General features: G+C 36.5%; 2 protein-coding genes across 4 annotated transcripts in view; both read left to right on the plus strand.

Annotated features, from left to right (window-relative positions):
- The first annotated feature begins 35,853 nt into the window (after positions 1-35,853).
- ADAM28 (ADAM metallopeptidase domain 28) lies at positions 35,854-100,821 on the plus strand. 3 transcript variants are annotated; one of them, XM_037983672.2, is made up of 23 exons: positions 35,860-36,087; positions 42,220-42,323; positions 52,816-52,892; positions 53,081-53,159; positions 54,274-54,350; positions 56,450-56,639; positions 63,622-63,693; positions 64,589-64,660; positions 67,592-67,761; positions 70,362-70,446; positions 73,774-73,904; positions 75,162-75,339; positions 76,665-76,754; positions 79,444-79,639; positions 83,115-83,217; positions 85,245-85,404; positions 86,781-86,861; positions 87,170-87,248; positions 93,449-93,557; positions 94,803-94,881; positions 95,524-95,589; positions 96,395-96,457; positions 97,977-100,821. In XM_037983672.2, the coding sequence occupies exons 1-23, from the start codon at positions 36,039-36,041 to the stop codon at positions 97,995-97,997; spliced, it is 2,331 nt and encodes a 776-aa protein (XP_037839600.2). In that variant the 5' UTR covers positions 35,860-36,038; the 3' UTR covers positions 97,998-100,821. The 3 variants fall into 3 exon arrangements, 2 of the variants coding, with proteins under 2 accessions (XP_037839600.2, XP_072874102.1); XR_012093667.1 differs by lacking the exon at positions 97,977-100,821 and having other exon boundaries at positions 35,854-36,087; positions 87,170-87,252; positions 96,395-96,435; XM_073018001.1 differs by lacking the exon at positions 42,220-42,323 and having other exon boundaries at positions 36,068-36,087.
- A 29,245-nt stretch (positions 100,822-130,066) lies between these two features.
- ADAMDEC1 (ADAM like decysin 1) overlaps positions 130,067-144,179 on the plus strand; it is a 21,197-nt gene continuing 7,084 nt past the window's right edge. Inside the window, exons 1-7 of the mRNA XM_007961948.3 lie at positions 130,067-130,375; positions 138,018-138,136; positions 139,041-139,117; positions 139,851-139,929; positions 141,500-141,576; positions 143,056-143,242; positions 143,464-143,526. Coding sequence (XP_007960139.3) covers positions 130,288-130,375; positions 138,018-138,136; positions 139,041-139,117; positions 139,851-139,929; positions 141,500-141,576; positions 143,056-143,242; positions 143,464-143,526 — 690 coding nt within the window. The 5' untranslated portion in view covers positions 130,067-130,287. The remainder of the gene's footprint in view (positions 130,376-138,017; positions 138,137-139,040; positions 139,118-139,850; positions 139,930-141,499; positions 141,577-143,055; positions 143,243-143,463; positions 143,527-144,179) is intronic.

Consider the following 144,179-nt stretch of genomic DNA (forward strand, 5'->3'; position numbering starts at 1 on the left):
CTGTAACAAACAGACATCTGCTATGTAATATTCTCTTACCTACTTGGAAAGTAAAAACACCTTTCTAGGATTGTTGTAGTGTATTAGAAGCAATCACCCCAGTACATTCTGCCTTCACAGTCAATTACTACCATAAAGACATTACATATATCTCTAACCTAACATTCCATCAATTACCAAGGTGATGTTTTTCAACTGTTTTTGATTTACCTAAATAACCTGAGAGAACCAGAGAGAAGTACGGGGATCTCCATTCAGAGTCATCAGGAAATAATTCAGCATTTATTTGTGTCACTCTAAGAATTCTACTCTCAAAAACAGAACAAAAGCATGGTTTAAATTAAAAATGTAATACAAACTTATCACAGATAATTTGAAAGCAAAAAACGTAATTAAAAAAAAAGGAAAGAAACCTCTTATTCCCATCCATATTTAAGGACCACTATTCATGTTTTGTTGTAATTTCAGTTTTCCTTAGAATATATAACTTTTTTATTCAAAATTGAGATCATACAATGCTAATGTGTAATTTGCTTTTAAATTTAGTAACACATTATGAATAGCATATCATGTTATACATTACATGATATTCTATAATGTCATTTAAATATTTACATTGAATTCCATTATCTCACTATTCCTTATTTTAAATAAAATTTTAATAACTATTCTTCCATTTATAACTATTACAAACACTTCTGTCATGAATATCTTTATTCCCATTTTTCTACATTCATATTAACTTCCTATTACATTTATATTGTATCAGATAAATAAGTTCTTCGTTCTCCTTTTCTTTTAATGCATATACTTTTCCTCTGAGTTCTAAAAAAAGTGTTTCTCAAGCTTGCTTTCTAATTCCCTGTAGTATCCAATCTAATGTATCCTTCCTTCAGTGCACTTTGGTAGATATTATATTTTTCATCTCTAGAAATTTCCTTGAGATTTTCTCCTCTCCCAGAAAATTATGGTCTAATTTTAGAATGTAATGGTTTCTCAGATAACCCAATGAACAAAAATTAAATATTTGCTAGCATTTTCTTCTCTTACAGTGTAAGAGAAGGCTTACACTGTACGCTATTTGTTGATGCCTCAATTCAACCTCATCCTTTAAGTACCTTCTTCCTTAAGTATTTTCATGAGTACTTCATAAATAGGTGAGTTCACTGAGATTAATAAGATGAAGAATTATTATTATTAAATGTTAATTATTCAGTAAATTTTGTAAAGTCATTAATACAGCTTATAAATATAATATTAGAAATAGTGTTTAAGAGGCAAAACTTCTTAAGAAAGCAAGAAGTTGATTTTATTTTGTTGGAAACTTTTTACACTTTCAAATATGTCCTGTTTTAATCTCAAGACATTCAGTTGCTTTTAAAAAATAATTTGGTTACAGATTTTTAAAAACCTCTATTAATGGCTAATTTTTCATTAGCTACAAATTTCTTGAGGTTCTTTTTTTTGTTTTGTTTTGTGGGGAGAGGGGTCAGGGATGTGTGTATGTGAGGGTGTGTGTGTGTGTGTGTGTGTGTGTGTTTCCTCCCAGAAGTGTAAGAGGGAGTGGGAAGGAAAAAGGGGCAGGAGCAAAGAGTGAGTTGTTAAGAGAAACTCTTGATAAACAGTCTCAACAAGAGACATAACGTTTATATTGACATCACCAGGAATGGTAGCTTTTAAAATAAAGTGAATGAGGAGAACAATAAGTGACTTGGCAAGCAATTGTAAGAAACAATGAACCAAGTTATTCAATGTAACACAAAATTATCACAGATAATTTGAAAGTAAAACATTAGAAAAAAGAAAAAACATCTTTCTTATTCCCATCCATTCATACTTTGTTATAATTCCAGTTTTCTTAGTATATATAATATAAACTTTTTATGCAGAATTGAGAGAGATCACACAATGCTAATATATAATTTGCTTTTAAATTAAGTAACACCTTATGAACAGTATAACCCACCAAATTATAACCCTTTGGGGGAAGGCAGATTTGATGCATGTAACTTAAGAGGCCTGTTACACCGGGGCATTGGTTGCTAGTGATAGTTTATGGCCTACCAACAACAAAATGTCTCATCCAGTTTTATTAAAACTCATTTAAAAAACTTCTATTACTGCTATATCTTATATATTACTACCCAAATAAGATGTACAGAAAGTTTTTTTCAATTATTGGAAAAACAGGATACATGTTGTTTTGTCAGCAGCTGAAAGAACCACCAAATAAAGGTTATTATATTGACCTGTTCTGAGTCATGTATTCATTCATTCATTCATTCATTCATTCATTCATTCATTCAGTGATGAGTTACTCATTTCACTAAAAGAGTAGGCACTATGTTAAATAAAACTTCAAAGGATTAGAATAATCCACTAAGACATTTTGTTCAATTACAGTAGTGGCAATTTATATTATAAATCGAAGTCTAGAAAGTATTCACCAAAGTGCCTGAAAATGGCTTTTTCTTCCCATCCAAGAGTCAATAATTAGTGCTTAGAACGAAAACACTAGTTCCAAGTTACAACAGATTAGAGGTAGATATGAGAAAATGGTTTATAGAAATCAGTTGAGTTTTGTTTCTCTTCACTTTCTGTAAAGGTTCTACATAAATCTGAAATGGTTTCACTTGTGTCTTTTATGATGATCAGGTTTCTCTTTAACGTGACTAAGTCCACTTTGTATTGTTCATTATATATGCCAAGTACTTATTAATGTGACTGAATTGTAATGTTTGCTCTTGATGTTGGAGACTTGGACAGTGTCAGAGAAGCCTATACTTGAACCTTCCTAAATCCTCCTCAAAATACTTGTAAACTTTTCCTGTAAGACAACTTATTCTTTATCCACTTCAAACCAGATTTTCTTACATTTTGCTTTTCAATTTTCCAGGGGGTGGCTTTCCCAGACAAGCTTAATGAATAAGCTTTTGCTCTATTTCAACATTTATAAAACATGAGTCACTTCCTACTATAAAAGTATTTGGCAATACTCAGGGAAAGAGTTATAATGGTGAAACACAAAAACGGGAACAATTTACTCAAGGAGAAGGGAGGATTCATAAAAAGAAGTAAGGAAGCAGAGAAGACAATCATCCAAAAGGAAAATTCTTCCTCAGTGAGGTATTTTAACCAAGTGGACTTAAGAACTGAAAAGCTGAGATCTGTGATCTTCAAAAGCCTGGCCAAGTCTTAGAATCACTTGGGGGAGTTTTTAACAAACACCAAAGTCTGGGTTTCTCCCCTGGGGCATATGATTTAATTTGCTTGGGGTGACATCTGAGCATTGGTGTTTATTAATAGTTCTCCAGGTAACACCAATGGACAGAGTTGAGACCACTAGCCTTGATCATTGTCTCAACTGCCCATAAGAAATATACAGATAATGTAATCAGAAGTGCATTTTATTTGTATTTCTACAGAAAGTGTGGATTAATTGATCTTTAATTTCTTTCGAGTTCCAGAAACATTGCAGTTAGAGGTTAAACACACACAGGCACGATAAAACATCAAGCTGTCAGATCTTTAAAGCAAAAGATAGGGTTTGGTTGTTAACACAGTCTTTAAATGCCATTGTTCAAAATCTCTAAGTGGTAACATTGTTGCAGTAATAATCACTGATCTTTAATAAAAATAAAATTGTGTAGTTTGTTCTAAGATTAAACATTAGCCCAAACTCTTAACTTTAGGAATATAAATAGGAATTGGCAAATTCTTTGGAAATAGCTGCCCAGTATTTTATTTCGTTCCTCTTAAAGGTGAAAGTGATAACATACGAAGAGCGATGTAGGAACGTGGGGTGATGTGCAGCCCTTATCAATATTTTCCTCCATGCTGAGAAAGCTGCTACAGTTTGAGGTAGCTGGGCCAGGTGTGGTTGATGACTCCTGGGGAATATGTCTATAAGCTCCACAATTGAGGAATACAACAATTGATGTGTGGAGTAGGGCTGCATGATTCAATACAATGAGGAAGGAGGCAGGGTCTCACTCCTCAAAAATAGCAAATCTTTCTTTTACTAAGCCTTGATTACTTACTTTTATTATAGTATTAATACACTTACAGGGATTAGTTGGAAGTCATCTCTGAACAAGGATGAAACATTAGGTAACAGAGTCCAAGCAGAAGCACCACTTCCACCAACATATCTGAAACCACGGTGCAGACATAGCCCCAATTCTTTCTATGTTGCCTTCTCCTTCCCAAGTGTTAACAGGACTGAACTTCACAATATGCTACTCCCAAATCTTACTGACACTTGAGGTTGCAGTCCCTTCTTCCTTCTCTATTTCCGTTAAATCGGAATCTCTTTCAACCATTGTCAAGGTGCCTAACAAATATCCCATTAAAATTTTTGCTCTCTGATTCATACTTAATTTTTGTTAACTTCAGTTCCTTTGTTGGTGAAAGAAGAATATTACTTGTCCTATAGTTTTTTATTATTATTATGCTTTATTATACTTTTAGTATACTATATTATACTTTGAGTTCTGGGATACATGTACAGAATGTGCAGGTTTGTTACACAGGTATACGCATGCCATGGTGGTTTGCTGCACCCATCAACCCATCATCTATGTTAGCTATTTCTCCTAATGCTATCCCTTCCCTAGCCCCTGACCCCCCAACGGGCCCCGGTGTGTGATGTTCCCCTCCCTGTGTCCCTATGTTCTCACTGATCAGCTCCCACTTATGAGTGAGAACCTGTGATGTTTGGTTTTCTGTTCCTGTGTTAGATTGCTGAGAATGATAGTTTCCAACTTATCCATGTCCCTACAAAGGACATGAACTCATCCTTTTTTATGACTGCATAGCATTCCATGGTGTATATGTGCCACATTTTCCTTATCCAGTCTATTATTAATGGGCATTTTGGTTGGTTCCAAGTCTTTGCTATTGTGAACAGTGCTGTAATAAACATACATGTTCATGTGTCCTTATAGTAGAATGATTTATAATTCTTTGGGTATATACCCAGTAATGGGATTGCTGGGTCAAATGGTATTTCTAGTTCTAGATCTTTGAGGAATCGCCACACTGTCTTCCACAATGTTTAAACTAATTTACACACCCACCAACAGTGTAAAAACATTCCTATTTCTCCACATCCTGTCCAGCATCTGTTGTTTCCTGACTTTTTAATGATCGCCATTCTAACTGGCATGAGATGGTATCTCATTGTAGTATCTCAGTGATGATGAGCTTTTCTTCATATATATATATATATATATATATATATATTTTTTTTTTTGCTGCATGTCTTCTTTTGAGAAGTGTGTTCATATCCTTTGCCCACTTTTTGATGGGTTGGGTTGGTTGTTTGGGGCAAAGGATATGTCTTATAGTTTTTACTAGAACAAAAATTTGACTATTTTATGGGAAAGTATACCATAAACTTTTGCTACTCAACCTACAAAAATTCACAGGGTTTACTTTCTTTTTTTCTACCACCAAGTATGAATGCGGTATGCATTTGATAGATGCTTCTCCTATTGGAATATTCAATGCCAGGTTGTACTCATTGCTGTCCCATAATTACTTCAACTTTTGTGGCCTCCCTGTTGCTTTGTCAAAATTACTGTTTATAACTTTTCTACTTTCTTCAAATCTCTACTTTTCCCCCATTTCAGCTCCTGTAAGTAGATGATCTTCTCTCTATTTATGGGTCCATCTGATGGGATGTACCTTTAATGTTTCTATATTTTATCCACCTATTTCCCTGGTTTTTCATCCTTCTTATCTCTCCTTGCTCCTGCCAAAAATTTCTCCTAAAGATAAACTTGACTGAATTCTATCTCCTCCTTCTGTGAAACCTACTATTTCATTACACGCTCTCTGTCCAGCCTCCTCACTATGTATTAATTTGCCACCTTCAGATATATTCTGGTTTCACCATCCTAACATAAACTCTCCTTCACCCTGTTTCTACTTACATTACCATCTTTCTCTCTCTCTCTTTTTTTTTTTTTTTTGAGACAGAGTTTTGCTTTTGTTGCCCAGGCTGGAGTGCAATGGCACAATCTTGGCTCACTACAACCTCTACCTCCCGGGCTTAAGCAATTCTCCTGCCTCAACCTCTCCAGTAGCTGGGATTACAGGTTCCTGCCATCATGCCAAGCTAATTTTTGTATTTTTTAGTATAGACAGGGTTTCCCCATGTTGGTCAGGCTGGTCTCAAACTCCTGACCTCAAGTGATCTGCCCGCCTTGGCCTCCCAAAGTGTTGGGATTACAGGCGTGAGCCACCGCGCCCAGCCTACCATGTCTCTCTTTTACCAGTATCCCACATCTTCTTAGTAAGTAGCATCTTCTCATCCTCTTTTGCTTTTACCTCTTATCTCCCCTTTATCCCTTTTCAAGTCTCATTTTCTGTGACCTCTTAGCTGCATTTTCCACAGTTAACAATTCCTACCTTTATGATGCCAGCATTCCCTTTGTCCTCTGTGATAAAGGCTTTTGTCTTGCATTTCACTCTTTCACTGACTCTCTTATTCTTCCTTGGCCTCCAAGTGCGATTTTACATGCATCCATTCCATGGCTATCTTCTCTCCCTACAATTTCTCCCATAAGTCCATAATCCATTCCTACAACTTGTAATATGTACCTAACTACCAACTTTGTGTGTTCAACACCACTCTCTTGAACCCCATTCTTGCATGAAAATTGTTTGGTGATCACTCCCACCAAACTAATATTTAAAACTGAACTCATTATGTTTCCCTCAAGCACATTCATTTTCCAGTACTTTTTATTTATATTAATGGCATTATCAATTACCTAATATTAATGCTTCATTCTCAATCACCCACTCAGCCATATTTAGTCTAAATGCAATTAGATTCATATTTAAAAATTATTTAATCAGTCTGGCCTATGCAATAACTATTAGATATACACACATGATTCTTTATTGTCATTGTTTAATGATATGGATATTTTGTAAAAATTAGTATGAAATAAATTACTAGAAATTGTTCCAGTTAATGGCACTATATTTATAAGAAGAAAGGAGTTCATTTATTGTAATCTGATATGCAATTGTTGCCCTGGAACTAAACAAACCAAATATCAAGTGTGGTGTGAATCTCTTTATGTTGCTGTTAAATCCTATTTGAAATGTATTTTAAAATTTGTCTTAATGTTAAGCTATAGCAAGCACTATGTCCCATTTATTTCGATTTTATTTAAAGTTCCTAGCACAGTGCCTATATCTAGTGAGTAATCAATAAATAATCACTAAATTCACAGAGACATTCAGGACTTGAGGTAAAATGACAAAAGTCACCCCAAAAATGGAATGACTGTAGGGAAAATTGCTGCTAACAGAGTAGAGAGACTATAAAAACTTTCTTGGCTAACTTTTACATTATTGCTAAGCCCAGATAAAGTGATGGCATCTTCAGCAAGAAAAAAAGGAACTAAATACAAGAAGTACATAAATTTCTACCTTACATTGTCATCATATGTTTCTTATATCTTTTTTCTTTGTGATTGGCAAGCCTACATATTTAGCTTAACTGTTCATTTTGGTAGTTCTTCCAGAAATATCATAAGATTAGCTCACTTATGAAACATGAGCAATTTTTCTCCACGATTTTTACTAGTAACAGCAATTAGTTAACAGAAGGACTCAATGCAAGCAGAGCTAAGGACTCATTTGCTGGTTAAAACTTTACTGAAGGTGGTGATGGGAGAGCCATTTAATAGAGTTTACACATTTTAAAGCAGTTTGAGCCAGGAATTATGAAAACATAGACCTTAAGAGAACTAATTTCCAACTTTGTAAATTTTCTCATAAAGTTACAGAATTGCTTTGAGATTCTTCATAAAATTCCAGCACTTTTGATTTTATCTTGAAACTGGAGTGGCTTAGAGACAAGCCACAGTTCTTGTGTATTTTTTACAGTTGGTTTTATGCTGCCTCCTTGTTAGTTTGGCACTGACTCTATGACATGCCTGAAAATGTGTCAAGAAAATCCAGTCTCTTGCTTTCATTAGCAAGATAATATACCTTCATAGAATGCTTATTGTGCAAATGACAGTCTCCCTTCACTGTAAGAATGGGAATTATATTGGAGTTTTCAACACAGCCATTTGCTGAAAATGAACTTGCTGGTGTGGGCTACTTTTCCACCGGCAGGATGTAGAATGAAAAATGCATTGATGGCTTGGTATTTGATATCTTAGACTCACACATGGTATGTGGAACACAGGGAAGAAATAAGGTGAAAAAAGGAAAAGAAGTGAGAAGAACTTTGCTTTGATTATGTCTCTTTTAACCTATACAGGCAAAGTTCACATTTCACTATGAAATATTTATCCCATTAACTTAAGTCAAATTAAATGAAGAAATGGTAGTAACAACATTTTGTAAAATGGCAAATAGCTATATAAAAGGAAAATATTTTCATTATATTACAATATCATATGTAGTAATATTATAAATGCATCTATATTGTAAATATAGTAATACTATAAATACTATAAATTAGTATATATAGTATGGATAGTATAAATTTATAAATACCATACATACATAAATACAAATAACATATATATTCTTTGTGAAGTCCTTAATGCCAAGAGAGATGTTTGTCTTCATTTTTGTGTCTATTCAGGGGGTGGCATATTTTATGGGTGTGTGTATGTGCTTAGTTTATAAGGAAGTAGCATCACCTTAAGATTATTTCATCATCACCTTAATAATCACAGCTGGATGTGTCTATTAGGGTGAAAAAAACCCTAATATTTTTCTTTGGAAACACAAAGAGTTAAATTTTAAAAAGTAAGAGAAAGAAGGATCCCAGAATTCTCCAGTGTGACATTCTGGAAATACTTCTATAAAACAGAAATATCTATGGATTGATGTGTCTTACCTGAGAGTATCGCTCTACAAAAACAATAGGATGACAAAAATATCTTGGGGACTCGTCTATTCCCAATAGATGCTCTATATTCGACAATGTATTCTAAATAGAAGGCATGCTTATTCCAAAACGCCATGCCCAAACTCTAAACACAGTGAAATTTATATGTCCATTTCTTTATGGAAAAATTTAAAGCCAGCTTCTAACATTCTGGAGAATTAATAAAGGCTCATCAACAATGTAGAATTGATTATTTTTCCTGTTTGTGAATCCTAGCAGACTCTCCAGTCCCAGGTCGAATCTAACCTTCTTGTGGAGATGTCCACAAGTGCAGAAAGGAAAATTAAAAATAATCTTATGGCTGGGCATGGTGGCTCACGCCTGTAATCCCGGCACTTTGGGAGGACGAGGCAGGTGGATCACCCAAGGTCAGGAGTTTGAGACTAGCCAGGCCAACATGGTGAAACCCCATCTCTACTAAAAATACAAAAATTAGCCGGGCATGGTTGAACGTGCTTATAATCCTAGCTATTCGTGAGGCTGAGGTGGGAGAATCGCTTGAACCTGGGAGGTGGAGGTTGCAGTGAGCCGAAATCACACCATTTCTCTCCAGCCTGAGCAACAGAGGGAGACTCCATCTCAGGAAAAATAAAAAATCATCTTACTTGGCTGTGTTATTTTTACAGAGGAGAAAATTGAAATGTACAGAGGTTAATTGAATTGCCTAAGCTCACACAGTCTAGTTCTGAGGCTAAAACCCAAATCTTCAAGTCCAAGTCCGCTCACTTTCCCAACTTCCTGACTGTCTGTAGTGAACCTCTCAGCTTTGAAATTACTAAATGAATGCAGTTTAGGAAGATAGTGTTCTAGGAAATGGGTGAAATGTTCCAGGACCAGCTCCCTGACCGAGCATGTCTTTCTGACAAAGGTAATAGATGTAGGAGGCTTGCTGGACTCAACGCTTCCCTCTGTCCTGCCTGGTTAGTTTGAGGGCGTTATGATGGCAATTACAACACAGGGTTGGAACAACCTCCTTGCCAAGCTTATCATAGATTCCTTTTGGTACCAGGAATCAGTGTATGTTTCAGAATACTGATCTTGAAACTGGGTCTGTAAGTGGACTTCAGGGGGTCAGGAAAGCAGCTCAGCTCTAGCACTGACTCTGGAGGTGCAGACGGGATAGTGAGACAGTGGACAATTGGTAAAAGATTCAGATGGCCAAGGAATCAGGTATTTAGAACCAAGTAGGAAAGAATGTAGGCAAAGGAGAGTTTTCAGATTTAGGCCAGAGGACAGGGAGGCAGTTGTTATTTCTGAGAACTGTACATGGCTGGTAAAACCTTCTACACTGAGTTGGATCTAGAAAAGTCTTAAGGTGGGCCTGAAGGCATCAGGACACCTCTATTAAAAAAAAATCCCTCAAATCAGAAAACATTAGAAAAAGGACTAGGGATAGAGAAGGTGTTCTATCAGCCATATAACTTGTATCCAGAAATCTCCTCTGGCAACAATAGCTAGTTCTGCAGCAAAAGAAACTCAGAGAATACCATACCAATCCAGCAGGCAAGATAGGACCACTTATTCCTGAGTCTAGAAAGGGTCATGATTCCTTCTCACATCTGCTAAATATGGAGAGGAGCAGAGGCTGTGGTTTGCATCCTGTATTGTTTAAGATGGACTCAAGTGCTGAATGGGACAGAGTGAGCCTTCGGGTGGCACACCAGTAAGACTGCTGTGAGGACCTGAGGTCGTCAGAGGCAGGGATGTTGCTGAAGACTTTAGGAACAATCAAAGTGATGTTTTGGAAAGATCTGTCTGAATGGGGAGCACAGAATGGAGGAGAGAATTTGCCGACTAGAAAATTGCAGAAGTCCAGGCACGGCAATGTAAATGGAAGTCAGGATGAGCATGGTATAGAAACTACAGGTGAATAGAAAGGCTTGCAACTATTAGGTGGGTGCAAAAGTAACATGTGGTTTTGCCTTTAAAAGTACTAGATTGAGAGCTTAGGAGAGCCACTGCATAATTTACTGTGACACACAATTCTATCGACAGGCCAGAACAACAAGAGAAAACCAGGACACTCCCAGGGAAACTCAGATGTATGGTCACTGTGGATATGGGGTTCAAAGCACAGGAAGAGTCCAGGTGGATTTCGGGTTTGGTCAGCTCCTGGAAAACTTAAGTCCAGCCTACTTGGAAATAGAGCAGTGCTCTCATACGCTCTGTACGATATGACACGGGATCACAGGGTGTGATCAATCACCTAACTAGGTATTACCGTCTTTTTGTTTAGCCCCCCCCCCTTTTTTTTTGCTTTAGTTAATAAGTTACTAAGACTCAAATGTGAAGTATTAACACTGTAATACCCCAGACTCCAGACTCTTACTAAAAGTAGTTTCAGAGTTTCCCAAACTATATTCTGAGAAATACTGCTGAAATGATGTGATGATTCAAAAATACATTCTCAAATTTTTTGGCATTCTTCCCATTAAGAGAAGTAGTCTAATTCGGGGGTCCCCAGCCCCGGGCTATGGACCATTACTGGCCTGTAGCTTGTTAGAAATAGGCTGCAGAGCAGGAGGTGAGCTGTGGGTGAGTGAGCATTACCACCTGAGCTGCACCGGCTGTTTGAGACTCTAATGTAGCTGCCGATCTTAGCGTGGCAGGTCAATTCTCCCTGACAATCACACAGACAGGCCTGCATAGCACCCCTTTACACAAATTTCCCCAGTACTGCCTTAACATCGAGCAAATCGTTAAACCTAGGGAAACCGGTGCCCAGACATCAAAGCTAGAAATGAAACATACGGCCAGTAGGAACCTTGCATGGGCTTCTCCCCTTGCTGGAGCAAGTCAAAATAATAGAAGCAGTTTTACATTCCTAATACCAGGACCCGTCTTAGGTCGACAAAATCTGACACAAGTCAAGGTAACAGAGACTGCTGTTTGAATAGATTCATTGGAGAGTCTAAGGCAGCCCTAAGGACCAAGCTGTAAAGGAGATACGATAGAAATAACCACTCCAGTACCACAGCAGACAGACCTTGAAGGCACTAATCGAACTTAGCGGTTTTTTTTTTTTTTTTTTTTTTTTTTTGCTTCTGACCTTCTAGTTGAAACAAAATTAGTTACCAATAGACTTAGGCAAATGCTATACTGCAGGTAGGCACATATTCCCAACCTACATAAGCCCTAACACAATTATGACACTTTGAGTTGGTCTGGTGGAATTATCTCCAGCCTTCTCCCTGTGTCTGGTTACAGTGATTAATTTCCTTCTTTCCTAGTTTGTCTGCTTCTCATTATTGGGCCTTGAGAAAATGCAGCTGAATCTGGCTTGGTTCAGGGAAGAACAGGAGTGTGAACCCTACTGTGAACTGTGCATGCGAAGGATCTAGGTTGTAGGCTCCTTATGAGAATCTAATGCCTGAGGTGGAACTGTTTTATCCCGGAACTGTGCCCCCCACATCCATGCCCCTGTTACCCAGTGGAAAAATCGTCTTCCATGAAACTGGTCTCTGGTACCAAAAGGGTTGGGGACTGTTGGTCTAATTCCTCCTCCCTTCAATGTGAACTTGACTTAGTGTCTTGTTTCTAATGAATAGTACGTGGTGAGAATGAAACTGCAGGGCTTTTGTTTTGTTTTGTTTTGTTTGAGACAGAGTCTCGCTTCTGTTGCCCATGCTGGAGTTCAGTGGTGCTATCTCAGCTCACTGCAACCTCCACCTCCTGAGTTCAAGCAATTCGCGATTCTCCCGCCTCAGCCTCCCAAGCAGCTGGGACTACAGGCGCATGCCACCATGCCCAGCTAAGTTTTGTATTTTTAGTAGAAGCTGGAATTCACCATGTTGGCCAGGATGGTCTTGATTTCTTGACCTCGTGATCTGCCCGCCTTGGCCTCCTCCCAAAGTGCTGGGATTACAGGCCACTGTGCCTGGCTGACCCTGCATGGCTTTTGAGGGTAGAATATAAAAGACAACACAATTTCCACCTGGTCTGTCTTGGGACACTTGCCCTTAGAACTCAGATGCCAGGGTCTAAGGAGAGCTCAGGCCACATGGAGTGCCTTCGTGAGGGTGGCCCAGATGGTGCCTGGTTTGGCTTGGATCCCAGGTAGCAGCCGCAGTAACCACCAGACATATGAGATGTTTCCAGACCCATCTACTGACTAATGACAATTGCATGAGAGGATCTAGGCAAGAAAGTCCTGGCTATACCCAGGCACATTTGGAACTATGAGAGATACAATACTCTTAAATGTTTGTTTGATGAGTATTAAAGTGTGTGTGGTGGTTTAACCGGCTGCCATAAAGAATTAGAACAGATAGTAAACATTTTTCCACCAGAAATAGTTCTATGATCAAATATCTTCTGAAAATTGTATGTATTATTTTGGCATGTCACCAGGCAAGGTAACTGGTCAACTGAAAAAATCATGATCTATAAATTTGGAAAGACGACTTTATTTCTTGTAAAGAGTTACAGCCTTCAAGGTGACCCTTCTGAAAGGCCAGGAAGCATAGCATCCAGCAGAGACCCAAAGGCAGGCACTCTGAAGAAGGGGCTGGAACAGGGATTTGTGCTGAATAAGTTGGCCAAATATTCAGATTCAACAGCCTATAGGAGGAGTCATTAATATCCACGAAGGGGATCCTGCTGCGTGTGTATTGAATAAACGTGCATGTTACCTACCTCCTGTGTTCACTCTACAGTAGAGACTTAACATTTAAATGCATAATGTTACAGTTAGGACCTACACATCACAAGGTGCAGCAAGGACATTGTAAGTGCTCAGCCTCTGTAAACTGGCTAGAGCCAGTCCACGGTTGGTAGTCATCAGAGGAAAGTGACTGAAATCACTCTCTTGTCTCATCAAAGCCCTTGGTGGAACAGCCGCTTATGAGTCAGGGTCTGATGGTTGGTGAGTTGCAAATGTTTTGATAATGCTTATCTCAAGGCTAGTGCTCCCTTAGCTGCTAGAGAAAAAGGAAAATCTTGTAGCAGTTACAACACAGTTTATTCTTTAAGCGTAGGGGTGCAGGACGTAACCCTTGTCTACATGAGCTTAGGTCTTGTTTATAATTTAGTATCTTATTGCCACAAAGAGTCCATTCCGTCAGTCTTATAATCTCTATTTTAGCATTAATGCTGGTCAGTTGTTATGTCTAAGGCAAAAGGCTTAGACAACAAAGTGTGTCTGACCTTCCATCCCATTGTGACTTAGGTTTTAAGGTTTCTCTGAGGTTCTCTTGGCCAACAGGGGATCTCTTCAGTCAGCTGTGGGGTTTAGCATTTTAGTTTTCAAAACACATTAAAGTTTCTGAGAATTTGTCATTGCTTAAATGGTGCTTTCAGTGACACCATCCTCCCCCACCCCTTGCCTTTTTTGGTAGCAATAACTCTTAATGTCTCAAAAATTACAATGTTTCACTCAGCACAGTGAAAATACTTAGAAACACTCTCTGTTTCAATGTGGTATTGTACATTGTTTCTAGAATATCTCATTAGGGGCTAAGTTTATGATTTTGTGTGCATTGCTATCTTTCTAATTTTGCCAAAATAGATCCTCTGCAACTTAAATAAGAGGTTTTGATCCAAGCCACCAAACATCCTATCTGGACAGTAAAAACCTTTAAGAATGGGCTTGAGCTGAGCTAGACAGAACCCAGGAGTGATAGCACGGATTATTAGGCTTTGATGCAATAAAACTCGGGCCTCTAGTTAGCCTGAGCTCAAATGTTCTACCTGGAAGTCTCCTGAATATCTAATTCTCATGTAGAAGACAACGTTTGCTGAGGTGTCATCTGAAGTTCACCAAAAGTAAACCCTACAATTCTGCAACACAATAGATCAACAGTAAGGAGTACAGAACTGTGATTAATATGCATGTAGGGCTTTTGAAGAAAACATGAGTGTGATACACGATTGGCTCTGAAATCAGGCTTTGACAAGAAGTGAAAAAGGGAAGAGTAAGTTGATCATGACTCACTTGGTAATCTGGTTCCAACCACTCACTCCTGTGTACAAACATGGCAAGCTCTATCCTTCTTTCCTATCCAGAAATGGTGGGAACAGATGGCTTTGGAGAAATTTGTTTTGTAAGAGGAACTTCTGAATTGTCCAGCATGATATTTTTTTTCTTTTAACATGAGCCTTAGCTCCAAACAGGCTTACTAGAGGCCAATCTTCTATCACGTTGTTGGGAGATGCCACCTTCTCTCTGACTACACTAACAAATCTTTGGCCTTGGCCCTGGTACATTTCTGCCTAAATTTCACAAATGAGAAAAGCTATAACTGGAGCAGAGGTTTGTAGCAAAACAAAACAAAATAAAACCAAAATAATACAATTAAGAGACAGAACTGAGTTGATTTCCTGTTTTGGCATTAACTGGTAGTGGAAGTTTTTTCAAAAGTAACTTGGCCTCACTGATTTCGGGTTTCTTATTAGGAAAATGTGTGGGTTTGGCTCAGAGGTTAAGAATTCTTCTCACCTAACTGGTTATTCTGCAGCTCAAATCTCTGGCACATTCAGCAGCATCTCTGCTGGAGTCAATGGTGGTGTGCTGTAGAAAGCAGGTCTTTTTTTCATAACATATATCTATACCTTCTCTGGTTCTGTCATCTTCCTTTTCTCCACCTATTTCAAAAAATCTTACACATGAAATGACCACACATTATTAGTGAACTTTGACTCAAACAGCATCTCTAGCCTTCTCACCCCATGTATTTTTCATTTGTTCTAAATGCTAACTACCCTTAAACTGTACATTCCCTCTCCTTATTTCGTGGTTGACTCTTCCCTCTCAGCCCTCAATCTTGTCTCCAAGTCACCGGCAATCAGTAAACTGTTCTCTTGTGTCTTCAACCAGCTTCTTCCCCTCTAAGCACAGTTTATTCTTATGAGAAGTCCTTCTTTCCGGGACAGAAAGACCAATTCAAGCCTCAAATGAAAATGTTGCCTGTCACCTGCCATCTTCTCCCATATGTGTGCTACTGAATGTTTTATTTTCCAGTATTTTGGTTGCCAGTTCTCGACTGCAAACTTCACAGAGGAGAATGTTCTGCACTTGAGCAGGGTTTATGAGATAACCGAATTCTCATGCTTACTTTGTTTTTTGCTATGTGTTCTTCTGCAAGGGATTGCTGTGTGGCTTATGCAAATTCATTCATTAGTAGAACCTGCCCGTCAGTCTTACAGTGTCCTCATATTGTAAATTAGCTGTGTTCCTACCTTGCTCTACTTTTTTCTAAACTGTACACATTAGGAGCTTATGTGAACTTCTTTAACATCTGGGGTGTGTGTGTGTGTGTGTGTGTGTGTGTCAGAAAGAGAAGAAGAGAGAGAATATATGTGTGTTTTGTGTTTGGTTTTGTCATCTCCCTGCAGAGAGGAAGGTAATGAATAATCATTTATAGTATAAGTGGATAAAATTGGTTAAAAGATGTGAAGGTTAGTGAGGTTATAGCAAGTATCATTTTCTATTAATAAATAGAACAGGGAAACACACCTACTAATTCACTTTACTTACCTAAAAAAGCCAAAGTTTTGAAAAATTCAACAGTATTTTTCTGTAGCTTCTACTGTTCCAGGTTTAAGATTTGGAAAATTCCAAAAGAAATATGGAATGTTTACTTATGGGTTTAAAACATAAGCAAAATAAATCCTGGCTTCTGGCAAATATTACTATGCTAAGAATTAGTTGCTTTCAAATTCTCAGACAATTCTGTTAATTCTCAGTGGATGGTGACTGTGTGAACACACTGTACTCAGCGGGGTTAGAGTTACCAACAAGAAAGACGTTATTATTTGCAGCACATTGTGCTGTCCACTTTGGCAAGAGTGGAATGAATTTATTACTAACTTACAGCAGTGCTGTTTTGCATGTAGATCCCAGTAAAGAACCCAGCTAACCAAGACTGCAATCCAATTTGCCAGTATCAATAAAAATTGGCTGAAAAAAAATTCTCTTCTGAATTAAAAAAAATATTTTCAAGGGGACTATTTGCTTCTATTAATATGTTAAGGGTCAAGGAAAATCATGCCCTCTGCATAAGAAAATGTGTGTAGATAACCTGAAAAAATGATTCACGATGTAAGTGACATATATAAAAAATTGAGCTAATTTACCCTTTCTTCAGCAGTGGCATCCTTAGGAATACCTGTGACAATATCATTTCATTACCATTTTTTAAATCTTTGCCAATTTGATGGATGAAAAATATGATTTATATTTTACATTTCAATCTTTAAGCAATCTGGAATGAGTGGATAGAATATTCCAAGTTTATGTTTTTCTTTTCCATACATACCTATTAATTACTAAGCCTGCTAATTAATATCATGTTTTGAGCCATCTCAGCTCACTGCAAGCTCCGCCTCCCAGGTTCACTCTATTCTCCTGCTTCAGCCTCCCAAGTAGCTGGGACTATAGGCACCTGCCACTGCGCCCAGCTAATTTTTTGCATTTTTAGTAGAGATGGGGTTTCACCATGTTAGCCAGGATGGTCTCGATCTCCTGACCTCGTGATCTGCCTGCCTCGGCCTCCCAAAGTGCTAGGATTACAGGCTTGAGCCACTGTGCCCGGCCAGAAATTAAAAACTTTTTAAACTTTGTTTCAAAGCTGGAGAATTTCAAGTGACAAACAGGCCAAGAATGAAACCATTTCCGAGTGTCTTGGGAAGTGATAAGAAAAATGCAACTCATTATCAAGGCACTGAGAGAGAAGCATTTTCTATAGGATTGTATAGACATTGTTATCACTCAGGATGGTGACAGGAACTGGGGATTAGAATAGGAAACCTGTGAAATGAGCAGTAAATCCCGGGTGAATAGGGAGAAGTAGCTTGGAGGTTAAGCAAATGTAGAAGGGTGCCTAATAGAAAAACAGGTGCTGGCACACATTTAAAAAGTATAACAATAGAAGTGGGAAACTGAGAGAAACCAAACACTGGGTCCTAGGCTTGTCGTTCTTATAAAGTGGTAGAATTAGGGTCGTCTACTAAAAGCCTGCAGGTGCATGTTATCCTTGGTGTACCCAAACAAGGTGAATCATGCTAAAAGTGAGGCATGTATGGTAAACAAAGGAACAGTCCTTTCAGAAAGCACAGTGGAATGTCTAGAAGAGAGAGCCATGGTGTGGTGACGAATTCCCACAGGAAGCACAGGGAAATACTGAGGTAAAAGTATAGGAAAAGATTGACCAAAGTAGTTTCTATTTGGAAAGCTGATGAAGGCTGGCAGACTCTTGAGAGAAAAAGGTACAGTCCTAGGAGGAAATACTTGGAAGAATAAGAGCACAGAAGTTGGAAGGTGGGAGTTTTATCTCCTCTATGCAGATCACAGAACCTTGCAGAAGCTCTCAAATGTTGACAACAAGCATTTCCTAATTAGCCATTGCCCAGAGTTGCTTGGCATACCATACCTAGTGGGTACACTCTAGAAGGTATTATTATGGGAAAGTATTTACCAGAAACAGCGACATCTTGTGAACAGGCCCAGAGCAACAGAGTGAATGGAACAAAACATGAACCACACGCTCCAAGAAGCTCCAGGGGTGTTCTCCATTGTTACTGCTTGTCCTTAGGAAATAAGGAAATAAGTCAGGGCAGGGAGTAAGGACATCTACAGCAGGGAAGCTAATCAGGAGAAATACTGGTCTGCAGAAGAAACACAGTCTAGAGATGTAAACAATTCATCATGAAATTACTGATGCAGAGACCTAGAGAAATACATCATCAGTTTACCTGCCAAACCTTGTAAAGGGCCCAAGAGCGCTGTTATTCATGTTCTCAACTGTATTGATTAGTAGTTCTCAATTCATTTTAGCAAACAATAAAAAGTGAGTCTAAGTGAGTGTACTTTTTTTTTACACCAGATGTTAAAATCAATCACGAAGCTACAAAATTTAAAGGTCTTCTACAGGCATAGTAATAGACAGATCAGTAGAGCAGAAGAGAAAGTCCAGAAATGCACCAAAATATACCTAAATATTTAATGTATGATAAGGTTATAGTTTCATATTAGAGGAGAAAGTTTAGAGGGCTTAAAACATGATATTAATTAGCAGGCTTAGTAAACTAGGTATGTACGGAAAAGAAAAATATAAACTTAGAATATTCTATCCACTCATTCCAGATTTAAAGATTGAAACGTAGGCCGGGCACGGTGGCTCAAGCCTGTAATCCCAGCACTTTGGGAGGCCAAGACGGGCAGATCATGAGGTCAGGAGATCGAGACCATCCTGGCTAACATGGTGAAACCCCGTCTCTACTAAAAAAATACAAAAAAACTAGCCGGGCGTGGTGGCGGTGCCTGTAGTCCGAGCTACTCCGGAGGCTGAAGCAGGAGAATGGCGTGAACCCGGGAGGTGGAGCTTGCAGTGAGCTGAGATCCGGCCACTGCACTCCAGCCTGGGCAACAGAGCAAGACTCCATCTCAAAAACCAAAAAAAAAAAAACAACAACAAAAAAAGATTGAAATGTAAGATATAAATATAAATCATATTTTTCATCCATCAAATTGGCAAAGATTTAAAAAATGGTAATGAAATGGTATTTTCAAAGGTATTCCTAAGGATGCCACTGCTGAAGAAAGGGTAAATTAGCTCAATTTTTTATATATGTCACTTACATCGTGAATCATTTTCTCGGGTTATCTATACACATTTTCTTACGCAGAGGGCATGATGTTCCTTGACCTTTAACGTATATTAACAGAAACAAATAGTTCCCTTGAAAATATTTTTTTAATTCAGAAGAGAATTTTTTTTATTACTTTTTTCTTTATTTAAGTTCTGGGATACAGAGTGGGAGAAGAGTGGTGATTTTCCCATTCTTGGAAAAAATATTTGCACAGCGTTTTCATCATTTCTTCCTCTATCACATCTTAAGTGGTAGAAAGGGGAGTATGTTCAACTATAAGTGGAATGTTGTATCCAAAAAAACCTAGTTCTCATAGGAAGCGCAGGGAAATGAATACTTTGTATACATCAGGGCTCTCCAGAGAAACAGAATCAACAGGGTGTGTGTGTGTTTATGTGCATATGTGTGTGGGTGTATGTATATGTATGTGTGTGTGTGTGTGTGTGTGTGTGTGTATATATACATATCTCACATATATATCTCTTTCCTATGCATATGAAAGAGATTTACTTTAAGCACTTGGCTCACATAATTGTGGAAGCTTGGTAAATCAGTATTTTATTTTCCCTGGAGAACCAGAGAAGAGTTGCAGCTCAAGTCCAAAGGTGGTCTGCTGGCTGACTTCCTTCTTGTTCAGGTGAGGTCAGTGTTTGTTGTACTAAGGCCTTCAACTGATTGGTGAGGCCCACCTGTATTATGAAGTGTAATCTGATTTACTCATAGTCCTCTCATTTAAATGTTAATCTCATAAAAATATCTTCTCAGAAATGACCAAGAATAAGATCTGACCAAACATATGGACCGTCTGGCTCAGTCAAGTTGACGTATAAAATTAACCATCTACCTAATGCATATGGGGCTTAATGCCTGGATGCGGGTTGATGGGTGCAGCAAACCACTATGGCACATTTATATCTATGCAACAAACCTGCATATTATGTACATGTATCCCAGAACTTAAAGTAAAATAAAAATAATTCAATGCCAAAAAGGAAAAAAAAAGTAACCATCACACATTTATAGGTTAAAATTCCAAATCTTAATTTCTTCAAACTCTTATCTCTCAGTTAAATGACACTCCACTGAATTTATTTTCTCTCTTTTTAAGCTGTTCTCACAAATAACTTCCTTCTCGACCTATCCCCATCTGCTTAATACCAAATTAACAAAATACGAATATTTGGATGGTTGTCATTCATACACATTGTGCATAAATAATCACCCATTTTTAAGAGGATGGGTTAACAACCTTCTTTGCTTGCAAATTGAGAGAGAAATCACAATTTCCCGGTCTTGTGTTTTGATTCTCTTAACTGAGCACCTCTTATCAATTCAGAAGCATGTGACATAGAGCAGATAAGATTGTAGAATGACTCATTCCTAAAGAGATCAATATGTTGAATGTATTCTTGTCAGTGTTCTCCTACATTGCTTATTTAAAAGTGAGGATAGTGCTGTCAGTCTCAGAATCCGTTGGTCCTCACTTGTAAGATTTTATCTGATCAAAAGATGAAGAATCATTTCTGAGGACTCTGTTCTGTTCCATTGGTCTATATCTTTGTTTTGGTACCAGTACCACACATCTACAGCCATCTGATCTTTGATAAACCTGACAAAAACAAGAAATGGGGAAAGGATTCCCTATTTAATAAATGGTGCTGGGAAAATTGGCTAGCCATAAGTAGAAAGCTGAAACTGGATCCTTTCCTTACTCCTTATACGAAAATTAATTCAAGATGGATTAGAGACTTAAACGTTAGACCTAATACCATAAAAACTCTAGAAGAAAACCTAGGTAATACCATTCAGGACATAGGCATGGGCAAGGACTTCATGTCTAAAACACCAAAAGCAATGGCAACAAAAGCCAAAATCGACAAATGGGATCTAATTAAACTAAAGAGCTTCTGCACAGCAAAAGAAACTACCATCAGAGTGAACAGGCAACCTACAGAATGGGAGAAAATTTTTGCAATCTACTCATCTGACAAAGGGCTAATATCCAGAACCTACAAAGAACTCAAACAAATTTACAAGAAAAAAACAACCCCATCAAAAAGTGGGCAAAGGATATGAACAGACATTTCTCAAAAGAGGACATTCATACAGCCAACAGACACATGAAAAAATGCTCATCATCACTGGCCATCAGAGAAATGCAAATCAAAACCACAATGAGATACCATCTCACACCAGTTAGAATGGCAATCATTAAAAAGTCAGGAAACAACAGGTGCTGGAGAGGATGTGGAGAAATAGGAACACTTTTACACTGTTGGTGGGATTGTAAACTAGTTCAACCATTATGGAAAACAGTATGGCGATTCCTCAAGGATCTAGAACTAGATGTACCATATGACCCAGCCATCCCATTACTGGGTATATACCCAAAGGATTATAAATCATGCTGCTATAAAGACACATACACACGTATGTTTATTGTGGCACTATTCACAATAGCAAAGACTTGGAATCAACCCAAATGTCCATCAGTGACAGACTGGATTAAGAAAATGTGGCACATATACACCATGGAATACTATGCAGCCATAAAAAAGGATGAGTTTGTGTCCTTTTAGGGACATGGATGCAGCTGGAAACCATCATTCTCAGCAAACTATCACAAGAACAGAAAACCAAACACTGCATGTTCTCACTCATAGGTGGGAACTGAATAATGAGATCACTTGGACTTGGGAAGGGGAACATCACACACCGGGGCCTATCACGGGGAGGGGGTGGGGGGACGGATTGCATTGGGAGTTATACCTGATGTGAATGATGAGTTGATGGGTGCTGACGAGTTGATGGGTGCAGCACACCAACATGGCACAAGTATACATATGTAACAAACCTGCACGTTATGCACATGTACCCTAGAACTTAAAGTATAACAAAAAAAAAAGATGAAGAATCAGTATATGTATGCGTGTGTGTGTATATGCACACACATATATACACACACATATATACACATATATATACACACACATATATATAATTTTCTATACATAGTAGGTTCATATATATATACACACATATATATATTTTTATGTTTTATATATAGTACATTTGAGAGTATATATGTGTATATGTACAAATATATGTAAAATATATGTAAATATATATAGTACATCTGGGAGTTTGTATATATACACACATACATATACACACATATATATGTGTGTGCGTGCATATGTGTGTGTGTGTGTATAGATATATGAATTTACATACTCCCATATGTTTAAAGTACATTTTAATCCACTTGTGATATCTTTGGGCATTATTGTTCATGTGGGTGTCCATTACTTTGTAAAGTGGATCCAGGATTTTCTACCCAAAAAAGCTGATCCTCTTTGTCCTACAAAGGATCCACTGGAGGGCCTTCTTAGTTATGCAGAGGGAGTATGGTGAGCAGTCTTATCGGCTTTTATTTGCCCTGTTGGCTGGGGAGGGATTCCCATCCTAGGGTTATGGAGATGCTGAACACATGTTGCCACATGGGGAACATAAGTACAGGGAACTAGGGCTGTGGGAAGCAGGCTTTCTAATTAGTATCAAAGGGGTGAGGTGCTCTCTGGTTCCTGTGGGAGTATGTGATTGCCTTATATGAGTAATTCTGTAGCTGGCAGGGAACTGAAGCTCACTACTCAGGGATAAGCAGGAACTTTGCCTAGTCCCTGCGATAAGGAGAGTTGTTTGACTAGTGGACATTATCCATGGGAGAAAGGTGAGGAGCAAGATTGGTGGTTAAGCCATTCCAGGTCCTACCAGTTTTCCCCAGATGTCATGTCATACATAACACTGAACCTTAATTTTAGTCCTTATATCTCATCATGCCAGTGGGGAGTGTAGGGAGAAGAAAGAAAACGTAGAAGAATCATAGATATAAAGATGGGTGGTGTCTATCCTCATTCTACTTGGAAGGCAGATCGTTCTGCCAAGCCCTGTCTGCTTATTAAGTACATCAAATTCTGCAAATGGTGCATCCACTGACTGTCCACAATATATTAACATCTCTGCTGATTACCTATTGCTTTAAAACTTAGATATTGTATGATGAGAGGATGGGCTGTTTCATGTTACAAAGGCTCTAATAGCATGTAGCATGTCTTAAATACACAGCTAGTAATTCAGGGCCTGAGAGGTTATTAACTAATTATAAAATAGCAACCTAAGCAAAAGGGTAGAAACTTATGTAAATATAGTACCTGAAAGGTGATAACAAAATCTCTTGGCTTTCATTTGTGGAAATGTATTTACTAATCTCAAAAGCAAATAGCTTTCTTTTCTTTGTGCAACACTATCTACTTACCACAGTTGGGAACATGGCAAGTTAGAATACGAAACCCTAATAGCTTTTTTCTCCCCCTCCTCTTCTAAGACTCAGCAGTTCATGACTTGTGGTTCTGAGGCTCTGCTTGTTTTTGAAGGGTGATCCTCTTTCAATTATGAATTTAGTATGCAAATATTTAGTAGCTACTGTTTTCTAATCACTGTATTGGGGTCTTGGGGATTTAATGATGAATAACACATATATCTTTAAAAGAATCTTGGTTTAGGGGAGAAAAAGCTTGTTTTATTAAATTTGGAAAATATTGACTTTTCATGCTTATTTTTACATAATTGTTAAGTTGTAAAAGTGATACCAACCACTGCTTAAAAATTAAGAAATACAGAAAGAGAGGAGATAAAAATACTTATCTTCTTACCACACACACACGCACACGTCTCTAAATATTTTGGATTTCTTTTTCTGTTTTTGGTTTTTATTCTTAATGAATTCTTGATGTTTTTATTTAGTTTTGATCATTTTTTATATAACCGTATTGCTTCATTTTTACCCTAACAGTATAAGGTAAACATTTTCTATAATATAAAAATTCATTATAATGCTAATTTTACATTATGGTTCAGTATTTTATTGAGCAAACAAGCATGAAACATTTACGTACCCATGTTCTTATTTTGGGACATTTAATTTTGCTTTTATCCTGTTTCAACAATATAATTAATATCTTGATACATTCTACATTTCAGACAATTTCTTTAGAATAATTCTCAATGGTTGGAAGTATTTGTTTAATATATAAGAAAATATTTTAAAATCTTATATTTGACACTGACCAGCCTATTTTTCTCTTAGAGGTTACTGTGCAACTCTAAGTTTGCACTTTTATCTGTTTTGCTAAATTCAACAGACGTATGGAAGAAATCAGACACATTTTCAGCACATATACAATATATGTAGTGAGCAGATAGAAGGAATGTGGTCAGTCATGTTAAAGTCCAATTTCCTGAAACCCCACCAAACATGTCTTAAAAGCATCACCAAAGCATTCACTCAGTGCCAATTCTGTGCAGGTCATTTCTAGGTACTGGGAAACAAATACAGTGCCTTGGCACTACATGACTGTGGTCTGCCTTTGGGTTAAGGAGTGGTACTTTTCTGTCCATTCCAGGAGCAATCGTAAGAACACAGCTGCTAGTCACTAATGTTTTAACTGAATAAAAACATATGTTGAAGATCCCACACCCAGTCGCCCCAAAATTTGTCACACGTGATCAGAAAATATCTATTGTCTTTGATATTTCCATGATATTTCCTTCTCAGCGTTATGGTGAAGATTGATATGTGCTAATATAAACCATCTGGCACATTCCAGCTGCCCAGTGAACATATGATCCTGTCTTCTTTTCCCCTTACCAAGACTGTGCACCCCCTGACCTGAGGCTGGGGCTCAGTAGGTGCCATCCTTTTTCTCTCATTCTCAGCCTTCAATTAAAAAAACCATTTACTCTTCTTGCTACATGGCCTTCTTTGAAATAATCCAACTGGCAAGCAGAAAGAAGGGAAAACTCTGGGCTGAAAAGAGGTGTTTGTGAAGTTCTTTGGAAAAGACACAATCTTTCACATGTACAGCCCTTCTTCTCCCCTAAGTGAATAGAGCACCTGGGAGCATAGCTATTTTGTTTCTGGGAGTGAAAGAGAGTTACAGTGAAGTCCTTCTAGAGCCTCAGTAGTAAATCCCCTTGTGTGGAGTTCAAGAGACTGTTTCTCCCACTCAAAACCACAGGACTACATGGATATTGAACAACCTGCTCCTGAATAACTCCTGGGTAAATAATGAAAATAAGGCAGAAATCAAGAAGTTCTTTGAAACCAATGAGAATAAAGAGACAGTATACCAAAATTTCTGTGATGCAGCTAAAACAGTGTTAAGAGGAAATTTAAAGCATGAAATGCCAACATCAGAAAGCTAGAAAGAGCTCAAATTGACATCCTGACATAACAACTAAAAGAACTAGAGAAGGAAGCAAACAAATCCGAAAGCTACCAGAAGGTAAGAAATAACTAAGATCAGAGCAGAACTGAAGGAGATAGAGACACAAAAAACACTTCAAAAATTCAATGAATCTAGGAGTTGGTTTTTTGAAAAAAAAAAAAATAAATAAAATCTGTAGAACGCGAGCTAGAATAATGAGGAAGAAAAGAGAGAAGAATCAAATAGACACAATAAAAGATGATAAAAAGGATATCACCACTGTCCCCACAGAAATACAAACAACCATCAGAGAATACTATAAACAACTGTATGCGATAAACTAGAAAATCAAGAAAAAATGGATAAATTCCTGGACACATACATCCTATGAAGACTAAACCAGGAAGAAGTCAAATCCCTGAATAGACCGATAACAAGGTCTGAAATTGAGGTAGTAATAAATAGCTTACCAACCAAAAAAGCCCAGGACCAGATAGATTTATAGCTGAATTCTACCAGGGGCACAAAGAGGAGCTGGTACCATTCCTTCTGAAACTATTCCAAATTATTGAAAAGGAGGGACTTCTCCCTAACTCATTTTATGAGGCCAGCATCATCCTGATACCAAAACCTGGCAGAGATATAACAAGAAAAGAAAACTTCAGGCCAATATCCCTGATGAACATCGACACAAAAATCCTCAATAAAACACCGGCAAACCGAATCCAGCAGCATATCAAAAAGCTTATCCACCACGATTAAGTTGGCTTCATCCCTGGGATGCAAGTCTGGTTCAACATATGCAAATCAGTAAACATAATTCATCACATAAACAGAACTAATGACAAAACCCACGATTATCTCAATAAATTCAGAAAAAGCCTTTGATAAAATTCAACATCCCTTCATGTTAAAAACTTTCAATAAACTATGTATTAATGGAATATATCTCAAAATAATAAGAGCCATTTATGAAAAACCCACAGGCGGTATCACTGAATGGGCAAAAACTGGAAGCATTCCCTTTGAAAACTGGTACAAGGCAAGGATGCCCTCTCTCACCACTCCTATTCAATATAGTATTGGATGTTCTAGCCAGGGCAATCAGGCAAGAGAAAGAAATAAAGGGTATTCGAATAGGAAAAGAGGAAGTCAAACTGTCTCTGTTTGCAGATGACATGATCCTGTATCTAGAAAACCCCATCATCTCAGCCAAAAAGTTTCTTAAGCTGATAAGCAACTTCAGCAAAGTCTCAGGATACAGAGTACATGTGCAAAATTTACAAGCATTCCTATACACCAATGATAGGCAAGCAGAGTGCCAAATCACGTATGAACTTCCATTCACAATTGCTACAAAGAGAATAAAATACCTAGAAATACCATTAACAAGGGATGTAAAGGACTTCTTCAAGGACAAACTAGTACTTGTAGTTCAGAGGAAATGATAGAGGACACAAACAAATGGAAAAACATTCCATGCTTGTAGATAGGAAGAATCAATATAATGAAAATGGCCATATTGCCCAAAGTAATTTATAAATTCATTGCTATTCCCATTAAACTACCATTGACATTCTTCACAGAATTAGAAAAAACTACTTTAAAATTCATATAGAACCAAAAGAGAGCCCACACAGCCAAGACAATCCTATGTAAAAAGAATAAAGCTGGAGACATCATACTAAATGACTTCAAACTATACTACAAGGCTGCAGTAACCAAAACAGCATGGTACTGGTACCAAAACAGACACATAGACCAACAGAACAGAATAGAGATCTCAGAAATAAGATCACACATCTACAACCATCCAATCTTCAACAAATCTGACAAAAATGAACAATGGGAAAGGTGTCCCTATTTAATAAATGGTGCTGGGAAAACTGTCTAGCCATATGCAGAACATTTAAACTGGACCCCTTCTTTACATCTTATACAAAAATTAACTCAGGATGGATTAAATACTTAAATGTAAAACCCAAAACTATAAAAGCCCTAGAAGAAAATCTAGGCAATACCATTCAGGACATAGGCATGGAAAAAGATTTCATGAGAAAAACATCAAAAGCAACGTCAACAAAAGCAAAAATTGACAAATGGGACCTAATCAAAGTGCTTCTGCACAGCAAAAGAAACTATCATCAGAGTGAACAGACAACCTATACAATGGGATAAAAATTTTGCAGCTTATCTGACAAAGTTCTAATATCCAGAATCTACAAGGAACTTAAATTCACAAGAAAAAAATAAGCAAGCCAATTAAAATTGGGCAAAAGACATGAACCAACACCTCTCAAAAGGAGAAACTTATGTTGCCAACAAATATGTAAAAAGTCTCAACATCACTGTTCATTAGAGAAATGCAAATCAAAACCACAATGAGATACTATCTCATGCTAGTTAGACTGGAAATTATTAAGATGTCAAAAAGCAGCAGATGCTGGTGAGGCTGTGGAGAAATAGGAACGCTTTTATACTGTCGGTGGGAATGTAAATTAGTTCAACAATTGTGGAAGACAGTGAGGCAATTTCTCAAAGATCTTGAACCAGAAATACCATTTGATCCAGCAATCCCATTACTGGGCATATACCGAAAGGAATGTAACTCATTCTATTATAAAGATACAGATATGTGTATGTTTATTACAGCACTATTCACAACAGCAAAAACATGGAATCAACCCAAATGGCCATTAATAGTAGACTGGATAAAGAAAATGTGGGACATATACACCAATGAATACTATGCAGCCATAAAAAGGAATGAGATCATGTCCTTTGCAGGGAAATGGATGGAGCTGGAAGCCATTATCCTCAGCAAACTAACACAGGAACAGAGAACCAAGCACTGCATGTTCTCACTCATAAGTGGGAGCTAAACAATGAGAACACATAGGCACAGGGAGGTGAACAACACACACTGGAGCCTGTCAGGGGGGACAGGGAGGGAGAGCATCAGGATAAATAGCTAATGCATGTGGGGCTGTGGGACTTAATACCTAGGTGATGGGTTGATAGGTGCAGCAGACCACCATGGCACACATTTACCTATGTAACAAACATGCACATCCTGCACACGTACCCTGGAACTTAAATTTAAAAAAGACAGTTTCTCATTCATATAAATTGATGGTTAGTAATTACTATTCAAAGTATTTTAAGCTCTTGAATATAATATACAGAGAACACAGCATTACAATTATGTTCATGATATCTATTTTTAAAAATAGATCTCCATCCTGAATTCCAAACATGTTTTTTTCTAATTAATTAATGAATATTCTGCCTGAATGTAACATGTCCCAAACTAAACTTACGCATTTTTTCCCCTTACCTGCTCTCTTGTGTGAATCTCCACTCTAAAGGAAAAAGGCAATTATCTAACTCAGATTCCTACACAAAGATCAGGGAATCAAGCCATAAGCAAACGTTGGCATCTCTACTGCCTAAATATGTCCCTAACCTGAGCACTGACCTCCATTTTCACTGCTACCTCACTGACCCATTGTTTTTTGGATGTGTTTTAGCAGCTTCTGAATTGGTCTCTCTTCTTCCACTCTGTATTTCTGTCTCTGTGGATAAATTTTAGAAATGTGCTGAAGTTCCACCAATGGCGTTCCATTGCACTTGAAATAAGCCACTTTCAGGCTCAACATTCTTACTCCCTTTCCCCACATCTCCCACTGACTCTTCTTCAGTCGCTCCAGTCACCTGGATTTGCTTTTTGTTCTTGGACATGTTGAGTGTGCTTCAGCCACAACCTTTTGCATTTTCTGTTCCCTCTACCTGAAATGCTCTTCCCTCATGTTTTTTCATGTTTCGGTTCTCATCATTTAGAGCCCACAACATCTGTTACCTCCCAAAAGAGGAATAAGTAGCCCCAACTCTCCTTCCTTCCTACCCCTTCTTGTTGGTCTTTAAGATAAAGCAATTAAAAATATTCATCTTCTTCACTATATCTCTGAGGCATCTGAGAAAGCAGGCAAGGAAAATAAAGATTAAAACATCCCCCTTGTAATTGTTAATGCTGGATACGACCAAAATGTGGTTTATAACTTTGGACTAGCATGTTTGCTAGCACTGGTCCCCAGAATTCAGTGGGCTTATCTACCTTTCCCAGGAAGTTCACGGGGCTGGCTCTGTTCCACACGAGGACAGCTCTTCACTGTGCCCCTGGACACTTAAGGATGGAGAAGCAGAACACACATGTGCTCCCAAGAGAAGGAGAAGAGGAAGAAGCCAGGTAGATGGGTCCCTCTACTTGCCTTGGCAATATAAGGCAAGGGTCAGAAAGGGGCTAGGAGGTTATGCTACTGGGTAGTCTTCCCATGGCAGGAAACAGTGGGAATGAGCAATGGATGTTTGTTCAGAACTTGTCACCTAGTTTTATTTTTTTCCTAGCATTGATTTTGCTCACGTTCCCATTCCAATTAGATTCTCATCTTCAAGCAGGTATACATTTTGATCTCTGTGTTCAAAGCCTAATCCCTAAAACCTATTCCAGTAGTTGGCACATAGTAGACACTACATATTTAATGAATAAACCCTTTTTTATTTTAGCACCCCCATATCTAATTAATAACTGTATCTCTCCAATATACTTAATAAATATTTCTCAAACCTCTCCCCTTCTTTCCATCTCTATTGTTTCTACTTAAATTCAGACTCCTGCTTTCTTTCATTTTCACTTACAACTGGTTTCTGTTCTCTGATCTAATCAGGCTTTAGAGTCATTCTCTACACCGCTGCCAATGTAATTGTTCTAAAATTTAAATCTGATTTTACACCATTCCATACTTCTTTTTGCAGCACTCATACCTTGTAGTATTATTTCTTTCTGAAACACTATCCTAAATATATTTATATTTTTATACACACATATATATACACATACAATTATATGTGGTGATGGACCACCATCATACGGGCAATCCATTGATGACTGAAATGTCATTTATGTGGCACATACCTGTATATAATAGAAAGAGGGTTTAATCCAGGAGGCAGAGGTTACAGTGAGCTGAGATCACGCCAATGCACTCCAGCCTGGGCAACAGAGCGACACCATCTCAAAAAAAAAAGAGGGTTTATATATATTTATGTGTGCATATGTGTGTATATTTATGTGTGTGTATATATACACACATAAATATATATAGTTATGTACCACGTAAATGACATTTCAGTCATTGATGGATTGCACATATGATGTGGTCCTATAAGATTACAATATTGTATATCATTTCTACACTTAGATATTATTTAGTTTTGTGATACTTACCATTGTATTACAACTGCCTACAGTATACAGTACTGTAACATGCTATACAAGTTTGTAGCCTAGGAGGAATAGGCTACACCATACAGCCTAGGTATGTGGTAGTCTATAACATCTAGGTTTGTATAAGTATACTGTAACACAAACCAACGAAATCATCTAATGACACATTTCTCAGACTGTATCCCCATTAAGTGATCCATGACTGTGCGCGTGTGTGTAATCAGTCAATAGTAATGATACGTATATATACATGCATTATTTCTGTGTATAATTTATTATACACATATAGAACATTGTTAAATGGTTTAGCACAGGTTTTGAGTGCTATCTTATGCTTTTTTCTCATTCTACTGTACTCCTCTTCATGTATTATATGTTTTTTCACTCATGTGGTTCTTCTTTCTGCCATTTATATTTTATATTCTGGCAGAGAGTTTGACAAGCCATGACACTTAAAGATGTCAACGATAATGCTGTATTTATCCCAAAGAAACAAAGGGGAAAATTAAACTGACTGTCCAAATTTGACTTTTATGCTTAATACATCTTTGATGAAATAACCAGGGAAGCAGAAAATAAAATTCATTTAGAGATTGGTATAAATTCTTTGACAGTAAAGGGAATTATAAATTTAATTCTGGGCTATGAAGAATGATAAAAAATTATGAGAATGATAACTGGAACAAACTGTGATCAAAGGCATGTAACGACTACAAGAGAATTGAAAAGACGTGAAGAACAAGTGCCAATTTAAAATTCCACGTGGATCAGCGTGCAGACTGTCATCATTCACCATTTCCAGTGCACTCCCCTCCTCAAGAGGCAAGCAGGAAAGTTATACTCTTTCTCATTCGATCCCATCAGTGGTGCCCATTCACCAAAGGGTCAAAGTCAAGCATGAACTCTTAACACTTAGCAGGGTATCTTCCCATTCTCCCAGGCATTCTTTGCTCCAACAGTTCCAAACACTACCAGCCATAAACTAATGTGCTATAATATATCGTCCTTACTTATTCTCATAATTAATTCTTTTTTTCCAACTTTTATTTTAGATTCAAGGAGGTACATATCCATTTGTTACATGGATATATTGTGTGATGCTGAGGTTTGGGATACAAATAATCCCACCACCTGGGTACTCAGCATGGTATCCAATAGCTAGGTTTTCAGCCCTTTCCCCTCTTCCCTCCCTTCTCCAGCAGTCCCCAGTGCCTATTATTATCATCTTTATGTCTGTGAGTACCCAACGTTTAGCTCCCATGTATAATTGAGAACGTGCAGTATTTGATTTTCTCCTTCTGCATTAATTCGTTTAGGATAATGGCCTCTAGGTAATCCATGTTGCTGCCAAGAACACAATTTAATTCTTTCTGGTAGCTGCATAGTATTCCATGGTATGTATGTAACACATTTATCCATTCCACCATTGATGGGCACCTAGCTTTATTCCATGTCATTGCTCTTGTGGATAGTACTATGATGAACATACGAGTGCATGTGTCTTCTTGGTAGAATAATTATTCTTTTGGCCATATAACCAGTAAAGGGATTGTTGGGTCAAATGATAGTTCTATTCTAATTTCTTTGAGAAATCTCCAAACTGCTTTCCAGACTGGCTGAACTAATTTACATTCCTACCAACATTGTCTGAGTGTTTCCTTTTCTCTGCAGCCTCACCAGCGTTCGTTATTTTTTGACTTTTTAATAATAGCAATTTTGGCTGGTGTGAGATGGTATCTCATTTTTTAAAATTTGTAGTCTGATAATTATGTTGGGCACTTTTTCACATGTTTGTTAACTGCTTGTATATCTTCTTTGGAGAAGTGTCTGCTCATTTGACTTTTTTGTTTGTTTTGAGACAGAGTCTTGCTCTGTGACCCAGGCAGGAGTGCAGTGGTGCAATCTTGGTTCACTGCAACCTCCTCCTCTGGGTTCAAGTGATTCTCCTGCCTCAGCCTCCCAAGTAGCTGGGACTACAGGTGCCTACCACACGTGGCTAATTTTTGTATTTTTAATAGATATGAGGTTTCACCATGTTGGCCAGGCTGGTCTCAAACCTCTGACTTCAGGTGATCCACCCACCTCGGCCTCCCAGAGTGCTAGGATTACAGGCATGAACCACTGCACCTGGCCTTTTGCTCATTTTTTCAATGAGGCTATTTGTTTCTTGCTTGTTCAATTGTTTAAGTTCCTTATAGATTCTGGATATTAGACTTTTGTCAGCAGTGTAGTTTGCTCATATTTTCACCCGTTATGCAGGTTGTTGGTTTGCTCTGCTGATAGTATTTTTTTTTTGCTGTACAGAAGCTCTTTAATTTAATTAGGTCCCACTTGTCCATTTTTGTTTTCATTACAATTGCTTTTGAGGACTTAAGTCATAACTTGTTTCCTAGGGCCAATGTCCAGAATGTCATTTCCTAGGTTTTCTTCTAGGATTGTCATAGTTTGAGGTCTTACGTTTAAATCTTTAATCCATCTTGAGTTAATTTTTGTATATGGTGTAAGGTAGCAGTCCAGATTTATTCTTCTGCATATGGCTAGCAAGCTGTCCCAGCACCATTTATGAAATAGGGAGTCCTTTTCCCAGGACTCCTGCCTCCAGAATGCACTCCCTGCCCTGTTTGGTGTAGACCTCTGATTTCTATTGATAAATCTATTGTAACACTAAACACCTTGTGATATTGTGATCATTTATAGGTGGTACTCACTTTGTGCAATTTTATAGTAATTGAACTTTTCTCAGATTGTGAACATCTCAATGAAAGTGATTGTGTTTTTTGTTTGTTTGAGACAGTGTCTTGCTCTGTTGCCCAGGCTGGAGTGTGGTGGTGCAATCTCAGCTCACTGCAGCCTGTGCCTCCTAGGTTCAAGCAATCAGTCAATTCTCCTACCTCAGCCTCCTGAGTAACTGGATTACAGGTGCCTGCCACCACACCCAGCTGATTTTTTAATTTTTAGTAGAGGTGGGGTTTCACCATGTCGGGCAGGCTGGTCTCAAATTCTGATCTCAGGTAATCCGTCAGCCTCAGCCTCCCAAAGTGCTGGGATTACAGGCATGAGCCACCACACCTGGCCATGATTGTGTCTTTTTAACTGCAATCTCAGTGTCTGACACATAATAGCTTTAAGTAAAATTACATTGAATTGATGGAGGAAAAACATGTAATGATTAAAAAGTTGAAGTGTCCTTTATGTTCCCTGGGAAAGATAAAGCAATGGAACTTGGGTTGAAAAGGCAAGAAATCCATGAATCACAATCCTGATGGTTAAAATGCTCAATAACTAGACTAAAAAATTCCCTTGTGGTTTTTAGTTGATGACTTTATGATCATTTGGAGATATCAACCATCACTGCAATCCCTGTAGTATGAGAAAGTGTTTCAGAATCTGTAAAATGATGCGTGATTTTAGTGGAGTAGGACAACATTTTGTGGTAATAACTGGTCCTCGGTGTTATTTCTATTCCTTAAGAATTTCATAGTTATTTTTATTCTCCCAGAATCGTATCAATAGAAATAAGACTGGGAGTATAAGTCAGCTAAGCTAAGGGAAAGCATTAGAGTATATGACTAAGAGCCCAGATAACACATAGCTCAGATTCCACTTCTACCACTTACTGGATAGGTGACTTTATCTGCTTCATCTTCTTAATCTATACAATGAGGACAACCGAGTCTTAATCATTTGAATTTTGCCTTTAAAACCTCAATTTTTCACCTGCAAAATGAATGTAAATGCATAATACATATTATAAGGACTAATAAAATAACAAGTACAGTAGATTTAGGAGAGTACCTGTATTAGTCCATTTTCACACTATTATGAAGAAATATCTGAGACAGGGTAACTTATAAAGAAAAAGAGATTTCATGCACTCACAGTTTAACATGGCTGGGGAAGACTCACACTCATGGTAGAAGGTGAAGGAGGAACAAAGATACATCTTACATGGAGGCAGGCAGAGAGAGCCTGAGCAGGGGAACTGCCCTTTATAAAATCATTGGATCTTATGAGACTTATTCATTATCACAAGTGCAGTGTGGGAAAAGCCCGCCCTTTGATTCAATTATCTCCCACTGGGTCCCTCCCACAACACACGGGGATTATGGGAGCTACAATTCAGGATGAGATTTGGGTGGGGACACAACCAAACCCTATCAATACCTAAAACTTAATAAGCAGTTCAACTGATATTATTTTATTGGTTATAAGTATGATTTTTGGACATGCCCAATTTAGCCTTACTACCACCAGTGACAGATCCTAAAATTGTATCATTTGGGTCTTGAATCCTTTTTCCACACTCCTGTTGTCAGTTATGATACAAATGCCCCCAGGGATTTAAAAATTCCTGTGCTTATATTGTCAGACATTCTTATTTCAGGATAGTTAAAGCTTCCTGAGAGTACCCTTTTGTGAGAATAGAACATAAAGAAAAAGAGAATGCTATATAGTAATTAGGTTGAATTAGGAATTGCTTTACATAACCACATTATGTATGTGGGGGAAAAATAACATTAATAACTTTTTCCTACAATTATACATATGTAAAATATATTTAAACATATATATTTATATATTGTATCCATATATCTATAATGTAAATCAATGTCTGGCATATTTTTCAAGACTCATTAATGGCATTGCCTGTTTCCTTGTAGCTTATCTGGCTATAGTAATATGTTAGAAATGGACTACTTTGGAGTGGGGAATATGGAGAAGGAGAGCGAAACAATAGTTCAGATCAAGGAATCTTAGAGCCAGGAGGCAGCCAGCACTTCCTCCTGCTGTCCTATTGTTGCAGGACCACAGCTTCAAGGTTGTGCAACACCTTTAGTAAACACTTCCTGAATCAGAGTCAAGAATGAACCAGGGAGTTTCATTCTGTCTCGCTGGAGAGGAGGCAGGGACAGACCCAGCAGTGCCCATCTGAGCGAGAAGAGCAGACACTGTGCTCCTGGAATCATCCAGCATGTTGCAAGGTCTCCTGACAGTCAGTCTCCTCCTCTCTCCTGTTCCAGGTACATGTTTAGCTCTTTTTCAGGTTCTATTGAATGCATTAGCGAACTTTTCATCATCTCCTAATAGTTTTATTGTATAAACTATCTTGACTTTTTTCTTTTTCTTTTTTCTCAACCAATTTTACTAACTAGTTGGGCTGGTTTTAACCTGTTGTTTGGGGGCTGTGAGTGATATAAAGACAATGTTAAAAAGAGGCAACAAGAGGTCTTGAACCAATATGTATGCATCTCATCTGATAATATATAGAAATAAAAGGGACAATTTCATACAGCACAATTTAAATAATGAATATGAGTTCTGGCTGAAAAAGTGAAATTAATAAAACCCAGCTTGTCATTTAAAGAATGGTAAAGATGTGGCAGATTTGACTATTACTGTGTACAAGGCTTAGGAAAATACCTGCTATTATTATGGGAGCCAGTTTGGCTCTTTCTGCTTGAGTGTATATTTTTGTATTTATTCATTATTAGTAATAATAAATGTGACTAACTGGAAATAATTAACTATTTTTTTAAATTTATAAGGTATTATGATATTACGTAACAAAACAATATTGCTATTAAGCTTAACTTGATAATTTACTTTTATTTTGCTGGTTATATCAAACATTTAAAAATTTGAAAGGAGAAAAATACTACCTTCGCAACAAGAAATTGTGTCTAGCAAGTCTCTCAATTTCTGGTAAATTCTCTAATTAGATTTTGGTTAAATTAGATTGGGTATCGTGATTCTTCAGCTTATTTCTATTTCCAGAGCTTATTTAACTCAGCACATGAACTGCAGTGCCTCAAATTCCTCCCCAGTAAACCTGTTTGTGGGTCTTAGAATGTTTGCTGGGACCTGGGGATGGGAACAGATTATCAGCTAGAGGTATGGGGCTTAGGGAGGGAAAACTTTCCCTTGTCCATGCACCCTCTTAGTACTTTGTTGCTAAAAATGATTTTCCTGCTTCTGACTTGTTTTTGATTTGTTTTCAAGACTTATAAAAATTTCATCTAACCTAATATCTTTACTTATCTGATTATTTTCCATTTCTGTATATTTTTGCTTCTATATGTTTTTGTTTGCACTCACTTTTAATATGTACCTATATCTGAACTGAACCTTTTACCACTGTGCAGTGATCCTCTTCATCTCTAATGCCTTTTGCTTTGATATCTATTTTGTCTGATGTGAACGTGTTACACCAGCTTTCTTTTGGTAAAATGAACCTGAAATATTAAAAAAAATAAAACTGATGTCAGGCATTTAATATTGACCTGAAATTCCTACTTTTTGAGTCAAACTTAATAGAAATATTTTTTCTCTCCATTCTCCAAGACTGCTATCACCAACAGCTTTTCGGGAACCGGCTCTTAGCTGAAATACAAGAACTGCTTGGGCACTAGCTTTGTTGAAGAGCATAAAGATCAAGCTGGGCCGGGTGCGGTGGCTCAAGCCTGTAATCCCAGCACTTTGGGAGGCCGAGACGGGCAGATCACGAGGTCAGGAGATCGAGACCATCCTGGCTAACATGGTGAAACTCCGTCTCTACTAAAAATACAAAAAATTAGCCGGGCGTGGTGGCGGGCGCCTGTAGTACCAGCTCCTCGGGAGGCTGAGGCAGGAGAATGGCGTAAACCCAGGAGGCGGAGCTTGCAGTGAGCTGAGATCCAGCCACTGCACTCCAGTCTGGGCCACAGAGTGAGACTCCGTCTCAAAAAAAAAAAAAAAAAAAAAAAAAAAAAAGATCAAGCTGGATCCATTAACAGACTCGCATGGCTAACACTGGGTCCCATGCACATTACAGCCCTTCTGCGCAATTGGGCACACCAATCGGTTCTGCTGCCCTGACGGTGCCTGTACAACATGGCACCAAGAGACACACCTTCCTCTGATTCACGCCTAGAAGTGTGACCCCACCTCTCCTTTAACTTCCAGCTTGTATTTTTTTAAGGGTGTCTTTTTTTGCCACTGAACTATCCCTGTTATGATTCCCATTTGGGTGGCCTTTCTAGTCAGAATCTAAGAAGTAAAGCAATTTTCATTTCCCACCTCTTCCTCTTTGTTCTCTGCCCCTGTCATCAAAGCAATAAATATATGCCCCTCTGACCACGACTTCTGCCCAGTTCCCAGACGGCTGACATAAAAGGAGGAGATGTAAAATAAGGCCGGTTGTATGTAGTGAACTTCACAATCCCCTGAGAAAAAATGACTTACGGGATTTCATCCTACAAAAAGGAAAAGCAAATATTTAAAAGGATGTGACAGGTGTTTGCGGGGTGAAGATGTAAATGAGTGCATCAATAAAGGAGAAAGGTCTTTACCTTATTACAGTAGAATACCTGGGGGTACAGCAATTTTGAAATTATTTTATTTCAAACTACCAGTTATTCCTTGCCTTTATAAGGTGACTAGAAGACTGAAAAGGATATATACAATTTAATCAAAATAGTCAAAATAATAGACCTAATTGAAATGCAGTTTTTTTCCTTTTGTTTGTACTCACTTTTAATGCATGAAGTTTAAAACCACAAGATGGATTGAGGAGATACAGAGAATCCGAGAACGTAAGTCAATATCCTTGTGTAAACCCTAATTCAGCATTTAATGTGATGTGTTCAGTTTGGAAAGAAGACATTTCTTTGAACAGTTTCAAACACATTTGAACAAAAATGAAAATGTCGATATTACATACTAATGTTCCCATTTCCAAAATGACCCCAAACACATGAACAAATAATGAAGCAATCCAGACTAATGTTGATCATATTAATGTTGTTAATGAGCTTTGGTTTTTCTAAAACTCAAAACAGTCAAAAATAATTATCCAATCTAAACCAAAATAACAGTTTTCTTTTTCCTGATCTGGTTTTGCTATTCAAGACTAATCCAACATGTGAGTTCTGTGGGAGAGAGAAGGCAAGTATTAAAATGAATTAATAGAAATATATTGTGTTACACCCTGGATTTGTGTAATCCCTGGATGGCAGTTGGTTGTGTTTGTTCCTCAGGCTTCAAAATAATTAACATGATGTTATTCAGTGGGGATGAGACTGCACCATCTCCATTAAACTTGAAGGCGGATGAGCTAAACAATATTTAAGTCTGTTACCTCCCTACAATGGCTGTGTAATTTCTTGTATTCCAGATCTCATTATTTCAGGGACTTTTAGGTTTCCAGAAAATGAGAGCCTTTAAGAGAAATCCTATTTGGTTTCTTTAGAGAATATATGGAGTGGCAAGAGTTTGGAAGGAGCTGGAATTCCATTCACTTCAAACTGAACAGAGATTGAGAGGTTGCCAAAGACTTTTAAAAGAAATGCTGTGGGTTTTTGTTGTTGTTGTTGATTTTGTTTTGCTTTGCTTTGTCTTTGATTTCCATTTGGAAGTGGTTCATCCACCAAAAAGTTAGTAAGAAATTTTATAACTAACTTACATATTTTGAGCCCATAGTTAAGAGCTAGTTTGCAATTTCTGATTTCATGAAACATTAGGATTCAGATACTAACCAGAAGCATGGAGGTCAGTGTGCATGTGAGAGAAAATTTGTGTTGGCTAGATGGGCCTGTTTTCCTTCTCACCATTTCTGAATGGTGTTGAGAAGGAAACTCACTTCATTTTCTGCTTTTATACAAAAAATCAGGAACACAACTTTTATTTTATTCCATGAAGGCAGCTTGGACTAGTATTTCCTGTTAGAATCATGTGTGTTCTAATATAGCATTTTAAAAGATTTGTGTTGGCTGCAACATTGGTGAAATTTGGCTTTGCTAACTATCTTTAACAAGACTACTCGCATTGATTAGCTACTGTAATCTACCAGGCAGCATGTTGGTGCCTTATGGTGTGCTTGTTTTGTGTCCCTAAATTAAGGAGGCAGCTGGGAATTGTGTCAATACCATCAGTTAATTTCTGGCAGGAGTAATTTTCTTACCTCTTGGCATCTTACAGTTTCAAAATAATTACAATAATTAGAAAAATTTTAACTCAGAAAAAGAATCATCAATTTAATATTTATTTAGGTTTTCGAACTTATGTTTCAAAAATTTTTTATAATTGATGTTATTCTTTTCCTTTACCAAAAGTTAATTTAATAGAAATCAAAGATGCCCAGGGATTACCTCTGTGAGAGCAAGAAATGAGGAACTGAAGAACCTCGTGATGTTGTTCTTGAAGTGTGACAATGTAATGAGGCTTATTTTATCACAATGGATCAGAATTCAGCTATCCTAATGATCACTGACTCTTCAAAGAGGTTATAGGGGATTCTGTATTTATTTGCATAAATCATAAACCACTTGAACTAGCTTTAGAAACCATTTATTCGGCCTCCTTTCTTCAAACTATTTAAAGACTCAAACCAAATAAAAAAATAAGGTACTGTCAGTGCCATGCCTTTAAGTAATTTTGATATTTTTTAGAGTAACTCTTAAGCCACTGAGAGAAAAGATAGTTCATTACTTTAACACTCTTTTTGACTCGAAGAGTTCTTAGCTGGTTTAAACCTTTTTTCTGTTCTTCAAAGTTAAATACAAGTGACTCTTCAGTCATTAAATGAAATAAAGCCATTCTCAAATGATTAACAATAATAACACTAGTTTTTGAAAGTTTATGCTTTAGTTTCTGAAGAAAACTTTAAACAATGTTTTGCTCTGTGGTCAATGACTGGAGTAAGAGCACAGCCCTCCTAGGTAAGCAGTAAGTAATACTTAAGTGCTTCAGTTATGTTTGTTAAAAGATCAACCACAGTAACATAAATGTATCTCACCATAGAACTTTAAGATTTGAGTACTCTGAGCTAGGATTACCTTTAGAGACCCTCCTAGTCCTTACTCAGAGAAGAGAACAAAACCTTCTCAGTTCCAGTCTTATAAAGTTGTAGAGTTAGGCCCCATTCTGCTATTTTGGTTAAGCCTGTAGCCACCTTTAGCAGTTAAGGAGCAGGTCTATTGACCTCATGCAGAACAGAGACTAGACCACATGGGCAAATCAAAAAGAAAATAGAAAATCTAATGTTAGCTTTGACAAAATTGAATCTCTCTCTAAAATGAGTTCCAGGCCGGGTGCCGTGGCTCATGCCTATAATCCCAGCAGTTTGGGAGGCCAAGCCAGGAGAACTGCTACAGCCTGGGAGTTCAAGACCAGCCTGGGCAATATAGCGAGACCTCTTCTCTAATAGAAAAAAAAAAAAAAAAATAGCCAGGCATGGTGGTGCACACCTGCAGTCCCAGCTACTCTGGAGGCTGAGGTGGAAGGATGGCTTGAGCCCAGGAGGTTGAGGCTGCAGTGAGCCGTGTTTGTGCCACTGCACTCCAGCTTGGTGACAGAGTAAGACCTTGTCTCAACAAAGTAAAAAAAAAAAAAAAAAAAAAAAAAGACTTCTAAAGACAACATAGAGAGGAGCATTTAAGATGCAGACAGGTTGGATCAAATCACTTTTCAGTTCTCTTTCAGTATGACTTGCAGGCTCAAAAAAGTCCTTCCAGGCCAGTGATTCTGTTTGAATTATCTGCTTCTCTAATTTTCATTTTTTAAATGTTTTGTATGCAAAACATGAAGGTTTTTCTGCATTGCTTTTGCCAGCTCATTCTATGAACCTAGTATTGGAGCCTTTTCTTACTGTGACATAATTTTATTTCACTAGTATAAAACATTGCTGTTTTCAAATCCAAGAAAAATAGAATTAAAATTGTGTACATTAGTTATTTTTTTCTAACCTTGTATGGTTTCCAGTGCTTTAATGCAATTTTTCTGGGACTGATTAGCTTCTCAGAGGATTACTTTCGCTTCTGTCTTCATTTTTTTGTTTTTGTTTTTTGGCTGGGCTGTTGCTATTTCCCTGCACTGCAGGGATCAAAGATAATGAGAAGTGGCAAAATCCAAAAGAAATACTTTCTCTAAATACAGTAACACTTGTAAACTTTTAATGGGGGACGTATCTGAAGATACAGGTTAAAGTAAAACGTTAAGAGGAAAGAGTAGCCTTCTGAGGTTGTCGCTCTCTGCTGGTGTCAGCCCATTAATAAGTCTGACATTCGTCACTTCAGGCTTCTGTGTGTGGTATCGTTCATTGGGAATGCAGTAAGGATGGCCATTACTGACCAGCCTACTTCAGTTTTACCTGGATAAGTCTTTTTCTTTTTTCTCAGTAAGTGCTATAAAAGAACTCCCTGGGGTGAAGAAGTATGAAGTGGTTTATCCTATAAGACTTCATCCACTACATAAAAGAGAGGTCAAAGAGCCAGAGCAACAGGTACAGCTTTTGATTTATCAAAGAATCTTGATTTGAGATATACATATACACACACACATATACACACATATGTATACACATATATACATGTGTATATATATATATATCTATGATGAGAGATAGAGATTTATACGTGTGTGTTTATATATGCGCATGTGTGTGTGTGTGCCTGTGTGTGTCAAGTGGAATTTGTGATGTTTTCGGCAATTACACCTTGGAGTTAAATAACAATGATTATATTGTATTTCTTTTTGATGTTTTAAAAAATCTTTACTATAACCCAAAGTTATATTATTAACCTCATTCTACAAATCAAGTTTCTAAGAAGTGAAAGAAACTAACTGTCCAAGGTAACAAAGAGAGCAAATGTTAAATTTTTTTGAGACGGAGTCTCGCTCTGTCGCCCAGGCTGGAGTGCGGTGGCGCAATCTCGGCTCACTGCAAGCTCCACCATCCGGGTTCATGCCATTCTCCTGCCTCAGCCTTGAGTAGCTGGGACTACAGTGGCCTGCCACCACGCCCGGCTAATTTTTTTGTATTTTTAGTTGAGATGAGGTTTCACTCTGTTAGCCAGGATAGTCTCTATCTCCTGACCTTGTGATCCGCCCGTCTCGGCCTCCCAAAGTGCTGGGATTACAGGCGTGAGGTACGGCCTGGCCGTAAATTTAATATTTTATGATGATTTATTCTATGTACTTCCAAAGAAAATTGGATTCTATCTATCTATCTCTCTATCTCTCTATCTATCCATCCTTCTAAACACAACTATGACAATTGAAACAGAAATAGGAAACAAAATACAGCAGGCGAATGCATGTATACACGCACATTAAAATGAAATTTATCTGTCTTTTCTGAAGACTCTTTTTAATGTTTGTACATTTCTTACTGCAAATGAAACAACATATTCTCAGTGAACATTCACTCAATAAACATTTATTAATTCTAAGAAAAGCTAAAACATGATGATTCATTCAATTATAACAATGTTATAATTACCTGCACTCTTAAGTCTTCTTCTGGGAGCCAGGAAGATACAGATAAATGGGACACAAATAATAGTTTACAGAAATACTCTGAAATCCAGCACACTCGGTGCACATATTCCCTCACTGTACGTGATTTTCCATAGCATTTCTTCTAAAGCAAATTTATGACAACAGAACCTGTATTTGACCCCATTTCCTAAAATAATTATTAACCAAATGGTTTCACTAAGTTCAGATGGAACCCAAATGCATTGGATTCCCCTTCAATATGACTTTCAAGTGCCTTCTAAGAGTTTCTTTAAAATGTCAGACACCTTTTTTCCTGTAGTGCATTATGGTTGTTATCTGGGTGACAAAGTAATCTGTACACGAAATCCCCATGACATGCGATTTACCTGTATAACAAACTGGCACAGGTATCCCCTGAATCTAAAATAAAAGTTGGAAAAAAATATAACGATTTTTAATATATCTTCATATTTAGTCCTTTCAACAACCATATAACATAAGTGTATTTTTACAGTATTTTATTTCTAAGTGGAGAGGTAGGGGCTCAGAAAGTTTAAGTACCCTGCCTAGGAGCACATAGCTTATACGTTTTAGAGCTTGGATTCAAACCTGTTTGACTCCAAATGACGACTTTATGTGTTAGTATTATTTGTGGCTGCCTATCCAAGCAGCCAAATTGATTTAACACGTGGGAGAGTCTGTATGTTCTCCTGAGAGCCTCTGTGGCATCAATAGAGGCTTTCTGGCCATGAAGGTAGCTCAGGTTCTGTTACACTGAAGTCTAAGAGTCAGTCTGTAATCCTGAGACACTGACCAGTTTGTTGTATCATTTACTGTTAAAAATAAGAGACTCATCAGCCGAATTTTTTCTAATAACTTTTTATCTTTTTTAAAATTCTATTTTAAGTTCTGGTATACATGTGCAGGATATGCAGGTTTGTTCCATAGATAAATGTGTGCCATGGTGGTTTGCTGCATCAATGAACTCATCACCTAGGTATTAAGCCCAGCATGCATTAGCTATTTCTCCTGATGCTTTCCCTTGCCCTGCCCCCTACCACACCTCAGAGTATGTTGTTCCCCTCCCTGTGTCCATGTGTTCTCATTGTTCAGCTCTGAATTGTAAGTGAGAACATGCAGTGTTTGGTTTTCTGTTCCTGCATTAGTTCGCTGTGGATAATGGCTTCCAACTCCATTCATGTGCCTGCAAAGGACACAATCCTGTTCCTTTTTATGGTTGCGTAGTATTCCATGGTGTATATGTACCACATTTTCTGTATCCAGTCTCTCACTGATGGGCATTTGGGCTGATTCCACGTCATTGTTGTTGTGAATAGTACTACTGCAGTTAACATGTGCATGCGTGTATCTTTGTAATAGAATGATTTATATTCCTTTGGGTATATACCCAGTAATGGGATTGCTGGGTCAAGTGGTATTTCTGGTTCTAGGTCTTTGAGGAATTGCCACACTCTCTTCCACAATGATTGAACTAATGTACATTCCCATCAACAGCGTCAAAGCGTTCCTATTTCTTCACAGCCTTGCCAGCATCTATTGTTTCTTGACTTTTAATAATCACCATTCTAACTGGCGTGAGACAGTATCTCATTGTGGTTTTGATATGCATTTCTCTAAGGATCAGTGATGTTGAGCTTTTTTCATATGTTTGTTAGCTGCATGAATGTCTTCTTTTGAGAAGTGTCTGTTCATGTCCTTTGCCCACTTTTTAATAGGGTTGTTTTTCTTGTAAATTTAAGTTCCTTGTAGATTCTGAATATTTGGCCTTTCTCAGATCGATAGATTGTAAAAAATTTCTCTCATTCTGCAGGTTGTCTGTTCACTCTGATGATAATTTATTTTGCTATGTAGAAGTTCTTTAGTTTTATTAGATCCTGTTTGTCAATTTTTGCTTTTGTTGCAATTGCTTTTGACAATTTGTCGTGAAATTTTTGCCTGTGCTTATGTCGTGAATGGTATTGCCTAGATTTTCTTCTAGGGTTTACATTTGAGTTTTTAATCTATCTTGAGTTAATTTTTGTATAAGGTGGAATGAAGGGGTCCAGTTTCAATTTTCTGCATGTGGCTAGCCAGTTCTCCCAGCACCATTTATTAAATATGAAATATTTTTTTCCCATTGCTTGCTTTTGTAAGGTTTGTCAAAGATCAGAGGATTATAGATGTGTGGTCTTATTTCTGACCTCTCTATTCAATTCCATTGGTCTATGTGTCTGTTTTGTACCAGTACCATGCTGTTTTGGCTACCGTAGCCTTGTAGTATACCTTGAAGTCTGGTAGTATAATGCCTCCAGCTTTGTTCTTTTTGCTTAAGATTGTCTTGGCTATACAGGCTCTTTTGTGGTTCCATATGAATTTTAAAGTAATTTTTTCTAATTCTGTGAAGGATGTCAATGGTAGTTTAAGGGAAATAGCGTTGATTCTCTAAATTACTGTGGGTAGTATGGCTATCTTCACAGTATTGATTCTTCGTATCCATGAACATGGTATGTTTTTCCACTTGTTTGCATCCTTTCTGATTTCCTTAAGCAGTCGTGTGTGTTCTCCTTGAAGAGGTCTTTTACTTCTCTTGTTAGCCATCAGCTCAAATTTCACAGGTTCACCTGTATTTTCTGTGTCATCAACCTTTTGCTACTAAACCAGTGATTAATTGTGTCCTTGTGGAAATTTATACTAATTATCTACTCTTTATGTGTTTTTGACTCACAGTAAACAACGCTTCCAAGAAAAGCCAACATTTAGTTACACACGCACGCACGCACACACACCAAACACCCTTTTTTCAATGAACATTTTGAGGAAAATTTAAACACAGGTGAACTGTTCTTAATCAGAGCTGTAAAATGATTTCCTCACAACTGAAAAAATAAATTTGAGCTTTGAATAATATATTTTGATTAACAAAAGCCATAGACTAGTCACTGGCTCATACTAGATGAAAAATATTAATTTTTGCAATGATTGACTAGGTGGATGAGGTTGATATAATGTGCTTAATATTTATTGTGTTTATATTACTTATCTAGTCCATTACTAGGTTAAATGGCTACATGAACCTTACATTTTCCTGATCCACAGTGCAAGTATATAGGATCTGAATTCAGAGGATTAGTTTGTGTTCACCTGTAAATTTTGTCCATTCTCTCTGTATAAATTTAGACAAACATAAATGTTAGGTTTCTTGTCTTAAAATAGAGATGATCATAATAATACTTATACAAATATTTTGGAATAATGTATATGAAAAGCAAGGAAGGATCCAAATTTTAACTCCCTATTCAAGATTATGCTATGGGCTGGGTGTATTGGCTCCCGCCTGTAATCCCAGCACTTTGGGAGATTGAGGCGAGTGGATCACCTGAGGTCAGGAGTTCACGAGCAACCTGGCCAACGTTGTGAAACCCGTCTCTACTAAAAATACAAAAAATTAGCTGGGTGTGGTGGTGGGCATCTCTAATTCCAACTATTCAGGAGGCTGAGACAGGAGACTTGTTGGAACCCAGGAGGCAGAGCGTGCAGTGAGCTGAGATCACGCCATTGCACTCCAACCCGGGCAAGAAGAGTGAAACTCCATCTCAAAAAAAAAAAAAAAAAAAAAAAAAGAGAGAGAGAGACAGAGAGAGATTATGTATTATGTTATGGTGCTGCCCTATGTAGACCATCATATTCCATTTCTTATGACTAATTTTCAGTTTTTGTGGCTTCATGTCCCAGTTAATAAACCTTTATTTTAAAATTCTTCTTTTTGACATAAACTGTCAACCTTGGTTTTTCTTAATAATATGCTTGTTTCTACTTCTATGCTTTTCTTAATGGATTTCTTGCTACTTAAAATACTCTCTCTACATTTAGAGTCCCTCCCATTTAGGGGACTCTACATTTAGTGTCTCTTATAGTCTTTGTCAAGCCAACTTGCCATATTCCTATATACACGAATACGTCCCTATCCTGAAATCGTGCATCAGTCACAGTCAGTATTATAAAGCTTAGCTACTGATTTTAAAAAGAAATGTGTCTGTAGTGATGGTGTGTTCACAAGTGTGTGTGTGTGCATGTGTTTCTATGAGAGCAAGTGTAACCTTCACTTCCAGTTTCAAACTGCCCAGGTAAACTTTTTTAAAGGATTTTTTTTTTTTTTTTTAAATATATGTATGCCATGTCTCTACTCCTCCTTCACCCTCATCTGCCAATCCTTGTCCTGGAACATAAATACTTGTTTCATTAATACATGTGGGTCCAAATAAATACTTGCAAAGCACATTAATTTTTATCTCTAAAGGAAATAAGATTATTAAAATAAATACCATAGATAATTGAAGACAAAACTACCTAAATAATTAGAACCTTTTAATGTTTCTTCAAAAGGAAAAACTTTTATTTTTTTAGTTTCATCTGTTACATTTCCAAGTTCTCTCCTGCTCCCTGTGGTTGTAGAGAGTAGAAGAGAATATATTATCAGGCCTGATGAATATAATGGAATAAGCACTGAATGCTTCCACAGCATCTCAGAAATAAATATAACTCTCCCATGTTTACTTTTTAATATCTCAGGTGTCAGGTGACACCTTTGAATTACCCCACAATAACCAGGTGGCTAAACCATTAGCAGTAACTTTTGTTAGGGTTTAATTCCAGCTGTTCACAGGAAGATATCAAATGTCACATGATAGGGTTGCCAGATGAAATACAGAGTACCAGTTAAGTTTGAATTTCAGGCAAACAGTAAAAATCTTTTTGTATAAATATGTCCTACACCACTTTGGGCGGCCAAGGCAGGCAGATCACAAGGGTCAGGAGTTCGAGACTAGTCTGACCAACAAGGTAAAACCCTGACTCTACTGAAAATACACACAAAAAATTAGCTGGGTGTGGTGGTGCGCACCTGTAATCCCAGCTTCTCAGGAGGCTGAGGCAGGAGAATTACTTGAACCCCGGGAGGCAGAGGTTGCAGTGAGCTGAGATCATGCCACTGCACTCTAGCCTGGGTGACAGAGTGAGTCTCTCTCTCTCTCCCTCTCCTCCTCCGCCCCCCCGCCCCGTGTGTGTGTGTGTGAGTGTGTGTATATCCCACACAACATTTCTGATATAATTGTAAAGAAGCATTCCGACAGAATGAATCTAATTTTCCCAGCTAGTGCATTTGCATCTCTTTTTCTTCGTCACTGATCTCTACTTTCCATTCTTTCTCACATCTTCTAAACTCCTCCATGTGCAGGATTGTCACATTTAGCAAATAGAAATATAAGATGCCCAGTTAAATTTAAATTTCAAATAAACAACAAATATTTCATTTGTGTGTCACAGTGGTCATAGGGGGCACATGTATTTTAAAAAGTATTATATGTATTAACAAAAATATTCTGTTTATCTGACATTCACATTTAACTGGCATCCTGTATTTTACCTGGCAATCCTATCCTGTGGCTTTTGATATCACCCTGTGAACGTCCAGAACTAAACCCTAGCAATCTCTCCATGATTCCAGATTCTGTCCTATCCACGACCTAAGGCTTCTAATGCTGCTGCATGCCTCATATCTCAATCCTGCCCTGTTGGGGTTATTGGGTTCTGCCATATGATACTCATTTTACAAACATAGACTAAAGAAGTTAGTGACATCTTTGTTTGCCACACAACAAATATATGATTTCCATTGGCATAGACTCTTCTATAGTCTCTTAGGCACACCTTACGACTAATAAGAACGCTGTCTTCCAGGTATAAGCCAAGTTCTTGGGAGTTATCTTTGCAGTTTCTGTGTTGAGACTATTGGTCTTCCCTGTGCAAAGACTTGATTAGCAAATACTACTTGAAACAATCCACAATTCATAGTGCAGTTGACCACCCTTATGATCAAGGGGATCTCTGTATCCCATCCCATAAAAGCTTCATAGGTCTCACCCTCGATTAAGTGCTTCACTTCTCAAGACAGTGAACAGATGGAGGGCTTTTGTAGTTATTATACAACTGTGCCCTGTGTTGTTTTATTATACAACCAGAGAACTGAGGCACTGGCTTTACCTGTCAGCTATGCCAGGGGTGTGACACCATCTTTCTGACTTGATCACACATGCCACGTCTCTTCATATTTCAGCTAGACTGAAATAATCCTTTGTAAAAAATTTTTGGGGGCTGGGGATAAAGAACAAAGTAGAACTTTGAATATTTTATTCATAATTATATTCACGATTGTATTTATATGAATGATATAAGGACTAAATAAGTATGTGTTAAATAAATGAGCAAATGAATAAGTAAACTAATGGACAAATGAATAAATGTTTATGACTGGAGCATATTACCCATAAACCTCCCTGGAGACATATTTAACATATACTCTGCGAAAGTCCCTGATGCTGGGAACTTACATTCCAAAGACAGTAACTATTCTTCATAGAATTCAGCATCCAGATTGTACATGTTCTTAGAGGCCCAAACTACCTTGGTATTGGCCCATGTCATAAAAGAAAATATCTTACAGCACAATTCTTCCCTCAGATTGAGAACTCTTTCAGGCCCATTAGCTGATTTAGCAGGGTTTTTAGAGCTCATGGATTCACTGTGAGTTTTGAGTAACTGTTGTATTACTAGAATTAAGAATCTCTCTGTGTCTTCTAGGACTTCTCTTGATATTTCCTGTGTGCCCATTGACATGTCCTTGAACTTACAGATTTGCTCCATCCCAGGACCATCCAGGACTGTGGCTTTCACAATCCACCCTCTAAATCGGACCTATGACATTATTTTTAGAGAAAATTTGGATCTATATGTTTCTGTGGCTAGCTAGTCTTCCTCAGTAAAACCGAAATCATTTCCTTCTAGTGAGTACTCTCCAAATCAAGGTGAACCTTACTTCTCTTGATGCATACTTCCGAACCCACAGAGTGCACAACTAGGACAACACTTCTTATCCTCAAACCTTGCTCTCCACAAGGGAACTCGCTTTCAAAAGTATTATTATTATTATATTACCCAGTGTACTCTCTTTCATAGAGACTCTGGCTTTCTTCCTTGATCTTTCCTTCCATGCATAATCTTTATGCCAGTGTTGACCAAAACTCCACCCCAAAAGCATTTATTCTTTTCTAAAACAACCTTCAGCTAAAGTTTTAGTTACTAAATCTACTAAAAATGCATTGCTGAACAGAAAGCAGATATCTGGAAGGCCATTTCTGGTAGAAGACCATATTTGGTATCGTTCTCATAGCTTCATTCTAGCTAGCCTTTCTTAAACCTGAACGATAAGAGGTTATGACTACTCTGCATAACTTTTATTTTCAATGCCCTGTCTCTTTCCAGTTCCTGTCGTCCATGAAAATAAGCTGAGTCCATCAACCTCTACTTATCTAGGCCCACATTGGGGGATATTTATAGCCTGGGATTATTGACAGCAGAGCAGACCTCAACAACTGAGGATTTAAGGAAAGTATGGACTGTAACAATTGACTTTGGAGAGGGCTAAATCCCAGAACAGTACTCATGAGCTGATGACTCTAACATGCATTGTCCCTCTATGAGCTCAGATACCACACTAACCAGAAGGAGAGGGAGAGAAGGAAGGCTTGACCTTAGGTGCAACACAGCAGAAGAAACAGAACTCAGTCTACAATATGTGTTTCTCAACCACCTTTGGTCTACCATATTTAGATATCTTTTTTTTTTTAAATTTATTTATTATTATTAAACTTCAAGTTGTAGGGTACATGTGCACAACGTGCAGGTTTGCTACATATGTATACTTGTGCCATGTTGGGGTGCTGCACCCATCAACTCGTCATTTACATCAGGTATAACTCCCAATGCAATCCCTCCCCCCTCCCCCCTCCCCATGATAGGCCCCAGTGTGTGATGTTCCCCTTCCCGAGTCCAAGTGATCTCATTGTTCAGTTCCCACCTACGAGTGAGAACATGCGGTGTTTGGTTTTCTGTTCTTGTGATAGTTTGCTAAGAATGATGGTTTCCAGCTGCATCCATGTCCCTATAAAGGACACAAACTCATCCTTTTTTATGGCTGCATAGTATTCCATGGTGTATATGTGCCACATTTTCTTAATCCAATCTGTCACTGATGGACATTTGGGTTGATTCCAAGTCTTTGCTATTGTGAATAGTGCTGCAATAAACATACGTGTGCATGTGTCCTTATAGCAGCATAATTTATAATCCTTTGGGTATATACCCAGTAATGGGATGGCTGGGTCATATGGTACATCTAGTTCTAGATCCTTGAGGAATCGCCATACTGTTTTCCATAATGGTTGAACTAGTTTACAATCCCACCAACAGTGTAAAAGTGTTCCTATTTCTCCACATCCTCTCCAGCACCTGTTGTTTCCTGACTTTTTAATGATCGCCATTCTAACTGGTGTGAGATGGTATCTCATTGTGGTTTTGATTTGCATTTCTCTGATGGCCAGTGATGATGAGCATTTTTTCATGTGTCTGTTGGCTGTATGAATGTCTTCTTTTGAGAAATGTCTGTTCATATCCTTTGCCCACTTTTGGATGGGATTGTTTGTTTTTTTCTTGTAAATTTGTTTGAGTTCTTTGTAGGTTCTGGATATTAGCCCTTTGTAGATATCTTTAATGACAGTAACCAGGCACTTTCTAATAACTTTTTAGATATTGAGTGCAACCACAGCTAATAACCCTGTTTTATAGACGAAAGTCAGAACTTAGTACCCCAAAACATCTTCTTTAAAAGAATTCTGTGTAGTCCTCAACAGCTCTCCTTATATACCAATATCCAAGTTTAAAATAATTCTCCTTTTACGTGGTTGACTTGAGTAATATTTCTTCCTCCTAAATACCTGGGACTGTGGTTTCTTCTTGATGGTTCTTCCTCCCATTACAGTATATATTCCTGCTATGTTTCTCACAGTTTATGTTCCACTTAGTCTTGAGAAGACCTCGAGACCAAAAATCATGAGATGTGATAGAAGTTTTTAGGCGTCTGTGTACACTATTCTTTCTAATCAGATAACTTCACTTTCTCACTTCACCTGGGTAAGTTATGTGCCATCTTAAACATTACTTCCTCAGAAAAGCCTTTCCTGGCCTTAAGATGTTAGACATCCTACTATATACATCCATCATCATGCACATAACTCATGTCAGTGTCTGCCTTTTCACAAGATTATAAGCTCTCTGACAGTAGGTACCAATTTTTCTTGCTTAGAGTCGAATTTTCAAAACCAAGCAGTATCTTGCAAAGAAACAGCACTCACTCAAACAATATTTGCAAAATGCAAGGATGGATGGATGGAAGGATGGATGGATAACAGGCTGTCAGATAATTTGTTTGTTTAGTTGCCAGAGTTGTTGGATATGTTAAAAGGGGAAGAGGCAAGCATTTGGTATTATACTGCTAAAAAGCAGATATTGCTTGCTAATGACTACACAGATAGAAGTATAATATTCAAGTGAATATTTGTGTATGTTTTTAATTACAAGTAAATGTTTGTATATTTTTGCAGGAACAATTTGAAACTGAATTAAAGTATAAAATGACAGTTAATGGAAAAATTGTGGTGCTTTATTTGAAAAAAAACAAGTAAGTACGTTTATCTGTGATATTATCCTCAGCAAGAGAAAGGCAGCATATGGAGAATGTGCTGAGTCTGTTGCTGATTATGGCCCGTACAAACCTGGACTAATCAGCTTTTGCTCTCAAATGACTTAAGAAGTTCACTGGACTTAGCAATCAGCACAAGTAACCACAACATTTTTGTCTTTCTCTAGGAACCTCCTTGCACCAGGCTACACAGAAACATATTATAATTCCACTGGAAAGGAGATCACCACAAGCCCACAAATTATGGTATAACATTTTCTTCAATTCTTTAATAGGGGTTTTACCCAGAGCCCTAAAGGCGGTGTCCTCGCTAGGCAAATAATAGAAGTGAAACTGCGTTTATAACATTAGTGCTTTTTTCAGCAGTAGCCCTTACCCAATTGATCTTCCACTTTTATTTTTTTTTTTATATTTTAACAAGAGCAAAACAATTTCTTGGCAACTCTGGTAAGTTTTTCCAGCCTTTAAGGACTCCTATAGGAGGGTGGGTAGAATGAGCATGAAGAGTTACATACCTCTGGTGCTCTCAATCAATTTCTATCATTTCTCTGGATTTGTGGTCTCTTCAACCAAGACTGGTTCCTCAATGGCAATTGCAGAATTGTTTTTCTTTAACAATTTCTCTTGACTCCTATTCATAGCCCATCTTTTCTTAGAGTGAGCAGATGACGGTGTGTAGCCATGTGAGGTGTCATGCACCATTACCTCTTTTTCTGAGCTCCATTTTCCATGGGAAGCCCTTCAAGCATTGTTCTCTGTAGCAATAATACCAGAGTTAACATGGGCCAACACCTCATCTGTCCCAAACTAGAAAGGTCCTTCATGGAACACCCACACGAAAAAATGTTAAGAAGGGCATTTTGCTCCAAATGCAGGCAAGAAATGTGGTGATCCAATTAATCTGATGGAACACTTCAGATAAATCAAGAAAGAAAAAACAAAAACCCAATCTGAATAACCCGTCCTTTGGAAAAAGGCTTGTAGATCTTTGCTAGAAAAAAGTTAATGAGAAATCAGCCAAAAGGAAAAATGAGTGCCCAGTGTTTTAGGAGCTCAGGTTTTAAACTTACATATCCAAGTTTATTCCATCTAAATATTATTGACATTCATCCTACTTAGTCAACACTGACAGTTAATACCTTGTAAACATTTTGGGATCATTGACTGACATTAACAATTTCAATTTATATGAAAGCTTTTAATTATTTCTTAAACATCACTGAGTTTACTGTTGTTCAGCAGAATATGGTTTGAAAGTATTTAAAGTATTTAAAATCCTGTTTCAAGATTTCAAATGCGGCTTTAGCAGTGGCACTAACATTCACATGTACTTCTCTTTACAAAACCCCTTTTCCTTTAGGATGATTGTTACTATCAAGGACATATCATTAATGAAAAGGATTCTGATGCTAGCATCAGCACATGTAGGGGTCTAAGGTAAGACTTCAGGAATGTTTTGCATGCACCTGTGATTGTGGTATTTATGTATATATCTAACCAACCAGATGAATCCCAAATATCATTAATTTTTATGTAGTTGCATATGAATCATAAGGGCCATAAATGTTGAAATTTGAAGCAACACTGCTTCTCTTGATAGTGGTTTGTAAATTACATATCTGAATTGCTTTCAAAGATATTTTTGTTAGCTTATTTTTAAAATACAGGATTTTGAGTCCCAGTTCTGGAGTCAGAATCTTTCGGGAATGGGAGCTGCTCTCTCTTCTCGCTCCTCACTTTATTTTACTTATTAATTTAGATGGAGTCTTGCTCTGTCACCAGGCTGGAGTATAGTGGTGCAATTTCAGCTCACTGCAATCTCAGCCTCCTGGGTTCAAGCAATTCTCCCGCCTCAGGCTCTCGAATAGTTGGGATTACAGATGCCCACCACCACACCTGGCTAGTTTTGTATTTTTAGTAGAGACAGAATTTCACCATATTGGCCAGGTTAGTCTTGAACTCCTGACCTCAAGTGGTCCGCCCGCCTCAGCCTCCCAAAGTGCTGGAATTACAGGCGTGAGTCACCACCCCCAGACTCCCTCCCCACTTTAAGCTCCCTCTCTAGATTGTCTTATCTGTGTTATGACATACATTTCTGTCTGTTAATGATATGCTATGCATCTGTCTATAGTAAGGTGGCTCTTCTGATGTCCAGACTTGATTATCTAATTTTCTTTTTCATATTTTCAGTTGGATATCTTAAAGAAATCTCAATTTCAGTGTGCCTTGAACCAAACTAATGATTGTCTCTTGAGTCCGGTACAGTTTCCATGTCTCTGTCTTAATCAGTGGTATAATCAAATAATCACTTGCCCAGTTCAGAAACCTAAATTCCTTGAGGTTTGCTTGCCCCTCAGCCCTGCAATTTCAATCCCTTACCAAGTCTTGTTGATTCTATCCTCTGAACGCTTTTTGAAATTGTTCATTCTGTCTCTACTGCAATATCCTAGTCCATCTACCATGATTCCTTATGCAGACCATTGCAATAATTTGTCTTCTCATATCATCTTCTCAATTCATGCATCTCATGGATATGAGATGCATAACATATCATTAACAGACAGAAATGTATGTCATAACACAGATAAGACCATCTAGAGAGAGAGGGAGCTTAAAGTGGGGAGGGAGTCTGGGGGTGGTGGCTCACACCTGTAATTCCAGCACTTCGGGAGGCTGAGGTGGGCGGACCACTTGAGGTCTTGCCATTATCTAGTTTTATGTACACTTAATTCAGTCTATTATATTCTCTTGTACTTTTTCTTCACATCAATTATCTATTATAATTATATATAAGTACTTACTATATAGTTATATATATTCTGTAATTATTTGATACATATCCATCTTCCTCATTTGAACATAAGCTCCATAAGAAAAGAGACCATATCTTTATTTGTGCTGTCTACCCTTAGTCCAATGCCTAATGAATAATGGGTACTCAGTGAATATTGGTTGAATGAATCCTAGTTCAAGGTTTTAGCAGAGAAAATTAGGAAGTTGATAATATTTGTCATGTGCTTTACATGTTCTCACATTCAGTCTTTACTATCACAATATTAGGAAGGCGTCATGACAAATAAAAGTGGAGAAACTGAGGCTTGTGAGTTTAAAAAATTTTCCCAATGTGTCACAGTGAATGAGTTATAAAGCCAGTATTTTAACACTTATCTATAAAACTCTCAAGTCTCTTTCATTTTAAGGGTACCTTTAAAACAAGTATAGCATTAGAATTGGAAGAATGATGGACCAAGTGTCAGGAAATATTCATTCTAGTGCCAGAACTGATAATGGTTGGTTGCACGACATTGCAGCAGTCACTTCTCCCTAATATGTCTTACTTCCTTGTAGAAAATAAGTTTAGATAATCTCCAAGGTATCTTCAGCTGTAAGTTTTTCTGTATTTTATTGCCATGAGCTGAAATTGTTTTTGACATTGACTAGGAATTTTAAAGGTCCTCTTTTGGGTCTTATAAATCTGTATGAACCTAATGCAGTAATACTTTGTTAAGAAACCAGAATTCTGTTTTTTTTTTCAGGGGCTACTTCAGTCAGGGGAATCAAAGATACTTTATTGAACCTTTAAGCCCCATACATTGGGATGGACGGGAGCATGCACTCTTCAAGTATGACCCCGATGAAAAGAATTATGACAGCACCTGTGGGACGGATGGTGTGTTGTGGGCCCATGATTTGCAGAACATTGCCCGACCTGCCACCAGACTAGTAGTATGTGTAACTTCATTTTTATTTGAAATGCTCTCATGTATTCTGCCTTGGTTTCCAGAATTAGCAGTGCAATTTACTGAAGCTATAGTCATTGTCGAAATTAGTAAGTTATAGAGACACTAATCTTTAAATATTGCTAGACATTAATGATTCATTTAACAAATAGTTAGGAATCAACTATTTTCTTTTTTTTGAGATGGAGTTTCACTCTTGTAGCCCAGGCTGGAGTGCAATGGTGTGATCTCAGCTCACTGCAACCTCCACCTCCTGGGTTCGAGTGATTCTCCTGCCTCAGCCTCCTGAGTAGCTGGGATTACAGGCATGTGCCACCATGCCTGGCTAATTTTTAGTAGAGATGGGGTTTCACCATGTTAGTCAGGCTGGTCTCAAATTTCCGACCTCAGGTGATCCACCTGTCTCAGCCTCCCAGAGTGCTGGGATTACAGGCGTGAGCCACCGCACTTGGCTGGAATCAACTACTATTTTCAGCAATGTACAACGGTTAAAACTAAGTGTAAAATGTAACTGCCCTCTAGAAGCAGGAACCTGTCACAGTATTCCCTGTAGCCTATAATAAACCACAAAGATATAAAGTATTATTATTAATTTGCTCTTGATTTTAGCCAAAAAGCTATGAAGTGATTATTATTATTTTGAAATAAAACATCCTCCTGTCATCATAAATTCATTCAACAAATCTCTCTTAAAGTGCTGTCACAGGTGCTGGAGGGATAGAAATAAGCAAGATAGACATAGAATTTGGCTACAGGAACTTAGAATATTATTTTATGTGTGGAATTCTGCTTCTAGTCATAGGAGAAAAATGAATATAGTGTTCTGTTTTAGTCTGTAGAGTACATATCAAAATATCTTTGTTGACATTAGTTTTATTTCCTTGTTGATACTACTTTTATTTCCAATATTTATTTCAAATCCAATCATTTCTTTTAAATGTTCTCAGAGTCTGTGAGCACAGGGCATAATTGGTCTAAATAAAATTTCTAGTCAGTTTAATTTTCTGTAGGTTTAAATTCTACCAGCAAGTTCAGTGGTAAAGGTAAATATGTAGTCAAATCCAGAATACGCCAATACTTTTAAGTGCTCTGTAGATCACATATATCTCTAGTATGAAACTTAAAAACCAAATGAGTCAAAAATAATGATACCCATAATAATTTGTTAAGAAATATATAATATATGTATATTATGACATTAAAAGTATAAATTGTCGGGGGGAAGATAAAAGTCTAGAGTTTTTATACATGACTGAAGTTGTTATTGGTATAAGATACTCCATTACAACTATAAGATGTTTTGTGTAAACCTCATGGTAAATTTAAAAAAAAAAAAACTATAGCAGATACAAATGATAAAGAGAAAAGAATAAAAATGCAGCACTACAGAAAAATGACCAAATCACAAAGATAAACAAGGGAGGAAGAAATTTTAAAAAAAAAAAACCTATAAAACAAAATGGCATTATTACATCCTTTCCTATAAATAATTACTAGGGATATCAATGGATTAATTCTTCCAATCAAAAGATAAAGAATACCTGAATGGCTACAAAAAGAAGATCTGACTATATGCTGCCTCCAAGAGACACTTTTAAGCTTTAAAGACATACATTGGCTGAAAGAAAAAGAAGGAAGGACATATTCCATGCAAATGGTAACAAAATAGACAAACTCTTAGGCAGACTAAGAGAAAGAGAGAGAAAACTCAAATATGTAAAATCAGAAATGAACGTGGAGATTTTACGAAAGATGTCCCAGAAATAAAAAGATCTTAAAGGACAATATGAAAAATTATTTGTCAATAAATTTGATAGCCTAGAGAAAATAGATGAATTCCTAGAAAAATACAAGCTATACGGGTTGAATCAGAAAGAAGTAGAAAGCCTGGACAGACCAATAACAAAGAGATTGACATAGTAATTAAAAACCTTTCAACAAGGAAGACCTAGGACTAGATGACTCTAGAGCTGAAAAGTATCGGACATTCAAAGAAGAATTATTACCAATAATTTTTAACATTTTCAAAAAAATAGAGATGGAAGGTGTACTTCTTAACATTTTTTACAAGCCCAGTATTACCTTTATACCAAGCCAAGACATAGACACCAAAGAAAGGAAAACTACAGGCCAATAATTCTGACAAACATTGAGGTAAAAATTTTCAATAAAATATTAGCAAATCAAATTCAACAACACATCCAAAATATTATACATCATAATCAAATTGGATTTATTCTTGGCATACTGACTTAACATACACAACTTGATCAATGTAATATATCAATCATATCAACAGACTGAAAGACAAAAAATACATGATCATATCAATTGGTGAAAAGGCATTAAACGAAGTTCAACATGCTGTCTTGATTAAAAGTTTAGGCAGTTAAATAATGGTGTGGAGTTAATGGTTCTTGATCTGAGAGTTTAGACATAGAAGAAAAGTTCCTCAACATCATAAAGGCCATTTATTTATTTATTTGTTTATATATTTTAGCAGTCAAATATGCCTTATTTTATTAACATACAATGTTACCAATTCTCTTGATTTAGGATATTTGTAAACATTCTATAGCAGCTAGTTTCCCAAAACTAAATCAAAGTTGATAGTTTATAATCAGAAAACTTTTTTACATGCCAGTTACATTTCAGAGATTTTGTCATTCTTATATTCTTCTTTCTTCATGGAAGTAAGTGCTCACTCAGATATGTGGGTCTTCTTCTGAAATTCATTTAATATGTAACTTTTGTCCTTCGCTTAGTTGGAATTCAAGTTTTGATAAGAAAGGTGTGGTTAAGTGCACATAATCATAGGCTTTCAGCAACCACACAAATGTCGATAGTGTACAATGCAGTTGTTGATGATTAAACCATAATGAATATTTAAGAACACTTTTGCATTATTTTATTTGAAGCTGGAATGATGTGAAACTCTAAAATATGTCTCAGCCCAAGCAATAAGGTTTACCAGCCCACTCTTCTATTTTTTAAATTAAAAGCCATTTATGAAAAGCCACTGATAACATCATAACCAATCAGAAAGGAGAAATAGAAAGCCATTCTTCTGGTACCAGGCAAGGATGCCTACTTTTACCACTTCTGTTAAACATGTACCAGAAGTACTATCAAGAGCATTTAGAAAAGCAAAGGAAACAAACGTTCAACTTGGAAAGGAAGAACTAAAATTACCTCTATTTGCAGATGAAATGATTCTACCTATAGAAAACCCTAATGATTCCACCAAAAGCCCATTAACACCAATAAATAAATTCAATAAAGTTGCAGGATATAAAATCAACATACACAATCTGTGACATTTCTATCCACAAAACAACCTAGTCAAAAATGAAATCAAGAACACCATTCCATTTATAACATAAGTAATACTTGGGAATAAATTTTACTAAGGAGGTGAAAGACCTGTACACCGAAGGCTATGAAACATTGATGAAGGAAATAGAAGAAAATGCAAATAAATGAATATTCCATGCTCATGAATTAGAAGAATATTGTTAAAATGTTCATACTACCTAAAGCAATATGTAGATTCAATGCAATCCTTATAAAAACCCCAATTACAGTATTTACAGAGATAAGAAAAAATCATAAAATTTGTATGGAACCACAAAATATTCCAAATAATCAAAGGAATTCTGAGGAAAAAAAGACATCATACTACCTGATTTAATGTTATATTACAAAGATATAGTAATTGAAACAGTATAATGGCATAAAAGCAGACACCTACACCAGTGGATCAGAATCGCAAGCTCAGAAATAAATCCAAACATATACGGTCAATTAATTTTCAACAAAGGCACCAAAAAGACACACTGGGGAAAGGATCATCTCTTCAATAAATAGTGCTGGGAAAACTGGATATCCACATGCAAAATTATGAAATCGAATCCTTTTCTTATACCATAACTAAAAATTCAAATCAAAATGAGCAAGAAGCCTAAATGTAATATCTTAAACCATAAGACTCCTAGAAGAAAATAGAGGGAAAAAACTGTTTGACATTAACCTTGACAATGACTTCTTAGATATCATACCTAAAAGCTAAGGTTATAAAAGTAAAAATGTAATAAAAAAAGAGACTATATCAAACGAAAAAGCTTCTGCACAGCAAATAAAACAAACAAAATGAAAAGGAATCTAAAAAAAGTGGGAGAATGAGTGTCAAATATATAGAGGTAGAGAATAAAACAGTGGTTACCAGGGTCTAGGTAGGGACAGGAAATAGGGAGATACAGGTCTAAGGATACCAAGTAGCCAATGTGCTGGGTGAAGCAATTGAAAGATCTAATGTACAATATGAGGACTGTTAAGGACAAACTGTAGACAGATTTAACAGAGTTTAATTGAGCAAAGAATGGTTTGACAATCCAGCAGCCCTCAGAACCAGAAGAGGTTCAGAGCAACTCCGTGCTGCTCGATGGTTGGAGAGGATTTATGGACAGAAAAATGACGTACAGAAAATGTATTAAGGTACAGAAACAGCTGCATTGGTTACAGCTTGGTGTTTGCCTTATTTGAACATGGTTTGAAGAGTTGGCCACCTTTGATTGGCCAGAACTTGGTGAAACTCCTAGCTATATGTTGCTGTGAATATCGACTCCTGGGTTTGCTTGTACCGGCCTCTTATCCGTCTGTCTCCATTCCTTGGTAACTATGTGGAAAGAGCCTTGCTTTCGAGACATTTTATCATTTTGACTTTCCTCTACCTCAGGAGTGCTATTTCTTCTCATTTCCTTTCTGTCACCCTTGCTCTGATTGACTGGTAAATATTAGAGAACTTCACATAACTCAATCCTGGATCTTTTTCTTTATCTACACATTCTTCCTAGGTAATCTCACCCTGTCCTGTGCCTTATTTAAATAGGAACTGTGCACTAATGGCCATCAGATGTGTATCTCTAGCCTCTGCCCTTCTCCTAAAGGCCAGACTGTTATAATTATCTTTTTAATATATCTACTCAAACATCTGATATCACAAACCTAAAATATGTCCAGAAAAGAACTACCAATTTCTAAACCACAAACAAAACCTACTCCTCTCTTTTTCTCCCCATTTTACTTAACACTACCACCACTCATCATTTGTTCAAGTTTGGATCTAGAAATTATCCTTGATTCTCTTTTTCTTCATCCCTCCTTACATGGTATCCACAAGCAAGTGCCTCCAACATATTTCAGATCTTTTGCTTTGCTCCTTTTCTGACTATGCCAAGGTACCATCTCATAATAACCATGACAACAGCCTCTGCCTGACCTGCCCATCCCAGTTCAGCAGAATCCACACTCCACATAATCAATCCAGTGCTATTTTTATTGTAAATCACATCACATCCCTTTTCTGTTCAAAGCCCTCTGATGTCTTCCCATAGCATTTAGTATAAAAGCCACACAACTGACCACGGGTCACAAACCCCTATATGATTGTGTTCCCATCGACCTCTCTGGTCTCTTCCTACTCTTTACTCCCCATCTCTCGGTGACCTGCCCCATTATGTTATACAAAACACAAGCGTTTTTTTTCCTATGCTCTAAATATGCCAATACTTTTCACCTTAGAGTCTATTTACTAATTTTTTTTTTCTCTGCTGGAATTGTCTTCCAATTTATCTTTCCTTGCCTGGCTTCTCATTTTCCTTAATACATCTGCTAGATGACCAGCTCTTTAGATAATTTCACCTATTCTGAAATAACTACCTAGTAACTCAATATCACATGCCCACTTTAATCCTCCACATAGCACTGGCCACCATCTGATATGTTTATGTTTGTCTCTTGTAAGCTTCATCAGCAGACAGACCATGTTGATTTCACTACTGCATTTGCAGTTCCCAGAGCACTCTCAGTGTATTTTAAGTGCTAATAAATATTTTGTTCCCATGGAGGGTAGGAAGTAAGTACATGTCGCATTAGATAACATCTAAAAGTCTATCTTCAGGAATTTGTTCTTTGTAATCGAACTTTAGTTACCTACTAAAAGACGTGCACTTCCAGAAATGCAATCTAATAAACTTTGGTGAGCTATTATTTAGTAGGAATAATCTATTGGTCCCTTTTCAATGAGACAATCCACTATGTAATTTTCTTTTCTTTTCTTTTCTTTTTTTTTTTTTTTAAGATAGAGTCTCACTCTGTCACCCAGGCTGGAATGCAGTGGTGTGATCTTGGCTCACTGCAAGCTCCGCCTCCCCAGTTCACACCATTCTCCTGCCTTAGCCTCCCAAGTAGCTGGGACTACAGGCGCCCGCCACCACGCCCGACTGATTTTTTGTATTTTTAATAGAGATGGGGTTTCACCGTGTTAGCCAGGAAGGTCTTGATCTCCTGACCTCGTGATCCACCCACCTCGGCCTCCCAGTGCTGGGATTACAGGCATGAGCCACCGCACCTGGCTTTTTTTTTTTTTTTTTTTGAGATAGAGAAAGGAACAGAACATTGGTTAAGTTTGAAACATGGGAAGGAGAGAAGAGAACAAAGTAGACTAGAAACAATGGTGTCTCTGCATTGCACCATTGATAAAGGAGCAGGTATTTCACCAGGATATGAATTAAAGGCTACCAAACAAAACAAAACAAAAAAACCTAACTAAAAACACTAGGAGGATGCTGAAGTCAAAGTTCCTCTATTTTGTTTCAGGATGCTGAAGAAGCCTACTGTTCAAAAAGAAAGACTTTGGTTTTATTTCTAGCTCCCCTATTAGTACATAATTTAGACCCCTTGATAAAATAAAGGAGTCAGACCAGAATATTGCTGATGTCCCTTCACCTCCAAATGTATGAGCCTTGTTGGTAGATAATCCTGTCTGTTGAATTGGTATTAAAATGCTAATATTGTCTGCCTTTACTCCAAATATCAACCAACTGCTTATAAAATTACAGATGTCAAATAATATAAGAACTTTTGCAGAAAAAGATGTTGTATCAGTAATTCTCCTCTTTATATTTCAGAAATTGAATGATGGGAAGGTTCAGAAACGTGAGAAATACATAGAATATTATTTGGTCCTGGATAATGGTGAGGTAATTGTATGAGATAAATGTGCTGTCTTCCAAAATTCCCATTCATATATATTTATTTATTATGTGAGACATTAAATATCTGCATGAGACTTAATCATGAATATGAGCTATGGTTACATATGTTTCTAAAACTATGAAATTTGACATTTGTAATTAAGCTGATATGATTTCTTCTTTTCAGAGCTATCAAGGCAATTGATACGATATGCATAAATTGTTGGGACTTATAATACTATTTTCTTATTGACTTAAGAGCACCCAACTAGGTTTCCAATTATATTCTTCTGTCATTTTGTCTGTTGTTGTTAAATCATTTGTAAGTTAAAATTTATTCTCATTAGGGAGTCAATATAAAAGCTTACTCAGTCACAATGAAAGCTTAGTGAATGGAATCCTCTGAAAAGGCAAATTTTTGTGACAGTCACTATTTATCTTCTACTGTAAGAATGCATTTTCATATACTGGGTTTTCTAAATTTAAAATGCACATGTGTATGAAAATATAAGTCAACTATTAACTCAGGCCCTAAGCTTTGGCCTTACTTATTGTGCTTAATTCATGTACTGTTCATAAACATAGCTCTTAAATTAATAAGGTATTCCTTTTGCTAATTCTGCACAGCTTAGAAAACTATAGAATTTAAGTGAAAATACATTTGGAATAATTCTTTAGAGCTTTATACTGAGCTAGTACTTCAGAAGAGAAAACATCATATTCACTCCCAAAGTGCTTTAATGTAGCTAGATGAATAGGAATTTGATTCTAACTTTTAATTAACTCTAATAACTAATCTTTAATTGAAATCAATAACTAATATAAGAGAAGATACCTTTTTAACCTTCCAAGTATATTAATTTTTATCAATGCCCATATTCTTTCTTAATTTTTCTTTTAGTTTAAAAAGTACAATGAGAATCAAGATGAAATCAGAAAGAGGGTGTTTGAGATGGCTAATTATGTCAACATGGTAAGACGTATTTTATTACCTGCAGTTTTAAACAGTTTGCTGGGAGATGTCTTTGGGTTTTTCAATGAACACACTTGAAGCAGGGAAGCAAAGTCAAGATACTTGAGACCAGTGTGGCTGACTGGCTCCCGAAGGATGACCACAACTTTTGCTACACAGGTGAACATGAATATTAAAACCACAAACCAACACTTTTCTTATTTACCTGTCACACTATTCTCAGGTATAAGAAGACATAAAAACTGGTTTTACATGGGTGCATTGTGTTTTCCAAAAATCCACTAAGAAAATGCTGAAGACCAAATCCTGACAGAAAGCTGATCCAGAGGGGAAAAATAATTTCAAAAATGCAAAGCACTGTCACAGTAGCATATTTCATAAACAATTATCTCATGTAATCCCCAGAACAATCCTAAATGTTACTAAAGCCTAATGTATAGCTAAGGAATCATATTCTCAGAAACAAAGTAACTCACCTAAGATCACGAAGTGAGAAAAGGATACCATGAGGTTTGAATATAGATTTGTCAGATTTCCAAACCCATTTGAGTCATACAACTGTTGACTATGTTCTTTGGACATGATTGTGTTATCTAATTTCCAAAATATTTTTAAAATGATTTTACAACCTTTAAGTACTAATTATTAGTTTTCTGTTTGTTGGAATATATAGTTGGCATACTTATTTTGAAATTAATGAGTCTCTTTGTGGTATTCTATAAATGCTCTAAAGATAATTTTTTGTTGTACAATATAATGCTGTAATATACTTATTTTGATATGCATATACATAGTGAAGTGATTACCAATATATATGAAATAAATATATTACCAATATATATGAAATAAAAGAAGTAATAAATTTCCTTCTTACGCTGATGGGAATGATTTGTGGAGGGCTAAACATTGATGCAGGAAAGACAGAAGAATTGTTGGAATAATCTTGATGGGGGCAGAAATAAGAGATTTAGTACATACGTGGAGAAACTGGTCTTAGACTCAGAGGTTGTTCATTTATATAGTAGATGGGGAGGCGCAGAATGTTTGGACAAGAATAGGTGAGGGGATAGGCCAACGGTGGGAGCTTGTGGACATTCTCTTCAGATTGCTCTTATACTCTCAGTGAATGTGGAAGCAAGGACAACTGTGAAAGTCAGATTTAAAGGAAATGTTAGAATTACTAGGAAGAGAAGTATAAAAAAAGTGTGCAGAAAGCTGCGTGTGAATGGAATTTGGAAATACAGCAGTTTTGCTGGAAAGCGTTAAGGACTACTTGAGGTTGGTAGTCACAGCTTTAAAGTGAGAGCAATCAGGGTCAGGCGCAGTGGCTCATGCCTGTAATCCCAGAGCTTTGGGAGGCTGAGGTGGGCGGATCACGAGGTCAGGAGATCGAGATCATACTGGCTAACATGGTGAAACCCTGTCTCTACTAAAACAACAACAACAACAACAAAAAAAAAAAAAACAAAAAATTAGCCGGGCGTGGTAGTGGGTACCTGTAGTCCTAGCTACTCGGGAGGTAGAGGCAGGAGAATGGCATGAACCTGGGAGGCAGAGCTTGCAGTGAGCCAAGATTGCACCACTGCACTCCAGCCTAGGAGACAGAGCAAGACTCCGTCTTTTTTTTTTTAAAAAAAAAAAAAAAAAAAAAAAAAAGGAGAGCAATCAGAACAGTGTGTTTTCCCCTGTGTTCAAGGGCAGAAGGAGGAGAGGTTTAGAGGCAAGTTGCTTTTAACCAGGATTGGAGTTTTGTCAGGTGAGTAAAATTAAGCAAGAAAGGAACAAGGAAGTTAAGGAAGTTGAGGGAATAATCAAGTGAAGGATGATAACATGGCTGGATTTTAACTTCACTCTCAGTAACGGCATTCCTTAATGCTTTTCTTGTTTTCCAAACTACCTTTTTTTTAAGAAGTATTTAAGTTTCTTAGCAGAAAGTTGCTGGTGAGAATGTCACTGTGCACTTTTAGAAACTATAGTAGTAATTTAAGCTTTTATCTTTAGAGTAAGCATATTGTCTCATAAGCTTAACTCATTATTTCTAAAGTTTATCCCATATGCATTGTGGATTATTTGGTTCAATTCATGTTTAAGATTAGAGGACCATTGTCTAATTCTGAAAATACATAAAATGGGTGGCTCATAAATGACAGCAATTTATTGCTCACAGTTCTGGGGGCTAGGAAGTCCAAATCAAGTTCCATCAAGATTTGGTTTCTGGTGAAGATTGTCTTCCTGGCTTGGAGACAGCTGCCTTCTCACTGTGCCTTTATATGGTGGAAGGGACAAAGCAATTCTCTGGGGATCTCTTTTTTAAGGGCACTAATCTCATTCATGAGGGCTCCACTCTCATAACCTAATCACCTCCCAAAGGCCCCACCTCCTAACACACCATCACCTTGGGGGTTAGGATTTCAACACATGAATTTTGGGGGACACAAACATTCAAACTATAGCAACTACTTAGCTTATTGTAAATGCATCGATGTACATTTGATCATATTGTGTTACCACTTTAATGCCTAAACCGGCACTGAGCAAACTTTGCTAATTCTGAAATATTCTCACTCTGAGAGCACTGAAAAACATATAGGCAATTGAAGCCATAGTAATGGGCCACTGACACAAAATTGTAGTATTTCTTAAGAGCACAAACAGGAATATTTTGTCTTAACAGGGCCTTTTCTACACCACCCCAACCCCCCCAAAAAAGAAATTTACAGACCTGAACTATCTTAGGGTATCTGTCTTTTGTTTTGAATGGGAGTTTTAGTGTCTACAAAATAGTCAATACATTCTGTTTCACAAATGTGCTTGGAAATAAGGTTTTTATACTGCTGTGATGAATGTTTAAAAATACAAAATACATTGAAAATGTTTGATATGATATCACCATTATAAGTAATTGCTTTGCCATTTATTTTCTTTGGACAGCTTTATAAAAAACTCAATACTCATGTGGCCTTAGTTGGTATGGAAATATGGACTGACGAGGATAAGATAAAGATAACCCCAAATGCAAGCTTCACCTTGGAAAATTTTTCTAAATGGAGGGGGAGTGTTCTCCCAAGAAGAAAGCGTCATGATATTGCTCAGTTAATCACGTATGTACAGATTTTCCCCCATTGCACACTATGTGGTATTTGGTGGATGCTTTTCTGAACCTTGGCAAAGTGAGGTGTATACATAGGGGAGTAGACATTTATAGAGCACTTACTTGGATTATATGTCAAATATGCTCTTATTTTGGATCCAAGTATTTTATTTTTCAAAAAAAAAAGCAATGATTCATAAAAAGTTTGTTTTTATTGGGTATACAGGAAGAAAAGACAAGTTTATATAATGGAAAGATAGTTTTTGATTCAGTGTTTAATTAAAGAACTGATTGGCTTTAGGTTCAAGTTAGAAGAAACCTCTAAGATATTATTAGAAGAAAAAATAAGTATTATATTCTAACCCCACATCTTCACTCATTTATTTCCTGCTGAAATATCCAGTTAACAACAATAGGGGAAATAAATCTAATGGCTATAAATTATGTGAGACTGGAGGGTGTGCCTCAAAACGGTCAAGAAAATGCTGCTGGTAGCTGGGTAATACTTAGTTGAAATCAGATAGAAGGAAGCAGTAAGGATTGTCTTGAAGTTACTGGAGAGTCTATTATCTAAGAAAACCATGAATTTCATGGGAAATCAGTGAACTATGTCCACCAGAATTAGTTAATATTCCTGTGCTGGTCATCTGTTACTGCATGACAAACGAGCTTGAATTTCTGGTCTTGAAATAAGGCTTCTTCACTTACATAATTGGCATGTGGGCTCATTTGGCTGGAACAGTGAGTCTGGTTGGTCATGTTTCTGTCTATATCCCCTTTCATGTGCCCAGCTTGAGCTTCCCTTCAATATGGCTATCTTAGAGTAGGTGGACTTCTTACTAGGTGTCTAGTTTTTCTCAGACTAAGCATTTCAAGAGGCACAAGATAATGCATCAAGGTTTTTTATGACCTAACTACAAAAGTCACAGGGTGTCATTACTGGTGTATTATCTTAATCAAGGGTAAGTTGTAGGGCCAATCCAGATTCAAGGGGAAGGCACTACTCAGGCTGAGAATACTGCAAGGTTGGCTCATTGGGGGGTCACCTTTGGGAAGTAGCCTACACAATTTCTTAATTTGGAAAGGTGAGTTTTAGACTCAAGAGCCCATTCTTTGTGGAGGGGTTTAGTGATTTTCCAAGGTCTCATAGCTGGTAAGTAATAAGGGAGCCAGACAAATTACTGAATACTCCATCACTGTACAGTAATAGTGTAGAAGCTTAAAAATAATAGACGAGATGATAAATGTATAGGTAAAAATAAATGATGATACAATGTCAAGAATCAGAAAACAATGAAAACAGAAAGGAAATATTTGTTCTTCCAGTTATGCAATTAATGTCTTACCATTTACCAAACAAATTAACAAAAGATACCTATACTTAGGTATAAGTAGTTTAAAAAATTAGAGTCCAAATATACTCTGTTCACTTAAAAGGTAAACCAAAATACATAACTCCAAAATGAAGGAAATGTTTTTGCAAATGAGCAAGTGGGGAGAACTGAAACCACAAAAATGTAGAATGAAGTATAAATAATTTTGTGATATAATTTTAAAAGAGATTACAGGTATCATAAACCTTTTAAGTATGTATAATGTAAAATATATTTTCAAAATAAATATCTGAAATCAGACTAAATGGATAAAATCTGCAGGGAATGAAAAATTGAGAAGTTTTCTCATTTATTTTACACAGCAGAATCGATACTCTCTATTTTTAATATTGTTTTATGGAAAATACAGGTTCAATTTCCCATGTAAATGCATCTACTAAGGAAATTAAAAACCGGATGCAAATTTGGCAAATTTCCAGAGACAATTAAGGGCCAGGATCTTGTACAGATAGAAAAAAAACTAAAAGGAACAAGTATGAAATGATTGAAGATTTATAGAAAAATTAAAAGGAATCAAAAAAGCAAATTAAAATTACTAAAGAGTGCTGACGAGTTGATGGGTGCAGCACACCAACATGGCACAAGTATACATATGTAACAAACCTGCATGTTATGCACATGCACCCTAGAACTTAAAGTATAATAATAAAAAAAATTTAAAAAAAGGAAAAACATATTAGCTATGTAAGTGCAAATGATTCAAACCCCTCTCTAGTATAAAAATTATTTGAATAATATAAATGATCACTAATAAAAATGCTTTCAAAATGGGCCCAATCCCTAAACCTACTGTACTAAAACAGTGCTAATGTAAAACAAAAGTATGTGATATAAAAATATGAGTAAAATATAAATAAAAACAAAGCCTGTGTGCTAATGCTAATATCAAAACAAGATGTATATGGAGAAATACGTATTAGGACCAAAAATAGCCTTTCTTTTTTCTTCACAAGGGATACATATCACAATGAAAAGTGTTATAATCAGAAATCATAGAAAATATTCCACATAATTCTATCTAGGTGTTTGGATTTTAAGTGACACAAAAGCCGTTCTACAGAAAAATGCCTTATGCAAATTCAAAAACTGAAGAAAAACATTGAGTGATGGTTCACAGTGAGTTTTTCTGGTAACCATTTACGGTTTTGGATGAATTGTCTATAAAAATAGAGCTTAGTATTATAATTTTTTATATCAATTTATTCCTTTCTTGCAGAGCAACAGAATTTGCTGGAATGACTGTGGGTCTTGCATTTATGTCTACAATGTGTTCTCCTTATCATTCAGTTGGTGTTGTTCAGGTCTGTATGACAATAAACTGTTGGTACTATGATTTACTTTTACCAAATGCTTTAAAAAAATCTATAGAGAAGATCATGATAGTTTTTCTCCTTTAGTCTGTTAACATGGTAAATAATATTGATTGAATTTCAAATGTTGAACTAATTTTGCATTCGAGGGTAAACTCAACATAGTGATGATGCATTATCTTTTTAATATATTGTTTAGCATGAAGTTTTTGGCTAAAAACTCTCAATAAACTAGGTATTGAAGGAACATATCTGAGAATAATAGCTATTTATGATAAACTGACAGCCAATATCATACTGAATGGGCAAAAGGTAGAAGCATTCCTTTTGAAAACCAGCACAAGACAAGGATGCCCTTTCTCACCACACCTATTCAACATAGTATCGGAAGTTCTGGCCAGGGCAATCAGGCAAGAGAAAGAAATAAAGGGTATTCAAATAAAAAGACAGGAAGTCAAATTGTATCTGTTTGCAGATGACATGATTGTATAATTAGAAAACCCCATCGTATCAACCAAAAATATCCTTAAGCTGATAAGCAAATCCAGCAGTGTCAGGATACAAAATCAATGTGCAAAAATCACAAGCATTCCTATACACCAGTAACAGAGAGCCAAATCACGAGTGAACTCCTATTCACAATTACTAAAAACAGAATAAAATACCGAGGAATATAACTTACAGGGGATATGAAGGACCTCTTCAAGGAGAACTACAAACCACTGTTCAAAGAAATAAGAAAGGACACTAACGAATGAAAAAATATTCCATGCTCATGGATAGGAAGAATCAATATCATGAAAATGGCCATACTGCCCAAAGTAATTTATAGATTCAGTGCTATACCCATCATACCATTGACTTTCTTCACAGAATTGGAAAAACCTACTTTAAATTTCATATGAAACTAAAAAAGAACCTGCATAGCCAAGACAATCCTAAGGATAAAGTACAAAGCTGGAGGCATAACACTATCTGACTTCAAACTATACTACAAGGCTACACAGTAACCAAAACAGCATGGTACTGGTACCAAAACAGATATACAGACCAATGGAACAGAATAGAAGCCTCGGAATAACACCACACATCTAGAACCATCTGATCTTTGACAAAACAGACAAAAACAAGCAGTGGAGAAAGGATTCTCTATTTAATAAATGGTGCTGAGAAAAGCGTACAGATTTTTTAAGAGTATGCCTCTCTTTCTTCCCATCTATTGTGCTATTGTTATCATATGTTTAACTTTATATCACATAAATACACAATACATTATTTTGTTTTAGATATCCATCTTTGATTGCAATTTAAAATTAAAATATTTTTCATTTGTACAACAAACCCCCATGACACAGTTTACCTAACAATCCTGCACTTGTACCTGTGAACTTATAATAGAAGTTTAAAAAAGTTTTATATTTACCATCACTTTATTGCATTTCCAGGACTCTTTACTTCTCTATAAAAGTCCAAATTTCTATCTAGTATATATTTTTTCCTTTCAAGGGAATTTTTAAAAAACATTCCTTATAATACAGTAAATTCTTTCAGTTTTGTTTGTCTAAGAAAGGTTTTATCTTACTTTCGTTTTGGATATATTTTCACAGACTTTTTGGATGTCCTGTAACCCCAACTTACCGGTGGATTCAAGGGAAGTTATAGTTATCTATCTGCCTTATCCTTGTTAGTGTAAGAATAATGTTCTTTCCAGCATTCTACATCCTAGATAGAAATGGAATTAACATACTTTTTAGTTACTATCTTTTGAGTCTGGGTTTGTGATAGGCTTCATGGATGTACCGAGGAAGTAAAATACATATTTTCAAATTTGAAATATCTTGCCACAAAATTGGAAGAGAAACTGGCCTACCTAAAGCAATAGTTCTAACATATAGTAGGTAGCTTAGTACTACTTTATGGAAGTGAAAACCATGCTAGGAATTCATAAGAGATGATTGTTGATGAATATTAACATAGTTAGGAAAGGTTGCATTAAGATGGACCTCAGCCTGTAATCCCAGCACTTTTGGAGGCTGAGGAAAGTGGATCACCTGAGGTCAGGAGTTCAAGACCAGCCTGGCCAACATGGTTAAACCCTGTCTCTACTGAAAATACAAAAAAATTAGCTGGACATGGTGGCTGGTGCCTGTAATTTCAGCTACTCAGAAAGCGAGGCAGGAGAATCACTTGAACCCAGGAGGCAGAGGTTTCAGTGAGCAGAGATTGCACCATTGCACTCCAATCTGGGCAACAAGAGCGAGACACAGTCTCAAAAAAAAAAAAAAAAAAAAAAAAAAAAAGGACCTCAAAGGGTAGGCAGGATTTAGAGCGGGGCAAGACAGAATGGGGATCATTTGAGGGCAAAAATCATTTAAGTTAGGAAAACCATTATTCGAAGAAAGAAACTATAATTTGAAAGGAAGTTCAGATAGGCCTCTAAACACATTTTAATTTTTCTTGGGATTTTTGGCTTGCATTTTTCCCCATTTGGAGAGCTCTATATTTCTATATAGGAGGGTTTACCATGTTCATCTCAAAAGAATGAAAGAATGTACAGTGTATAGGTATCAACTTTCCAATTTACGCAGCTGTTCCTTGTCTGCCACTCTTGTACTGTTCCTCATCAAACTTTACATTTAGTTATTTGATATGAAGTAGATAAGAGAATCAGACTTCTGTAGGTGGATGTTACTGGCAGATTCTTGTCTCCTCAATAGGACATTTTACCCTGCAATAATTCTTCTGCATTGTTTCATTGCTCCTGGATAATTTATAGCTGCAAGCTCTAATTTATCTGCAAGCTTGGAGTTGAGTCCAAGCACCTCAAACCAGAAACAATCTGGTGATCAAGTTGGCTATAGGCTGATTTCATGCAATGGGCAAGTTTTTAAATGACTGATGTCTACTCCTGGCAATTATGGAATTGAGAAAGATACAAATAGAGCTAAAGTGCTAGGCTGACAAACAATTTTAGATCCCTAATGGCCAAATGCATCGAAGACTTCTAAAAGGCAAGCCAAAGGTAAGGGAGATATATCACTTTTAAGAAGTTCTTATTTCTTATTGTTGATGAAAATTTGCCATCTTTCTTGGAAGGAAAACTGGAACAACTTCCTTCGTTCTAGGAACCTACTCAAAGAGCAAAGGGCAGACCATACATGCTGTGATGGGCATTCAGTTCCATTTAGTACCGTGTGTGTGTGTGTGTGTGTGTGTGTGTGTGAGAGAGAGAAAGAGAGAGAGAGAGAGAGAGAGATGGCGAGTGAAGTATAATTTCAGTCGAAAATCAGAGAATCTTTTCTTCTTTCACACCCTTAGGACCATAGTGACAATCTTCTTAGAGTTGCAGGGACAATGGCACATGAAATGGGTCACAACTTTGGAATGTTTCATGACAACTATTCTTGCAAGTGTCCTTCTACAATATGTGTGATGGACAAAGCACTGAGGTGAGGCTCATCTGGGCTCTGGGGACATGCTATGTAGCCCTGGTTTTGATCCACCATGGGCTGTACTACTTTAGGTCATCTTCAACAACGTGTTCAAGTTTTTGAGTCATTAAATAAATGTGCATTTGTGCGAAGCCACCTCATCTATATGTAATATTTTTTAATAACTCAGACATAATTTAAACATATTGTCTCTTTGCTGTTGGGACAATTCATCATTTTATCCTCATCTGTACAAGACCTGGCTTCAGAAAAATCATTAGCATTTATCAGATTTTCCATGAATTCAGAATAGATGGTGGTCAGAAAAGAGTTCTAGAATAAAACTCTAATTAAAGAAGAAACTGCTCATAGGACAATGAGGACAGTCTATGAAAAGACATCACACATTCCTACCCTGAGTTAGGCAAAATTTTTAGGCAATCTTATCTTTTAAAATCTCACCATCTACATCAGGTATAACTCCCAGTGCAATCCCTCCCCCCTCCCCCCTCCCCATGATAGGCCCCGGTGTGTGATGTCCCCCTTCCCGAGTCCAAGTGATCTCATTGTTCAGTTCCCACCTATGAGTGAGAACATGCGGTGTTTGGTTTTCTGTTCTTGTGATAGTTTGCTAAAAAACAAAAACAAAAAAAAAAAAAAACTCACCATCTTTTTTATATATTCATGTCCTCTTTTCTATACATACAACTCACTCTATAAACTCTATTTCCTCTTTTCTATTTTCATTTCCTCCCTCAGCCCACTCAAGCTAGGGTCATTCTCCAAAGCCCCTGCACGAAACAGCATATAGCTGCATGCCAGTTACAGAGCTTACGTTACCTCTCCCCTCTATTACAGCAGTTTTAAACCTCATCTTTATCTGTATAATGAAGAGATCCTATCAGTAGGAATTCCTCTAAAGGAAAGTGAATTCTGAGACATGTAAATACATATTTTGGTACCTTTAGGTCTCTTTACAACACCCAAATGATCTAAGATTATCTGGAGAAGTCAGAGATGTATTTGTTTTATTAAAGTGGCCTGGATGCTATACTTTGAAATATGACTATATTTTCTCATGAAATTGGAGGTGTTTGTGTCCACCCAGGTAGGTTACTTCAGGCATGCAAATGAGCTCACGATCTGGAAGTTAGTCAGTGGATTGGATTTTATCTTTTGGGGCAGGCTGTGGGTGTAATTGTGCCTAATGTCAGATACTGCTTCCCACATTTTAAGCATGACTATATTCCAGTTTTTCTTTCCTTATCTTCACAGCTTCTATATACCCACAGACTTCAGTTCCTGCAGCCATGTCAGCTATGACAAGTTTTTTGAAGATAAATTATCAAATTGCCTCTTTAATGCTCCATTGCCTACAGATATCATATCCACTCCAATTTGTGGGAACCAGATGGTGGAAATGGGAGAGGACTGTGACTGTGGGACATCTGAGGTACGGCCAATCACTTTCTAAAAGGATATGGTTGTTTCTCAATTGCTAAGAAGATAAACTATAAAATAATGTGTGGCCCACTATAACATTGTAGGTTTTTTGGGTAATTTTGGATATGTCTATTTGTAGGTATTTTCCAGGAAAATCTTTCTGACAACGAACCCTGAACTGCTGAACAGACCTTACTATTTTCTCTCTCAGGGTTCTATCCTCATTCCTTTTTTTAAGTACTATTTACTAACTTGGGCTTTGTGTCCTCCTCCCTCCCTTTCTAAATGAAATACTTAAAGTTCCCTACGTGACTATGACTTATCCAGTATTACTTTAGACAGAGCACTATGAGTGCTCAGAGTACAAAGAGCTTGCTGGTTCAAGGTCACTGGGCTGGCAAATGGAGGAGCCAAGAACTGATATCAAATGTATCTGTTTTCAGCTCTGAAACACAAGACCACCCAGCACAGGGATCTGGTGCATCCCTTACTGCTTTGGGACTCAGGAGTTATTGCCATCAGAAGTTCTGTGCTAACCTTCTTCACAGGGCAGCTGGGATTTTGAATGGGACCTCTGCTTCCATGTTATTAGTGCTTAACATAAGTAATGCATCAAGCCTTCAGAGTATTGGCTTTCAGTAACTTTGAAATATGATTATATATTTAATTACGTATTTATTCAATCTATGAGAAAAAGTAGTCTGTCCTGGTTGATGCCTATATTTGAACTAAGGGCCAGAGTTTTAACACTAAAATATTGTAACTCTAAAACTCTCAATCTTCTATGGGAATCTAGACAGCTGCAGGGAACAGTTTTGAGGTAGGAGTTTCTCCAATACCTTTTGCAGGTAGGATTCTGACACAAAGCAGAGAGACTAAGACAAAGTATTTGCATCGAGCACAGTTGAATTAAAGTTTGATAAAGAGCTATATCTTGAGCTTTTCAGTAGATATCCTAGCAATTGGATCTACTGCTAGATATGTACATAACTGATGAGTTGAAGGAATTATATTCTATAATTAGACAAATCTTATTTTAAGAGCTGTGTTTTTTCTTCATGTTTTACCAAAAAGAATAAATCTTTCCTTAGTATTATTGGAGACTGAGGAAACTAGTTAATAGAAAAATGACATAAGTGGAATTCAGATAAACCACAAGCCATCAGTTGCTCCAAAATTTCAGGGTTTCTAATTTTTTTATCTTTATTTTTGAAAAAGTCATATTTAGACTCCATGAAAGTAACATATGCCTGATGACTGTATTATGTTACAAATTGTGCTGAACTGGGACCAAAAAGTAATGTTGTATTTACATTTGTTTCTCATATTTCTTAGGAATGTACCAATATTTGCTGTGATGCTAAGACATGTAAAATCAAAGCAGGTTTTCAATGTACATCAGGAGAATGTTGTGAAAAATGCCAAGTAAGATTATTTTATTCTATTTTAATAATTATTACATTTTTTTACATTAACATCTCAGTGATTATGTTAACCAAAACAAGCAATGTAATATTTTTCTTTGTATGAAATGATATATTTGCTATTTATGAAGCACTTACACAGTGTTCTACATACATGGCCTATTGAATCTTCCAATGATCCTTCATAGGAGATATTATTTCATTTTGTTTTTGAGAATAAAATGCAGAGTAGAAAATGACCAAAATAATATGGCCACTATTTGTTACAGCCTGGATAAACCTGAGAACATTATGCTAAGTGAAATAAGCCAGCATAAAAAGACAAACACTGCATACTGGTCTCATATGTGGAATCCAAAAATGTTGAATACATGCATAGTAGAATGGTGTTTACTAAGGGCAAGGAGGCTTGGGAAATGGGGAGATGTTGGTCAAAAGGGACAAAGTTATAGTTATTTAGCATGAGTAAGGTTAAAGATGTAATGTGCAACATGACTATAGGTACAGGTACAACGTGACTATGTTGTATATTAATAATTTGCTAACAGAGTAGATTTTAAGTGTTCTCACCACACAGACACACACATCCACACCCACACCTATGTAAGAGACCAATACATCAATTTGTTCGACTGTAGTAATCATTTCTTTCTAAAATTCTTTTTAAAGTTTTGTGGGCACATAGTAGGTGTACATATGTAGTAAGCACTTCACTATGTATATATATGTTAAAAACATCATGTACACCTTAAATATAGACAACAAAAAAATGTAAAAACAAACATGGCCACTGTTGAGTGGGATAACCCCAAGTGTGACTGTCTCCAAAGCCACAGCTAGTTACTCCTACCTGCTGCTGTTTCTCATGCTTCATGGCTTTCTCAGGTCAAATCTCACACAACTGATTGTAGCTCCCGTTAACAATGTGTGTGATGGAAGAAGTTTTATTCTGAGTAGTGTGGAGGTGTCCCTAACTTCAATCTTTGAAGCCACTTCAGGGTGAAATTCTTCTAAATAAGACATGTCATGTTCTCTGTGGTGCTTTTCTGAATTGTCCTTCAAGTTTAGTATTTAACTTTCTATTGTTGCATATCCTTTTACATTGTGAGGGTGTGTTTGTTTCCATAGTTAGATTGACTCCTAAGGCCAGAAGACTGATTCACTTTCACCTAGCACAGAATTTTATACATTTTAAATGATCTGTAACTGCAGCATGGATGTGTAGATGGCATACCAGGTTATAAGGAATGCTTGGTGTAATTTTGTTTTTAATGTCGGAGAGAGAGGAAAGAAGTCCAAAAGGAAGTAAATTTGAGAACTTAAGCAGTACTCAAAGAGTGTTTAGTAAATGCTGTTTGTTAGATTATGGTACATAAAAAAGTATCCAGTTTCTTACTATTTATTTAGAGCAATGATATACATATATGAAACATATGAAAATATAATGTGTGGTTCAATGGCCATGTAGATAGCATAATGATATATTAAACTTTTTTGTACAGTCTCACTTGATTTTCACAATGCCCTTGTAAAGTAGATGTTGGATGGGGACAAGGATTTTCAGAGAGATTAAATCCATTTTCTAGAGTTCAGCACTCAGACATGCACAGAGCCAAGATTCAAATTCCTATCCTCTAAATCTGAATTCAAGGCTCTTCCCAAGCACATGAAAACAGGAGCAACAATTTGTATTGAAGATGTCAGAGGAGACTTGGTGGGAAAGGGGCTTTCAACTGGACTTAAAGTATTTTGGACAAAAGAGATTTAGACATAAAACAACAACAACAAAAAAAGAATTTCCAAATGAGGACACAGAAACAGCAAAGACATAAGAGGAGATACAAGCATGGTCTGTCTGGAGCCATGGGTTGAATTTGGAGGATCTCACATGCTTGCATTGAAATTTGGATTTGATCCCATCACTGGCATTAAGATATTCAAAGTTATTTAATGCAGTAAAAAATCTGCTCCTGTTAGAAAGGAAAAAACAAACAAACAAACATACATGCTTTCTCAGTTTTGCAGGAATGGCAGAATGTTTCACTAACATTTCTCTGAGCAAATAAGAGTAAGATTTGCAGTATCTGATTACAATGGAGTTAATATATCAAGGGAATATTTGGTTATTTCTCCCTCATGATAAGTCATTCTATGAAAGAAGTGAGTTGAAAGGAACCAGCTGAACTTACAATAAAAGGAATTAAAGATTAGGAAACTCGAGGCCTGGGAAAGTCCGAGTCTGCTGATCTGGTGGTTTGTAAACTTATCTCCTTGAATACCGAAGACCCAGTTCACCAGTACATCTCTGAAGTTGCAGATTTAAATCTCCTTGGAGTTCCTGATAGAGATGCATTCAACCAAGGGAGAAATAACTCCCTTCCTTATATCTAAGTTGGTGCCTGGTTTTTTTTTTTTCCCCCTGTACTTTTCTACATTATGTTTCTTTGGTGTTTTTGGTACAAATTCAGAAATATTGATTGCTTAAAATCTTAGGGCATTAACCAATATTAATAGAAGTGATATATCAGATGATGGCTTTAATTTATAATGACAACGTAAGCTTCAGCGAAATGACACCTCAAACTACTATGCCCAAAAAGTCCAAATGGAAAAATCTTTGTGTTAATTTGAGGTATCAGGGTAAAGCAGGTAGGGAAAACAAAAAGCCGTCTATTTTTGTTTTTCTACAGTTTAAAAAGGCTGGGATGGTGTGCAGACCAGCAAAAGATGAGTGTGACCTGCCTGAGATGTGTGACGGTAAATCTGGTCATTGTCCTGATGATAGATTCCGTGTCAATGGCTTCCCTTGCCATCATGGGAAGGGCTACTGCTTGATGGGGGCGTGCCCCACGCTGCAGGAGCAGTGCACTGAGCTGTGGGGACCAGGTAGGAAGACAAATCTTTTTTTTTGCATGTGCGAAGGAAAACAAATTTCAGATGACAGTGTTTAACCATGGCCAAAGGACCATTCTGCCCTATCCTTCTTAGAAACTTCGAACTCAAAATCATGGAAAGGTTTTAAGATTTGAGGTTGGTTTTAGGGTTGCTAGATTTAGCGAATAAAAATAAGGATGGACCAGTTAAATTTTAACTTCAAATTAACAACCAAGCTTTTTGTCTTAGCATCAGTTTATTCCATAGAATATTTCAGGTGTGCTCCTACTAAAATAAATTATTTGCGTATCTGAAATTCAAATTAAACTGGGTGTCTTTTTTTTTTTTTTTTTAAATCTGGCAACCCTAACTAAGATCATGAACCCTTGGAAATCTCTGTGTGTGTGTGTGTGCACGCGCGTGTGCGCGCACAGGTGTGGCAGAAGCACTGGGGGATGCGACAGAAATAAGGAAAGGTGGAAAAAGGAAAAGAAGAACTCTGGAAATGCAGAAAGGCAATACAGAAAAGTGGAAGTTCTTAAATGGTCACTTTGTCCATAACACCAAAATGTTAGAGACCATATTCTCTAATTTCACCAAGAAGAAAACTTGGAAAAATAAAAGATTAGAGAGATATCTGAAAATTTAAACAGCAATTTATATAGTATTAAATAACTTTATTAGAAAGGCAATTTTAGATCATATAAGTGATCTAGCTTATATGTGAGATCTAAAAAAGTTGAATGCATAGAAGTAGAAAGTAGAAGGCTGGTTTCCAGGGGGTGACAGGGAGGAGGTGGGGAGATGTTGGTCAGAGGATACAAAATGTAAGTTGAAAACAGCAAGTTTTTAAAACCAGTTATTTGGACTTTCTGGATATGATGTCTATTGTGTACATGTATTTAATTGCCATACCCCCTTCCTAATACAGTTTCAGATTCCTACTTAAATGACTGAAACAGTATTTATTAAAATAGAGAAAATCTACATATTCCTAAAATTATTTGAAAGGGGTCATTCCATACCAGAAACTTTTCGTAATTCTTGAAAATACAGCTAAAACAAGATTGAGAAAATCAACAAAAATTCCTGACTTACAATGCACTGTGAAAACAAGAAACCTGGGAAATAAATAGACAAGATCCTAGAAAAACCTCCCTGTAAACTTCTGTCTTTGGCTACAGTCGGTTGAGACACAATTTGAGGAGCAAAGCTCAATGCCGTTAGTACGTCAGCAAGCTCACTGGTGTCCCGGAACCAGGCCTCAGCAATCCTGCCTCCAGTTCATGGATGTGCAAGGTTAAAAAGGTGGAAACAAAATTGACTGTTGGTTAAAAGGCTCATGTTTCCTTGGCTAACTTCAGTATATGGCAAAAACCAGGAGAAAAAAAATCTTTAGCACAGAGGTGAAGTTCTGAGCTTTGCCTTTTTTATCTTGTAGTAAATATTAACTGCAAACAATATTAACTGTTACCCTCCTTTTTCGGACTTTACGATTAGTCTCCTCAGCAAATCTGTAAACTTCCTGGAACAGGGACATTGTCTACGTTGTTCACAGTTGTATTCCCAGTGCCTCCCAGCACAGTACCTGGCTTTAGTAAAAAGCTCAAAATTGTCTATTGAATTAATATTGAATGTATTTATCTGATCATGAAATGGAGTAGACCTCTTAAGTCATACTTTTAAATACAGCCATTATAAAAGGCCAGGGAAAACAATTTGCCTAAATAAAATTCCAAATTTTATAATTCACAGAGGATTACCCATTTGTTTTAAATTAATCTGGGAAGTTTGAAAAGTCTTGCAACTTTGTAAGTAATTTAAAAATCATTCTTTTTGGCATCAAATCATTCCCACAAATCAATTGTAGTTCCAAGTATTGAAAACGTGGCTAAGGCATGAGTAGGCAATTCATCATGAAGAAGAAATACAAATGTCCCATAAAATTAAAACCATTTTAACTCATTAGCAATATACAAAACCTAAATGAAAACAAGTTAATCTTCTACATTTGCTAATTGGCAAAAGTGTGCTACAGATGTTAATGTTCAGTGTCAGTGAAAACATAACCAAACAACTCCCCTCGTACACTGCTGGTAAATATACGAATTAGCATCATCTTTACTGAGAGAAAAATGCATGCACAAAATCTAAAAATAATTGTTTTTACTCTTTCTCCTAGCAATTGCACTCAAATATTTACGACGATTTTTCAGCCAGCACTTTTAATGATAGTGAGTAATCGAAAAACATCTCAAAATCCAAAATATACGGATTAAATAAAATGTATTATTTCAATACAATTCTTGCAGCTGTGATGCTTTAGAAAATTTAATGCCTGGGGAAAGGACAGCTATATTGTTAATTGGCAAGAAGTTATAAAACAGCATGGTGCCAGATATATGAATGATATATTCTACAATATTAGCAGCAATAACTTTGAAGTCTCAGATTAGGAATTTAATGCTTTTCCATGATTATTCATAACTAATGATTCTTCTGTGTAGATATTGTGTAAATATCTACACAGTAGATATTAAAATGAATACATTTTACTAAGATACAAATAATAAAAAAGGTAACAAAGCTCATTTTATCTTGCACACCGAAACACGAAATTCATTTAAAATGTTTTGAGTTTACAAGTCATCATAGTAGGTTTAAAAGTATTTCTTAAAAACAATTCAGTATCTTTATAGGTGTCTGCTTATTTTAACTTAGTTTGCTGTTTGTCAAAGGCTAGACTCAAAAGTTCCAAACGTTTAAGACAGAATTACTTATTTTTATTGAAGAGGGGGCACCTCAGCACCAAGAAGGAACATAGGTCTCTGTGACTCGACAGGATTCTGTTTCCTTATTAATAAATTGAGAATGGCAATAGGCATGGCTAGTATTTGTCAACCATGTACTGCTGATCAGGCTCTATTCTCAGTGACTCACCTGTATTAAGTGATTTAATCTTCAAAACACCTCTGAGGTAGGTACTGTTATATGTAATGTGTATATATACATTTTATATATGTGTAAATATATTAAATATATTCACATATAAATTCTATACCATTTTACAGATGAGAAAACTCAGGGGTTAAAACATTTGCCCATGTTCATGCAATTACTCAGTCTTGCTTAAAGCCTGAGCTCTTAACTAATGTGTTTTGTCTGATAGAGATCTGAGGAAGATTACCTGAGATACGAAATATGTGATGCCTATTTTTGTACCTGGCATATAGTAGGAGTTTGTTGTGGAGTAACAGATTACTTAAAAGATTATTTGTAGTTCCAGCCAGCTAATTTGATACCAAATTACTACACCCATGTTTCTAGGAGTGGTCAATGGAATTATGCTAAAATAGTATTTTTTTTCTTGCTTGTTTTATATTTTATAAATCCCTTGCCAGCACTGAATTTTAAAAATCTCTTTTCAAATATCTCTTGAACCTCAAAAATCGATTTTCTTTTCCCTACTGACTGATCCTGGTCCCAGGAACTGAGGTTGCAGATCAGTCATGTTACAACAGGAATGAAGGTGGGTCAAAGTACGGGTACTGTCGCAGAGTGGACGACACACTCATTCCCTGCAAAGCAAAGTAAGTGGCCTTGTCCGAACCTTCCTGCTTCACAGACTAGAGCAATGGTGCACTTCCAGCTGCACATTCTAATTTATTCCAGTTAAAGGGAAAGCGCATTTGGCCATCAATCATTTGACATTTATTGAGTAACTACTATGTGCCATGATGTGGGCTAGGTACTGAGTCTGAAAAGAAATGAGAAATGGCTTCTTTCTCCAAGTATCTCATGGTGGATGCTTCAGATGACACCAAACACAGTCATTGTTGGGTAGACTGAATGGTTGATGATGGAACAGGCAACAATGAATGGGTCTGGTTGGAAATTTGTCCAGGGATTTCCCAGTATAAATCAGATGCTTTCTCAATCTCATGTTTTTCCTTGTAAGATTCAGAGTAGAAATATTTATCTCCCCAGAGGAATAACAGATGCAGTGCTTGAACAGTTTTAAATTTTCAGTAGAATTACGTAAAGAAAAAATACAATAAGAAAATATTTTCTTATTGACAATTCATGTGAAGAGTTTGTTAGTTTTAGTACTGATTATCTGGGAAAACACTATAGAATAGCACACCAGATGAACGTGAGATTTTTCTATGGTTTATTTTTAATTCGGCAATTTTAAGGTGGCTTTTAAAATTCAATTATAGTAAACTCTTTGTACCTGCTCCAAATTTGACACATGCAGAGTAATTTATAACAAGAGATTGCACAAGATCAACATTTCCCAAAATTTGTCTATTGGACATGAATTTGCTGAATGACAGATATTACCAAACTATGCTTTGGATATAGAGTTATCTCTTGGGAGAATCTGTTCCTAGAGAAGAATCATTTTCTGTGGTCTTGTGGTCTCTTCTCTATAGGAAATCAGGGCAGATTCAGAAGAGGAAATTATGTAAAAGGCAGTATGTGAGGGCCAGAGGAAGAGCAACTGTAGGTGGTGAATGGGAAGAGAGTGGGCCTCGCCGTCTTTCCTCTGCACACACCATTGTCCCATATAACTCTCTGCGTGAGCATTAGTTTCTGCAGCTAGTGGCTCAAGCAGCTCCTTCACCCCACAAACTGCCATCCTAGTCACTTCACAGTAGTCATTGGCTATAGTGTAGAGTTAGCCTGAAATTCCCTGTGCTCTAAAGCCATCCTTTATGGCTTTACCTAAATGATTCAAGAAAAACACACTGTTGCGTTTAGAGAGAATATTTGCCTTTCTCCCTTCCTCAAATATGTTTTCTACAGCCAAGAGATACCAAAAAATCTGATGCCATCACTTTCAGGATACTTTTTCACAGCCCTCTTCTGAATTTTGCATAAAGCAATTGACTTCAATATTATTGTCTTTTAGTCCCGTTGGGCAGTAAATGAATGACTTGATTGAGTGTTGAGCAGTTTAATCTGCACCTTCAGGGAGATAGTTCTTTTAGTAACTCCACTTGATGTCTTGCAGTGTCAAGGGAAGCTCAGCTTTGTTCTGACAGGATTATAGTGGAGATGTGGGCTTTCTTTTGGTTGAGTTATTCTGCAGCCAGTTGTACAAATAAATGAGTAAACTATCTGAAACAAGATAGAAATTGATGTATCAGATGCCGCCATGATGTTAGGAACCCATGTTTTATCTCTAGCTCCATCATCCACATGACCTTCATTTCCAAGTGTTTCTCTAGGCCTGTGATGGCTTCTCCAGCTATCATACTCCAATCAGCAAAAATGAGAAAATGTTGAGAAACAGAAGATAATTCTTCATTTAAGGCCACCTTCTAGAATTTGTGCTTAAGATTGTTTTCTTCTCATGGGCTAGCAGTTAGGCAACTGGCAAAAATTAGGTGTACAGGCATCTGGGTAATGCTGTTTATTTGAGCAATAATGTATTGTGCTAATGTTCAGGCATCTGTTACTGAGAAATAAGGGAAAATGAGTGTAAAGTACAACTAAAAGTCTCAGCTACAGGGAAAAATACATCGGTTAAGTATCCATAGTCCTAGAGCTGATTTGCATTTATATAAAACTGCAGTTTGAATCCTGCAATAAATTTTGGCTTTTTCCTCAGTGACACCATGTGTGGGAAGTTGTTCTGTCAAGGTGGGTCGGATAATTTGCCCTGGAAAGGACGGATAGTGACTTTCCTGACATGTAAAACATTTGATCCTGAAGACACAAGTGAAGAAATAGGCATGGTGGCCAATGGAACTAAATGTGGCCATAACAAGGTAAGTTGACATTGTGGCTTTCACTCAAAATAGTGTTTCTTACTTTGATGTGTTTTGTTGTTTTGCCCCTTGGTTATTCACTACGTGCCTTGTTTCCCAATTTTGGGGTTCACCATGCCTTAATAGAACCCACAGAGTTTGAATTTGGAACACAGAAATGAAAATGGTTCAGAACCTAGTAAATAGCAGGAATAAGCACATCAACATTAACATTCTCAAACCCTATGGTGAAATTTGGAAATTGACTCTCATAGTCATGATTTCAAGAAGAGTATCATATTGTCATGTGGATAACACATGGTAGCATCCGTTTAACTTTCATAGACAAAGTCTGAAAACTCACTGAAAGTGCCAGTGTATGTGATACTGGGCTTCATTTAACAGACCTGTATATCATTAATAATATAATGAACTTATCTCAAGTACAAGTACTGTTTAGCCAGGGCCAACCAACTCACGAACTTTGACAATGAGGAGGTTTGTCTCTCCTAAGAGATTATAATTACCCTATTTATCTCACTAAGATATCCACATGACCAAAGAATTCCCCTGATTTTTCACTGTGGTAAAGCCAGTCCTAAAAACACTATCTTATTTACTTAAACTGATTTCGCTATTCAAAGGTAAATTTATTCAATGGTGAGTCCAAAATTATCTTAGTGGTTCAGTGTGGGTATTGCTCATACAGTTTTAAAAAGTAAATATAAAAAAGTGAATGAGATTGATGTGGTCTCTGAGCCCTTGGAGCTGAAAATAAAAATTTAGCAAAGTTTATTGACATTAAAATATTAGGCCTTCCCTATAAGAAGTACCCACAATATTTAAATTTCTTCCTTACCCCAATTTTTCCTGAAATATATGCCAGCATCAAGCACAAGGAATTTTACATAAAATATAATCTTTAATTGGGTTTTCCAGGTTTCAGATACTAATTTCCTTATATTATCTAGTGCTGAAGACTTTAAAGACATTGAGACATTATCACATGACCTGGCATGAGTGTTGCGGTGCTTGGGTCTTAAGGGAGGAAGGTACTGGGACTAGGGCAGAATTGAGGTGTTTCAGGGTTCCCTGGTATTAAGATCATCTCATTATTGCTTATCCCTGAACTTCTTGCATAGTCATTGCTTCTGGAATATAGAACTGTTTGGATTTATTAAAAATACATAAATGCTTAGATGATTTTATCAACGTTTTTGGGTTGGTTTAAGAGGATAATGTAAGCAACAGAGCCCATCTCTATTTCCCTTCCTCTGCACCAGCCTCCTGGCAGAGCCACCTTAAACAATATCTGCTAGCTTCCTCACACAGACCTCAACTTTCTCATCTACATGCAGACAGGATGAAGCTTCAAATGTTTTCTACATCACTTTCAGGTTTGCATTAATGCAGAATGTGTGGATATTGAGAAAGCCTACAAATCAACCAATTGCTCATCTAAATGCAAAGGACATGCTGTAAGTTCTGCAAATATGTTTCCCTAAGCTCTCTGAATCTTATGACATTCTAGGTCAGTCATAAGAAAGCTAAAGGAATGTTTTCAGCATTAAATGATGAGAATTACTAAGTTTATCCAAGCCTTCAGTAGCATGGTTCAAGGAGAAATTTCTTCTGAGAATCATTCATGAAATGCCTCTCATTCATTCATACTTTATGTAGATAGATGGAAGCCTGGAGATTGGGGTTATTCCTTTTTCGGCATGATTAGGGATTTGAGTTTGTGGTCAGTCTAGCGGGGACAGTAACAGGATCATTGCTACCCTAGGTGTGTGACCATGAGCTCCAGTGTCAATGTGAGGAAGGATGGAGCCCTCCTGACTGTGATGACTCCTCAGTGGTCTTCCGTAGGTAACATTACACATCTAACCTGAGAAAATTGCTCTCCTCTTCCAAGCCTTTATTTTGTGTTACATGAGATTTCATTGCCTCTTTTCTCTTTTCTTGAGATTTCTGTTCTGTAGACATTGAATCCACAATATTTATCCCCCAAATCTCCTTAACACATTTTAATTATATTTTCCACGTCTTTGTTTTCACTGCACATGCAAAAAAATTTCTGCAACATTTATATTTGTAATGTTATTTTAATTTTACAAATTTTCTTACTTTAGGACTCTTCCATTTTCATAGAATCCTCAACTTAATGGAAAAATGTAATATCCTCATAAAACTAAGAATATGACTGATTTTTGTACATTCAGTTCTATTCTTTGAATTATCTGTTTCTTTTGAGTTGGTTTGTTCTGTTCTATCACCACGTCACTTGTATTCTGTTGTACTACTTTTCTTCAGGTTATGTGATCCTTAGTTGAATGTGGAATTGGTAGAGCTGGATTAGTTCACATGGGATTTCTCTGCATTTGTGTGTGCTGTTGTACCTACTGATATTTCTTTTGATGGGGGAATCTGGCTGGGGGCTCTATAGGCAGGTAGGTAGGTCTGCCTATAGCTCTTCAGTGTGGGAAGGAGCCAGAGTGGGGACCCACCTCCAGTTATGATGAGGAACATTTTACCCTGAGGAGGGAGCTCATTTCCTGAGAGAGCTGCTTTTCCTCATCATCTTCTCCTTGACCCTCCCTTCTCTGTCTGATATATAGTGTACGTATCTAGAGGAAGCCTCTATCCTCCTTTTGGTGTTCCTGCATCCTCTGTTGGCAGAAACAGAGAAATTCTTAGGATTTTGATCTCAGGTGATGAGCTCAACTTGTTCTATATACACAGGAGATGAGGTAGACCTGAGTGAGATATCTGTCCCAAATTCAGATTGTTAGACTTTCCAAGACAGAACATTTATTTCTGATTTTTAGGCTATATTTGTTCTGTTTCCATCCACATGAATCCCTTAACTTCCTATCTTTAAGATTTTTAAAATTATTTTTTCTCATGTCCTATGATTTTATTATATACACATGTATTTGTCATGTATTTTGAAAGGGGCATGAACACAATCAACTATTTTAATTAGAAAACTCTTTAATGGTTTCAATGCTCACTAAAAATCCTTTTGAACTATGACTTTCTTGACTGCTTTATTTTGATATATCTATTGATTTGCTAAGTCACCTCTATGAGTAATTTCTTCGTATTATAACAATGCATCCACATAAAACTTTCTAAGTTGTGTTTATGAGAATGTATTTCTGTTGCCAAATATTTTTAATATTTTAATATTCTATATCATAGCATACATAGCAGGTTTGATTGAATTTGATTTTTTAAATCACAATTTTGCATTCATGACTATTAAAGTAGATGCTTATATTTAATGTCAAAAAAAAAAAGCCTGATTTTTTGTTGATGTTAAATAACATTGTTTTAAAAAGTTGTTAGGTTTGTTTTGGCTTAAATGCTTTTAGAATTACCACTTAATCAAAACAAATCATTATTTTATTCCTGGGTGATGTTGTCTTTCCATTATCATGTTACCTAGTGAGTTTTTTCAAACTGGGATTTGGATTTTTTCTTCAGTTTAAGAAATATTTCTATTGTTTTAGGTTTTAAAATTTATTTTCTTTCAGTTTTCTGGTTTCTGAATCAGAAATGTAAATTATTTATACAAAATATCTCTACTGTGTAATCTCCATATTATATTCCATATTGGGTCATTTTTCTTGTTAATTCTGGGAAAGTTTTTCAAGATTATTCTCTGTATCATAATATAAACTTTTTAGCAATGTTAATTCTCTTGTTACTCATAGTGACATTTAAAAGTATTCAGTAGCGTTTTTATGTCTCTCTGAAAGATTTTTTTATCCCAGTTGGTTTTCTGTTTCATAACTAGTTTTTTTGCAGTCTATATTTTAATTGCATTAAGAGTACCCCAAATTTGATTCCTTATATTTTTTCTGAAAGTATACATTTTATGTATACTTCTACTTCTATGTGTTATTTTATACCTAATCTTTTGATTCGACTGACGCTTTTTCTTCTTTAGTTATAATCCAATAAGGTTGAATTAATTCTGATAAGCACTGTTAAAAAGTATTTCTCAAAATTTTTAACTTGGAGGACTAGTGATACAAATTTACAGTATATTACATGAAATTTGTATTTTAGCAGGATGAGGAAGTAGCTGGAGAAGTTCAAAATACATACAGTGGAAGCTTGTCTCAACTTACTGTTTGTTGAAACCACTGTATCAGAATTCAACTTTATCCCCCAAGCCTTGTTTTTTTTTCAGGGCATTGTGTTAGTGGGGGGTTCGGTGCCCTTTCAGTGCTATTTCCTATCTAACCGTCAAGAAAAACCTCAGATAGACTGAGGAACATTTCCTAGTTCAGAAGTGTCCTTGCACCAAGAAGACAGACCCTAGAGGATAACAATTTTTACTATAGCTGGGGTCCTAAATCTAAACTTGAATGGGAAAAAATTACATTTTTATTTTCATTCAATTCTAAAGTTTAGAATTTTCTACAATTATGCGAATGTGTGGCTTATAAACCATAATACTATTAGCAATATTCCATGACTTTGTCACCAATATAAATTACAAATACTTCAATATCTCATTGTAGTTGTTGGATGTATCTCCAATTACCACATGAGTATCATTTGTTTGAAATTTTGGTAGTTACTGACCCACTGTTAGAACTTATTATTTCAGAGGTTAATAAACACATACTTTACTATATCATGAATTGTTTTATAATATTTTGACGACTGTATCCCACCCTCAATAGCTTCCTTTAAATCTTATGCCTTTTATGAATGAATTTAGAAACACTCAGAAAAGGGGTTTATAGACTTTGTCAGATTGCCAAAATGATTTGCAGCGTAACAAAGGTTAAGAGCAGTGACCTACAACATGACCATACACAGCCATTGGCTTTCAAGATTATTGTTAACACCATCTTTTTGTTTATAAAATATAATAAACATGTAAATATAAAGGCAAACCTGATGATTACAAAATGAACATTCATGTAATATAATAAGGGCCAAGAAATAGACCCAGACATCTGCTTTCCTGCCTCTTTTCAGTCTGAACTCCCCTCTTTCTCTAAGGGTTGGCCATTCATCTGTCTTTGATCATAATCATTTGTTACTTTTCTTTGTAGTTTTGTTTCCTAAATACACATCCTTAAACAACAACTTTTGGTTATATAATTCCATGTATATAAAGTTTGTAAACACAGGAAACACAGCTTCCCTCACTATCAACATCTGTCACCAGAGAGGTACATTTGTTACGTCCATAAACATACCCAGACACATCATTATCACCAAGTCTTTAAAGTTTGTATGTATGAAATTTTCTATGCTCATTTTCTTCTTTTTCTCTACCTTATGCTTTCAAGATCATCCATTCTAGTGATTGGATTAAGGAAGTCCACTAGTTCTCTTTCAAGTTTCTAAGAATTCTACCAAATACTTCCTTATTTATTAAAATGTTTTCCCCTTTATTAGTACTGTCAAATCAATTGGTTTGTGAACATTTATCTAACTTTGAATAAGCCTAACTTAGAAATAGTATCTTTTTTATATATTGAAGGACGTTTACTCTTATTTTATACTCTTGGGTGATATCGGACTGTGATATTTTCATATGGAGAAAATTGCTGAATTTTGGTATCAATGTTATGCTAGTCACATAAAGTGTATTGGAGAGTGTTCATTTATATTCTCTGGAAGAATTTGTATTTTTTTGCTCTTAGTTTATATTCATGGGTGATAATTGGACTTTTTTTTCATACATGTGTTCTGTAGTATTCTCCAGATATTATGTATAAAGTTTATTAATTGTCTAATATATAAATTAATCCTAACATTGTTTGTTTGTTCTACCAATTACTGTGCTAGGAGTGTTAAAATACTCCCACTATAATTGTGAATTTGATTACTACTTCTGGCTCTATCAACACTTTTATACTTTGAGAGCATATTATTATGTACATACAAGTTTAGGGTGTTGCATCTTCCAAATTAATGAACAGCGTATCATTATGAAATGGTTCCGTGTCTATCTAGTACACGTCTTACCTTTGAGAATCTACAGCTCCTGGAGACCATAGAGCTGTAACATATTTCTTTTGTTCTGTATTTGCACTGGAGTAACATTTTTCCATATTTTTATCTTTATCCTTTCTGAATCATGTTTTAAATCTGTCTTTGTTCTATTAAAGAAAGCATGCACATATATTTTTTAGTAGTACTCACATCTTTGGTTTTTGTTTCTTTAACTGAGGTACATAGTCCCTTTAAATTAAATGTAATTACTGATACACTTGGGTATAAATCCACAATCATATAGTTTCTATTTGTCTTTCCTGTTTATATTCCCTTGTCTCTCCTTTCTTATACTTATTGATTCTATTATTTTATTAACTTGGATGTTATGCATTTCTTTTATATTTTAATGATTATCCTGAAACTTCCCACTTCATTTGCTTTAAAACAAAAAAACAAAAACAAACAAACAAAAAACCTTTCTTTTGTAGAGCAGTTTTAGGTTCACAGCAAAATTGAAGAGAAAGTACAGATAGTTGGCATATACCCGGCACCTCCCGCTCCTCAACAGCTTTCCTCACCATCAGCATCCCCCACTCCCGTGGAGTATTTGTTGATGGTAACAAATATTCCATAAACCTACACTGACACATCATTATCACCTCAAGTCCACAGTTTACATCAGGGTTTGCTATTGGTTCATTTGCCTTTCATTTCTTTCTGCATTTCTGAACTTCTACCTAGCATTATTTTCTTTTCCATCTCTCTGGGTTCTTGACGACTCACTGATCTCTACAAAGTAATTTTATCTAACTTTTAAGTACTTCTATACTTTTAGGAAGCTTTTGTTTGCAAAAAATTTAAAGATATTTTTAATGGGCAGGTTGGTCTCAATTTCCTAATCCACCATTACCAGAAACAAGAAGAGGCTGCACTTACTCTTCAGTGATTTCTATCTTCACCTGCAAACCTTCCATTATTATACTTTCATCTGTCTTATGCCCCAACTTTAGTTAGCTCTTTTCAAGTTCGGTGTGTTTGTAAAGTACTGCCAAATTCCCATTTATTTCTCTGCTAATATGTCATTCTTCTGAAAATACAGTTCTGACATTTGTGCAAGTAAGTGTGTATTTTTCATTCTGAATATATCTACATGATAACAGAATGCTTCATGTTTTATTTTCCTTTGACTTTTTGGATTGGAATCTTGTGGAGGGTGGAGAGTAGTGAATATTTGAACTAAAGTCATTGTCTTACCTAGAATTCTGCTTCCGATGTGTCTACCTCTTTCTGCATGTGTGTGTGCTCAAACTTGTGAGCTTTTCTTGCATTTATACAAATATTCACCTTGCTATTGGTTTGCTGATTTCTGTAAAAAGAGAATGGTAACTGTTGGCATTACTCTTCAATCTTTTACTTCCCAGTCTCTTGTGGCTTCCAATTATTGTAAGAGAAATGAACAGTTGAGAGCAAAAGATTGAAGTTATGTTCATTATTTAAATTTGTCATTAAAAGAAAAAACACCACGAGGGCCCAGGAATATTTGTTTAAAGGATTTCCTCATTCTCAAGGTCACATAACTTCCTTTCTGTCTGTAATTCCAGTGTAGACCAACATCAGTGAAACACTCAATTATTTGTGTATCAGTTCTCTTAGTCACACCTCAGCTTCTTATTTACTACTGACAGGAATGTATTTTCAAAGTTTTAGTTTCTTTTTCTCTGTTTTATTCCAAGACTGCTTTTCAAAAATGTTTCATTTCTTTTTTGCCATCTTCCTTACTGTATATTCTCTTCTAATCTCCCAGCTCATTTTCCAATTGTTACAAACATTATCCCTTCTAAGTATTCTCAATATTATGATTTTTAAAACTTATTTCATGTTAAATGTTTCCTATAGATTTCATGTATATTTCTTCTATCTAAATATTAATGTAATTGCCTGATCAAAATACATTTTCATTTTACTGGCTATGGCAATTTATGCTCATTAGAGAAAAGGGTCGCTGGAATGTGTGCAAAGTAAAGAAACAAGGACTAGTGTGATGTGCAGATGCGTGTTTCTGTAGTTCTCAGCGGGTCCCTGTTCTCTGCTGCAGACTTCTCCATTGTGGTTGCGGTATTGTTCCCAGTGGCGGTCATTTCTCTGGTGGTTGCTATAGTAATCCGCCAACAGAGCTCCAGAGAAAAGCAGAAGAAAGATCAGAGGTGATCCTTTATCTTATTTTGCTGTAGGGACTCTTTGACCCTTATTTTACTTTAAATTCAATGTATAACCTACCCTTTCAAATTGAATTGGTTTACTTCTAATATTCAGAAATACATGCAGATACAGTCTTTTTGGACCAGAAGCTGAGTTTCCCTTTAACTGGGAAATTCTTCACATCTAGAAATGTTTTTCCTTCTGTTAGTCACCATATTTATAATTAATAATAAGAGATATTAACTCTCATAATGATGGATTTTTGAATTTATTATAAAAATATCTAGCATTAATTGATCACTATATGATAAGCACTGTGCTAAGCACCACCCCCCTCCCCTTTTTTTTTGTTTTTTGAGATGGAGTCTCCCTCTGTGGCCCGGGCTGGAGTACAATGCTGCTATCTCAGCTCACTGCAACCTCCGCCTCCCAGGTTCAAGCACTTCTCCTATCTCAGCCCCCTGAGTAGCTGGGATTACAGGCGTGTACCACCACACCCGGCTAATTTTTTTATTTTTAGTAGAGACAGGGTCTCACCATGTTGGCCAAGCTGGTCTTGAACTCCTGACCTCAAATGATCCACCCACTTTGGCTTCCCTAAGTGCCAGGATTACAGGTGTGAGTCTCCACACCCGGCCCTGTGCTAAGCCCTTTTATATCTATTATCTCATTTAAATGTCACAAGAACTTCATAAAGTGGTTATTAGTTTCATTTTACAGATGAAGAGTGTTTTACGTTAACCCTAACACAATTGTGCAAGGTTAGGAACTTCATATTTTGATGGATGTAGAAATAAGCTCAGAGAGATTAGCAAACATGCTTTCAATCTTGCAGAGTAAGTGGTGGAGCCTGGGTTGGTCTCACAAATGTGATTCTGGTACCATAGTGTTTTTTTTCTTTTTTTAAGTATTTTTAAAGAAAGAATGATTTATTTACCCATGATCAGTTTAATATTGAATGTGACATTAACAAAACAATTTAGATAAATTTGGATTCAACGCTATCATTTTTAGAAGTTGGGATCTGTAGAGAACAAAAAGAAAATGAGTAGTGATCATGAACGACAGGGCAATGAAGGAGGCTGATAGGGAAGTAAAAACTGAAAAATGACCCAGAGAGCAGATAAAAACCCAGGCAACAGGCAAGAAAGACACAATGGGAAAAAGAAGCTGGGAATCTTCTACCGAGTTTCCCTGTCATGCTGAAGGAGCTGCTAAGTCAATTGATACCATGTGTTTCTCTCTTACAGGCCACTATCTACCACTGGCACCAGGCCACACAAGCAGAAGAGGAAACCCCAGATGGTAAAGGCTGTTAAACCACAAAAGGTGAACTATATAGTTTGGGCTGTGATTACCATGGCCCCACTTTGCATTTCTCTCACACTCTTATCCTGACTACCTATCCTTTCTACCCAGCAGTGTTGTGCAATTCCACATTCAGAAGTGTCTCCTTTGCCTTTTATTGAATGCAAAAAAAGAGTCCCTAAAATGCAGAGCTACTTTGCCGGGGTTCACGAAATGCAAATAGAATAAGGAGAACAAAAAGGGACATACCAGATGTCTATCTGTCCCTGTCTCTGTCTCTGCTTCTTTCTTTGTCACACACACACACACACTCCCTCTTGCTCTGACTCTAGGTTATTTCTTTGCAAATTGACTAATAGATCCAAAAATATGTATGTCTGTATGATAATACATGTAATATTTATAACCCAAATGTCCTACTCATGTCCTGTAAATTTAAAGATTTTAGCTGAAGTTGGTTAGTGATAACATTGGTAATCCTTTTTTGATGACAACTTTTCATTACAACTCTGGGAAATACACCAACTGGACGACTGTGGTTTTCTATCTGGTCTCTTGGTGTCAACTTAGTTCCAAGCTTCCATGCCTTGAAAAGTCTGCTTCCTTAAAAACTGTGCCTATGAAACTAATGGTTCATTTTGAAAGATTCATTCTTCTTTTCAGATGAGTCAGATGAAGCTCCATGTGTATGATCTGCCAGTAGAAGGCAATGAGCCCCCAGCCTCTTTTGTGAGTTCGCAACTTCTCTTAAATATCACACCCTAGTTCAATCTCCAGGAAATATCGGTGAAAGTCATAGCCCACAACACTTCATTATTTCTTCAGGACAATATTGAAATCTATGTGAATACTAATATAAAATACAAATTCTTCTGCAAAATAGTTTGAAAATATAAAATGGGAACATGTATGCCACCATGCCAACTTGTGACAAGAAGAGCACTAATCTGCTCAACAGAGTACCACTGTTTTCATCAGCTCAGGCTGCTGTAACTAAATTAGCATAGACTGAGTGGCTTAAACGACAGATATTTACTTCTCACATTCTGGAGACTGGGAAGTCCAAGTTCAAGGAGCTGGCAGATCCGGTGTCTGGTGAAGCAGCCTTCTGGCTTGTAGACAGCTGTCTTTTTGTTGTATGCTCACATAGCAGAGGGAGAACATCTGTCTTGTGCCTCTTCTTATAAGGGCATTAATCCTATCACGAGAGCTACACCCTCATGACCTCATTACTTCCAACAGGCCTCACCACCAAATACCATCATTCTGGGGATTAGGGTTTCAACATACAAAATTGTGGGGTGACACAAAGATACAGTTTATAGCAGTCATCTTCATCAGATACCTACTGGCATTGGACTTAGGTCTCAACTGTGTGTGTGCAACTAAATGAAAGCAATCAAACTCATATGTTTACAATATTCTCATGGGTGGGGTCACGGCTTCTCCATTTCTGAAAATGATATAAGCCTTTTCATGCGCACCTATTTTCAGGACCCAATCTTTCAATTTAATTTTTTTATCCTTTTACTAGCTAATTACAAAGCCAGATTTTTCACCACCTCCAATTCCTGCACCTAGATCATCTTCTTTCCTTGTAAGTATCAGGTAGTCACTGGTGAATTTTTAATATCTCTTCTGCTCATTGCGAATACTGTCTCCAAATGCATGGGTTATTTATCAGGATGTGTGCTCTTAAGGTTCACTGGAGATATCACAGCACATTTGTCCCAGGGATATCTAAAAAGCAAAGCCCACTTACTGTCTATAAATTAGTATGGGTATTGATGTTTCATTATAAAAGTGTTACTGTTATGTAATTATTGAGAAATGATAAATAGCTCTGCTGTGTGAGGTAAAATGTCTCCTTCAAAGATTCATTTCTAGATGCTTATTTAAGAGGAGATAAAATTGTATTATGTGATATTTTACATTATATATATATATTATAGATAGATAGAATAAGGCCTATTATTAGTCATAGTTTTCTGTAGGAGGTAGGGTATGAAAAACAGACGATATAGAGGCCAACCTGGAATAAAAGTCAGGTGCTCATGAAGTAAAAATTGCAGTACATTTACTCCTTAAATGGCTCCTGACCATGTTTCTTGTACTTGGTATTCTGCTGTGGGTAAATAAGAAAGACCAAAATTTAAGGTTTTTATCTTTCAAGGAATTTCACATTTTTAGTGAGAAAACAAGTCATGTAAAAATGGAGTACTTGATTCCTCAACTGTTATTTGTAGTATCACCCAAGATGAGTGACACTGACAAGAAAAATATGGTGAGGAGAAATTCAGTGGGTTCGGAGTGGTTAAAGTAGGATGAATATTCATTGATTGAGTAGTTGGAATTTGAACTGGACCCTGAAAGTTGGGGAGAATTTAAATGAGTGAAGAAGAGGTAAGAAATAATTTCATTAAGGAAATAAATATAGCCAAGATGGGACAAGCATAGCATTTCTAATGACATACCATTTTTATAATTAATGTAGCATAAAGACACAAAAGCACTTCCCTCTACTCTTTTCAAGGATAATTGAACATCTACACCTAAAGTGAGAGATCTATAGCCAAATTATCTTCTTGTATCATCTCCTACTATCAAGAAGAGAAGGCCCACCTGTCTTTTTAGAAAAAATTTACTAAGAATAGTATCTGTATGATTTGGAGATGGGTGCTGACATGGAATGTCTTCCTTCTGAATATGGCCAACAATTAAAAAGAGAGAAATTAGAAGGGCCTCAGCTAGAAAGCCATGTAGATACCAATATTATTTATTTTCTCAGAAATATTCTGTAAGGATGAACATGAGAAGAAACCTTCTATAGAATTAGTATCCTATAACTCTCCTACCTAATATGGAGAAGGTCCCCTAACACTTTCTCCATATTATGCTAATTACCAGATAGATATTTAGAACTTCATGTGGTGTTTTTCTCACTCCCTTCCTATCCTCTCTCGTTTCTGCTTTTTCATTTTTACTTTATCAACTGACCTATGAAATAGAAACTGTGACTTCAGATAATTAATTTTAATTTCTTCATAGATCAGTTTCATAATAAATATCTAAATTTTTGAAGAAAGTTGATCATTTAAAAGTTCTGTCTTTTTTAGGACTCAAATCTAAAAGCATGAGGCAACAGCTAAGCAGGAACTGATGGCTAAATTATCAACTTGGAAAACTGGAAAATCTGGATGGCAGAGAAATACACTTATTTTTCACGAGTATTTGCTCTTGACTCAAGAAGGTTAACATTTTCTGATTTGTGTTAGACTTTGAAGAGACTAAAGAAAATTTTCAAGAGGGACATATGCCTGAGAACCTTTGCATGAGTTTAAAATTTCAATTATCCATTCTTATAAGAAGGAAAGTGATTGTAAAGAAATATCTGGGAAGTTAAAATCTTTAATAGGAATTGATTCATTCTCTAATTAAAACAAAACATAAAAACATTACACTAATCTTGGAGGAATAAGAAAAATTGTACATCCATTAAATGAGTAGCAACATCTTGATGGCTTTAACCATTAACTTGTCAAATTAGAATCTCAGTTAAGAAAATGATGTAAACATTCTGTTTTGTGGATCTCTTTTCTACATTAGCTTCTGAAATCATTATTAGCTATACCATTTGAGGTTTTCTACAATTTAGTAAAGCTATGAATTAAAAAATGTTTTATCATATATATTTGTAGAGTTAATTACTGTCATGGTTAAAGTGGTTTTCACTTTTTAAATGGAGAAAATTGTAGTTAATCGGATAAACCAGAGGTTGCAAACTGGTGACCTGTAGGCCATATTTGCACTGCAAATATATTTTATTTGGTCTGAACGATATTGGACACATAGTACTTTTAAATGTTTTGAATGTGTTGCTAATATTTAAGAATTGAGAGATCTTGCATAAACATCCAGATTCTCAGCGTTGTCAGATGTAATCAAAAAGTAATCCAATGCTTTGTCAACAATAGAATTACATTGCCCATAGCAACCATCAGCATAGTTGATGGGTAACATAGCAAACACTATTTGTTGCCTACCAAATAATCCCCTTCCTTTCCTTGCTTTTAGAACCCTAAATTTTGTTCACCTGCCCACTTCTAGGAAAAAATATCTCCATTTCATGGATAAATACCTATCACTTTAAGTCAATTATAATAACCTCATTTTTTCCTTGCTAGTAGTTGACTTGGAGATGATTTTATTTTCCACCCTCTGCCCTTTTTTTTTTTTTCCCCAATAAGACAAGAGAGGAATTACGTTAGGACATTTCTGGCAAAGTTTTCTGGATATGGGCATCTGAATACTCTACCTTGGTACTGCTACACTCCACACTGTGATTATGAAGGCTGAAGAAGATAGATAGAGCAGAAAGATGAAAAGAATAAAACCTGGCCTTTCAATGATGTCATTGAACTGGTAGATTAATGACTGCTGGAGTTACCTCACACTTTCTTGGTACTCCTTGTTATATGAGCGATAAATTTTCCTCGTCGTTTAGGCCATTTTGAGTTGGATTTTCTCTCACTTTCAACAAAGATCATCCTAACTGGTAATGTAGTTGTTTCCATAATCAGGGAACATGTTTTAGTTCATCATCACAGCTACAGTTTTTCTTGTATTTGTCTACTTCACCAATTTCCATCACTCACCTCGTCCCCATAGGCCTGTCTCTTCATGAGGAAATTTATGGTTCATTTACCCTTGCAGTATGAGGTTCTAGGTAAGTTCACTCTGGCCTCAAAAGTGAAGCTCAATCCTCAGGAAATCCAGAATCCACTGATCAAATCACTGTCAAGGATAGAGGTTTTCTTTCCATGTGGCATTTGCACAAGAACAACTTAAAAAGTAGAGCTTTATCTGCCCTGTGAGGTTTCAGAAGACCCTCCCCTGACCCGGAAATAAATCCCTATTTCCTGGAAAGCCATTGTGTACTTGTGACCAACTTATGAGCCTTTTCTGTGTGTGTGTGTGTGTGTGTGTGTGTGTGTGTGTGTGTAACACCTGACCCCAGTAATCGATTCATATAATCCTTTTTTATACTGATGGAATGGAAATCTTAAACTGGTGAATCCTCAACAAGCCATGTACCATAACCCAAGCAAAAACTAAACCATACACTCTCAAGCAGTGGCATGTGAACATTCCTGCAAGTTCCTAAATGATGTCACTAGGTCCCTGATGCAGATGCATCATAAGTCCTATTTGAAGAGAAATAATGCAGTACAATGACAGGAAAACCAGTATTTTATCATAGAACTGTGAACCCAAGTCCTACAATGTTTCCCTTTCAGCTGAACTGCAGAGGAGTTTAGAACAGACTTTGATTTCACAATACTGTTTCCACACTTACAGCCATAACTTTCTAACTTTAAGGGAATTCTGCTTATTTGACATTTAGCCACCTCAGATATGGCACTGAACCTGTTTTTATTATTATTTTTACCTTCTCTACTTTAAAACAGTAACATTATTAGGTTAAATTGTGTTTTTATCCAGTTACTCTAAGACTAAGATACCATAGTATTTGTCTACTTATTATAACTCACCAAATTGCTGCTTTTATATGGGCTTTGGGAATGCTTTTAGCTTTTTAAAAAATAATGAAGTATGCATGGAAAAAAAAGCAAATTTTAGTTGTTTGCAATCAGAATATGGAAAGGGTTATTATTATAATTAAGATTTTACTATTCACATTGGAAATCACTACTATGTGTTAAGGAATTGAAGGTGGTCTCTGGCTAGCAGCCATTAAGAAAATGAGCCCGAGTTCAACGACCCATAAATGAAGTGAAGTCTGCCAACAACCACTGAATAAGCTTGGAATTAGATTCCTTCCCAGTTGAATCTTGACTTCAGCCTTGTGAGACACCCTGAAGTAGAGGATGCAGCTGAATTTTGTCCAGATTACACACCCACACAAACCGTATGATAATAAATATGTGTTGTTTCAAGTTATTACAGTTTGGAGATATTTGTTACGCAGCAATAGACAGCTGACACAAGGAAGTAGAGAACAAACATTTTGTATTAGTCTGTTTTCACATGGCTATAAAGAATACCACCTGAGATTAAGTAATTTATAAAGAAAGGAGGATTAATTGACTCAGAATTCCACATGGCTGAGGAGGCCTCAGGAAACTTACAATCATGATGAAAGAGGAAGCAGGAACATCTTACATGGTGAAAAATGTGTATGAAGGAGGAACTGTCAAACACTTATAAAGCCATCAAATCTCTTGAGAATTTACTATCACAACAACATCATGGGGGAACCACCCCCATGATCCAATCACCTCCCACCAGGTCCCTCCCTCAACATGTGGAGATTATAGCAATTAAAAAAATGAGATTTGGGGGGATGGGCACAGAGCCAAACCATATTATGTTTCAAATGCTCCAGACAGGTTTAGGTATAATTAACTATATTTAATAGGCTTTCATCACTGCAAAACTTTTTTTCCTTTCTTTCTGTGTCTCTAGTCTCTTCCATTTGTTCTCCCTTCTTTACTAGCACCGAGGATTCGCTTGAAATCTCTGATAGCCAGTATTCTCACTTATCATATTCTTTCTCACTTTGTGTTTCCTTGGTATTTTTGGGTAATTCCTTAAGTTTATCTTCCAAATTACTGGTTTTTATGTTCTGTACTGTCAGTCCTCCTGTTCACTAATTTCAAAATTTATAGTTGTTTCTCTTGTTTACTTAATAACATTCTCTTCCTCCCTATCAGTTTAATTTTATAAAGGCTAACCAATTGTTTTTAACTTCCATTTCCAGATATCATTTTAAAAATTAAAGCAAAATGTATATAAACCTTATTACTGCTTCCCAGAGTAAATGTTTTTCAGAAGTACATGCTTTCTCAGCCACTTGACTAGTATGTACCCCATCATTCAAAGACACCCTTATTTCTTAAGTGTTACATTGCTATTTTTCAGTTGGTGCATCCAATGTTACTAATATCAGGCTTTTAATATTCTTTCATTATATGTCTTTATTCATAGAATCCATCTCTTGAGTATAAGCTAAATAATATGCATGTACTAGTATCTGAATGTAATATGGAATAATATAGAAATGGTTGGGGTGATAAGCAAGTCTTGCATATTCTTTTCTTCTCAATTTTTTTCTCTCTCCAAAGTGGGCCAACACAAGAGTGGCACAGCTGTGTGGAGATACTGAGATCCACCTTGTCAGGGAAGATCCTAACTCAGGAAAAAGCACTTCTAACAAAATCTGTAGCCACACTGGTACATTTGCCCTTGAATTCACCTTGTCTCTTTTGCGGCTTCCATAAAAAGGCGTTCGCTTGACAATGTTAGACACTTTTTAGCAACTAGGCCTGGGTAGTCTGCTACAATGCCCAACACTAATACAATATCACTATTACTGTTAGTAGTATGCTAAGCAAATACTATTGTTATAAAAAAATTCCTAAGCATGAAAATTATGGTATATAAAATTTATTGTGAAGGCAAATTCTTGTGAACATTAAACTGTTTATCTCCTTCACCTCATATTAAAGTCCATACTCTTGGGATATATCTGACATCTCAATGTTAAATGACTAAGATGACTAAGTTGTTTATGTTGCTCCCACCTCACACAAAGTTAAAACTATTTGTTACTTTAAATAGTTTGACAACGTTATTTTAAAATCTGGACAAATCACAAATATAAAATACTTATATAATTTTCTTCTGTGAAAAGATGTATGCTTGGTCAGGCTCGGTGGCTGACTCCTGTAATCCCAGCACTTTGGGAGGATCACGAGGGTCAGGAGTTCGAGACCAGCCTGGCCAAGTTGGTGAAACCCTGTCTCTACTAAAAATACAAAAATTAGCCAAGCAGGATGGCAGGCTACTCAATAAATCCCAGCTACTCAAGAGGCTGAGGCAGGAGAATCACTTGAACCCGGGGTTCGGAGGTTTCAGTGAGCCAAGATTGTGCCACTGCATTCTAGCCTTGGTAACAGAGCAAGACTCCATCCCCCACCACACCCTCCCCCCCCCCCAAAAAAAAAGGCAAAATGAACAAAGCTGGAGGCATCACATTACCTGACTTCAAATGATACTGCAAGGTTACAGTAAGCAAAACAGCATGGTACTGGTACCAAAATAGAGATATAGACCAATGGAACAGAACAGAGGCCTCAGAAACAACACCAGACATCTACAACCATCTGAACTTTGACAAACCTGACAAAAACAAGCAATGTGTAAAGGATTCCCTATTTAATAAATGGTGTTGGAAAAATTGGCTAGTCATTGCAGAAAACTAAAACTGGACCGCTTCCTTATACCTTATACAAAAATTAACTCAAGATAGATCAAAGACTTAAACGTAAGATCTAAAACCATAAAAACCCCAGAAGTAAACCTAGGCAATACCATTCAGGACATAGGCAAGGGAAAAGACTTCATGACTGAAACACCAAAAGTAATGGCAACAGAAGCCAACATTGACAAATTGAATCTAATTAAACTAAAGAGCTTCTGCACAGCAAAAGAAACTATCAGAGTGAACAGGCAGCCTACAAAATGGGAGAAAAATTTTGCAATCTATCCATCTGACAAAGGGCTAACATCCAGAATCTACAAAGAACTTAAATTTACAAGAAAAAAAAAATCCCATCAAAAAGTAGGTGAAGGATATGAACAGACACTTCTCAAAAGAAGACATTTATGCAGCCAACAAACTATGAAAAACAGCTCATCACTGGTCATTTGGGAAATGCAAATTTAAAACACAATGAGATACCATCTCATGCCAGTTAGAATGGCGATCATTCAACAGTCAGGGAACAACAAATGCTGGAGAGGATGTGGAGAAATAGGAATGCTTTTACACTGTTGGTGGGATTGCAAATTAGTTCAACCATGGTGAAAGACAGTGTGGTGATTCACTAAGGTTCTAGAACCAGAAACACCATTTGACCAAGCAATCCCATTACTGGGTATATACCCAAAGGATTGTAAATCATTCTACTCTAAAGACACATGCACACGTATGTTTATTGTGGTATTGTTCACAAAGCAAAGACTTAGAACCAACCCAAATGCCCATGAATGATACATTGGATAAAGAAACTGTGGCATATATACACCATGAAATACTATACAGCCATAAAAAAGGATGAGTTCATGTCCTTTGCAGAGACATGGAAACCATCATTCTCAGCAAACTAACACAGGAACAGAAAACCAAACACTGCATATTCTCACTCATAAGTGGGAGTTGAACAATGAGAGAACACACGGACCCAGGGAGGGGAACATCACACACCAGGGCCTGTTGGAGAGTGGGAGGGTAGGGAAGGGATAGCATTATGAGAAATACCTAATGTAGATGATGGGTGGGTGGGTGCAGCCAACCACCATGGCACATGTATACCTATAGTAACAAACCTTCATGTTCTGCACATGTATCCCAGAAATGAAAGTAAAATTTTAAAAAAATGTAAAAAATATAAAAAATGATATATGCTTAATGTAGAAAAGTTGGGATACAAGTGAAAGTACTAACAAAAATTTTTCCTCATCTCACCAAGTATGATTTCTATTAACACTTAGAAATATGACTTTTTCCTCTCTTTTCTGTCTGGTATATAATTTATTAATATTTATGCTATTTGTATTACTTTTAATTTTGTTAGTAATATGACACAAATCTATAAGAGATTATGCAGCCATCAATACTATTTTATGAATAATGCTTTACTTAATATATGATTCAACAGCAAAGTCCTTTTTCAAAAATGTTTATGGCTAAAATAATGTAGTGATGAACAATGGTGTATATACCATCTTCAGGCAGTTCTCTGTATCAGTTTGGGTTCCTGGGCAAGCAGAATATGAGATGATTTTAGCATGCAGGAAGTTTATTATGGAATGCTTTCAGGTCAGGTCCCCTATTTGTTTAATGGAATGGGAGAAAACAGGATTAGGCTGGAGGAGTTGGGAATGATGCTGCCTCAAAGGCGGCTTTAGCTGGCCCACCCAGACCTAAACCTGGGTAATCCTTCAGAATGCAGCCAAGTTGAGGTAAAAGGGAAAAGCTTTTACTCCCTCATGTCAACTAGTCACAGGTACAAATTGCTCTCAAAAGAGCTGTGACCTTGGGCAAGATGACTTTATTTAGTGAAAGCATTTTCAAAGGCAAGTTGATGGCTGTCTGCAGGTAGCACAGCTAACAATTGGGGGATAAGTTCTTCTGTGCTTAATGGGGACCTGTGCAGCCCAAAACAAGGCCTTTTTTTTTTTTTTTTTTTTTTTTTTGGGGGGGAGTCTGGGTTTCATTGCATTGCTCAGTCTGGTCTCCAACTCCTAGACTCAATAATCCTCCTGCCTCAGCCTTCCAAGTCACTGAGATTACAGGTGTGATCCACTACACCAAACATCTATTACTTCTTATTTCCTTTGGATAGCACTCTATATATGTTGGTTAGCTCCCTGGAAGTTTTCCAACTTTTTTGCTACACTTTGCAAAAATTTTTCTCTAGTAGGCATATATAAATTTAAATTTCCCTTAGTAATTTATGAAACTGTTTCTACATAGGCAGATATTAAGAATGAGAATGCCCATCTTAACACCTTTCCCTTGCTTACAGGATTCCCACATTGCACATCTTGGAGATATAACTCCTTTGCTATTTGTAGTGGCAACTGGAAGTATTCTGCATGTTGTTACCAGATTCTTTTTTTTTTTCTACTGGAGACAGGGTCTTGCTCTCTTGCCCCAGGTTGGAGTAGAGTGGCATGATCTTGGCTCACTGTGACTTCAACCTCCCAGGCTCAAGCAATCCTCCCACCTTAGCCTCCAAAGTAGCTGGAACCATAGGCATGTGCTACCACACTCTAACCTTTGTATTTATTGTACAGAAGGGGTCTTGCCATGTTGCCCAGGCTGGTCTCGAACTCCAGGGTTCAAGTGGTCTGCCTGCCTTGGATTCCTGAAGTACTGGGATTCCAGGCTTGGGCCACAGCACCTGACCAACCCTCTTTTGCACCTATGACATAGTTATGGCCAAGGATCTAACTTTCAGATGCCCCCTCCCAGAACTTTAAATCAGAAGTCTGTAATATAAAGCAGAAATTACAGAGAATTATCTTTGGTGATGCAGGATGTCATAATAAGGCTGAGTTCCTCAGGAAGTCTTGAGACTAGCTCCAGTTGCTGGTTCAAGGCTGATGTGGTGCAAAGAGTATCAGCAGTGTCAGCTGCGTGACAGTGGCAAGGGTGAGAGAGAAATTCTGTATTATTCAGTTCCACAATACAGGCTGGAATTCCTAATTGCATAGCTGCCAAGTTTGGTTCTCCAGTCCTCATATTGAGTCCCTTCAGCTACCTAATTTTTTTTTAACTCAAATATTGTACTTTATTGTGGTAAAACATACATGACGTTGAATTTATCATTTTAACCAGTCTTAAGTATACAATTTCCGTGACATAAGTACATTCACTGTGCTGTTCAACCACCACTACCATCTATTTCCAGGACCCATTCCCTCATTCCAAACAGAAACTCTATACCCATTAAACAATAATTCCCTGTTAATTTTCCCCTCAAACTCTGGTAACCTCTATTCCACTTTTTGTCTCTGAATTTCTCTATTCTAGGTAGCTCCTATCAATGGAATCATACAGTATTTTTCCACCTATGTGTCTGGCTTATTTCACTTGGCATCATGTCTTCAAGTTTCATCCATATTACAGCATATATCAGCATTTCATTTATTTTTAAGGCTAAATAACCTAATAATCTTTTAATCTATTTATTTTCTATTTGAGACAGCTGGACATAATTTCCATTGCTCCACACCATCATTCGAATTCACATTGCTTTTCTCCTGCTTTATACTTTTTAAATTTACACCTTTTTGATGGCAAACCTGTTTTAAAATTGATAATGATACATACTTTATTCCTAGTACTTTAGAACCTCATTTAAATCAGTTATTGTCCGTCTCTTCTTCATGAGAACCACATCCATTGTTTCTTTCTTGTTCTTAGTTGACCAAGCACAGGCCTCGGCTCAATGTTGAAATCTTAGCTGTGCAATCCTGATGGGAACAACAATTTAAGGAAGTTCAGAAATGTATCTAAATGCAAAATAAAATGATGATGATATGACTAGAGATAACGGTCCCCTCCTGATGTCCCAATAGCTTTTGAGAAAGCAGGCATCAGCTGCTAAACCGCAAAAGTTTTTGCATTGCTCGTAGAGAAGACTCCAATTCACAGGCCAAGTGCTGTATCTCAGCAGATAATTCTGTTCCCTTGTACATCAATATGTGTTGCAAATTGGCCTAGATCTCTCTAACTGCTGTGTAAGAGCTCTCTGAGATTCGTGGGTCTCTTGAGACATGTTGTAACTAACTATAGTTGAAATGGAGCCTGCAGGAGCCAGTTCCTGGCAAGACTCCATCAGTTCTTTTGTGCCCATGGCAGGGCTGAGTAGATCCACTGGAAAGCTACAGTCTCAGATAGGAAATAAGGGAAGAAAAATGTAGCAGAAATATAAAGACAAGAGAATAAGAGATAGAAAAGTCAGTTTATGGTACAGGAGGGTAAGTCACACACAGAAAATGAAACATAGATAGTCCTCCTGGCTCTGCCAAAAACTAGTTCTTTAGCTTTATTCAAATAATTTCAATTCGTTGAGCATCTGTACATTTACTCACCTATAAAATGAAATTAAAAATGTATGACTTACCAATATTCAAAGAGGATATTTTTTTTCTTGAGACAGAGTTTCACTCTTGTTGCCCAGGCTGGAGTGCAATGGCGTGATCTCAGCTCACTGCAACCTCCGCCTCCTGGGTTCAAGCAATTCTCCTGCCTCAGCCTCCCGAGTAGCTGGGATTATAGACACACACCACCACGCCTGGCTAATTTTTTTGTATCTTTAGTAGAGAGAGGGTTTCACCATGTTGGCCAGGCTGGTCTTGAACTCCTGACCTCATGATCCACCCACCCCGGCCTCCCAAAGTGCTGGGATTACAGGCATGAGCCACTACGCCCTGCCCCAAAGAGGATTTTCTAAGAAACATGTAAGGGGAACATGAAAATATAAAGAGAAAAGACGGAAATGTCCATCATCTAGAAAGGTAAGTAACATGTATCCATCAGTGCCTACCTGAAGGAGGACTCCATTGTTGGGCTTGTCAGCACCAAGACCCTCCCTGAACAGTCTATTGTGTCATACGTCTCCGAGCAGAAAGTAAGGTTTGAGGAAAGAATTACTTGCTGTTTGTATACATTTCATTGGTGAGTACATATTTCATTGGTGAGTACATATTTAGTTGGTGAGTACATATTTCATTGGTGAGTTTTTGAGACAACGTCTCTCTCTGTTGCCCAGGCTGAGGTGCAGCAGCGTGATCATGACTCGCTGCAGCCTCGACCTTCCGGGCTCAAGTGATCCTTTCACCTCGGCCTCCAGAGTAGCTGCAACTATGGACATGCACCACTACACCTGGATAATTTTTAAATGTTTTTTAGTGACAGGGTCTCCCTGTGTTTCCCAGGCTGGTCTCAAGTTCCTGGGCTAAAGTCATCCTCCTGTCTCAGCCTCCCCAAGTGCTGAGATTACAGGCATGAGCTGCTGTGTCCAGCCGAGTCTTTTTTCCTTGGTCTTTTATTCTCCCTCTGACGTGCTTTTAGAGTTTTCTCTGTAATCCTATTCAGTTTTGTCATCTTACATTAAGTTGAATCTCAGTCAGAACTTCTGGGCCAAATAAAATACTGTCATAGATCTGAGGCTGCATTGTGCAAAGACCCTGGATTCATATTTTGGGGAAATTAACATGGACTGAAGTCATACAACTTTTAGAAAATAAAATCATAGCCAATTTCAAATTTGATTTTTTCTTAAAGAAAGGATATCATAAGGTAATAACAAAAGTACACAGTAGCACATTCTGATTTATGCAAGTTTGTGTGTATTTTTGTGTGTTTGTATGTGTGCATGTATAATGTCACTTAACATTTGTGACAGTGTCGCACAGGAATCTTTCTTCCACACAACCACACTGCCTGCAGCAAAACTATTTTGCACAGAGAAGCACATTTAATACTATATTATTAAGTATGAGAATTCTACTTTATCTCCAGCAACAAATTCTTCTAGGCAATGTTTCCAGTGAAAGTATCTGAAGTTGCAGTCAAATCTTTTAATTTTTTCATTTCCAACTTTTAACTTCAGAGGTACATGTGCAGGATGTACAGGTTTGTTACATAGGTAATTAAACAGGCGCCATGGTGGTGTGCTGCACAGATCATCCCATCACCCAGGTATTAAGGTCAACATCCATTAGCAATTCTTTCTGATCCTCTCCCTCCTCTCAAACCCCTCTGACAGGCCCCAGTGTTTGTTGTTTCCCTGCATATGTCCATTTGTTCTCATCATTTAGCTCCCACTTATAAGTGAGAACATGTCATACTTGGTTTTCTGTTTCTGGCTTAGTTTGCTCAAAATAATGTCCTCCAGGTCCATCCATGTCACTGCAAAAGACATGATCTCATTTCTTTTTATGGCTGCATAGTATTCCGTGTCGCTTATGTACCACATTTTCTTTATCCAGTCTATCACTGATGGGCATTTGGGTTGATTCCATGTCTTTGCTATTGTGAACAGTTCTGCAATGCAGACAGTGGATGTGCCTTTTTTAACCGAATGATTTCTATACCTTTGGATATGTACTTAGTAATGGGATTGCTGTGTCGAATGGTACTTCTGCCTCTAGGTCTTTGAGCAATCGTCACACCATCTTTCACAACAGTTGTGCTAATTTATACTCCCACCAATAATGTAAAAGCATTCCTTCTCCAGAGCTTTGCCATCATCCGTTGTTGACTTTTTAGTAATAGCCATTCTGCTGCAGTCAAATCTTATGCCCCTTCATTTTCTACTCCTGAAAATCAGTTCTCATTTTTCCGCTCTTGTTACTGGTGATTAGCAGAGAGCCTGGGAAATAAGTACTCAATAAATCAACTAACAAAAGTGTTCCATCAAGATTCTGAGTTGAATACATTGTGTAATTTACACTTATCTGGTTGTTTTAATTCTGTAATAAAAACATTTACAAAGTCTCTATTTACTAAGTGGACACTGGAGCTAGAAAGATTAACCTCTTTCCCTGCTGTCCAGGGATTCACATCCTAGCTCTAGAGACTGACATAAATATAGAAATAAAATAATCACTAAAATAAATTGCTAAAATGTGAGTACAAGAAAGCACAGAGTAAATGTTTATCAAGAGAAGGCATGAGAAGTTTCTCAGAGGTGTCATTTAAATCTTGAACTCTGCAATTTATCAGACCTATAAAGGAAAAAGAGAAAATTCTTCTAGAAAATAATGGAGTTAAATAACAGCCTTGCAAAGTCATACTTCCAGAAGGGCTATGACATGTTCAGGAAACTGTAAGCAGATCATCAAGACTATAGAAAACCAAAAATTGTTATTTTTTAATATGTTTAGGTATTTATATATACACCATGTTTCATCAAAGATACATACATATTTGTACATACACAAATTTAGGAGATTTAGAAAAGTACAACACCCCCAAAAAAAGAACATTTAAGAAAATTAGAAAGCAAGAAAGTTCTAGAAACCATAAAGCCATGGGTCAGATGAGACTTGTGAAATATAAAATATACAGCCCTACGTGTTTGATAAATATGAGCTCCAAACTAAGAATAAAAAAGTAAACAAGAGAAGTAAACAGGATTTATATGAGACTCACAGTGTCTATAAAGAACAAACATAACATCATGGAAGACAGCAAAACCACAGAAACAAAATCAGCCAAGTGATTAAAAATTAATGGATAAGACTGAGCATAGCTGTTTCTGCTAAGACCTAAAATTTGCACTCAGGATGGTGTTGCTGTTGTATCCAACTAGAGAACCTGTCTGTACCTTTTGGCTGACTCTCACCCTGGGAGCCCCTCAGTACTTCATGGATACAGTCTCTTGGCTGCCTGCCCTAACCACACTGCAGTCACGCACACAGTCATAAATAAACCCCAGCAGGAAGCAAGACATAGGCTCAAATTAGAACACCCTCTCAACCTTTACATCAATAACTTTCAGCACTGCTCAGGGTAATGGAATAATGGATATGAGCTGCATATCATGAATTTGGAAGCCAAGTAATAGCTTGGCTATTCATATCATCACTGAACAAGTAAAAGTTATCTTCACCTACTTTTGGAATACTTACAAATTTTTAATATACATCATAGCATCTTTAAATTTTCCTTTGAGGGAATTCAATATCTGAAAACACAGTGGCTTTAGTGACATTGGTTATGTTTTTTTTATCACTGCCTAATCATTAATTTTTAAAGATTCTCAGTTGATTATTTGAGGAACTGAATCTATTTTCCTACAGAATAATTCCTAGGCATATTGGATGATCTTTTCTGGTGACTAAAGTATATATAAGGGTGTTACAATATTTGTTCTCTTACCCTTTATTTGTAATCAACCCAGCATGGAGTAAAAGAAACAGTAAAGTTTTATATATATATATATATATATATATATATATATTTCATTTTCTAAAAATCAGTGTTGAAAGAGTTCATGTAATAATGGTTCTTGACAAAATATGTCAAGAACCATTTTATATCAACTAACTTATACCAAAAATGTCTGAACACAGAGGGAAGGAATCGAGACATATTTTAGTAAGTTCTAGAGATGAATCTAATGTGTACTCTTAAGAACCAAAGATTTAATGGAAATATCTCAGCCGTAGTTGGCTACCAACATCTTATCCCTACTATTGTCTTAAAAGATTAATTGTATGCTGTAACTGTTGATCTTGATTATTCATGCAGATTAGCATCCAAAATAGCAAAAGTAATTTGATTACAAAAATTCAAATTCACAAATTTATGTTTTAATGTCAACTTTTTATCCAAAGAATTTTCAAATTCTAAACATAGGTTATTTAACTGGTGGTACTGCTAAAGCCTCTGACTTTACCTGGAATAAAATTATTACGTTTTATTTTTATTACAGCCGTTTTTGGGGAACAGGTGGTGTTTGGTTACATGGATAAGTTCTTCAGTGGTAATTTCCGAGATTTTGATGCACCCGTCACATGAGCAGTGTACACTGTACCCAACATATGATCTTCCATCCCTCACTCCTTTCCTAACCTCCCCAAGTTTGCCAAGTCCATTATATCATTCCTACACCTTTGCATCCTCACAGCTTAGCTTCCACGTAGCATAGGGTATTTGATTTTCCATTTCTGGGTGACTTCGCTTAGAATAATTGGACTCCAGCTCCATCCTTTTTATGATGGAGTAGTATTCCATGGTGTATATATATCCTATTTTCTTTATCCACTCATTGGTGGATAAATAATTGGACTCCAACTCCATCCTTTTTATGATGGAGTAGTATTCCATGGTGTATATATATCCTATTTTCTTTATCCACTCATTGGTTGATGGGTATTTAGGTTGGTTCCTTATCTTTTCAATCATGAGTTGTGTTGCTATAAACGTGCATGTACATGTACCTTCTTCACGGAATGGCTTCATTTCCTTTGGGTAGATACCCAGTCGTGGGATTGCTGGATCCAGTGGTAGTTCTACAAAGTAAAATGTTTTAAAAAGGCAAATCGGCCGGGCGCGGTGGCTCACGCCTATAATCCCAGCACTTTGGGAGGCCGAGGCGGGCGGATCACCTGAGGTCGGGAGTTCGAGATCAGCCTGACCAACATGGAGAAACCCTGGTCTCTACTAAAAACACACACACACACACACAAAAAAATTAGCCGGGCATGGTGGTGGACGCCTGTAATTCCAGCTACTCGGGAGGCTGAGGCAGGAGAATCACTTGAACCCGGGAGGCGGAGGTTGTGGTGAGCCAAGATAGTGCCATTGCATTCCAGCCTGAGCAACAAGAGAGAAACTTCGTCTCAAAAAAAAAAAAGAAAAAAAAAAAAAAGGCAAATCATCTTGAAAAGATCAGCTTGTAAATCATGAATAAAAGAAAATATTCAGGCTTGAGGTTACGATTTCTCTCCTGGTGGTTGCTGAAAAACTTTGTTTAGAAATATCAAGCATAAATAAGAAAATGTTCCTGACTGTAGCAGAATCCAAAGCATTTTGGGAGACTTGTAATAGACGCAGCTCTCTGTCCTTTCATTCATTTGAGGTTCATTCCTATGACCATGCACCAAAAACATGACTTTTAAAAAATAGACTGTATTTTAGAGCAGTTTTAGATACTTAGAAAAAACTTGTATTATATAAATTTGTATGTTTTTCTCCTGTTTATCTGTTTTATATCAATTTAATCTTCAGGACCAGTTGAAAAAACAAACTCTAAAGAGTACAGGTAAAAATTTCACCCCTACATTCTGCAGTGTATTTATCAATGTGGTATTTACCTACTGAAAGACATCTTAATTGCATCCAAGTTCTGGCAATTATGGATAAAGCTTGTATAAATATTACAGTTCAAGTTTTTGTGTGGACATAAGTTTTCAACTCCTTTTGGTAAATACTAAGTGGTGCTAATGCTGGATTGTTAAGAGTATGTTTTGATTTTTAAGAAACTGCCCAACTGTCTTCCAAAGTGGCTGTGTCATTTTGCTTTTATACCAATAAAAAATGAGTTTCTGTTGCTCCACATTCTCACCAGCATTTGGTGCTATCAGTGTTCTGGATTTTGGCCATTCTAGTAGTGGTATTTCATTACTGTTTCAATTGACAATTCCTAATGACATATGATGTTGAGTATTTTTTGTATGCTTGTTTGCTAGACATAGGCTTCTGAAGTAACCCCACCATCCTTTACTTTGTTGTAACTGGAGATTCTTTCACAAATAGATCCTATAAATACTGACTCAGATGACCTCAAATAACCCCTGCATCAGCAATTTGTGAAACTGTGCAACAGTGTCTCACCACTAAAGCCACAAGAACTGTCAGTTTAGAATTCTGTTTTCTTTTTAAAACACAAAATAGAGAAGTAAAGAAAAAGAAAGGTAGCTAGGCTGATATAACTTAGTTTTATACTGAAAGGGGGGGTTTAATGACCCACTCAACTGAATGATGTAGTAGTAAGTAAATTTAATGATAAAAGAAAACATATCTATATTTGCCTTGGTTAAAAAGAATTCAGTGGTTTAAAGCAAATTGCTTTTTTCACAGTGGTCTTTTTCTTTAGTCTCAGAAAGTGCTGAGAAACGGAAAAAAAAAAAACCCTAGAGGATGTGGGAACGCGAGTGGGTTTAATTTTGGACCCTGGGCTGTGCGGTGCTTTGGGTTTGGTCACAAGGCAGTTTAGGGAGTCTGTGAGAGAGAAAGAATGCATTGTTGTGCTTCTCTGGCCACTTGCCAACTTTGCCTTAGACACAGTGCTGTGTGCATACCTGCAGAAGCTGGAACTAGTCCTAGTGGACTCAGATAAATTTAGCGCAATAGAGAAACCTTGTGCAATGTGATACCAGAGAAAATGAAACTAACCTCTGGCAGTTGCTTTCTCACTCCACCACCTCTACACCTCCAAAAGGATTAAGTTTATGTTGTTCACTCTGCTTCTCTAAGGACAAAAGATGAAAATCTGACGAGCTCTATTTCTGGGTGGGGAGTGATTGACTGGTTTTCTGGTCCCCAGGTTTTGACACCTATGAGGAGGATTCATCAACTCCCAGCTCCATAAGCTTTTCCAGTTGATAATATCTGATATGCACTGCCCTCCATATGCATTGCTTAGTAGTATAAGTGAGATTGCTTGCCAGAATAACAGTACATTGAGAAGCACAAACATTTGAAAAGAAAAATATACTGCATTATGGGTTCCAATCTAAGCATAAATATCAAAAGAGAGGGGCCAAAAATAACAATACACATATTAGCAGGCATAATAGACATTTGAAATATGAAACCATAAGAAAAAACAAAAATGAATTAAGGAACTTTTCAGGTATAAAAAATGGAATAGTTGAAACACAGGATAAAATAGGTAAAATGAATAATAGAATAGATAGAACTGAGGAATAAATTAGCAAACAGGAAAGATCAAATAGAGAAAATATTCAAGAAGAAAAGAAAAATTAGCAAAGAAATTTTTTAAATAAGAAAAAGTAAAAATTACTTTTTCAAGGAATAAGTAGAAATGCTAAAATTAAAATATGAATCCTACAAAAATTGATATTTCCAAAAAATGGACATAAGGAAATACTTGAATAATGGAGATAAATTATTTAGACTTGAGAAAAAAAAAAAAAAAAAAAAAAAACCAGGGCAAGCCAAAGAAGAGAAAAGGAAAAACAAGGCACAAAACAACCACCCTGGTCTCCAATAACATCATGGCATTATAAAAATATCTGGTTCAAAAGATATCATTCTACTATAAAGACACATGTACACATATGTTTATTGTGGCACTGTTCACAATAGCAAAGAATTGGACCCAACCAAAATGCCCATCACTGATAGACTAGATAAAGAAAATGTGGCACATACACACCATGGAATACTATGCAGCCCTGAAAAAGGATGAGTTCATGTCCTCTGCAGAAACATGGATGAAGCTGGAAACCATTCTCAGCAAACACAAGACCAGAAAACCAAACACCGCATGTTCTCACCCATAAGTGGGAGTTGAACAATGAGAACACATGGATGCAGTGAGGGGAACATGACACAGCAGGGCCGGTCAGGGGGTCGGGGGCTGGGGAGGGATAGCATTAGGAGAAATAGCTAATGTAGATGACGGGTTGATGGGTGCAGCAAACTACCATGGCATGTGTATACCTATGTAACAAACTTGCACGTTCTACACATGTACCCCAGAACTTCAAGTATTATAAAAAAAAAAAATCAAAAACAAAGAAAAAATTCTATAATTCTAAGTGAAATGGATTATCACATAGAAAAAAAGGAAGAACCCATGATCTCAGAATTTTGTAAGCAGGAATAGATTCAAGAATAAAATAAAATAGTAAAGTATTGAAGGAAAAGAACTTAGACTCTAGGATTTTACATCCAAATTGTCACTCAGTTATAAGGGTTTAGTTAAAAAATATACTCAGGAATACAGGGTTACAGAAACATAACTATGTAAAGAACCATTGGAAAAGTATTTTAGATAAATTAATACATTAGAAGAAAGATAATTTACAATATGCTGCAAGAGACATATGAAACATAACCAAATACCTCAATAAAATTATGTATCTTAAATAAAATTATTTAAACCAAATAAAACCAGAAATTACATCCATAATTACTCTGAGTTGAAAGCCTAGATCAGTTCTGTGCAATATAACTTTCTGTGATGAAACTATTCTGTGTCTTCACTGTTCCATATGGTAGCCACTAATCACACAGCTACCAAGCTTGAAATGTGGCTTCTGTAACTGAGAAACAAAATATTTAAATTGTATTTAATTTTAATTATTTAAATCTTAATAGCCACATAGGATTAATGGCTACTTTTCAGGCATTATAGGTCTCAATAATATCAATATGTTGTAGGGCTTGGGGAAAAGTAAGGGATCTGAAGCATGGTGGGTAAGTTATAAGACAAAGATTGATGGACTAGATAAAATATAGAAACACATTATTTCTAAATAATACATCTAACAGAATTTCTTGCAAAGACTGAAGATGAATGGCTAGCAATAGACGTATCAGCCCATGTAGGCACCTAATTATCAAATGTACATACTTTACGGTGGAAAGCATCATTAGGGATGGAGGAGGTAAGTGACAGAGTCACTGTATAATTTTAAAAGGTACAATTTGCAAAGACAACATGGGGTTTTACATATCTTTATAACTAATAAATTTATAAAATTGGAAGGATAAGTTGATATTATCCACCTTCATTGTGTCAGATTCAACATTTCCTTTTTGGTTGTGAATAGTGCAAATAGGCAAAAAGCTAGGCAGAATATACAGGTGAGCTAAACAATAGAATTGTCAACCAAGATCTACTGTACATATGCACCCAACAAGAAAAAACATCTATAAAAGTATTACAGTATATAATCAAAAATGCAATAAAAGAATTAAAAATACCAAGAATATTTTAATAACACAAGGAGGCAGGGAAGAAAAAGACAAATAGAAAATAATGCAATAAAAGGAGAGAGATAAGAAAATAAATTCAAAAAAGGAGAGATAAAAAGCAAAATAGCATATCCCCTCATCATACCAATAATTACATAAAGCACAAATAAGCAAATCAACTAAAATAAAGGCACATTTTAGAAACAGTTTTAAAAAGACTGGGTTAAACCCTAAGAAAAATATATTGTGTTAATGTAAAGATAAAATTGAATGTAAAAAGACATACCATGCAAATATTTATTAGAAGAAAGCTGATGTGACTATAGGAATACCACAAAAAGTAGATTTTAGTAAAAATATATATATATTAAAAATAAATATATTTTATGTATTTGTTAGAGACTACACACACACACACACACACACACACACACACACACACAGAGAGAGAGAGAGAGAGAGAGAGAGAGAGCTGGAAAAAGAGCAGCATTTCCTACTAATTAATTCATCATGAAGACATGATAATTCCAAATGTTATATACTTGGTAATAAAACTTAAAAAGCTAGGGACCTAGCTAGTTCCCTCCAGTCCTTTTATAAAAGCACTAATCAATTTCGGAGTGCTCCATCCTCATGACCTAATCACTTTTTAAAGGCAACACCTTTTAATAACATTGCATTAGGTATTGCATTTTAACAAAAAGTTTGGAAGGGATGCAAACATTCAAACCAAAGCATGCATTCATTATTTAAAAACACTTCAGAAAAAAATAGGAATGGAAGGGAACTTTCTAAACTCGATAAAGAACATTGACCAAAAACCTACAGTTAATATTAAATCTAATGATAAAAGATTGAATGCTTTTCTCTTAAAACTGGGAACAAGGCAAGGTCATTTGCTCTCAACACTTTTATTCAACAATGGGCTGGAAGTTTTAGCCAGTGCAACGAGATAAGAAAAGCAGGTGGTCAGGGGTGGGGAGGGGTGGAAAGCAACTATATGATAAAAGATGAAATAAAACTCTCCTGTTTGCAGATGACATGATGGTCTATTTAGAAAATCCCAAAGAATCTACCAAAAAAATCCTAGAGCCAGTAAGTGAAGTCAGGTTACAGATTACAAGATGAATACAGAAAAATTGTATTTCTCTATATTAGTAATGAATATAAGAAAACCGAAATGAAAAATTCAATGCCATTTACAATTTTTTAAAAAAATTAAATACTCAGATGTAAATCTAACAAAATATATACAGGATGTATAACCCTGAAAACTACAAAATGCTGATAAAGTAAATCAAAGAAGATTTAAATAAATGGGAAAACATTCCCTGTTCATGGTTTAGAAGACTAAACATAGTAAAGATGTCAATTCTTCGCAAATTAATATATATGTTTAGCACAATTCCTATAAAATCTCATCAGGAATTTTTCTGCATACAGATAACACTATTCTAAAATTTACATGAAATGCATAGGATCTAATATAGCTAAAACAATCTTGAAAAGAACAAAGTGAGAAGCATCAGTTCACTTGATTTTAAGACATTATGTACATATACAGTAATCTAGTTGTAATGTATTGATGGAGGAATAGACATATAAATAAATGAAATCAATTAGACAACTCAGACATAGTCACATGCAAATACAACATCTGATTTTGAAAAAAGAGCAAAAGCATTTCAATAGAGAAGAAATTTTCGAATAGTGCTGGAGTGAATAAGCATTTATAAGCAAAAAGGAAAACAAACCTCAATTTGAACTTCACAACTTATACAACAATTAGCTCAAAATTGACTAGGGACTTAAATATAAAATATAAAACTACAAACTCTGAGAAAAATACATAGAAAAAAACTTCAAAATCTGGAGTAAGGCAAAGAGTTCTTAGATTTAAAACCAAATATACCATCTATAGAAGAAAAAATTGATAAACTAGACTTCATCAAAATTAAAAACATTTATTCTGTAAAAATCTGTTAAGAGAATGAAAAGACAAGCTACGGCCTAGGAGAAAATGTTTGCAAGCCACATAACTGACAAAGGACGAGTATCTAGCATAAACAAAGACTCACAACACAGCAGTAAAAACGATAATCCAATTAGAACATTGGAAAAAGACAAAGAGACATTTCAATGAAGAAGATACATGGATGGAAAATAAGCACATGCGCAAAATCGTGGTCAAATTTAAACCACAATGAAAAATCCTAAACACCAGTCAGAATGGCTAAAATGAAAAATAGTGACAACATTGAAAATAAGCAAGGAGGCAGAGAAACTGGATCATCCATGTTTCACTGGTGAAAATGGTAAAATGGTACAGATTCTCTGAAAAATGGTTGGCAATTTCTCAAAACAAACAAACAAAAACAAATACAGCTAACATGATGCTGAAATTACACTGCTGGGTGTTATCCTGGAGAAATGAACAATCCCAAAAGCTTACATACTGTATGGTTCCACATACATAACATTTTTAAATGACAAGAGTGTAGAAATGGAGTAGATTAGTCATTGTCAGGGGTTGAGGAGGATGCAGGGTGGGTGGAAGTGGATGTGGCTATAAAAGGTCAACAGGAGGCATCCTTGTAGTGATGGAATTATTTTGTATTGTAACTGTACCAATGTCAATGTTTCGATTGTGGTATTGTACTAGGGTTTTTGCAAGATGTTACCACTGGGAAAAATGAGTAAAGGGTATATGAAATCTCTTCATATTACATCTTACAACTGCATATGCAAGTATAGTTATTTCAATATAAAAAAGTTAATTTAAAAACACGTGAAAACTGACTCAAATTCTGATTCCCCTATATATATCTACAAATTGAATTTTAATTAAAAACCTTCTCACAAATAAAATTCTTGCTCATATGGTTTCACTGATAAATCCTATTCAAAATTAATGAAGAAACTATCAGAATAAAACAATATCCTAAAGACTTAAACATAAGACCTAAAACCCTAAAAATCCTAGAAGAAAACGTAGGCCGTACCACTCAGGACATAGGCATGGGCAAAGACTTCATGTCTAAAACACCAAAAGCAATGGCAACAAAAGCCAAAATTGACAAATGGGATCTAATTAAACTAAAGAGCTTCTGCACAGCAAAAGAAACTATCATGAGAGTGAACAGGCAACCTACAAAATGGGAGAAAATTTTTGCAGTCTACACATTTGACAAAGGGCTAACACCCAGAATCTAAAAAAACTTAAATTTACAAGGGAAAAAAAAAAAAAAAAAACCCATCAAAAAGTGGGCAAAGGAAATGAACAGACACTTCTCAAAAGAAGACATTTATGCAGCTAACAAACATGATAAAAAGCTCATCATCACTAGTCATTAGAGAAATGCAAATCAAACTACAATGAGATACCATCTCACACCAGTTAGAATGGTGATCATTAAAAAGTCAGGAAACAGATGCTGGAGAGGATGTAGAGAAATAGGATTGCTTTTACACTGTTGGTGGGACTGTAAACTAGTTCAAACATTGTGGAAGACAGTGTGGTGATTCCTCAAGGATCTAGAACTAGAAATACCATTTGACCCAGCAATCCTATTACCGGGTATGTACCCAAAGGATTATAAATCATCCTACTATGAAGACACATGCACATGTATGTTTATTGCGGCACTATTCACAATAGCAAAGACTTGGAACCAACCCAAATGTCCATGAATGATAGGCTAGATAAAGAAAATATGGCACATATACACCATGGAATACTATGCAGCCATAAAAAATGAATTCATGTCCTTTGTAGGGACATGGATGAAGCTGGAAATCATCATTCTCAGCAAAGTAACACAGGAACAGAAAACCAAACACTGCATGTTCTCACTCATAAGTGGGAGTTGAACAATGAGAGTACATGGACATGGGGAGGGGAACATCACACAATGGGGCCTGTCGGGGCGGGGGGACAGCTAGGGGAGGGATAGCATTAGGAGAAATACCTAATGTAGGTGACAGGCTGATGGGTACAGCAAACCACCACGGCACGTGTATACCTTTGTAACAAAATTGCATGTTCTGCACATGTACCCCAGAACTTAAAGTATAATAAAAAAAGAATATCCTAAAGAAATTCTTTTAGAATATGGAAGAATAGGACTCTATGCAGTTTGTTTTATAAGATCAACATAATTTTGCTATATCACAATCTTAAAAAGGCATTACAAGAAAAGTAAATTGTAAGAAAACATCTCTAATGAATATGGGTACAAAACTCCCTAAGAAAACACTACATATTTATGTACATATACATCATATATATACATACACACATACATAAATCTTATTCATTCTAGAAGATTTTCAATGTAAACTATCATGCCACCTGTAAAAAGCAAGTCTCACAACTCCTTTTCAACATGTATGCTTATTTCTTTGCCCTTTTATACTTCTAGAACCAGTAGAACAAATATTTGTAAAATATGTTCAAAATTTCATCAACAAATAAGTTATTGTAAGTTTTATTTTGCCCTTTTTAGATTAAGAAGTTCCCCTTCTATTGGCAATTTGTTGAGTTTTTGTGAAAAATGTTGGATTTTTTTCTTTTGGAACTTATTGAAATAGTTCTATGGTTTTTCTCCTTTATTCTGTCAATAAGGTAAATTATGGTCTTTGCAATTAACAAACACAATCTTGCATTATTGAAATAAACTCCACTTAATCAAGATTGTGTTTGTTGTATTGCTATATGCTATCAATAAATAATGGAGAAATAATTTTATTTACAATACCATCGAAAAGCAAAAAATATTTCAAAATACATTTGATGAAATTTGTCCAAGTCCTCTATTTTAAAAAGCAAACCATCAATGAGACAAATATTTTAAAAGACCTAAGCAGAGAAATACATGCTTATGCATCAGAATACCAATACAGTTAGAATATCAATTCTTACCAATTTGACTGAATGATTCGATGCAATCCCAATCAAAGTCCTAGTAAGCTCCTTATTGGGACTTAATAGGTTGAATTCAAAATTGGTATGAAAATGTAACAGACCCAGAAGAGCCAAAACAAACTTGTAAATAAGAATCACGGATTACATACACTACTTGATTTTAAGTGTTTTGTTGTTTTAAATAGAACTACAGTTATCAAGACAGTGTGATATTGATGAAGAAACGGGCAAACAGACCTACACAGAGATCAACTGATTTCTAATAAAGTCACTAAGTAAATCAATGAGTTACTGATGATTTTTTAAAAGTCATACAACTGTATGAATATATGAAAAAACAAAGGAAGAAATATCAAAAAATTAAAGACAAGGTAATTTTATAATAGTATCAGAAATTATCAAGTAACTAGCAATAAATATGAAATAGTCAACTGATGGAACATGCGAGATGTACTGTATTTGTTACTTAAAATATTTGTTTTAAGTAATTCCTAAGATACTAATCTTACGAAGGGGTTAAAACATTGTGCTTCTTCCAGGAATAAATCTAGATAATATATACAAATTCCAAATGATATATACTTGTAAAAATTTGCTATAGTGAAAGCAACAGCTCAACTGAATAGTGGTTCCTGGAAATTTTTTTTTTTTCCCCAGAATGGAGATTTCCTAACAGCCTATTATTTAAAATGCAGCCATAACTAGTGAGATATATTTTCTCAGTTTCATGTATTTACTCAAAAAAGTGCACAAAATATACAATGGTACAGCTCAATGAATAATCACCAAGTATATATTCCATGTAGATACCAGTCCAATCAGCAGATGTAACATTAAGAGTGTGCCCTAGGAGACAGCATATCTCCTTGCAGTCAATGTAATCTCTCCTTCCCAAAGGAAACCACTACCTGATATCTAAAACCTTAGATCAATTTTACCAGTTTAGGACTGTATTTCGGTGGAATCATAACCTTTTTCAAAATGTATTTGTAATATTTGCATGATTCTGTATGTAGTAGATCACACATTTTCACTGCTATCTAGAATTTCACTGTGTGGCTATACCAAAATATACTTTACTTTTGGCAAGCAGTTAATCTCAAGGTAAATCACTTTAACCCAATCTGGATTGAGTTAATCAGAAGCTGGTTTTCAATTTTGTTAAGGTCTAGAGTATTTCTGACTTGCCTTAACTGGGCAACTAGGGTTGAGAGTGTAGACTCTCCTTGGTCTCAAACTATTCTTAGGAAATGTATTGGACCCGTCCTCCTTCTTGAGAGATCCTTCATTCCAGTTTTTGTCTTTGTAGCACCGTGAGGCTCAGAGAACTCTGCTCGGATTCCTTTTTTTTTTTTGTATTTTTTTATTATTTTTTATTATTATACTTTAAGTTCTAGGGTACATGTGCATAACGTGCAGGTTTGTTACATATGTATACTTGTGCCATGTTGGTGTGCTGCACCCATCAACTCGTCAGCACCCATCAACTCATCATTTACATCAGGTATAACTCCCAATGCAATCCCTCTCCCCTCCCCGCTCCCCACGATAGGCCCCCGTGTGTGATGTTCCCCTTCCTGAGTCCAAGTGATCTCATTGTTCAGTTCCCACCTATGAGTGAGAACATGCGGTGTTTGGTTTTCTGTTCTTGTGATAGTTTGCTAAGAATGATGGTTTCCAGCTGCATCCATGTCCCTATAAAGGACACAAACTCATCCTTTTTTATGGCTGCATAGTATTCCATGGTGTATATGTGCCACATTTTCTTAATCCAGTCTGTCACTGATGGACATTTGGGTTGATTCCAAGTCTTTGCTGTTGTGAATAGTGCCGCAATAAACATATGTGTGCATGTGTCTTTATAGCAGCATGATTTATAATCCTTTGGGTATATACCCAGTAATGGGATGGCTGAGTCATATGGTACTTCTAGTTCTAGATCCTTGAGGAATCGCCATACTGTTTTCCATAATGGTTGAACTAGTTTACAATCCCACCAACAGTGTAAAAGTGTTCCTATTTCTCCACATCCTCTCCAGCATCTGTTGTTTCCTGACTTTTGAATGATTGCCATTCTAACTGGTGTGAGATGGTATCTCATTGTGGTTTTGATTTGCATTTCTGATGGCCAGTGATGATGAGCATTTTTTCATGTGTCTGTTGGCTGTATGAATGTCTTCTTTTGAGAACTGTCTGTTCATATCCTTTGCCCACTTTTTGATCAGGTTGTTTTTTTCTTGTAAATTTGTTTGAGTTCTTTGTAGGTTCTGGATATTAGCCCTTTGTCAGATGAGTAGCTTCAAAGAGAATAAAATACCTAGGAATCTAACTTACAAGGGATGTAAAGGACCTCTTCAAGGAGAACTACAAACCACTGCTCAGTGAAATAAAAGAGGACACAAGCAAATGGAAGAACATACCATGCTCATGGATAGGAAGAATCAATATCGTGAAAATGGCCATACTGCCCAAGGTGATTTATAGATTCAATGCCATCCCCATCAAGCTACCAATGAGTTTCTTCACAGAATTGGAAAACACTGCTTTAAAGTTCATATGGAACCAAAAAAGAACCCACATTGCCAAGACAATCCTAAGTCAAAAGAACAAAGCTGGAGGCATCACACTACCTGACTTCAAACTATACTACAAGGCTACAGTAACCAAAACAGCATGGTACTGGTACCAAAACAGAGATATAGACCAATGGAACAGAATAGAGTCCTCAGAAATAATACCACACATCTACAGCCATCTGATCTTTGACAAACCTCAGAAAAACAAGAAATGGGGAAAGGATTCCCTATTTAATAAATGGTGCTGGGAAAATTGGCTAGCCATAAGTAGAAAGCTGAAACTGGATCCTTTCCTTACTCCTTATACGAAAATTAATTCAAGATGGATTAGAGACTTAAATGTTAGACCTAATACCATAAAAACCCTAGAAGAAAACCTAGGTAATACCTTTCAGGACATAGGCATGGGCAAGGACTTCATGTCTAAAACACCAAAAGCAATGACAACAAAAGCCAAAATTGACAAATGGGATCTAATTAAACTGAAGAGCTTCTGCACAGCAAAAGAAACTACCATCAGAGTGAACAGGCAACCTACAGAATGAGAGAACATTTTTGCAATCTACTCATCTGCTCGGATTCTTAACCTCTTAATTGGAACACAAGAAGTGCTAAATGCCTAGAGGGAAATTTGGGAGGAATGTGAAGCTCACGCCATGTACTTCCTTCCTTTCTGGGACCTTGATCCCTCAACCACTTTTTGCCTTTACAATTCTCACCTTTCTAATATTATATGTATGTATTTTGTTTATATATCATATAAAAATAATATTTGTAAATATAAATTATATTATATATTTTATATATATTATATGCAGATTATATATTATTATATATTAAATATACATTATATATACAACCTATGTACACTATACATATAAAATGTTAGAAGAAATGTGATAATTATAAAGGCAAAAAGATAATGTGTTATACATGTATGTATTTTTTTCTAGGTCATCAAGGTATCATTAAAGATTTCATTGAACTCCATAGCTAAAAGTATAATTTATGTGCATAAAGTTGTATCTTTATTTTTGCTCTGAATATAACACTAAGTTTTTGCTATGTTACTTCAAAGTCTTAGCAGTTATAATTTTAAGGTAAAAATGTCCATAATTAGAAAAAAATAGAAAAACTGGATGTACTAACATTATATGGGTCAGCAAAATTGGTAGGATCCAGGTAAGATAAACATGTTTTTGTTTAAATATGTTTTAAATAGGGTTGTAATAAACATAAAACGTTTGAATGCATGCAAGCCACTTAGAACAATGCCTGGCTATGTAATTGTCAGCTAATATTACTATTAACACAGCTTTCTCCAGTAGGGATTCCTGGTGGGTTTGGACAAGCTCAAATTGGAAAAAAAATATCTCATTAGATAATTCCAATACACTGATAGACCACCGAGGTAGGGAACATGACCCCTCCCCCAATGTCAGTCATAAGCAAATAGGGATTCCTGAGTATCAAAGGAGTTCAGAGCATGGACACCACTATGTTACTTCTCATCTCGAACTTCTGACTCTTACACTCTCATATCCTTGAGATAGCCTTCTTTGAAGCAGTTGAAACCATCATAGAGATCTCCCACAGTAAAATATTTGAAATTCTTTATCAAGCACATCTTTTCCCACCTTAATGACTTTGGAGACATCTATTACATTTCTGGGTGATTTGAAGTATAATACATAACCTAACCTCTGAGTCATCTATAAAATGGGAACCAAAATCTTTGAACTGACTGCTTGTATCTATTGTTATATGACCAAAAAAAATCATGTATGCAAAAGTCATTACTTGTGCAAGATATTACCATAATTTTTGTCCATGTTGCTGTTCTATTTTCATTTGTAGTTAGACAACATTTAAACATCTGCCCCAAATCAAAGATATGTTATTATGCAACATTCCAAAATGTTAAGTTGCAAGCATTATGGGAACAAAATTCTCGGTAATCAGGATGTTAGTTGTGATTTCTTAGTTTTAGGATCATAAATTAAATCCTATGTTTAGTCAATCCTTAAATATTGTCTTCATAAGGCTCTGTATATATTCTATTTCTCATTCCCTCCAGATGCACTGGGTAAACAATTTCTTCACTGTTATTCCCACAGTTTTGATTTATAAGCTGACATTCAACTATCTAATAAACAGCATCTATATCTTATGCAGAGTTTAGTTTTCAAATTTTTTATGGTATTCATATGTTCAATGAATATCTTAAACATCTATTACCATCATGGTGCTGTGGTCCTAAAGGGTGCCCCAGGTTATATATTTCCTGTTTTTAATGGATTAACAAACTGCAACTTCCATCAAGACGCCAAATTGGAAGACTTATATAGTGGCTCAAGCTGAACCTTAGAAGTCATTCTGGATTCCTCTGTTTCTTCCAACTGGGAGTGGCTACATACAATCAATCAGCAAGTCTGACACTTTTATGAGCTAAGTAGCGCTCAAATATGTACCTTCTTCAAGATCATTTGTTCCCCCGTAACTTGGCCCCTGCATGTATTACAAGTTTTATATCACATACCTATTACTTTATTATACTTTAAGTTCTGGGGTACATGTGCAGAACGTGCAGTTTTGTTACATAGGTATACACGTGCCATGGTGGTTTGCTGCACCCATCAACCCGTCACCTATATAAGGTATTTCTCCTAATGCTCTCCCTCCCCTAACTCCCCATCCCCCAACAGGCCCCGGTCAGGCCCCAGTGTGTGATACTCCCCTCCCTGTGTCCGTGTGTTCTCATTGTTCAGCTCCCACTTATATGAATGAGAACATGTGGTGTCTGGTTTTCTTTCCTTTTGTTAGTTTGCTTAGAATGATGGTTTCCAGCTTCATGCATGTCCCTGCAAAGGACATGAACTCATCCTCTTCTTATGGCTGCATAGTATTCCATGGTGTATATGTGCCACATTTTCTTTATCCAGTCTATCATTGGCGGACATTTGGTTTGATTCCTTTATGGTATGTTCAAGTCATGAGGAACATATGCTTCAACAAACACCATGATTTTCTATATACTCATGGCTTTGCTCATAGTACCAGCTCTACTATTCCTTTTCTAGTTATTATCTGATTATCTCCACCTATCAAGTGATATGTCCCTTCTAAAATCGATCTCAACACAATACACAAACATCAATCATAATACTTCATGTTTGTACAGACTACCTGTTTGTGGCTGTCCCCATTATTAGACTTTATTGCAGGAATATCTGAATAGCAAGGATAGTATCAGAATCATCTTAGAATCCTTAGAAATGTAGTAGTAATTTATTAGAAACAACGTTAATATGATTTCAATATTCAACTGCCCTAGCACTACTACTTATGTAATTCCATTGAATAGCCAGAAAGCAAAATTGTCCACAGCAACAATGGTCACCGAAAGATAGCAAAATTTCACCCAGTAGTGAGATTGCTGGGTCAAATGGCAGTTCTACTTTTAGTTCTCTATGGAATCTCCACACTGTTTTCTATAGCAGCTGTACTAGTCTGCATTCCAACCAGCAGTGTAGAAGTGTTCCCTTTCACTACATCCATACCAACATCATCTATGATTTTTTGATAATGACTATTTTTGTGGGAGTAAGGTGGTATTTCATTGTGTATTGCATGTTTATAGCAGCATAATTTGCAATTGCAAAAATGTGGAACCAGCCCAAATGCCCATCATTCAACGAGTGGATAAAGAAACTGTGGTATGTGTGTATGCATGTATATGTATATATATACACATATACATATATACACACACATACCACACACATATATGGTATATATGTATGCATGTATACCATATATACACCATGTACATACCATATATGTATGACACAATACTACTCATTCATAAAAAACAATAAATTAATGGCATTTGCAACAACCTGGATGGGATTGGAGACTGTTATTCTAAGTGAGGTAACTCAGGAATGAAAAACTAAACATTGTATGTTCTCACTTATGAGTGGGAGCTAAGCTATGAGGATGCGAAGGCATAAGAATGATACAGTGGACTTTGGGGACTCGGGGGGAAAAGAATGGGAAGTGAGTGAGGAATAAAAGACTGCAAATTGGGTTCGGTGTATATTGCTCAGGTGATGGGTGCAACAAAATCTCACAAATCACCACTAAAGAACTCAGTCATGTAACCAAATACCACCTGTTCCCCAAAAACCTATGGAAATAATAAAAAAGAATATGCTTAACGAAGAATTAAAAAGAAACAATAACTGATGCTAAAAGGACCTGTGAGCAAAGAAGTTGGTACACATGAATAATTTCAAACATCTGTAGAAAACAAAAATAGTGAGTAACATGGGGGTCAAAATCATAATAAACTAAAATACTTGACAACATCCAAGGTGGCAAAGAGAAAGGCACTGATAAGAGTTCACCATTCCAGGATCCTTTTATTATTTGATAGAGACATAATTAGAATTATACTTTGTTAAAATATTAAAGGCAGGTCATAAAGGATATAAGAAGAATGCTTTTCTGGACCAGAAAGAGAAATGCAAAATTGTAATAGAAAATGCTGCTATTTTAAAGGAAGCTAGAACAGCAACAAAATGAAGAATAGACATAGAGAGGGGATTTTTAAACTTCCTGTTAGATGCTAAGAAACTCCCAGATGTATCAGTGGAAAGTAAGTTCAGCAGTTAGAAGGTATGGGTTTTTAGATTGGGAAAATTCTATACATAATAATTTAATTTGGCGCTAACTTTCTGAAAAGCACTGGGTCAATGTTTATCAATAATCTCAAGTTGATTTACCCTTTTTAGCTAAATAGCACTTCTAGACATTTATCCTGAAGTCACCAGGAATTCAATTAAAGAAATGCACACAACCACACATTACATGGACACAACACAAACGTATGTACAAAATATGATAGTCATTAAAATTATATCTTAATATTCAATGTCATGAGAACGCTTAATGCTAATATTATAGTGCCTTGAAAAAAAAAAAAGTTTCTTAAACCCTTTGACCAATAAGGTTAGCTTTCCTTTTCTCCATAAAAAGATGAAAATACATTATAAAAATGTTATTTCTTGATGCCGGATCATTGGCAATCAACTTTTTTCCCCATAATAAACTTATGATCATGAAAATCTACCATATTTGTCAGAGAAACATTGTTATTTTATAAGGTAGAACTCAAAAAGTACACCTCAAACATATTTCCTAGGTTGTAGGGTTTGGTCAAGGCTAGTACTGTCAAGGTTATTTACATTTTTTGTACATTTCTTATACATGCATATTTCTTTACAATTTTACATGCATGTGCACATGTGTGTGCAAATGCATTTGAATTTTATAAGAATCTTGAGGTAGTTAATATTATCAGCATCCCCTGTTGACTCATAAGGAGACTGAACATTTGAGACATTTGCAGTATCTTGGTTTGTAGGACTTTGCCTGGTGCTTTTTAGATTGTGTTCACTGTGACAGTTTCTCGAAATATGTACAGAATACTGATACATGTCCTAAATATGTGGATTTATTTCTATGAAGATACTGAAGAGCAATCGTGATGGTCCAGTCTGGTGAGTATGTAGATATGCACGCGAGCACCTCAGTCTCAGTTCACACATTCCCACTGCTATAGGAGCACCAAGGGCAAACAATGTCCAGATGTGAGTCCTTAACGAGCTATAACCACAGCCGTAAATATCTCTCAAAGATGAGGAACATTCTCATGATGTTGACACTGCAATTTTTTGACAATTTCCCAACACTCTTAAGAAACATTCCCCAATCTCACACAAAAAGTGGGAGTTTTAATTTTCTTGTTCAACTTCTAAAGAGAAATTGGGCAAGATAAAACTGGACATTGGGGAGACCACAACTTCATGCTGTGTGGGACTTCCCAGCTACCTGCAGTAGCCACCATGTCTTGGGTCCTGCTGCCTGTACTCTGGCTCATTGTTCAAACTCAAGGTAAGTACCATTACACCAGCATTTTACATAAAAGTCAAATTATCTGATGAATGTTTAAAGTGCTTTTTTTTAAGAAAAAAAATGGCATCTGTTTTTATGGTCAAAAGATCACTACTATTTGCATTTTTGTATATTTTCTATCTCTCTGCAAAAGCAAACTATATATACATATGTGTGTATCTTTTTGAGTCAAGATATTTTAAACCACTATATGAAACATGCATTCTAAAATTTGTCCTATTTCCTCAAATTGTTACATATTTTAACAAATAAATTTTATGTCTGCACAGTATTTTCCAAAAGAGGGGAACAAAAAGCTACATGTTGTTCCATTCATTATGTCTTTTCTCTAGTAAATAACGTTTTATTAACATCTTCATGAATCACGGCTGTTTAAAAATCTGCACTTTGGGATATTTCCTTGAGAAAAATTCTTAAAAGCAGAATGACAGGTCAGAATGACTAGTTCTGGAAAGGAAATCCCTTTTTTCTTTGAGATTGATTATTGATAGATGAACCAATTTGATGACACTCTATACACACCCTACAAATAATTTTCAAGTCACTGGTTATTGTACTAGTGATCACATAATAAGCATGTTAAAAGTCAAGCTGTAAACTTGCACATTTCCATGTTAAACATATTTGTGCTAAACCCTGTATTGAAACAGGTAAAGTACATAGTTGAGGAGTTATCCAAACTCCCCACAAAATTTTCACTTGCCTAAAGGTTGCTGTGAAAAGCTTCACACATATGGCTGGCTCTAGCTTTCATATTCTTTTATATTTCCTCATTGTCCATCACCAATACTATACCCCAAAAAAGGATAAAATAGAGTATTATACTAATAATTATGTGATATATATACATAGCTTACTGAAGTCTTTGCAATTATTCAATCCATATAAACATAAAAGGACAGCCTTATAGTCAACAGTTTGTGATTTGCATAATGATTTAGGAAGGATGTCTCTGGAATTGTATTTCTTATTTAATAACCCTACTAGATCTATTATTTTCTTTTCTAAAACACACCATCCCAATGACAACACAGAACTAACTTCCTGGCCAAAAATCAAATCCATCCTGGCCAAAAATCAAATCCATGTATTTAAGACAACTTCCTAATCATACCTTTGCTAGGATGAATAACAGGGAAGAGTTTAAAATAGAATGAGGGCTAAATCATATATAATTCCATTATTAAACCAAAATCAGATATATTATAATTGCATTATTAAACAAAAGAAACATTAATTGACCAACTGAACAACTATGCCTGTGCTGTCTGATGAGAATTGTATCTAAAGGCACACAACATATAATGAAATAGAATTTGATTGAAATAAAATCATCTACATCTTTTTCCCCCATTCCTCAGAGGCCTCAAAACAGTCATTGATACATTTCTAGAAAAGTGAAACTTCTTTTTATTACTATTGTATTGTTCTCTCAAAATTCTGCTGAAGTCACTGAAATACTTACTAATTTGATGATAGTCTACAATACCCATAGTGCCCAAGTAGCCCTACATTTTAAAATATTCCTCCCTATTACTTTAGATAACCCAATAGTTAACAATAAAAGCTATTATTTTAGAAGATATTCATTAGGTTGCAGTTAATTAGATAATTTTATACCTCATAATGTTATGTTTACTCATACACAATCTTATCTAGTAAATTATTCTTTCAAGCTCACAACTTTCTGGAACTTCCATAAAATCTTACCATCATTGTGAATAGTACATGAAACAATCATGTTCAAACAAACTTGTACTCATTGAACTGCTAAGCAAAATGAACTTCAGCATTACATTTGTTTTGCTTTATGTATGTAAAAAACATGCCAGAAGTTTCTGGGGAAAATGGGAGGGACTGTAAGAAGGTTTTACTTTGTGTTCCACCATATTCACCAGTCTACTGCTTCTTGTCCCTATATGATCAGCCTTACCTTCTGCTCCTCTCTCTGACCTATCTGTGCTGGCTTAACACCTCTATTTGTTTTCTAGATCTTATCCCTTCTCATACAAGGACATTGACCTAACATTTTCCCTCCTTCCTACTGTATCTATTCCATATTCTCTGTGGAATCATTCCCATCAGCATATAAATTCTCCCAACTTAAAATGAATATCCTTTATCTTTCTCTTCTGCCAATTAACATCCTAAATTTTCTCTCTTCTGCCAGGTCTGTCCCACAGACCCTGGTTGATGGATGAAATGAGTACTCACACACAGGTATGCAATGTAAGAAGAGCAGCTAGCTAGAGCTGCCTGGCCCGAGTGGCCAGAGAGCAGCTGTTACGTTTTGCCAGGCCAATTGATTCTGGTTGGCTTGTTGTTCGCACAGCTCATCATATTCTGTCTGCCAGAGAGGGTATTGCCTGGTCTCTAAAGTTGTTTTAGCTAGCACTGACCGGTCCCATGGGGTCATATGGAAGTCTGCTATGGCCTCAATGAATCCTTTCATAAATGGGCTAGCGGCTCTGTTCTCTAATGCTTTTTCTCATTTCTTTGGAAGTGTTGAAAGCAGTGGGTTCATGTACCTGTTTGCCTGGTTGATCTTGCATCACTGGGCGGGTCAAGAGTTCCCCTTCTAATTCCACTTGCCTAAGACAGGGTCCCATAACGGTAGTGTATCCCTTGTATTTTTTCCAATTTATTGGGGGAGGGGGCTCAGGGAAAATATTTGTTTCCTCTGTGGTACCTTTACCCAGTAATGGTGGGGCTGAGGGAGGAGGAGGAGGCGGTAAGGTAGATAATGGTTCTTTCTTCCTTCCCTTTTAAGGCTCTTCTGTGTAGAGTGGGGACAAAGCAGCCCTGACTAAGGCCCATAACGTTAAAGATGTTACTGGGACCTGTTGCCCTTGTGCATGATGTTAAGATTTGTTCCCAAAGCTCTAGGTTTGGCATGCCTTCTTCTGGGAACCATGGGTTATAGAAAGCCACAGTTTGCATTAGGTCCCTTAATTGTGCCTCCGAGACACAGGCTCCGCTAGCTTTAAGCAGTTGTTTCAATACTTTTATATACTGTTGCTGTTGAGCTGATAACTTTGTCCCATGATGAAACCCTAGCTTGAAAATCCCCTCAAACTTTGAAATCCCCACCAATCACCAATTACTTACTTTGCAGTCACTTCACTTTCATTCTCGAGGGTTTCATCGCCATCCATTGCAGCATTCCTCACGTGGGGCACCACCTGCCGGGTCTGTCCCGCAGATGCTGGCAGATGGATGAAATGAGTATTCAGATACAGGTATGTACTGTAAGAACAGCGAGGTGACCGCCTGGCTCTGGTGGCCAGAGAGCAGCCCTGAGAAGCTGGAGCTGCTTGCTTTTATTCAGTGGAAGCTCAATGCCGAAAACCTGGAGCAAAAACAACCTGTAGGTAATTAACATTTATTGTTCCCCTTTCAGGGAATGTCAGGTGCGCGGATGATCAAAGGTCAGTTCCAGGTCAACATAAGTAGATGAACCTGTTTAAGAGAAAGCCCCCTCTACTCCCTTGTACCTGCTCCTTGCCCTCTGCCTCAGGATTATAGAACAGCTGCCTTCAGTTATTCTTTCCCGGGGCTCTGCAGAATCTTCTGAACTTTCAGAAGGTTTGCGTCCTTTCCCTATAGTTTTTCCCACCACTCTGACCAATCACTCACATTTCCTTTTGCATAACAAATCTTCAAAGGTGCTGTGTATACACTTTTTCTCTAGTTAGTCTCACCCTATTCTCTTCTATCCTACTTCTACAGAGTTTTCATCTCCAGCACTCCACCAAGACTGCTCTTACGGTTTCAAGGATGTTTAATCCAGTAGTCATTTTGGGGGCATCGTATTCTCATGTTTTTCAACTCTTTCTTTCTCTGCCTTCCTCTCTCTTTCCTTTTCCATGGCCTGAAACACACCATTTCATTTGGTGAACTCCTACCTCACACTGGCCTCCTTTACTGGTTCCTCCTCTTCTCCTCAATTTCCTAATGTTGGAATACCCCAGGGCTCAGTGCTTGATACTCTTTTCTTGTGTAGCAGTGTTCAGTCATTTGGTGATTTATCTAATCTTTAGCTTTAAGTACCATCCACAAGAGGACAACTCCCAACTTCTTCCTTCCACACTAAAATGTACACTTTATTTCTAACAAATCCACTTAGATGCTGTTCATGGTGGGCAGGTCTATGCAAACTGCCCCAAAGCCCAAGGAAGTTGAGAGGCCAAAGAAAGAGGCTAAAAGATCCAGTTTTTTAGAAAACAAGTCTTAATAAGGGGTTACAAAGAGAACTCATGTCTGTATCCTGAGTGGTGATGAGACAACACAGACAGTGGATCCCTATTCCATTACTCTCCAGATCCAGGGCCTTTATACTGTAGGGGAGGGGTGGTTCAGAAGGGATGTACAGGACAATTGAGGTGTGATAGCATCACAGCTGTTTGACCTACAGGCAACATTTATGATAAGTACGTGCTCTTACACAACGAACAATGGATACACTGGAAATCTTAGAGGGCTCCCAGAACAGGGATTAATCAGAAGCCAGCTTGCCAGATTAGCATCCAAGATGGAGTTGCTTTGGCCTCTACAGATGCCTAGTAGATATCTCAAAACAACATACCCAGAACCTTTCTCACATATCTATTCTTCCTTCACCTTTCCCCAAGTCTGTCAATGGCAATTCTGTTTGCTCAAGGCAAAAATATCGAGTCATCCTTGATTCTTCTCTTTCATGTTCTATATCCAATTCTTCACCAATTCTATTGATTTCACTTTCAAAATATATCTAGTATCTGACCACACCTCACTGCTTCCACTGATACCACTTTCATCTAAGTCACCACCACCTCTCTCTTAGATTATTGCAGTATCCTCCTAAATGATCTCTCTGATTCTACACTTGCCTCTTTGCAGGATATTCTTGACAGATCAGACAGGGCAATCTTACTAAACAAAAGTCAGATTATGTTACTTCTCTGCTCTGAACTCTCCAGTGGCCCCCATTTCACACAGAGTAAAAGCCAAATTTTGTAAGAGTCAATCAGGTCTTGCACAATCTATTCATTTCCATAACCAACCTACTTGCATATGCTATTATTCACTCTTCTCATTCCATTCCAGCTAGATCCCTGTGGTTTCTTAAATGCACTCTCTGTCCAGGATCTCACATTAAAACCTTATTACTAGCTCTTTCCTCTATCCGGAACTCTTTGTTCCCAAAGAATGATATTGTTCAGTCCCACATCTTCCTGAAGTCTTGGCTTAAAAGTGATCATCTTGATGTGACTATCATTACTTCCCTATTTAAAATTGCAACACTCACCTCTAATCCGGCATTCACAATCTCCTTTACTCTGATATATTTCATCACCATAGCATTTATCATCTTCCAACCTGTAAATAATTTAATTGTTCATAATGTATACTTCATATGTATAAATATATGTAATATAACATCATTTCCCAATAGAATGAATTTTATAAGGGCATGGGTCACTATCTATTCTATTATTTCATTTAACCTGACAGCCTCAAACTGTGCCTGGCCTAAAGTCAGCATTCAATACATATTTGTCAAATGAATACTTGAGTTTTAATATAAAAGAAATGTCAGAGAAGATAAGTTGCTTACTGTCTAGAAAAGAATGTAATACTTTTACATTATTTTTTCTTCTATGTAAAAAAATCAAATGTAGTGATCTGACACATCATAGTTAAGAGTATAATATTGACCCAATGTCTCCGTTTTTAAAATATGTTTTTGAGTATTAAGAGGTTGAAATTTCACTCAACCTTGTTTTACTATCATTTTGATATTCATTAAAAATACACTGTTGGGATGGGCACAATGGCTCACACCTGTAATCCCAGCACTTTAGGAGGCCGAGGCAGTGGATCACGAGGTTCAAGACCAGCCTAACCAACATGGTGAAACCCCGTTTCTACTAAAAATACAAAAATTAGCCGGGTGTGGTGGTACACAGCTGTAATTCCAGCTCCTCAGGAGGTTGAGGCAGAAGAATTGCTTGAACCCAGGAGGCAGAGGTTGCAGTGAGCTGAGATCGGGCCACTGCACTCCAGCCTGGGTGACAGAGCGAGACTCTGTCTCGAAACAAACAAAACAAAACAACAACAACACTGTTTGATTTGGGTGTTTTTTGTTGTTGTTGTTGTTGTTTTGATTTTTTACTTTATATATCTTGCAAAGGTTTTTGTCTAAATCACATTGTAATCTACTCTTATAAAGTTTCCCCAAAGACAAATAAGATAGGTAGAACAAGAAGTGAGGAAGGAAAACAGAGATTTTGAGGGATCTTCCAAAATTGCATGATTAGTGCTAGCGTTGGGACTAGACATTATTAAAATTCATTCTCATTCCAAGCGCATGGCTTTTTCCACTAATGGACTCATATTCTCTTTTAATAAAAGATCATTTACTCATACATTTGTAGATTTCCTGTTTTAGTGTGTGATGAATCCTGCTCGGGAGAGTATTGCAGCAGAACTTTGGGAGCTGACTAGGAAGGAATTCTTGCTTTGTGATTTCCTTTCATTTTCTGTATCAGCCAGGTATAAAATCTCCTGTTTTCCCTAAGATCACTCTGTCATACTGAGTGGAAAACTGTCTCTAAGCACAGATATGTATGTATGAAAATGTGAGCATTCAGAAATAAGACTGACCTTATATGAATGATTGAATAATTAAAAGAAAAAATAGAAAAAATATGCTGCCATCTTCCTAATAGGGTACTAAATAATTTTATATATTTTATCTTATTCAAGTTTTACACGAACCTATACCTTAGATATTAAACTGGTACAAAGCTGAAGTTACTTCTATGAGGTTATTTAGCTAGGGCATAAGACCACATCTTTTGGCTCCAAGATAATTTCTTTTCTATTATTTGTAAACAATGAAAATTTGTCTATGTAATATAATTTCAAGTACATCAAGAAGAATATTGTGTCCATAAACAATATTTCTCCTTCCTCTCTGAGGCTTTAAAACTCTTTAAAGAGAGGCCAACAAAATCTTTATTTCTTTGAAATCTAAAGTCTTGAGGGAAAATGCTGAGAGAAAAAGCATCATGGCTTATTGTCACACTGAGGAATAAAATTACTGCTAGTAGAATCTTTCCTAAAAGTAAAGTATTATATACAAAGGAAAAATTTTATTTTTAGAGTGTATAGTCAGGAGTTGTGCTTCAGAGGGAAAAGGGTATAAAAAAGAAAAAAAAAAGAAGTCTTGGAGGGCATTGAGAGAAAATTTCACAATTTTTAAGAAGACTCTAAAGCAAGAAGGAAATAGATGACTACAGGCAGAATTCTAGGCTCACACAACCCCTGTTCTTAATTCATAACCTGTCCTTTCTGGGTGTGGTGGTCCAGCGTTTGCATGCACTGAGAGATCATCTGAAGAACTGTTTTGTAATCTTCATGTCTTTTCAGAATGCGGGGAGGGAGAGAAAAAGAAAAAAAATCGTTGTCATCAAAGCTGAAGTAGGAGAATCAATTTGTTATTCATAATGTTTGCTCTCTACATAGGAATGTAGTCTTCACTGCCCTTTTAGCAACCCAACAAATGAAAACAAAACACAACACGACTAAAACTGAAACCTTTAAATCTTTCATGTGAATATTAATTATCTTTCTCTAGCAATAGCCATAAAGCAAACACCTGAATTAACGCTCCATGAAATAGTTCGTCCTATAAAACTTCACATTTTACACAAAAGAGAGATCGAGAGCAACCAGACAGAAAAGCATGGCAAAGAGGTAAGCAAGGTGAATGACTGTGGTAGATGTTACAATCATCCAAAGAGGCAATAAAAAGCCTTTTCACTAACAGCAGTAATGTTACAGTTACTATCTAATAGTTTCATATTGAAGCCCATGTATACAACTCCCCTTTGTTCAGGAGACAGCTCACAATTTCTCAGAATGCCGCTATGGTTAAGCAGCAGAGTCAACAACGTCACTTGATAAGAAAGGATAAAGCTGCTTAGACATTTCTCTCAGTTTGAGAGTGAGGAGAGAAGCCCAGGAAGGTCAGCCATCTTTAACTGAGATGTTGTTCCTGGCCAGCCTCACCACCACCCCTTTTCTCCAGTGAATTGTCTTTTTCCTCAGCTGTTTTGTCAATAGTGAAGAATTAAATTTTGTATCAATAGTTAACACAATATTTCTACTATTGATTAAAGATATCAATTATTTGACTATTACACTGTTGCAAGTATTTCCCTCATTTTGTAATTGTTACCTAATTCTTAGTGGGTTGTGAGTTTTTGTTTTTGTGTTTTTGTGTGTGTGTGTGTTTTTTTAAGTGTATTTAATTTGGTTTTAAAGTAAGAAAAATACACACCTTGTTTTGATTCCCTGGCTGGGGGATCCTGAGACAGTATACTGTACATTAGGACAAATGAGAAGTCCCTATCTCATGTATTATAGCTAGTTTAATCTATAAGTGTTATTATCACATAATTCTACTTTTTGAAAGTCCACTTTAGTGCATAATGTGTTTTGTCTTACATATTTTGAAAACACCAGAGAACTGATTTTATCCTATATGCATTTGTAATTGTTCTTCTAATATATACTACATATATCATTACAATTATTTTAGTTATGTTCAGAAATATAAATTGTTTATAAATATAAAATATAAATTAAATGTTTTCAGGAAAGGTATGAACCTGAAGTTCAATATCAGATGATCTTAAATGGAGAAGAAATCATTCTCTCCCTACAAAAATCCAAGTAAGTTGTACCTTCCAAAAGTCTAATCACTGGATTAGGTTATGAAATTGGGGAGCAATCTTTTTCAGGCTCCATTTAGTGTGGTTTGACATAGAAGACATGAGGCATTTTGAGCTTTACATGATATTAGTTTGTGCTAAAAAGGCTGATTTCCTAGGAAATTATATACAAAGTGTAAAAAAACAGAATGGCATATGTAAATGACTTTCTTCCTTGACCTTCCGGGAACTTACTGAACATCTTTTTCTACTCAGATAAACTCAAGACTTTGATGGAGCTTTCCATTCTTTTATGAGAATGTATGTCCAAGGCTGATTCAAGATGCATGGCCTAGAGATAGATTCCAGGAGATGCAGTTCCTCCTAGTTTTATAGCAGTTAGTAAACTTCTCCCTGAATGCAATGGGCCTATAAGCATATTTGTGACTCAGCACCCTTCAAAGGTTCTGTAGACATTGTGTCCTTGGTGCAGGAAATCTCAAAATGACTAATTTGAAGACAGGGAGTCTACAGATGAGAAGGAGATGAGGGGACTTCCTCCCTCAGATTTAATAGGAAGAACTAACTCTCTGATTTGCTTCAGTAGCAGAGCTCCAATGTTGGAAGAGGATTAGTAGGTCAGAACCTTAGCTTTTTTTCGTTGTAGACACTATCACTTTTTTAGTGCTGAAGTTCAGGAAGTTCTACCTTTCTTACCACCCAGAGTGGTTCATGCAGCTCTCTGCTCTCTACAGGCATCTCCTGGGTCCAGACTATACTGAAACACTGTACTCACCCAGAGGAGAGGAAATCACCACGAAGCCTGAGAACATGGTAGGGTCCGAATCCTTTGTGGGACTCTTTTGAGTTTTAGATGTTATTGGTTTGTGCTAATGTTAACTAAGATCCCCAAAGGACTCAATTATTTTACAAAATTCATAGGTCGAAGAACAACTTCAAAAAATAATCAAAGGACTTGAAAGCAAGGTGCTCATCTGTGACCAATGAGACAACAGTTTGGAAAATCACATTCAGCTTTTAAAACATAGGAGCAGCAGAAGGCTTCCAAATGTCACATTTTTGGAAGCAACCAAAAGTCTACTTGTCCCTAGACCATTTTATCCATAGGTTAGAAAAATTCTTCTCTATGGGTACTTAAAACCTTATGTCACTATTTACTATTTTCTGGAGATATATACATTTATCCTGAGGTCAGCAATGAAATATCAATTATTTAATTAATATTTTTATATCTGATTAAATCATTATCCTGTAGATAATGCCAGGGCCAAATGTCAGACATTAAGAATCATGGCATATACTATCAGGAAGAGAATACAACAAATCTCAGTCAAGAGGTGTTCACGTTCCCAAGCTAGGAGAGTTTCTCAGAGCCATCCTATAAGGTACCCTAAACGTGTATTTCTCTATTTAAAAAAAAAAAAAAAAAATAGACTTCTACCACAAAATGGTTGTTTGTTCCCCATGCTCATCAAAACTTATTTCATGAACGTCTGAATTTTTGCTAACACTATCTTCAGCGGACAGTGTCTGATAAATTAATTCATGCTTAATTGTTAATAGCTGATGATATATTAATGAGGAATATTCTCAAGTCTTCTATGAGAAAATGTTTATGTTGACAAGATCTCTTCCAAACAGGGAGAAAAGACCACAGATGGAATATCAGACCCTGAGGCAGGTCAATTTACTTCGTACTGGAGTTTTTTCGTTACCTTTTTTGGATCACTCCACATAAGTGTCCCCTTAACTTTGCAGATGCGGGCCAGCAATCATGTCTGAATCTCTAGCTGTAGACAAGTAATTTTGAGTCTTTGAGGCTGATAAAGGGATTCCACTAAGATCAATTAAAACAGTGATTAAATCAGTTAGTCTGAGGAGCTCAGGAGTGACAGTGTGAAGTATTGAGGATTCCCCAGTCTAGAAAAATAGATGTCTCATTTTACTTATTTGTAATGCACAGTGCCTTTGGGACTCAGGACAGGGAAGCCAAATTCTTGAGCACTGACCCCCAAACCTGAGGACCCACCCGGAGTACTATAAATCCCTAGAGTATTGGCCACTTCTCAGAGAAAACAACCACCTTCACTACGGGCCCACCTAAGTTTAACTTCCCTGGACTCTTCCTTAGTGTAAATTAATGTCAGAAAAACAGCTCAGCCACCAAATATACAGAGCTTCCAGTGAAGCAATTCTGAAAACCTCGGAGGTTCTCGCTGTTTGTGTTTCTGAGAATTGTTCTGGCCACAGTCACTACTTGAAGAATTTTTACATATTCAAGACAGCAGCTTTCCTCACTACTGTGATACATGTATTCTCATAGTTCATACATTTTACACACACACACACATTTCTGAAGCATAATTTCTTTTTTCTGCTCCAGGAACACTGTTACTATAAAGGAAACATCCTAAATGAAAAGAATTCTGTTGCCAGCATTAGTACTTGCCACGGGTTGAGGTAAGACCTACTATCAAAATCATTCAGGATCAAGATGCTTTTTGTTACACAGAATTAAGGGCTACTAGATATTGTCTTCTTACTATTTTGGTAAATTTTTCATTGCTGAAATGCTGAATATATGTGGTTAAAGGGAAGAACAAAAAGTATTACCCCGACAGTCATTTCATAATCTGCTGCCCTAGGAGAAGTCAGACCTAGAATGGTAAAACAAGAATGCTACACTGTGGACCTTGATGATGTCTGGATCCACTTCCGTGTTTGTCCACCCTACTCTCTGAAACAGTTACTTCTTGTTTTCTAAAACATTCTTCCCTGCAATTGTCACAATTGAACTTAATTGTAGAAGTATATGTGTTTCTGTTTACATAGATAATTCTTGCCAATGAGAGAAAGTTTGGAAAGTAAGAAAAAGCACAAATAAGAAAATAACAGGCCAAGCGTGGTGGCTCACACCTGTAATCCCAGCACTTTGGGAGGCCGTGGTGGGTGGATCATGAGGTCAGGAGATTGAGACCATCCTGGCTAACACGGTGAAACCGCGTTTCTACTAAAAATACAAAAAAAAATTAGCCAGGTGTGGTGGCGGGCACCTGTAGTCCCAGCTACTCAGGAGGGTGAGGCAGAAGACTGACATGAACCTGGGAGGCAGAGCTTGCAGTGAGCCAAGATAGCTCCACTGCACTCTAGCCTGGGCGACAGAGCGAGACTCCATCTCAAAACAAAAAAAAAAAGAAAAAGAAAATAACAACTACCACAAAAGTTGACCTCTAAGTGATCAGTGTTATTAACATTTTGTCATGTTGGCACCCTTATATACACATATAGACAAATGTATCTTTCACAGCATTGAAATAAAAAAATAGAACACATTGTTCTTCCAACATGGCTCATAACACACATGACCAGGTTTTCACATATCATAACATACCCTCAGGAATATAATTTTGAACAGTTATGTTGGATTGTAATATTTTATTACATGGATTCACCTTCTATTTATGAACAAATTATCATACTATTATGATTATAGAAACAGGGATTCTTTAAGCTACTTCTAATCCCAGCATGTTACTCTGGTTGGCCTGTTGATCATTCATGTTCCCCTCTGGGGTTCTTGCTATCTAAACATTCCCTTACTCCATTTTCCATTATAGTCCTAGCATCTGCCATGAAATATTTGTTAAATGAATCAATAAACTATGGAAAAATATTTACCATGGTGCAAATTCCAAATTCTTTGGGGTTGCTTCATCTTTATAATTCTTGTTCAGAATTCTCTTGGTAAGTAAGCTAGGCTTCATTTTATATCGACAAATAGTAATTCTAACTTACATTACCAAAAGTTAGCTGAAAGGTCTCAGAATGACAAGACTACGTGTGAAATTGGGATGGAGGGGCAGACATCAATCCATTCTTGGATGCAAATATGACTCTGTGTGTCAGGAATCCTGAAATACAAGTCTCTATATCTCCCAGAGGATACTTCACACATCATCATCGAAGATACCTGATAAAACCTCTGAAAAGTGCAGACGAGAAAGAACATGCCATCTTTACATCTAACCAGGAGGAACAAGACCCAGCTAACCACACATGTGGTGTGAGGAGCACTGGCAGGACACAAGGCCCCATGCGAATCTCTAGATCACTCAAAAGCCCAGAGGTGAATACAATTCCATTACCTCATCATTTACTTCAATTGCCTCAGCAAAGACAGGCGATGTACTACTATTCTTACAAATGAGTAACCTGTGTCAAGTCTATAATTTATTTACTTATTTTTCTATTTGTCTTCTATTTTAGGGGAAAAAGGTCTCCTTTTAAGCTTTAGAATCTTTTAGGATAAAGACAGTGACTAACAATGTTCTTTCATTCTTTGTAAAGCAAGAAGACTTTCTTCGGGCACAGAAATACATCGATCTCTATCTGGTGCTGGATAATGCCTTCGTGAGTATGAAACACACAGGCCTCTTGGCCAGTTCAGTCACCTTTTAAGTTTTACTTATCAAGCAAAAGCAAGCAATAAACTATTTGAGCTAATAATGGGGCATTTGTCCACCTGGGTGTCTTGGCTGTTTACTTGCCTTGCCAGCAATAGTTATTATCTCCTCATCCCCTTTAATAGCCATCTGCCACGAACATATTTAGATATTGGCGATATACTTAACACCAGATAGCTACAGGAAATCAACCAAAAAAGAAAAATAAAAAGAATGCATTATTAAAATATTACAATACTTCATATCTTAATATAAAATTAAATATATTTAATATAAATATTATGTCAACATAAAATCAACACAAAACTCTATATAACTTAGAAATTATATTGATAGATACAGAGGAAAATACTAGAATCTACATTTCTATCTAGCAAATGTTGCTTTGTAATCAAATTTTAATCACATGATTCCGTTTAAAAACCTTAAAATTGTTAATTTTATTCAATTTAAAATCATAAAATTATAAGAACACTAAAATTTTACATGAATGTCTAACTTTTATCAAAAAACTCTTAACATTTGAAATAGAATTTGCCAGAACACAGTCTTACATTATTTAATTATGGAATGCACAGATGTTCATTGTAGTGAAATGCA

The sequence above is a fragment of the Chlorocebus sabaeus genome, chromosome 8 (assembly GCF_047675955.1).
Source record: "Chlorocebus sabaeus isolate Y175 chromosome 8, mChlSab1.0.hap1, whole genome shotgun sequence".
NCBI classification, from domain to species: Eukaryota; Metazoa; Chordata; class Mammalia; order Primates; family Cercopithecidae; genus Chlorocebus; species Chlorocebus sabaeus.

Coding starts and splice junctions, on each gene's coding strand:
- ADAM28 (XM_037983672.2), top strand. CDS start 36,039: ATGTTGCAAGGTCTCCTGACAGTCAGTCTCCTCCTCTCTCCTGTTCCA. Junction 64,661..67,591: donor TGGCTAATTATGTCAACATG/GTAAGACGTATT, acceptor TTCTTTGGACAG/CTTTATAAAAAACTCAATAC. Junction 79,640..83,114: donor CACTGAGCTGTGGGGACCAG/GTAGGAAGACAA, acceptor TCCTGGTCCCAG/GAACTGAGGTTGCAGATCAG.